Raw genomic sequence first — 144,179 nt, 5'->3', positions numbered from 1 at the left:
ACAATTTCTCTCTCTCTCGCTCTCGTACACACACACGCTCACACAGACATGCGTTCACAAAGACACATGCACACACACACAGACACGCTCACACACAGACATGCACTCATAAAGACACACGCACGCACACCAACACGCACACACACAGGTATACGCACAGACATATGCGCACGTACACATACAAGAAATAACAGGTGAGTCTGAAATGATAAATTACATTGAAATGGTCAGGAATTAGGAAACCCATAGCTCTCTGTCTAATACAGTGTGTGTAAAGCAGTTTTATTTAAACCCAATGGATCAGTGGGTCCTGTAACCCCCTCCCTCACACTCACCTTGTCCACTCTGAGTGTGGTGTCAGCCATTTTCCATTTCCAACCTGATGGAAGGACACAGTGAGTGCTCCTCAGCCTTTGATTTCCAGTCTCTACCTCTACGTTTCATTCAGACCCTGAACTTCCAGATCCCCCATTCCCAGTACATCTCCCTGTGATCCCTGTGGCATTCACACCTCCCCTGGACCCCACCCAACCCATCTACACCAACCTGCACCCAGCCACCTGTGTCCCCTCCCTCAGCTCTGACACAAGCCAGTTGTGGACATTTGCTGTAGCCCCTTGCAGACTGGCTGCTCTGTCCCAAACCAGCCCCTCCCCATCCGAGCTCTATTGTACACCCCACTCCATCGAGATGCTGCCCACCCCAACTTCACAATTGTCATCCTCCCTTCCCTCAGCTTGCAGCCTCCTGTCCCAAACACTAACGCTTATGCCCGAAATGTTGATTCTCCTGCTCCTCGGATGCTGCCTGACCAGCTGTGCTTTTCCAGCAGCCCACATTCAAATCATTGTACCTTCGTACAGATTGATTAGATTAAATTAGATTACTTACAATATGGAAACAGGCCCTTCAGCCCAACAAGCCCCCACCGACCCTCTGCAGAGCAAGCCACCCAGACCCATTCCCCTACATTTAACCCTTCACCTAACACTGCGGGCAATTTAGCATGGCCAATTCACCTAACCTGCACATTTTTGGACTGTGGGAGGAAACCGGAGCACCTGAAGGAATCCCATGCAGACACGGGGAGAATGTGCACCACGATTGAGACAAGTATGAAGAGGATGGAGTCAACTGCTCTGTTCTGTCACCAATCTCACTACAACCCATGTCACTCAGACCCCTGTCAGCTTTGAGCTCTAGTTATTTGTGCTATGAAGGGATTGGGGGATAATTCAGGACTGAGGGTGAAGACCAGCTATTGAATGGGAGAGTAGGTTGAAATGGCAGAATGGTTGCTCCTTTTCCTATCTCCTCAGAAATACATGAACTCCTGGTGGAATAAAGCTTCAGCTGTGAAAGTTTCATTCCTGCTGGAAAATCCTTTGATTAACTCGTTTCTCCCTTTCTCTCTAATCTCTTCCTTGTCCTCTCAGATACCTCATCTAATTCCAGCCTGATAAACATTCCCATACCTGACCAGGCCTTTAGGTCCCAAATTTCCCCTAAACTCCTCCACCTTTCTTTATCCTATACCACTTTCCTCTTTCACGAGATTCCTCAAAACATATCTCTTTGACCAAGCTTTAACTCAGCAGCTGTCGTAGCAGAGTAAATGACATGGTCTAATTTTGCTTAGATAATACCCCTGTGAAATGCTATATAAATATAAGCTGTTGTTGCAACATTACCTGATGTGACATGTGTTTCTAATGGTTTTGTTTTCCCAGTCTGTTTTCTGTGTCTTTGTGCATAATAATTTATGCTGCTCATAAGGGAAGATGGATAATCTAATATCATCGTATTATTACGCCACAAGATTATAAATGTAATCCTTTAAACCTGCAGAATTTACTTACTCAGAGTTCAAACCTGAGTTTAATATTGCATAAGTAGTGGAACACATTTATTTGGGCATTTTTAAATTGTGATTCCCTTAGCGAGCAATGCTCCAACAACACTCAAAATGTTTAAGACCAGCCAGGATAAAGCATTCCACTTGGTCAATATCCCATCCAACACCTTAAACAGTCACTCTGTCTACCACCAATGTTCTGAGGTAATAGTGTGTACTGTCTCTAAGATGCATCGCAGCAAGGCTCTTCAGCCTGCACCTTCCAAACCCACAACCACTTCCAACCAGAAGGACAAGGGTGACAGAGACATGGGAACTTCATTACCTGCAAGTTCTCCTCCAAGCCACTCAACATCCTGACATGGAAATATAACACCGATCCTTTGGTGTTGCTGGGTCCAAATCCTCCAACTCCCTTCACCATAAGACCATAAGACCATAAGACATAGGAACGGAAGTAAGGCCATTCGGCCCATCGAGTCCACTCCGCCATTCAATTATGGCTGACGCGCATTTCAACTCCACTTATCCGCATTCTCCCCGTAGCCCTTAATTCCTTGTGACATCAAGAATCTATCAATCTCTGCCTCGAAGACATTTAGCGTCCCGGCCTCCACTGCACTCTGCGGCAATGAATTCCACAGGCCCACCACTCTCTGGCTGAAGAAATGTCTCCGCATTTCTGTTCTGAATTGACCCCCTCTAATTCTAAGGCTGTGTCCACGGGTCCTAGTCTCCTCACCTAACGGAAACAATTTCCTCAGCGTCCACCCTCTCCAAGCCATGTATTATCTTGTAAGTTTCTATTAGATCTCCCCTTAATCTTCTAAATTCACAATAGGGCTGTGGGGGTCTCAACACCACGTGTACTGCAGGGGCTCAAGGAAGTAGCTTTTTCAGAGCAAATCCACGTGGGCCATAAATGCTGTATCCAGCAGTGACCCTCACATCCTTTGATAAAAGGAGGAAATATTGAGTAGGTGAGTTCTGTATTCAGATATATAATTCACGTTACACCTCAGAGACAGAGCAGGATTGAGTTGCTCCATGTTAACTACCTGTTATTTTGCCTGCAGCAAGATTACTAGTAGTGTAACGGGGATGATTGGCAGAATTAGATTGCTTGGCTTCTCTTTGTTCCAGTGATTCAGGCATTGACGTTTGCAAGGTATCAATATTTTAACTGTTGTTTGGGCGTGCAGCGAAAGAATTTTTTTGCTCTGTTCACGGGTTCGGCTGGGGCCTGAGGTTGTGAATCTGAATTCCCAGCTTGTTCCAGTGAAGTAGTCACTGGCTGTAAGCATCCCCACCCCTCCGGAAGTAGCTGAGGCAGTATTAATGACAAGTGAGTGGGAGCAAACTTCTATTTATAAATCTTAACAGCGTGGGCTCTTGCAGCAGTGTGATCAAACTAAACAGAGGGCATATTCTGTAAGTAAACTGTATTCGAGTGCTGCCAAGAGCCCATTTTCCGGAGCCCTCCAATTATGACATTTTCCTGTGTCTTTCAGATTCTCCCAGTAGACTGAACCCACATTCCGTTCACATTGACAGTGGAATGTGTAAGTCAGATGTTAAAACCACCTGTTCTGTAATGTGCCTTTCGGTTCTGTGCCAGATTTGCATTCCAACATTAAATCCGATGAAAATTGATAGAGAGTGATCAGCCTGTGGGAATTACTTGCTGCAGTATATTCTCTCCCCTGACAGCAAGTATTATAAAACTGGCAGAATCTTAATGCTTTCGCTCTTACTATCGCGATGTGATTTTTTTTTCTCCTTGGATCACTAACACACCTGAAATCGGAACTCTATCCTTCACTGCTGTGCTGTCCTTTCCTTTAACATTAACATCCCGACTTTCTCCTCTTCTTTGAGACATGTAACTTCTTCAGGATAATGTTCCAGATTCTTCAAACAATTGGTACGAATGCCTTGTTTGACAGACCTATTCCCACTGTTCATCGCCTTTGAGGCCTTTCCCAATGCCATCTGTTGTTGACTGATCCGTGACTTGGTAAAAATGAGGTCATAGAATCCCTACAGTGTGGATGTAGGCCATTTGGCCCATCGCGTTCACACCAGCCCTCCAAACAGCATCCCACCCAGATCCCTCGCTCTGCATTCTCACAGTTAGCCCACCTAAGCTGCACATCCCTGGACACTATGAGCAACTTAGCATGGCCAATCCACCTTGACATCGTTGGACTGTGGGAAGAAATTGGAGCAACCAGAGGAAATCTGCACAGACACAGGGAGAACGTGCAAACTCCACACAACTGTGTGAGGGTGGAATTGAACCCAGGTCACCACCTACATCATTTATTGACCCCCAAGAGGGCATTGGGGGTTGGGGGGGGGGGTGCATTATGCTCAGCATCTCAAAAACAGACTCAAACCTTGCTTCCAGCCCTCAGAGGTCAATCTGGACTGACACTTTGGAATTTTGATCTTCAGTCAGTCCTCTGCAAGTACTAATACCATCAATGGAAAGGTCAAAGTTCGGAGATCAAACTTCTGTTTTTGGTTCTGGTCTAGGATGGAATTGACTCTGACTGGCTGTTGAGAAGACAACTCCTGAGTGCCTCAAAGGCCTGGAGAGCCCTGGGAATTAATTGTTACAGTGCCAGAGACCATTGGCCCTTTGTGTCTGCACTGGCTTTCTGAGTGTTTGAACTCAGTGCCTTTGTCTTTTTTGCCCTGTAATCCTGCACACTGTTCCTATTTAAGTTGTCATCTAACATCCTCTTGAATGCCTGAAGTGAGCCTCTCTAAAGCACAATTCAGGCATTGCATTCCAGACTTTAACTACTCAGTTATTGAGTCACGGAGCTGTACGTCATGGAAACAGACCCTTCAGTCCAATTCGTCCATGCTGACCAGATATCCCAACCCAATCTAGTCCCACCTGCCAGCACCCAGCCCATGTCCCTCTAAACCCATTCTACTCATATACCCATCCAGATGCCTTTTAAATGTTGTAATTGTACCAGCCTCCACTACTTCCTCTGGCAGCTCATGCCACACACGTACCAATCTCTGCGTGAAAAAGTTTATATCTTACCCCTCTCACCCTAAAGCTATGCCCTCTAGTTCTGGACTCCCCCACCCCAGGGAAAAGACTTTGCCTATTTATCCTATCCATGTCCCTCATGATTTTATAAACCTCTATGAGGTCACCCTTCAGCCTCTGACGCTCCAGGGAAAACAGCTTCAGCCTATTCAGCCTCTCCCTATAGCTCAAACCCTCCAGCCCTGGCAACATCCTTATAAATCCTTTCTGAAAGGTTTTTTTTCCTCATTTCATATTCACTTCTTTTGCAAAACATTTTAAAACTGTGAGCCCTGGATGATGAGTGGGAATGGTTTCTCCCTGTCCAAGCCCCTCGTGGTTTTGAAACCTTCAGTCAGAATTCCTCTTGGCCCTTTTCCTGTCCAGTGAAGCCGTGAATTGGCAAAGACTGAAGTATAGGACGAATGGCTTGATGCCTTGCAAACAGAACTCCTTCAGAGAACAGACACAGGCTGGGCTAAGTTCACTGACACGGAACCAACCTGTGAAGTCTAACATCGAGAGTGTGGTGCTGGAAAAGCACAGCCGGTCAGGCAGCATTCGAGGAGCAGGAGAGTCGCCGTTGAGGGCATAAACCAAGGGCAGCTCATTGGCACCCTCCTCAGATGCTGCCTGACCTGCTGCGCTTTTCCAGCATTACACTCTCGACTGTGATCTCCAGCATCTGCAGTCCTCCCTTTCTCCCTGTGCAATCTAGCAACCCTATTCGCCAAACGTTACTTTTGGCATTTTGGTTTGTCCTTGACTCACGTGTTGAGAACAGACAAGCACATCAGCTGCCTGAGTCATCAATGTTAATTCAAAAGCAACGGGAGAGGATTCATAGGTTGATACAGAGCAGAAAGGGCCCCTTGGCCCATCGAGTCTGCAATGACCTAACTACCATGAAAAGTGCACTCATTTCTGCACTTGTCCCATATCCCCTGAATATTATGATAGTTGAAGATTTTTTTTAACGGCTGCAAGGTTTGCGGCCTCCACTACCTTCCCAGGCAGTATATTCCAGATTCCCACCACCCACTGAGAGAAAAAAGACTTTTTCCCAAATTCCCTCTGAATCTCCCACCCCTTACCCTAAAATGATACTCCCCTATGATTGACCTCTCAACCAGTGGGAACAGCTGCTCTCTATCCATTCCCTCCATACCCCTCATCATCTTATACACCTCAATCATGTCCCTGCTAAGTCCTCACTGCTCTAAAGAGAACAAGCTGCGCCTGTCTAATCTCTCCTCATCGTTCCATCTCTCCATCCCAGGTGCACTATAATCTCCAGCATATCTGTCGAAATTCCTCCCATGGCAAGTGGAGGCAGGCAAGTTGGAGTTTGCCTTGGAGATAATCAAGCCCCATCGGCAATGTTCCCTTTCAAAGAATGTTCTCATTAATTACCCATTAACTGGTGCATAACTATACCTCTGATGGTACTGCAACTGTTGTTCAGCTCATTAGAGCAAGGCGATATTTTCAGTCAAATTTAAATCACATTGGCTATTAGATGTTCAAGATGATCACCCACCCCCCCCACCTCCCCCACCCTCACCACCCCCAATATTACCCTCACAGTGGGGCTGTTGCATATGCGCAAATAATTCCATTCCAGTCGCTGTCATAGCAGTCAGCGAATAAATCACTGAGACAGACACACACGGCAGCTTATTAAGTATAAGGTTTAAAATTTCATTGACCACATTGTGCACTGAATAATGAGCTCCGAGATGACAATCTCTTATTGAGGATCTATTGTGGAGATCGGTATTCAGCTCCAATGCAGTGTTAAAGAGTGCCATAAACCAAAATGTGAAAACAAAAGGCAGTACAGGGTACACAGCAATGGCACCTTCCTCCCAAATAATCACTCGAATGTGCAACTGAGACTTCCCAGCACAGTCACTGGCTGTTGTGCCTCGAGTGAAATATTAAATCTCTCAGGTAGAACAACAAAGATCATTTCTGAGAAACAGAATCGATGGTATTCTCCCCATTGTCTTGGCCAGCATTTATTCTTCATGGTGTAACTAAGGCAGATTATCTGCGGACTGATTTATTGCTGTTTCTGGAGTTCCCTTTGTGTAAATTAGCTGCTGCTTACAATAATTATGCTGCAAAACTACTTCACAGACTGTGTAGATTTCTGTAAGACTCTGAATGCAAGAGAATTTGGAACTCCTTAACTGACCAAACTGGAAGTGTATTTGTCCATATTTATGTCCAGAACATGCTGTACCTAACTAATTAAACCATGACTCAACATCCTTTCCAAAAGGTGCTGCTCAAATTGGCTGCAAATAAGAGGTTAATCTCCTAATTTTAATACTTTCACTTCCTTTAGTCCAAAGTGATAAAACTGTTGGTGCATTCAGCAGTTCTGAGGTTGAGCCACTTAGATGATCAGTTCCAGTTTATAACAATGATCAGCCCAGCAGTAATGTCGCCATTCATGGGCAAACTTGTGTTTGAGGTTTACCACGTTTACAAGTAACATTCATACCACACAAATGTCAGGTCATGACCATCTCCAATGAGAGACAAACTAACGACTATCCATTGTCAATGGTGTTACCATCACTGAATCCCCCACTATCAACATCTTGGGAGTTACCATTGACCAGAAACTCAACTGGACTTGCCACGTAAATGCAGTGGCTACAAAAGCAGGTCAGAGTCTAGGAATACTGCAATGTGTAACTCACCTCCTGACTCACCAAAGGCCTGACCACTATCTACAGGGCACACAGCAGGAGTGTGATGGAATACTCCCCACTTGCCTGGGTGGGTGCAGTTCCAACAAGACTCAAGAACTTGACACCATCCAGGACAAAGCAGCCTGCCTGATTGGTACCACATTCACATGCATCCATTCCCTTCCACCACTGATGCTCGATAGCATCAGGATGCACTGCAGCAATTCACCAAAGATCCTTAGACAGCTCCTTCCAAACCCACATAAACTTCCACCTGTAAGGACAAGGGCAGCAGAGCCATGGAAACAACACCATCTGCAGGTTCCCCTCCAAGCCACTCACCATCCTGATTTGGAAATTGATCACTCAAATTAAACCAAACTAAAAGAAACCTGAACTGGGAGAACTGGCCACTCCCCTTTCCTTATACAACTGTTTTTAAAAAAACCTAAAGCCCTCCTCTGAATGTTGACTTAGGCAGTTTATGTTGGCCATTTTGGCACCACTGCCTTTACAACCCCTCTGGAAAAAAAAAGCAAAGAAAAAATTTTGTTAAAGGGGCAGCATTGTCACAGTTGCCACATTTCTGATATTTATAACAGTAAATGTTATCGATTGAGCACTTTGAGCTAGCCGGTAGTTTTGAGAAGGTGCTATATAAATGCAAGTCTTCTGATCTTTCCTCTAGATTATGGGATATAGAATCACAGCAGCAAAGAGGCAGATGAACATTGTAAAACTGGTACTGAAGCATCAGTAAATATTTAATATTGGGCCTACACAGCAGATTTCTCTGAGGAGACAGAGAGAGGTCTGTGATCTTCCAGAGACCTCAGACGTTAGGCTGGATTGTCATCATGGATTTGGGGAAGGTGAGTCAGGATAGTTGCCCACTCTGCCAATCTGAGCCGATCACCTTCTCCCATTACCTGCCTTGTGTTCATCTCCTTGAGACATGTGTGGGAATGTAAGTGATTAGAAGCCTGGCTCAGATCTCACCTGGCACACCTCACTACCAATTTCTTATGCCTACCAACCCTCCTGTCTTGATAAACCCCTCATTTGGCATCTTTGCCTCCATGTTATCCATGGCTACTTACTGAGTATTCACTATAGAAGAACCTCAGGAACTATTGAATAGCCTTTGCGAATGCTTTTATTTATTTTTTTTCTTTATCTTTCTTTTTTTTTCTGCGGTAGTGCTTATTTTTCCCCAGCACCCATGGTGTGTGTGTGTGTGTGTAGGTGTGAAACACAGTGAAAGACACAAAGTGCACGAATCTTTATTCATGCGAATGCTTTTAAATTGACTTAAACAAATTAAATCTATAATGATCTAATAGATCTTTCAATCAAACACTGGTCCATTGTTACTGAACCAAAAAGGGTCTTGGTGACCATCTCATTGGGACAATGAATCTAGAGACCAAGACAACAGCTCTGTGACGTAGGCTCAGATCTCACCATTGGCCTTTGGTAGGAACTAAATGTAATGAATAAATCTGGTATTAAGAGCTAGACTCGATAACAGTGACCATGAAACTGCAGGCCAGACGGATTCTTACAATAATCAAGAATAATACCTTTAGGATCCGACTGTCCTAGACATAACTCCAGAGGTGCAGAAATGTAGTTGCTCCTTAATACCCAGTTAATTTGTTTAAGTCAATTTCAAAGGTTTCTCCATGGCTATGCTGTAGTTCCTGAGGATTTTTTTCTGTAGTAAATACTCAGTGAGTGGCCATAGATAATGTGGAGGGAAAGATGCAGATGAAGGGTCATGGGGTTTGTGAAGACAGGAGGTGGTAGTGTTGGTAGGCATAACAGACAGGTCACAAGCTGTACCAGTGCTCCTGAGATATAGAAATGGCTCAACTCAGTCAAAAGGCAATTAAGAATGGGCAATAATAGTTGGTTTTGCCATACTCACATCTCATAAAAACATCTCATCCCATTTAAAAAGTATAAACCCCTAAAGGGGTTAATATGTAGCAAACTCAAATACTTAGTAATTGTGAAACCATGTCAAATATAGGCAATCAAGCTATAACGTCTTAAAATATCAATCACACTGTGCTTTAAATCTCCCGAACAAATTTATCAACAAACCCTCTGCTGCATTAACTGCCTCACAGACTTTGAAACTCAGTCAAGCATTCATAATGAGCTCAGTTGTCTAAAGAAACATTGCAACTCCAGATAGTGGCATCTATTGAAGCTGAAAGACCCAAGATCTCTTTTCCTGTTTTTCAACAGATGACCAACAATCAAAGGAATGAGACAGCTATGATTTCTCCTCAAAGTTTAAGCAGCAAGTCAATTTTTTTCGAAGTTGAAGCATTTTAAACTGCTGTTCAGATCATGGAGGGAGTTCCCAGGCACTGTTCTCCTTACTTGTGAAAATTACGATAATGAGGGAAGTACTGTAATGCATGTCAACACTTGCACTATGCTACTTGATGTCAAAGACAATATTTTTCTGCAGGACAGATCCCTATGATCAATCATTGCAATAAAAACACTTCTGATTTATGAGACAGCATCTACTAATAACATCTTGAACTTATCAAAACATTGAACACTTCCTTACCAGTTAGAATGTTCAAGTATCCTCAACTCTCTTATCCAGTGAGTTTTCCGAATGACCATAATGCAATATCATGGGAAATAAAATATAAAGTTCCCCTTCATCTGGCAATGGTGACACCACAAATTTACAGAATAGCAACCGAATTGTGCCATGTGGGGAGAATTCACATTTCTTATCTCACTTTTCCCTGTTCCTGCACTGTTCCTGTTATTTTTGTTTGGGATTCCATTATCCAGCCGATTAATTCCACAGCCGCTGTCATACTCGCTGAGTATCTCCTGTGTTTTTTCTTTCAGATTTTCAGCATTGTTACATAAATTGGTTGTTCTGAAGAGTTAATGTCGAAGCATCATTAAGGCCCACCCAATCCAATAATGTCAAGCAATCTTTGGGTATATAAGAAGCAGGTGAGCATGGGCTGTAGATTGAGACAGACATGTCCTCCCTGCTTCCTGACAGTCTTTACAGTAAGCCTAGCCAGTCAGTGTAATAATGATCATGCATTAGCTGCTTCTTGTGCAAGACAAATACCTCCTCTCATTCAGACTCTGGAGTAGATTATTCTCTAACAATGCTGATTAGATCACTTAGTCACCAGATCGAAAGGAAGATGGGTGGCAGCAAATACAAGCTCCCGGTTGCTGGTAATACAAATACAAGGTGTATCTGGGGTTGTAAAAGTGTTGAGGCAGTTAACACAGCAGAGGGTTTGTTGATAAATTTGCTCAGGAGATTTAAAGCACAGTGTGATTGATATTTTAAGAAGTTATAGCTTGATTGCCTATATTTGACATGGTTTCAGAATGACTGAGTATTTGATTTAGCTACATATTAACCCCTTAGGGGTTTATACTTTTTCAATGGGATGAGATGTTTTTTATGAGATGTGAGTATGGTGACACCAACTTTTCTTGCCCATTCTTAATTGCCTTTCGACTGAGTTGAGCCATTTCCATATCTCAGGAGCACTGGTACAGCTAGCTACCTGTTTCTTATGCCTACCAACACCACCATAAACTCCATGTCCCCTCATCTGCATCTTTCCTTCCATGTTATCCATGGCTATTCACTGAGTATTTACAACAGTAAAAAGCCTCAGGAACTACTGAATAGCTATGGAGAAACCTTTGAACTTGACCAAAAGTGTTTTAGTAATGTGTTCACATAAGATGGTAACAACTTAATCAATTTCTGTACTCTCCCTAATATTTCACAAGTGTACTTTTCTTGGATTAGATTACCTACAGTATGGAAAATGGCCCTTTGGCCCAACAACCCTCTGAAGAGAACCCACCCAATACACCTACCACAATGGGCAATTAAGCATGGCCAATTCACCTAACCTGCACATCTTTGGAATGTGAGAGGAAACCCACGCAGACACGGGGAGAACGTACAAACTCCACACAGACAGTCACCCGAGGTAGGAATTAAACCCAGATCCCCGGTACTGTGAGATAGTGATGCTAACCTCTGAGCCATCGTGCCACCTCCTTGGCTTGCATTGATGAGATAAATATTTGTCTTAGACCCTCAGGGGCTTTATAACTTTAGAGGATAGAAATCAGCTCACATACCCATTTTATGGATCTAAATAATCGAGATCTAACACCTCCATATAGGCTGGCGTTGACTGAGATCACTTTACAGCCTTAAATCCCTTTCCCATTCATTCTCACTCACCCCAAAGTTGCTATATCAACTAGATATTGGTGTTTTAATGTAGGAGTTGCTAATTGAGGATGGAGCAGTAACTAAACATGTTTTTCAAACCTCCCAGGAACATATAATTGGCAAAGTTCAAACCAGCAATCAGAATTTAAATGAGAATTAGCTTTATTGTCACATGTACTGAAATGAGTACAGTGAAAAGCCAACAAGTCACCACTTATGGCGCCATCTTAGGTACCGAGATATCCATATACAGATTCTTAAGTACAAACTCCCAGGGAACAAAAGGTGATTAAAAACAAGAAATACATAAAATATAACACATAAAGGCCAATTTCTCTGCTTTGAGGGCAGGTTTTCAGGATTAAACGGGTAACTTGTAGCTTATGAATTGCATCCTTAATGTGATATTAACTGTGAAACAAAATCATTGATAACAAAAATATCAAACAACGAACTGTCGATGCTGGATTCTGAAAAAAAAGAGTGAGAACAATGTCAACTGCTAACTTGACTATTCTTCACTTCAGTTTGTCAGAATAATTTATAAGCAGAGCAATTTAAGAGCATGGTCAGTGTGAACATACAATCTTTGCCTGTGCAAGCTTTCAGAACACAAAGTGTCTCCTTCAAAGGAGATTATAAGTTCCTTCAGCTTCTGTCCTTTGATCTTTCCTCACGCTGAAGATTGCATTATTATTTTGATAATTTTTTTGCCTAATTTTTAGCTTCTTGTCAAATTGGCATGTTTCAGCAACCTTTCTATTGTTGTCATTACCTTTGTAGAAATTTGATTGACACAACTTCGAATTTCTGTCGAATACACTGAGATCGTGTGAAGCTAAATTATAAATCTGCCTTTCCCCTCCTTTTCTCAAATATTAATATGGCTTTCTAAAATCATTTTTTTTTTATAGTTGTCTACCTGCTAGGAGTGCTTTAAATCTTTCTTTTCATTGACAATCACAATGTGCTTGCTATCTTCTTGTTTTTTCTATATTCCTCATCACATTCATCACACAGTAAACCACAACCTGAGAAAGCTTGGAATCCTTACAGTGTGGGAACTAGCCATTTGGCTCAACAAGTCCCCACTGACTCTCCGAAGAGTATCCCACCCAGACCTACTCCCCCATCCTGTTACACTACATTTCACCTGACTAATACACCTAGCCTACACATTATGGGCAATTTAGCATGGCCAATTCATCTGACCTGCACATCTTTGGACTGTGGGAGGAAACCAGAGCACCCGGAGGAAACCCACGCAGACACGGGGAGAATGTGCAAACTCCACACAGTCAGTTGCCCGAGGCTGGAATCGAACAGCTGTGAGGCAACAGTGCTAACCACTGACTATGGTGCCGCCCTCCAGTCTCATTGTGCTGTGCTGAATCCAACATATTTAATTCCAAACTAGTGACCACCTCCCACCACTTGTGCTTCCTAGTTCCCAATTTCACTGTTTGGCTTGCTTATTTATTTTCATTCTTGGCCCAGCATTTATTGGCTACTCACAGTTATCCTTGAGAAGGTGGCGGTGAGCTGCCTTCTTAAACCGCTGCAGTCCGTGTGTAATAAGTTGACCCACAACGCCATTAGAGAGAGAATTCCCGGATTTTGAACCTTCCTCATAGCCACTGTACAGTGTACCTTCATGAGCCTTTTGCACTAAGTGTTTGGATTTCAGACTGTAGGCTTATCTCCAAGAGTTCTCTGCCTGAAAACAGATCTGACCCATTGTGCTGTAATCTCCACTATGTGGAGGACAAGGAAACAATTCCTGAATGAAGGCACAATGGGGATTCAATCCCACTTGGGTGTCGACCTGGTTGATACTGGGCATCCATACAGTTCAGTCATTCACCCCTAAGAGTCTGATTTAAATTCATAGAGTTGTAGATAGAGTCGTAGAGATATACAGCATGGAAACAGACCCTTCAATCCAACTCATCCATGTCGACCAGATACCTTACACTAATCTCATCCCATTTGCCAGCATTTGGCCCATATCCCTCCAAACCCTTCTTATTCATATACCTATTCAGATGCCTTTTAAATGTTGCAATTATACCACCCTCCACCACCTCCTCTGACAGCTCATTCCATACATGCACCACCCTCTGTGTGAAAAAGTTGTCCCTTAGGTCCCTTGTAAATCTTACCCTCTCACCCTAAACCTATGCCCTCAAGCTTTGGACTCCCCCATCCCAGGGCAAAGACCTTGACTATCCACCCTATCCATGTCCCTCACAATTTTATAAACCTTCAGCATCTAGCACTCCAGGAAAAACAGCCCCAGCCTATTCAGCCTCTCCCTATAGCTCAAACCCTACAATCCTGGCAACATCCTTGTAAATCTTTTCTGAACCCTTTCAAATTTAACAACATCCTTTTTATCGTTGTGGCGACAAGCAAATTTCCATGCATGTTATAATCAGAAGCTACAAATAGTGATGGGAGAGGCCATACCATTCTTTCTTTTATAACGTTGATCAGGAACCTCTTCCTCTCAGTGATGGTCATTGCTGTGTGTTGAGTGGATTTACAAATCTATTTGGCAGCATTACAAATATTGGATTAGTGGTGCTGGAAGAGCACAGCAGTTCAGGCAGCATCCGAGAAACATCAAAATCGACGTTTCGGGCAAAAGCCCTTCATAAGGAACCTACTCCCCCATCCCCCATCTCCCCCATCGACTTTGCTGCTCCTTGGATGCTGCCTGAACTGCTGTGCTCTTCCAGCACCACTAATCCAGAATCTGGTTTCCAGCATCTGCCGTCATTGTTTTTACCCAGCATTACAAATATACCTTACTCAACCATGAAGTCCCTGTAATGAGATGTGTATCTGGGGATTCTGATTCAGAGCAGGGAAACTAGCACATTGCCTGCTGGGGAGCCTCGGCATTTGTGGTGAAGACACATAGTTAACGTCCTGAGTCCAGTCACTCTTCTGCAGAGTAACAACAGACACAAACATTAACATTCCTTCTCCCTCCACAGATGCTACCATACCTCCTGATTTTCTGTATTTAGAATTACAGCGTTCTACAGCATGGAAACAGGCCCTTCAGCCCAATTTGTCCATACCACTCAATTTTTAGAATTTAAACTTGTCTCATTTGCCTGCGTTTGATCCATACCCCATCCACACCTACCCCATCCACACTTACCCCATCCACACCTATCCCATCCATACCTATCCCAGCCACACCTACCCCATCCATACCTATCCCAGCCACATCTACCCAATTCATACCTATCCCATCCATGTATCAAATGTCAAAATGTTTCTTAAATGATGAAATGTACTCGCTTCCACCACTACCTCGGGCAGCCCCTTCAGACACTCACCGTCCTTTGTGTCAAAAAAGCAGTCTTAGGACCCTTTTGTCTCTCTCCTCTCTCAGTTTAAACCTATGCCTTCTAGTTTTCGCAGGGAAAAGCTATCAACTAGCTATCTTATCTAAGCCTCTCAAGGTTTTATAGACCACTATAAGGTCACCCCTACGTTCCAGGGAAAAAGTCCCAGCCTCTCCAACCTCTCCTTGTATCTCTTGCCTGCCAGTCCAGGTAGCACCCTAGTAAATCTTTTCTGCTCTCTTTCTAGATTGATAATATCCTTATTTGATTCAGGTTTCCAGTATCCGGGGTATTTCTCTTTCATCAGAGGCAGGCACGTGACCCAAGACCTCCACGGAAAGATGGAGTTGCTCCTAACATTTCCAATGTCCACGGTTATTTGAATCACTTGATACTCCAAAAAGCAGTTCGACATGGAGATAACGTGGATTGCAATGATGTGTACTGGCACAGACATTTCTTTTCTCATCCAGCGGGACTCTCCAATTGGAAACGAGAGAATTGGTATTCTCAATGAGGTATCTTGTTAATCCAGAGTCAAACAGTGTGGCGCAGGAAAAGCACAGCTGGTCAGGCAGCATCCACACGTTGTGACTCTCCTGCTCCTCGGATGCTGCCTGAGCTACTGTGCTTTTCCAGCACCACACTTTTTGACTCGGATCTCCAGCACCTGCAGTCCTCACTTTCTCCCGTCTTGTTAATCCAGCAATCGTACAACCATCTGCAATGGATGCACAATAACTTCCCTTGCCTTTTGTAAGCTATAATAATTCACTTCTTTTTTGCACGGGCTCACGTTATTTGATTGACAATCCCCTAATTGAGTGAGCTCGCACAATAGAATGTTAATGTCGCAGGTCACACCAATAATCTTCATACCATAAATAATCGATCACATGACACAGAACGTAAGCATTGACTACAGTAGAAACATCTGGTTGCCCTTCTACAGGAAGGACATTATTAAACCTGAGAGGGTGCAGAAAAGGTTTACAAGGATGTTGCTAGGGTTGAAGGGTTTGACTTACAAGGAGAGGCTGAATAAGCTGGGGCTGTTTTCCCTGGAGCATTGGAAGCTGAGAGTGACCCTAGAGAGGTTTATAACAATCATGAGGGAGCATGCTTAGGGTGAGTGGCTAAGGTCTTTTTCCCTCAGATGGGCGAGTCCAAAACCAGAGAACATAAGATTAAGGTGAGTGAGGTAGGAATTAAACAGGACCCGAGGAGTAATTTTTTTTCATGAGCTGTGTGGAACGAGCTGCCAGAGAAATTGGTGGAGACATCTGATTGGGTATGAGTAGGGAGGGTTTAGAGGGATATGGGTCCAACGCTGGCAAATGCAACAGGGTCAGATTGGGACATCTGATCGGCTCGGATGAGTTGGGACCGAAGGGATCTGTTTCTATTATGGCTCTATGACTCTATAATAGAACCATGTGCTTCCATTTAGAGTGCTGCAACTCTCAAATGAGAAAGGTTTCCATCATGTTGATTACGGTTCTGAGCGGAATGGTGAAGTGTCCTGACTCAATCTTGCTATATCCTCCATGTATGTCCAGCCCTAATCTATATTGATGAGGGTAATGAGTATGGTGTTCTCTTTGCACCTCCTCATATTCCAAGGCCAATGACGGCTGCCTCCTTCAGGTATGGTGTTATAGTTTATATTTCAAGTATGGACTACCATGAGTGGTACTCATGAATAAATAAATGTATCCAATTACTGTCTCTGTCTCCTAGTTGTTTTGGTACTGCATTCATCACTATTTCTGTGAACAGAATAAACCGGATACCGAGAATCGGGTCTTGATTCTGATTTACGTCATTAGTGTCCTATATTAACTTGTCCATTTACTAAGGGTCCTGGGACAGCACCTTCCATCTGGGAAGGACAAGGGCAGCAGATACATGGGATCACTATCCCATGCAAGTTCCCCACCAGGCCACTCACCACCCTGACTTGGAAACATATTAAGATGAGATTACTTACAGTGTGGAAACAGGTCCTTCGGCCCAACCAGTCCACACTGACCCTCCGAAGAGCAACCCACCCAGACCCATTCCCCTACATTTACCCCTTCACTTAATACTACTGGCAATTTAGCATGGCCAATTCACCTAACCTGCACATCTTTGGACTGTGGGAGGAAACCGGAGCACCCGGAGGAAACCCACACAGACACGGGGAGACAGTTGCCTGAGGCGGGAATTGAACCTGGGTCTCTGGTGCTGTGAGGCAGCAGTGCTAACCACTATGGCACACATTCCTTCACTTGTTGCTAGGTCAAAATCCTGCCACTCTTTTCCTAATTGCTTTGTAAATCTAACCCACACCAAAAGAAATGCAGCAGTTCAAGAGAGGAGCTCGCCACCACTTACTCAGGGGTAACTAAGACTGGGTAGTTGCTAAATGGTAGCCCAACCATTGATGCCCACATCTCATGATTGAATGAAACATTAGATAACTCTGCATCTTGCTCTGCTGATGTGCCAAATCTTCTGTGGATATGAATGCTCCATCAGATTCTCACCCCTAGTTGATTCATGCTTACCAAAGCATCCTTTAGTTAGCTTTACATTGCTGTCTCACTCCTTTCTGTGTCAGACTGTGCCATGGTTCCTACACCTAAACAACCTGTCAACGCTCACTCTTAAACCAAGTCTCCTTTTGACCCTCAGTGCTTGGTTCCTTTTGTCTATTATTAAGTAACATCTCTTTTATTAATCCACCCACCAGCCTGTCTATTAATTGTGAATAACTTCCCTCACATAAACCAATGTCTGTTCTTGACACAACTGACACTGTTTCTGAACCCGAATCATTAAATAATACATTTCATGATTCATCTGTTTCTCGTCCGTTAACATTTCCAAGATTGACAGCTCCTTTCCCGGAATTGCTGTCTTAGTCTTGATTTTGCGTTTACGTTATCTACGAAGGAGTGATCAATCATACTATTCTGCCCCACCTCTTCCATCACACAGCACTAGTTTTTCTGTTGTGGATGTCACCCTAAAGATAGGGATAAAAACCTTAAATCCTGAAAACCCTTCTGAGTTTTTAAAGATCAGAAGGGTCTTGAAAGGTTTGACACAGAGAGGCGTTATCCCCTGTAATCTCGAACATTGGGGGACAGTTGAATGATAACTTTTATTATTCATTCACAGAATATGGGCATCAGTGGCTGGGTCAGCATTTATTGCCCATCCCTAATTGCCTAGAGGGCAGTTAAGAGTTAACTACATGGCTCTGGAGTTACATGTGGGCCAGACCAGGTAGTTTCCTTCTCGAAAGGACATGAGTGAACCAGATGTGGTTTTTTTCCCTGACAATACATTCACATTCATTAGACTCTTAAATCCAGATTTTCCTTATTGAATTCAAATGGCACCATTTGTCATTGGTGAGGTTAGAACCCTGGTCCCCAGTACATTACCTGGGTCTCTGGATGAACAGTCCAGCAATAATACAATTAGACCAATTCCTCTCTTTGAGGGAAGTGAGATGATTTGGAACTGAGATGAGGAGAGACTCCTTCCCTGAGAGGCTCGTGACCTTGTGGGATTAGCACAACAGGTCAGGCAGCATCCCATGAGCAGGAGAGTCGACGTTTTGGGGCAAAAGCCCTTCATGCCTGAAAGAAGGGCTTTTGTCCGAAATGTCGACTCTCCTGCCCCTGGGATGCTGCCTGACCTGCTGTGCTTTTCCAGCACCACACTCTCGACTCTATTCTCCAGCATCTGCAGTCCTCACTTCCACCGACTCTTTGGGATTACCCAATGACTCATCACTGAACACGCTTAAGGGTGAGACAGACAGATTTGTGGTCACTCGTGAAATCATGGGAGGCGGGGGGGGGGTGGGTGGGAATGTGGACTTGAGTAAGACAACCAGCCATGACGTTATTGAACGTTAGTTCAGGAGATTATTTCTAACCTTCTTCGTACAGTGCTGGCAAGGACACCAAAATCTGCAAGAGAAAGTCATCAATTTATGATTCTTAACTACACTTTCCTAACTTTCACATGAACGTACACGAATACCAGATGGATATCTTGCTGTGAATTGCACCCAGGTGATGTTATTCCAATTCAGCTCAGAATAATAAGTTTTTAAAAAAATCTCATTTAGTGGTTTTATTTTGCTGTTTCTATCTGCTATTCTCAATCACTTGCTCTCATTCAATTTTGCACAGTAATTACCATTTCATCTCATCCATGAGCCCCACAGGAACATTACGGCCCAATATCATATTATCATAACATCTTTAAAACATAGATCATAAATGGGGAAAAAAATTCTCTCATGCAATGAAGCCACTACGACTGTTCTCTCTCTTAATGAAGTTCTGATTATTTGCTTAGATTTCAGGTAGATTTCTCTATCATGAGCCATTAAAATGGTGACTTATTTCAATTTATCTGACCAGTTTCAATTTCAGAAACAAATGATGCCCAGGTTTGCTGATGGATACTAGAGGTGCCTGGAGCTTGTTGGGAGGCTGTGTTAATGTTCAGACACTGTCTCAGTAGCTCACAAGGATTGCTGAATGGGTTCAGAAAAAGTCTTCAAAAGACATGGTCCTTTATCCAAATTGTCCTTACACTGTGACATTTGATGCAAATAATGTCTCAGAATTTTGTAATTTTGGAGTTTTTTGCCAGCGATTGACCTCCATGGAGTCTGAGAAACGAATATCCCACATTGATAAGGAACTGCTACCTTTGGTGATTTTCTGCATGTGAACCCCTTTCGAATTGTTCTCTTCATTGTCTTCCTTCATACTTCTGACATGGAACCAAAGTCTGTAGCTTCTTCTTGGTTGGAAGCCCTCCTGCGGATGGTGTCCAGATATTACTCTCAATTTTATCCCCTCAGGCAACAAAAATGTGCCACTTCACACTCTTTTGCATCCAGTCTTGGTGGCCTATTCCAGCAGGCTGTGTCCTTGTGAGTTGTTAGTCAGACTTCATTGGTGGCAATAACTTTAGGTTTAGAAAAGACAACAAGTAGATCTTCCAAACACAGCTACAGAGCCACTGGGAGGTTGAACTAGGCCTCATGAATGCAGTTAGCCCTTTGCATCACTGCTGTCGTGTTAATGGAGTTGTCAAACAAACCACATCTAGGAATCAGCCTCTTACCCAGACCCTTGAGGAAGATGAGGTGAAGAATACAGTCAGTGGGGGAGAGCTTTGGGAAACAGATTTGTCGCAAAATGTTTCACATTTCTGATTCTAAACTTCACATCGTCAGGGGGGTGTCCCAAAATGTTAATTGCTGGAATGCGGTTCCCCAACGTGTGTTCCACGAACTGGCCATTCCCTCAGTCCTTGTGGATTAGTTTTGTTTTGAACATTTTATACAAACATAAAGAGTATGAAGGTGCTTTGCTTGGCTCACCATGTGCGCTGCTAGGCTGGTCATGTACTCTGCTAGGCTGGCCACATGCTCTGCTAGGCTGGCCTTGTGCTCTGGAAGGCTGGCCATGTGCTCTGCTAGGCTGGCCATGTGCTCTGCTAGGCTGGCCATGTGCTCTGCTCAGCTGGCCATGTGCTCTGGAAGGCTGGCCATGTGCTCTGCTAGACTGGCCATGTGCTCTGCTAGGCTGGCCATGTGCTCTGCTAGACTGGCCATGTGCTCTGCTCAGCTGGCCATGTGCCCTGCTAGTCTGGCCATGTGCTCTGGAAGGCTGGCCATGTGCTCTGAAAGGCTGGCCATGTGCTCTGGAAGGCTGACCATGTGCTCTGGAAGGCTGGCCATGTGCTCTGCTAGGCTGGCCATGTGCTCTGGAAGGCTGGCCATGTGCTCTGCTAGTCTGGCCATGTGCCCTGCTCGGCTGGCCCTGTGCTCTGCTAGTCTGGCCACATGCTCTGGAAGGCTGACCATGTGCTCTGGAAGGCTGGCCATGTGCTCTGGAAGGCTGGCCATGTGCTCTGCTCAGCTGGCCATGTGCTCTGCTAGACTGGCCACGTGCTCTGGAAGGCTGGTCATGTACTCTGCTAGGCTGGCCATGTGCTCTGCTAGGCTGGCCATGTGCTCTGGAAGGCTGGCCATGTGCTCTGCTAGACTGGCCACGTGCTCTGGAAGGCTGGCCATGTGCTCTGGAAGGCTGGCCATGTGCTCTGGAAGGCTGGCCATGTGCTCTGCTCAGCTGGCCATGTGCTCTGGAAGGCTGGCCATGTGCTCTGCTCAGCTGGCCATGTGCTCTGCTCAGCTGGCCATGTGCTCTGGAAGGCTGTCCATGTGCTCTGGAAGGCTGGCCATGTGCTCTGCTAGACTGGCCATGTGCTCTGGAAGGCTGGCCATGTGCTCTGCTCAGCTGGCCATGTGCTCTGGAAGGCTGGCCATGTACTCTGCACAACTGACCATGTGCTTAGGATGCCTGACTGCCAAAGGAACCTTCTTTGCCCAGCTCAGGGAAGGCACTTGAATGAGAGGAGGACCAAGGAAGTGTTTCCTGGACTTGCTGAAGTATTCCCTCACAAAGCAGTCACAGAGATATACACCACAAAAACAGACCCTTCCGTCCAACTCATCCACGCCAACCAGATATCCTAAATGAATCTAGTCCCATTTGCCAGCACTTGGCCCATATCCCTCTAAATCCTTTCTATTCATATACCCATCCAGATACTTTTTAAATGTTGTAATTGTATCAGCCTCCACCACTTCCTCCGGTAGCTCATTCCAATAATGCACCACCCTCTGCGTGAAATAGTTGCCCCTTAGGTCCCTTTTAAATCTTTCCCCTTTCACCTTAAACTTTTGCCCTATAGCTTTGGAATACTCTACTTTGAGGAAAAGTTCTTGACTATTTATCCTATCCATGCCCCTCTTGATTTTGTAAACCTCTATAAGGTGACCTCTCAGGCTCCGATCTTCAGGGAAAACAGTCCCAGCCTGTTCAGCCTCTCCCTGTAGCTCAAGCCCTCCAACCCTGGCAACATCCTTGTAAATCTTTTCTGAACCCTTTCAAATTTCGAAACATCCTTCCGATAGGAAGGAGACCAGAATTGCATGCAATATTCCAACAGTGGCCTAACCAATGTCCTGTACAGCCGCAACATGACCTCCCAACTCCTGTACTCAATACTCTGACCAATAAAGGAAAGCATACCAAACGCCTTCTTCACTATCCTATCTACCCGTGACTCCACTTTTTCAGAATTATGAACTGCACTCCAAGGTCTTTTCATTTAGCAACACTCCCCAGGACATTACCATTAAGTGTATAAGTTCAGCCCTGATTTTCCCGACCAAAACGTAGCACCAGGTATTGATGGAGTTTGAATTCTATCTGCCACTCCTCAGCCCATTGGCCCATCTGATCAAGATCCTATTGTACTCTGAAGTACCATCTTCACTATCCACTACACCTCCAATTTTGCTGTCATCTGCAAATTTACTGACTACTCCTCTTGCGTTCGCATCCAAATCATTTATACAAAAAGTACTAGACCCAGCACCGATCCTTGTGGCACATCATTGGTCAAAGGCCTCCAGTTTGAAGAACAACCTTCCACCACCACCCTCTGTCTTCTACCTTTGAGCCAGTTCTGTATCCAAATGGCTAGTTCTCCCTGTATTCCATGTGATCGAACCTTGCTTACCAGTCTCCCATGGGGAACCTTGTGGAATGCCTTACTGAAGTCCACCATTCTGCCTTCATCAATCTTCTTCATCACTTCTTCAAAAAATGTAATCAAGTTAGCGAGACACCATTTCCCAAACACAAATACATGTTGACCAACCCCAATTAGCCTTTGCCTTTTCAAATACATGTAAATCCTGTCCCTTAAAATCCACTCCACCATTGACAAGGCTCACCAAGTCTATAGTTCCCTCGCTTTTCTTTACCACCTCATAGTGGCACCACGTTAGACAACCTGCAGTCTTCCAGCACCTTATCCTTAGCTATTGATGATACAAATATCTCAACAAGGGGCCCAGCAATCACTTCCCTAAATTCCCACAAAGTTCTTGGGTACACCTGATCAGGTCCTGGGGATTTATCCACCTTTAGGCGTTTTAAGACATCCAGCACCACCTCCTCTGTAAGGTGGACATTTTTCAAAATATTGTCATTTATTTCTCCAAGTCCTTTAGTTTCCATATCCTTCTCCCCAGTAAACATTGATATAAAATAATTATTTAGTATTGCCCCCAACTCCTGCGGTTCCGCACATAGGTGGACTTGTTGATCTTTAAGAAACCCTATTCTCCAACTAGTTACTTTTTTGTCATATGCAGCATAGATGTCAATGCAGAGGAGACCCTCATGCAAATGAAACCAAATTAGAAGATCCCAAATGATCTCGTTGGGGTCTCAGTACTATTTTTGAGCCTGTCTTCAGATAATCCTGACTAACATACTGATCACAGAACATTACGGTGCAGTACAGGCCCTTCGGCCCTCGATGTTACGCTGACCTGTGGAACCAATCTGAAGCTCATCTAACCGACACTATTCTATTCTCGTCCATATGCCTATCCAATGACCATTTAAATGCCCTTAATGTTGGCGAGTCTACTACTGTTACAGGCAGTGCGTTTCACACCCTTACTACTCTCTGAGTAAAGAAACTACCTCTGACATCTGTCCTATATCTATCACCGCTCGATTTAAAGTTATGTCCCTTGTGCTAGTCATCACCATCCGATGAAAAAGGCTCTGACTGTCCACCCTATCTAACCCTCTGATTATCTTATTTGTCTCAATTAAGTTACCACTCAATCTTCTTCTCTCTAATGAAAATAGCCTCAAGTCCCTCATAAGACCTTCCCTAGTAACATCCTAGTAACTCTCCTCTAAACCCTTTCCAAAGCTTCCACATCCTTCCTATAATATGGTGACCAGAACTGTACGCAATACCTCAAGTATGGCCACACCAGAGTTCTGTACAACTGCAGCATGACCTCATGGTTCTGAATCATGATCAAAAATCATATCAAATGTGTAACACAGGAAATAAATGTGCCAGCAGAAAGTGTGGGGGAAAAATAATACTTTATGCAGACTGCGCGGGTAAGTAGGGAAGCTGAAGGATTTTGTGTTGGGGTATTTGGTCTTTTTTTGAGCAAATCGAAATCTTTTTAAAACCAGAAGATTTATTTTGTTTACAGAGAGTGGTGTTTGATTTATTCCAGGCAAGTCAACATGTTTCATCCCCAACAGATGCATTAGACACACACCAGCTGCAACGTTTTATGACTTAAATAGATGTATTTGGATGAGCTTTAATCTGTCACTGATGGTGCTATTTGTGGTTAAAATGAAATTTATTGCAGCCATTCAGTTGGGCTGGTGATACTTTGTAATGGAAACCCACGCTGCTCCTTCTGAAAGGTATCCTCCTTATCCATGATGCACAGGTGGTAGCTCATTTCCCCAAGTCATACCTCACATCAGACAAAGGGCTGTGTGTAAATGACCCAAGCCTTCAGTGGGATGAGGGAGAGGGTTGGGGGGGTGGGGGGGGGAGGTCTCTGGCCATCCCTCCTTGCCCAGATAACGGTTGAGAGTCAGCCACATTGCTGTGGTTCTGAGGTCACGTGGAGCTCAGACCAGTCAATGGCCAGCAGATTTCCATCCCCACAGGACATAGAATCCTGGACAGTGTGGGAGCAGGCACTGACCCTCTGATCAACAGCCCACCCAGACCCACCGCATCCCTGTAACCCTGCCTTTCCAATGACAAAGCCACCTAGCCTGCACTCTATCAGCAATTTAGCAAGGCCAATCCACATGCACATCTTTGGACTGTGGGAGGAAACCAGAGCACCGGGTGGAAACTCATGCCGACACGGGGAGGAGGTGCAAACTCCACACAGACGGTTGCTGGAGGGTGGAATCGAACCAGGGTCCCTGGCGCTATGAGACAGCAGTGCTAACCACTCAGCCACCATGTTGCCCTGAACCAGGGCTTGTTCAGGGTCTGAGTAAATTATTAATCAAGATTTATTTTTACAAATTTCAATGGATTCAAATTTCTCCATCTGCTAGGATGGGTTTAAAACCCACATAATCCAGAACATGAACCTGGGGTACAGCTTTACTAGTTGATTGACATTACCATGACAGAAGGATGTTGTGAAACTGGAAAGGATTCAAAAAAGATTTACAAGGATGTTTCCAGGGTTGGAGGGTTTGAGCTGTAGGGAGAGGCTGAACAGGCTGGGGCTGTTTTCCCTGGAGTGTCGGAGGCTGAGGGATGACCTCATAGAGGTTTATAAAATCATGAGGGGCATTGATAGGATAAATAGACAAAGTCTTTTCCCTGGGGTCGGGGAGTCCAGAACTAGAGGATATAGATTTAGGTTGAGAGGGAAAAGATTTAAAAGTGATCTAAGGGGGAATTTTTTCACGTAGAGGGTGGTGCGTGTATGGAATGAGCTGCCAGAGGAAGGGGTGGAGGCTGGTACAATTGCAACATTTAAAAGGCATCTGGATGGGTATATGAATAGGAAGGGTTTAGAGGGGTATGGGCCGGGTGCTGGCAAATGGGAGTAGATTAGGTTGGGATATCTGGTCGGCATGGACGGGTTGGACTGAAGGGTCTGTTTCCATGCTGTACATCTCTATGACTCTATGACTCTGTCACCATCTTAAAGCCAATCCCAACACAACACTGAGAAACTACTGGGCTCGGGCCTATCTGAGCGCTGACTTTTTGATGAGACGTTGAAGAGCAGTAGCATTGCTAGATGGTGTGTTTGCAGGTTTGGTCACTGAAGCCTTTGGTGAATGACTGCAGTGCGGTTTGATGTGATAGACGCTGCTGCCACTGTATGCCAATTTCAGAAGGAGTTAAATTTGAAGGTGTCTCGTAGGGTAAAGACTGATGCGGTTTTCTGGTAAAACTTCACTTTAGGATGAAACAAAATCATAGATTGCTGGTAAAACTCAGCAGGTCTGTGGAGAGAAAGCAGAGTTCACATTTCAGGTCCAGTGATCCATTTTCTGTTCATGGGTATTGTCATCTTTCCATGGTGACGTGATGTGGACACTGTCAGCTTTACACATTGCCTCAGCACAGGTACTGTCATATATTTTTATCATCAACTGAAGGATGTTGGGAAACTGGAAAGGCCACACAGCACCAGGGACTGGGTTCAATTTCCGCCTCGGCCGACTGTGCAGGGTTTGCACGTTCTTCCTGTGTCTGTGTGGGTTTCCTCTGATTTCCTCCCACAATCCAAAGATGCACAGGTCAGGTGAATTGGCCATTTAAATTGCCCATTGTGTTCACGGATGTGCATTTGTCGGGGTAAATTTGGGACAATAGGGTAGGGGAATGGGTCTGGGTGGGTTAACCTTCAGAGGGTCGGTGTGGACTTGCTAGGCCGAAGGGCCTGTTTCCACACTTTAGGGACTCTGTGATTCCATTGTTCAAGAAAGGTTTCAAAGAAAATCCAGGGAAATACTGGTAACCAGTGAGCCTAACGTCAGTGGTGGGAAAGTTGTTGGAGGGGATTCTGAGAGGAATGCATTTGGAAAGGCAGGGATTGATCATGGCTTTGTATTGGGAAGTCATGCCTCCCTAATTTGATTGAGCTTTGTAAAAAGTTGTGGCCAAGAGGATAGACGAAGGCCGGGGTAGACACTGTCTACATGGACTTTCACAAGGCCTATGCCAAGATTCTGCAATGGTAGACCAGACAGTGTAGTTGTCCAGTTTACATTGGATCCAGGGAGAGATAGCCACTTGGATACAAAATTGGTTTGATGGTATGAGACAGAGGGTGGTGAGAGAGGGTTGTTGTTCAGATTGGAGGCCTGTGACTAGTAGTACGCTGCAAGCAATGGTACCAGATCCACTGTGGTTCGTCATTTACATAAACGATTTTGATGTGAATAGAGGAGGCATGGTTAGTAAGTTTGCAGATGTCACCAAAAATTGGTGGCATAGTGGACAGTGAAGGAAGTTATCTAAAATTACAATGGGATCGTGATGAACTGGACCAGTGGTCTGAGAAATGACAGATTGATAATTAATTTAGATAAATGCAAAGTGTTGAATGTTTGCATGGAAAACCCAGAGCAGGACTTACACAGTTAATGGTAGGGCCCTGGGGAGTGTTGTCGAACAGAGAGATCTGGGGTACAGATACATAATTCCTTGATAGTGCCACCACGGGTCGACACAATGGTGACGTAGGTATTTGTCATGCTTGCCTTTATGGGTCAGAACATTGTGTGTGGGAGTTGGGATGTTGGTTGCCTCTGTACTAGGCATTGTTAAGGCCACATTTAGAATACAGAACTCCGTTCTGGTCACCCTTCTATAGAAAAGATACTGTTAAACTTGACAGACCGCCAAAACAATTTTCAAGGTTGTTTCAAGGATGGGAGGGTTTGAGCTAAAGAAAGTGGCTGAATAGGCTGGAATGCTATTTCCCTATACAGTGGGAAGCTCAAGATTATGTGTATATTTTTTTTTACTTTATTAAACAAACTACAAAAAACAGTTTACAAAAAAACAGTTAACATTTACAGCTGTGTACAACAGCAATTTTATAAGGAAAAGGTTCAGCAAAGCTAGGCCCCAAACCCTACTGTTCAACCAGTTTACAGAAAAATGAGGACAAACCTCAAATCCCAATTTCACATCTAAAAGACAGCAACAATGACATTTGTACATTAGACAATACTGTTACATACAAAAGTGCAGACAATACAGTCCCAGCAAGCTCCTGTCCCCCCCCACCTTCTGACCGCTCTAAGGCAGCCTGCTCCTACCCACCTTCCGGCTCTCGGTCCACCCCATGCCCCTTCCAGTTCTCGGTCCGCCCTGACGCACCTTTCGACCACCTCTAGGACAGCCCGCCCCAGTACCCGCCCGGGGTGACAGCGCTGAGGACGGCTACCCGCCTTCTGGCTCTCGGTCTGCCCTTATGTACCATTGGGCTCTCACCCACCCCGATGTGCCTCCGGCCAGTGGCCTATCCTGGCACACCTTCAGGCCACCTCTAGGACAGTCTGTCCCCTTCCCAGGGACAACAGCGTGCAGGGTAGCCCACAGGCCTTGCAGATCTCAGCCTGACCCTACGCACCTTCTGGCTCTCGGCTGCTTTGACACCTTTCGACCACCTCTCGGACAGCCCGTCCCGATTACCTCTTCTCGGGACGACAGTGCTCAAGATTATGTGTATACACTGACTCAGCATGGCTACTATCAGATTTACACACTGACTCAGCTCTAATAATGTCAGGTTTACATGCTGACTCAGCAAGGGTACCATCGGCTTTACACACCAACTCACCCCGGGTACTATCACATTTATACACTGACTCAGCACGTGTACAATCGGATTTATACACTGACTCAGGAGAAATACAATCAAGTTTACACACTTACTCAGCACGTGTTCAATCGTGTTTGCGCACTGAATCAGCCCGGGTACTATCGGATTTACAAACTGAATCAGCCCGGGTACTGGCGAGTTTACACACTGACTCAACACAGGTACTGTTGGGTTTTCATGCTGACTCAACAGGGGCAATATCAAATTTTGACACTGACTCAGCACAGATACTGTCTGATTTACACACTGACTCAGCACGGGCACTGTTGATGTCACACACTGACTCAGCACGGGCACTATTGGGGTCACACACTGACTCAGCACGGGCACTAACGAGGTCACGCACTGACTCAGCACGGGCACTATCGAGTTCACACACTGACTCAGCACGGGCACTATCGAGTTCACACACTGACTCAGCACGGGCGCTATCGAGTTCACACACAGACTCAGCACGGGCACTATCGAGGACACACTGACTCAGCACGGGCACTATTGAGTTCACACACTGACTCAGCACGGGCACTGTTGATGTCACACACTGACTCAGCACGGGCACTAACGAGGTCACGCACTGACTCAGCACGGGCACTATCAAGTTCACACACTGACTCAGCACGGGCACTATTGAGTTCACATACTGACTCAGCAGGGCACTATCGAGATCACACACTGACTCAGCACGGGCGCTATTGAGTTCACACACAGACTCAGCACGGGCACTATCGAGGACACACTGACTCAGCACGGGCACTATTGAGTTCACACACTGACTCAGCACGGGCACTGTTGATGTCACACACTGACTCAGCACGGGCACTATCGAGGTCACACGCTGACTCAGCACAGGCACTAACGAGGTCACGCACTGACTCAGCACGGGCACTATCAAGTTCACACACTGACTCAGCACGGGCACTATTGAGTTCACACACTGACTCAGCAGGGCACTATCGAGATCACACACTGACTCAGCACGGGCGCTATTGAGTTCACACACAGACTCAGCACGGGCACTATCGAGGACACACTGACTCAGCACGGGCACTATTGAGTTCACACACTGACTCAGCACGGGCACTGTTGATGTCACACACTGACTCAGCACGGGCACTATCGAGGTCACACGCTGACTCAGCACAGGCACTATCGAGGTCACACACTGACTCAGCACGGGCACTATCGAGGTCACACACTGACTCAGCACAGGCACTATCGAGGTCACACACTGACTCAGCACGATGACTATCGAATTGACACGCTAACTCAGCACGGGCACTGTTGATGTCACACACTGACTCAGCATGGGCACTATCGAGGTCACACACTGACTCAGCACGGGTACTATCGATGTCACACACTGACTCAACATAGGCACTATCGAGGTCAAACACTGACTCAGCACGGGCACTATCGAATTGACACACTGACTCAGCACGGGAACTATTGATGTCACACACTGACTCAGCACGGGTACTTTCGAGGTCACGCACTGACTCAGCACGGGTACTATCGATGTCATACACTGACTCAGCACGGGTACTATTGAATTGACACACTGACTCAGCACGGGTACTTTCGAGGTCACGCACTGACTCAGCACGGGTACTATCGATATCATACACTGACTCAGCACGGGTACTATTGAATTGACACACTGACTCACCACGGGTACTTTCGAGGTCACACACTGACTCAACACGAATACTGTCGGGTTTACGCACTGACACAACATGGGCACATTCGAGGTCACACACTGACTCAGCACGAATACTATCGAATTGACACACTGACTCAGCACGGTCACAATCGAGGTCACGCACTGACTCAGCACGGTAACTATCGAGTTCGCACACTGACTCAGTACGGGCACTATCGAGGTCACACACTGACTCAGCACGGTAACTATCGAGTTCGCACACTGACTCAGTACGGGCACTATCGAGGTCACACACTGACTCAGCACGGTAACTATCGAGTTCGCACACTGACTCAGTACGGGCACTATCGAGATCACACACTGACTCAGCACGGGCACAATCGAATTTGTACCGACGTGTTTACTCGCTGTCTCAGCATGGGTAATATCGGGTTTACACACTGACACGACATGGGTACTGTCAGGTTTACACACTGACTCAGCACGGCTAATATTGGGTTTACACACTGACTCAGCACGGGTATATTCACATTTACCCACTGACTCAGCATGGGCAGGGTTGGTTTAACACACTGACTCAGCACAGGTCCTGTCGAATTAACACACTGACTGCACGGCAGTATCGAGTTTACACACTGATTCAGCGTGGGTATTGCTGGGTTTACACACTGACTCTCACAGGTACTGTCAGATTTACACACTGACTCAGCACAGATACTACTGCGATTACACACTGACTCAGCACTGGGACTGTTGATTTTATACACCAGCTCAGCACAGGTACTGTCGAATTTAGACACTGACTTAGCATGGGTAGATTTGGGTTTACACAGTGACTCAGCCCAGTGTATAATCGAGTTTATGCACTGACTCAGCACAGTACTGTCGAGATTACACACCAACTCAGCACAGATACTATTGCGATTACACACTGACTCAGCACGTGTACTTTTGAGTTTACACACTGACTCAATACGGGTACATTTGAGTTTACACATGACTCAGCATGGGTACTGTCGAGTTTACACGCTGACTCAGCACGGGTACTTTCAAGTTTAGAAACGTACTCAATTCGGTTACGGTTGTGTTTACACACTGACTCAGCACGGGTACTGTTGGGTTGACACTCTGACTCAGCGCAGGTACCATCACGTTTACACACTGACTCAGCACGGGTACTTTTGAGTTTACACACTGACTCAGCATGGGTACTTTTGAGTTTACACACTGACTCAGCACGGGTACTGTCGAGTTTACACACTGACTCAGCACGGGTACTTTTGAGTTTACACACTGACTCAATACGGGTACTTTTGAGTTCACACATGACTCAGCATGGGTACTGTCGAGTTTACACGCTGACTCAGCACGGGCACTCTCAAGTTTACACACTGACTCAGCACTGGCACTGTCGAGTTTACACATTGACTCGGCACGGGTACTTCTGAGTTTACACATTGACTCAGCGTGGTTTCTGTCGAGTTTACACACTGATTCAGCATGGTTTCTGTTGAGTTTACACACTGACTCAGCGTGGTTTCTGTCGCGTTTACACACTGATTCAGTATGGTGTCTATCGAGTTTACACACTGACTCAGCACGGGCACTATTGATGTCACACACTGACCCAGCACGGGCACTATCGAGGTCACACACTGACTCAGCACGGGTCACTATTGAGGTCACACACTGACTCAGCACGGGCACTAACGAGGTCACGCACTGACTGACCACGGGCACTATCGGGTTTACACACTGACTCAGCACGGGCACTATCGAGGTCACACACTGACTCTGCACGGGCACTTCTGAGTTTACACACTGACTCAGCAGGGCACTATCGAGATCACACACTGACTCAGCACGGGCACTATCGAGTTCACACACTGACTCAGCACGGGTACTATTGATGTCACACACTGACTCAGCACGGGTACTATCGAGGTCACACACTGACTCAGCACGGGTACTATTGATGTCACACACTGACTCAGCATGGGCACTATCGAGATCACACACTGACTCAGCACTGGCACTATCGAGATCACACACTGACTCAGCACGGGTACTATCGAGTTCACACACTGACTCAGCACGGGTACTATCGAGGTCACACACTGACTCAGCACGGGTACTATTGATGTCACACACTTGACTCAGCATGGGCACTATTGAGGACACACACTGACTCAGCACGGGTACCATCGAGGTCACATACTGACCCAGCACAGGTAGTATCGAGGTCACACACTGACTCAGCACGGGTACTATTGATGTCACATACTGACCCAGCACGGGCACTATCGAGTTTACACACTTACTCAGCATGGGCACTATCAAGTTCATACACTGACTCAGCACGGGCACTATCGAGGACACACACTGACGCAGGATGGGTACTATCGATATCACACACTGACTCAGCACGGGAACTATTGATGTCACACACTGACTCAGCACGGGCACTATCAAGGTCACACACTGACTCAGCATGGGTACTGTCGAGTTTAGAAACTGAGTTGATAAGGGTAGAGTTGTGTTTACACACTGACTCAGCATGGTTATTGTCGGCTTTACACACTGACTCAGCACCATTACTATTATGTTTACAGATTGACTCAGCACAGGTATATCGACTTTACACACTGACTCAGAACAGGAACTGTCGGGTTTATGTACCCGGTGTACCATCACGTTTGCACATTGATCCTGAACGGGTAGTATTGAGTTTACACACTGACTCAACACAGGTACTGTCGAGATTACATGCTGACTCAGCACGTGTACCGACGTGTTTACTCACTTTCTCAGCATGGGTAATGTAGGGTTTATAGAACATAGAACATAGAACAATACAGCACAGAACAGGCCCTTCGGCCCACGATGTTGTGCCGAACTTCTATCCTAGATTAAGCACCCATCCATGTACCTATCCAAATGCCGCTTAAAGGTCGCCAATGAATCTGACTCTACCACTCCCACGGGCAGCGCATTCCATGCCCCCACCACTCTCTGGGTAAAGAACCCACCCCTGACATCTCCCCTATACCTTCCACCCTTCACCTTAAATTTATGTCCCCTTGTAACACTCTGTTGTACCCGGGGAAAAAGTTTCTGACTGTCTACTCTATCTATTCCTCTGATCATCTTATAAACCTCTATCAAGTCACCCCTCATCCTTCGCCGTTCCAACGAGAAAAGGCCGAGAACTCTCAACCTATCCTCGTACGACCTACTCTCCATTCCAGGCAACATCCTGGTAAATCTTCTCTGCACCCTCTCCAAAGCTTCCACATCTTTCCTAAAGTGAGGCGACCAGAACTGCACACAGTACTCCAAATGTGGCCTAACCAAAGTCCTGTACAGCTGCAACATCACCTCACGACTCTTGAATTCAATCCCTCTGCTAATGAACGATAATACTCCATAGGCCTTCTTACAAACTCTATCCACCTGAGTGGCAACCTTCAAAGATCTATGTACATAGACCCCAAGATCCCTCTGTTCCTCCACCTAACCAAGAACCCTACCATTAACCCTGTATTCCGCATTCTTATTTGTTCTTCCAAAATGGACAACTTCACACTTGGCAGGGTTGAACTCCATCTGCCACTCCTCAGCCCAGCTCTGCATCATATCTAAGTCCCTCTGCAGCCGACAACAGCCCTCCTCACTGTCCACAACTCCACCTATCTTTGTATCATCTGCAAATTTAGTGACCCACCCTTCGACTCCCTCATCTAAGTCATTAATAAAAATTACAAACAGCAGAGGACCCAGAACTGATCCCTGCGGAACTCCACTTGTAACTGGACTCCATGCTGAATATTTACCATCTACTACCACTCTCTGACTTCGACCGGTTAGCCAGTTTTCTATCCAATTGGCCAAATTTCCCTCTATCCCATGCCTCCTGACTTTCCGCATAAGCCTACCATGGGGAACCGTATCAAACGCCTTACTAAAATCCATGTACACTACATCCACTGCTCTACCCTCATCAACATGCTTGGTCACCTCCTCGAAGAATTCAATAAGACTTGTAAGGCAAGACCTACCCTTCACAAATCCGTGCTGGCTGTCCCTAATCAAGCAGTGTCTTTCCAGATACTCGTAAATCCTATCCCTCAGTACCCTTTCCATTACTTTGCCTACCACAGAAGTAAGACTAACTGGCCTGTAATTCCCGAGGTTATCCCTATTCCCTTTTTTGAACAGGGGCACAACATTCGCTACTCTCCAGTCCCCTGGTACCACCGCCGTTGCCAGTGAAGACAAGAAGATCATTGCCAACGGTACTGCAATTTCCTCCCTTGCTTCCCACATAATCCTAGGATATATCCCGTCAGGCCCGGGGGACTTGTCTATCCTCAAGTTGTTCAAAATGTCCAACACATCTTCCTTCCTAACAGATATCTCTTCTAGCTTATCAGTCCGTTTCACACTCTCCTCTTCAACAATACAGTCCCTCTCGTTCGTAAATACTGAAGAGAAGTACTTGTTCAAGACCTCTCCTATCTCTTCCGACTCAATACACAGTCTCCCACCACTGTCCTTGATCGGACCTACCCTCGTTCTCGCCATTCTCAGGTTTCTCACATACGCATAGAATGCCTTGGGGTTATCCTTGATCCTATCCGCCAGGGATTTTTCATGCCCTCTCTTAGCTCTCCTAATCCCTTTCTTCAGGTCCCTTCTGGCTATCCTGTATCCCTCCACTGCTCTGTCTGAGCCCTGTTTCCTCAACCTTATGTAAGCCTCCTTCTTCCTCTTTACTAGACATTCAACCTCCCTCGTCAACCAAGGCTCCCTCACACGACCATTTCTTTCCTGCCTGATCGGTACATACATGACACGACATGTGTACTGGATTAGTGGTGCTGGAAGAGCACAGCAGTTCAGGCAGCATCCAACGAGTAGCGAAATCAACGTTTCGGGCAAAATCCCTTCATCAGGAATAAAGGCAGTGAGCCTGAAGCATGGAGAGACATGGGTACTGTCAAGTTTACACACTGACTCAGCACGGCTTATATTGGGTTTACACACTGACTCAGCACGGGTATATTCACATTTACACACTGACTCAGCATGGGTAGGGTTGGTTTTACACACTGACTCAGCACAGGTCTTGTCGAGTTTACACAATGCCAGCACGGGACTATCGAGTTTACACACTGATTCAGCGTGGGTATTGTTGGGTTTTCACGCTGACTCACCACAGGTTCTGTCAGATTTACACACTGACTCAGCACAGATACTACTGTGATTACACACTAACTCAGCACAGGTACTGTCGAATTTAGACACTGACTCAGCATGGGTAGATTTGGGTTTACATGGTGACTCAGCCCAGTGTATAATCGAGTTTATGCACTGAACCAGCACAGTACTGTCGAGATTACACACCAACTCAGCACAGATACTATTGCGATTACACACTGACTCAGCATGGGCACTGTCAAGTTTACACATTGACTCAGCACGGGTACTTTTGAGTTTACACACTGACTCAGTACGGGCACTATCGAGTTCATACACTGACACAGCACAGCACTATCGAGGTCACACACTGACTCAGCACGTGTACTATCGAGGACACACGCTGACTTAGCACGGGCACTATCGAGGTCAGTCACCGACTCAGCACAGGGACTGTCGAATTGAAACACTGACTCAGCACGGGCACTATCGGATTGACACACTGAGTCAGCACGGGAACTATTGATGTCACACACTGACTCAGCACGGGCACTATCGAGGTCACACACTGACTCAGCATTGGCACTATCGAATTGACAAACTGACTCAGCACGTTAACTATCGAGTTCGCACACTGACTCAGCACGGGAACTATCGAGGTCACACGCTGACTCAGCACGGGCACTATCGGATTGACACACTGAGTCAGCACGGGAACTATTGATGTCACACACTGACTCAGCACATGTACTATCGAGGACACATGCTGACTCAGCACGGGCACTATCGAATTGACACACTGACTCAGCACGGGAACTATTGATCTCACACACTGACTCAGCACGGGCACTTTCGAGGTCACGCACTGACTTAGCACGGACACTATCGAATTGAAACACTGACTCAGCACGGGCACTATCGGATTGACACACTGAGTCAGCACGGGAACTATTGATGTCACACACTGACTCAGCACGTGTACTATCGAGGACACACGCTGACTCAGCACGGGCACTATCGAATTGACACACTGACTCAGCACGGGAACTATTGATGTCACACTGACTCAGCACGGGCACTTTCGAGGTCACGCACTGACTTAGCACGGGCACTATCGAGGTCAATCACTGACTCAGCACAGGCACTATCGAATTGAAACACTGACTCAGCACGGGCACTATCGGATTGACACACTGAGTCAGCACGGGAACTATTGATGTCACACACTGACTCAGCACGGGCACTTTCGAGGTCACGCACTGACTTAGCATTGGCACTATCGAATTGACACACTGACTCAGCACGTTAACTATCGAGTTCGCACACTAACTCAGCACGGGAACTATTGAGGTCACACATTGACTCAGCACGGGAACTATTGATTTCATACACTGACTCAGCATGGGTACTTTCGAGGTCACGCACTGACTCAGCACAGGTACTATCGATGTCACACACTGACTCAGCACGGGAACTATTGATGTCACACACTGACTCAGCACGTGTACTATCGAGGACACACGCTGACTCAGCACGGGCACTATCGAATTGACACACTGACTCAGCACGGGAACTATTGATGTCACACACTGACTCAGCACGGGCACTTTCGAGGTCACGCACTGACTTAGCACGGGCACTATCGAGGTCAATCACTGACTCAGCACAGGCACTATCGAATTGAAACACTGACTCTGCACGGGTACTTTCGAGGTCACACACTGACTCAGCATGGGTACTATCGAGGTCACACACTGACTCAGCACGGGCACTATCAAGGTCACACACTGACTCAGCATGGGCACTATCGAATTGACACACTGACTCAGCACGTGCACTATCGAGGTCACACACTGACTCAGCATGAATACGATCAAATTGACACACTGACTCAGCATGGGCAATATCGAGGTCACACACTAACTCAGCACGGGAACTATTGATGTCACACACTGACTCAGCACGGGCACTATCAAGGTCACACACTGACTCAGCATGGGTACTGTCGAGTTTAGAAACTGACTTGATAAGGGTAGAGTCGTGTTTACACACTGACTCAGCATGGTTATTGTCGGCTTTACACACTGACTCAGCCCCATTACTATTATGTTTACAGATTGACTCAGCACAGGTACTATCGACTTTACACACTGACTCAGAACAGGAACTGTCGGGTTTATGTACCCGGTGTACCATCACGTTTGCACATTGATTCTGAACGGGTAGTATTGAGTTTACACACTGACTCAACACAGGTACTGTCGAGATTACATGCTGACTCAGCACGTGTACCGACGTGTTTACTCACTTTCTCAGCATGGGTAATGTAGGGTTTACACACTGACACGACATGTGTACTGGATTAGTGATGCTGGAAGAGCACAGCAGTTCAGGCAGCATCCAACGAGCAGCGAAATCAACGTTTCGGGCAAAAGCCCTTCATCAGGAATAAAGGCAGTGAGCCTGAAGCATGGAGAGACATGGGTACTGTCAAGTTTACACACTGACTCAGCACAGGTATATTCACATTTACACACTGACTCAGCATGGGTAGGGTTGGTTTTACACACTGACTCAGCACAGGTCTTGTCGAGTTTACACAATGCCAGCACGGGACTATCGAGTTTACACACTGATTCAGCGTGGGTATTGTTGGGTTTTCACGCTGACTCACCACAGGTACTGTAAAATTTACACACTGACTCACCACAGGTACTGTCAGATTTACACACTGACTCAGCACAGATACTACTGCGATTACACACTAACTCAGCACAGGTACTGTCGAATTTAGACACTGACTCAGCATGGGTAGATTTGGGTTTACACGGTGACTCAGCCCAGTGTATAATCGAGTTTATGCACTGAACCAGCACAGTACTGTCGAGATTACACACCAACTCAGCACAGATACTATTGCGATTACACACTGACTCAGCACTGGCACTGTCGAGTTTACACACTGACTCAGCATGGGTACTTTTGAGTTTACACACTGACTCAGCATGGGTAATGTCGAGTTTACACGCTGACTCAGCACAGGTAATCTCAAATTTACACACTGACTCAACACGGGTACTTTCAAGTTTAGAAACTTACTCAATTCGGGTACGGTCGTGTTTACACACTGACTCAGCACCATTACTATCACATTTACACATTGACTCAGCCTGGGTAGTATCGAGTTTACACACCAACTCAGCACGGATACTGTCGGGTTGACACTCTGACTCAGCGCGGGTACCATCACGTTTACACACTGACTCAGTACAGATAATATTGAGATTACACACTGACTCAGCACGGGTATTGTTGTTTTTACACACTGACTCAGCACAGTTACTGCCGAGTTTACACACTGACTCAGGAGTGGTACTGCCATGTTTACACACTGATTCAGCGTGGGTATTGTTGGGTTTTCACGCTGACTCACCACAGGTTCTGTCAAATTTACACACTGACTCACCCCAGGTACTGTCAGATTTACACACTGACTCAGCACAGATACTACTGCGATTATACACTAACTCAGCACTGGGACTGTTGATTTTATACACCAGCTCAGCACAGGTACTGTCGAATTTAGACACTGACTCAGCATGGGTAGATTTGGGTTTACACAGTGACTCAGCCCAGTGTATAATCGAGTTTATGCACTGACTCAGCACAGTACTGTCGAGATTACACACCGACTCAGCACAGATACTATTGCAATTACACACTGACTCAGCACTGGCACTGTCGAGTTTACACACTGACTCAGCATGGGTACTTTCAAATTTAGAAACGTACTCAACTCGGGTACGGTTGTGTTTACACACTGACTCAGCACCATTACTATCACGTTTACACATTGACTCAGCCTGGGTAGTATCGGGTTTACACACCAACTCAGCACGGATACTGTCGGGTTGACACTCTTGACTCAGCGCGGGTACCATCACGTTTACACACTGACTCAGCACGGGTACTTTTGTGTTTACACACTGACTCAGCACGGGTACTTTTGAGTTTACACACTGACTCAATACGGGTACTTTTGAGTTCACACATGACTCAGCATGGGTACTGTCGAGTTTACACGCTGACTCGGCACGGGCACTCTCAAGTTTACACACTGACTCAGCACTGGCACTGTCGAGTTTACACATTGACTCGGCACGGGTACTTCTGAGTTTACACATTGACTCAGCGTGGTTTCTGTCGAGTTTACACACTGATTCAGCATGGTTTCTGTTGAGTTTACACACTGACTCAGCGTGGTTTCTGTGGAGTTTACACACTGATTCAGCATGGTTTCTGTCGAGTTTACACACCAACTCAGCACGGGTACTGTCGGGTTGACACTCTGACTCAGCGCGGGTACCATCACGTTTACACACTGACTCAATACAGATACTATTGAGATTACACACTGATTCAGCACGAGTATTGTTGAATTTACACACTGATTCAGCACAAATACTGTCGAGTTTACACACTGACTCAGCATGGTATTATCAAGTTTACACACTGACTCAGCACAGGTACTGTCATGTTTACACATTGACTCAGCACGGGAACTATTGAGTTTACACACTGACTCAGCACGGGTTCTGTCGAGTTTTCACACTGACTCAGCACGGGTACTGTCGAGTTTATACACTGAGTTGATAAGGGTAGAGTCGTGTTTACACACTGAATCTGCATGGTTATTGTCGGCTTTACACACTGACTCAGCACCATCAATATTATGTTTAAAGATTGACTCAGCACAGGTACTATCGACTTTACACACTGACTCAGAACAGGAACTGTCAGGTTTACGTACCTCGTGTACCATCACGTTTGCACATTGATTCTGAACGGGTAGTATTGAGTTTACACACTGACTCAACACAGGTACTGTCGAGATTACATGCTGACTCAGCACGTGTACCGACATGTTTACTCGCTGTCTCAGCATGGGTAATATCGGGTTTGCACACTGACACGACATGGGTACTGTCAAGTTTACACACTGACTCAGCACGGCTAATATTGGGTTTACACACTGACTCAGCACGGGTATATTCACATTTACACACTGACTCAGCATGGGTAGGGTTGGTTTTACACACTGACTCAGCACAGGTCCTGTCGAGTTTACACACTGACTCAGCACGGTATTATCGAGTTTACACACTGACTCAGCACCGGTATTGTCATGTTTACACATTGACTCAGCACGGGAACTATTGAGTTTACACACTGACTTAGCATGTGTTCTGTCGAGTTTACACACTGACTCAGCACGGGTTCTGTCAAGTTTTCACACTGACTCAGCACGGGTACTGTTGAGTTTATACACTGACTCAGCACGGGTTCTGTCGACTTTACACCATGACTCAGCACGGTTATGTCGAGATTACACCCTGACTCAGCGTGGTTTCTGTTGAGTTTACACACTGACTCAGCGTGGTTTCTGTCTAGTTTACACACTGACTCAGCACAGGTACTGCCGTGATTACACATGGACTCAGCACGGGTACTATCGAGTTTACACACTGATTCAGCACGGGTACTGTCATCTTTACACACTGACTCAGTATGGGTTCTGTTGAATTTACACACTGACTGAGCACGGGTACTTTTGAGTTTATACATGACTCATCACAGGCACTATCGAGGTCACACACTAACTCAGCACGGGCATTATCGAATTGACACACTGACTCAGCACGGGCACTATCGAGTTTACACACTGACTCAGCACAGGTACTGTCATGTTTACACATTGACTCAGCACGGGTACTATCGAGTTTACACTCTGACTCAGCACGTGTTCTGTCGAGTTTACACACTGACTCAGCACGGATACTGTCGAGTTTATACACTGACTCAGCACGGGTTCTGTCGACTTTACACCCTGACTCAGCACGGGTATGTCGGGTTTACACACTGACTCAGCGTGGGTTCTGTTGAGTTTACACACTGACTCAGCGTGGTTTCTGTTGAGTTTACACACTGACTCAGCGTGGTTTCTGTCGAGTTTACTCACTGACTCAGCACAGGTACTGCCGTGATTACACATTGACTCAGCACGGGTACTATCGAGTTTACACACTGATTCAGCACAGGTACTTTTGAGTTTACACATGTCTCATCACAGGTACTATCGAGGTCACACACTGACTCAGCACGGGCACAATCGAATTGACACACTGACTCAGCACGGGCACTATCGAGGTCACACACTAACTCAGCACGGGCACTATCGAATTGACACACTGACTCAGCACGGGCACTATCGAATTGACACACTGACTCAGCACAGGCACTATCGAGGTCACACATTAACTCAGCACGGGGACTATCGAATTGACACACTAACTCAGCACGGGCACTATCGAATTGACACACTAACTCAGCACGGGTACTATCGAGGTCACACACTAACTCAGCACGGGCACTATCAAATTGACACACTAACTCAGCACGGGCACTATCGAGGTCACACACTAACTCAGCACGGGCACTATCGAGGTCACACACTGACTCAGCATGGGCACTATCGAATTGACACACTAACTCAGCATGGGCACTATCGAATTGACACACCAACTCAGCACGGGCACTATCGAGGTCACACACTAACTCAGCACGGGCACTATCGAGGTCACACACTTAGTCAGCACGGGCACTATCGAGGTCACACACTGACTCAGCATGGGCACTATCGAATTGACACACTAACTCAGCACGGGCACTATTGAATTGACACACTGACTCAGCATGGGTACTATCGAATTGACATACTAACTCAGCACGGGGACTATCGAATTGACACACTAACTCAGCACGGGCACTATCGAATTGACACACTAACTCAGCACGGGCACTATCGAGGTCACACACTAACTCAGCACGGGCACTATCGAATTGACACACTGACTCAGCACGGGCACTATCGAGGTCACACACTAACTCAGCACGGGCACTATCGAATTGACACACTGACTCAGCACGGGCACTATCGAGGTCACACACTAACTCAGCACGGGCACAATCGAATTGACACACTGACTCAGCACGGGCACTATCGAGGTCACACACTAACTCAGCACGGGCACTATCGAATTGACACACTAACTCAGCACGGGCACTATTGAATTGACACACTGACTCAGCACGGGCACTATCGAGGTCACACACTAACTCAGCACGGGTACTATCGAGGTCACACACTAACTCAGCACGGGCACTATCGAATTGACACACTAACTCAGCATGGGCACTATCGAATTGACACACCAACTCAGCACGGGCACTATCGAGGTCACACACTAACTCAGCACGGGCACTATCGAGGTCACACACTAACTCAGCACGGGCACTATCGAATTGACACACTGACTCAGCACGGGCACTATCGAGGTCACACACTAACTCAGCACGGGCACTATCGAGGTCACACACTGACTCAGCATGGGTACTATCGAATTGACACACTGGCTCAGCACGGGGACTATCGAGGTCACACACTGACTCAGCACGGGCACTATCGAATTGACTCACTAACTCAGCATGGGCACTATCGAATTGACACACTAACTCAGCACGGGCACTATCGAGGTCACACACTAACTCAGCACGGGCACTATCGAGGTCACACACTGACTCAGCACGGGCACTATCGAATTGACACACTGACTCAGCACTGGCACTATCGAGGTCACACACTGACTCAGCATGGGTACTATCGAATTGACACACTTAGTCAGCACGGGCACTATCGAGGTCACACACTGACTCAGCATGGGTACTATCGAATTGACTCACTAACTCAGCATGGGCACTATCGAATTGACACACTAACTTAGCACGGGCACTATCGAGGTCACACACTAACTCAGCACGGGCACTATCGAATTGACACACTTACTCAGCACGGCCACTATCGAGGTCACACACCAACTCAGCACGGGCACTATCGAGGTCACACACTGACTCAGCATGGGTACTATCGAATTGACACACTGGCTCAGCACGGGGACTATCGAGGTCACACACTGACTCAGCACGGGCACTATCAAGGTCACACACTAACTCAGCACGGGCACTATCGAATTGACACACTGACTCAGCACGGGCACTATCGAGGTCACACACTAACTCAGCACGGGCACTATCGAATTGACACACTAACTCAGCACGGGCACTATCGAATTGACACACTGACTCAGCACGGGCACTATCGAGGTCACACACTAACTCAGCACGGGTACTATCGAGGTCACACACTAACTCAGCACGGGCACTATCGAATTGACACACTAACTCAGCATGGGCACTATCGAATTGACACACCAACTCAGCACGGGCACTATCGAGGTCACACACTAACTCAGCACGGGCACTATCGAATTGACACACTAACTCAGCACGGGCACTATCGAATTGACACACTGACTCAGCACGGGCACTATCGAGGTCACACACTAACTCAGCACGGGCACTATCGAATTGACACACCAACTCAGCACGGGCACTATCGAGGTCACACACTGACTCAGCATGGGTACTATCGAATTGACTCACTAACTCAGCATGGGCACTATCGAATTGACACACTAACTCAGCACGGGCACTATCGAGGTCACACACTAACTCAGCACGGGCACTATCGAGGTCACACACTGACTCAGCATGGGTACTATCGAATTGACACACTGGCTCAGCACGGGGACTATCGAGGTCACACACTGACTCAGCACGGGCACTATCGAATTGACTCACTAACTCAGCATGGGCACTATCGAATTGACACACTAACTCAGCACGGGCACTATCGAGGTCACACACTAACTCAGCACGGGCACTATCGAGGTCACACACTGACTCAGCACGGGCACTATCGAATTGACACACTGACTCAGCACTGGCACTATCGAGGTCACACACTGACTCAGCATGGGTACTATCGAATTGACACACTTAGTCAGCACGGGCACTATCGAGGTCACACACTGACTCAGCATGGGTACTATCGAATTGACTCACTAACTCAGCATGGGCACTATCGAATTGACACACTAACTCAGCACGGGCACTATCGAGGTCACACACTAACTCAGCACGGGCACTATCGAATTGACACACTTACTCAGCACGGCCACTATCGAGGTCACACACCAACTCAGCACGGGCACTATCGAGGTCACACACTGACTCAGCATGGGTACTATCGAATTGACACACTGGCTCAGCACGGGGACTATCGAGGTCACACACTGACTCAGCACGGGCACTATCAAGGTCACACACTGACTCAGCATGGGTACTGTCGAGTTTAGAAACTGACTTGATAAGGGTAGAGTCGTGTTTACACACTGACTCAGCATGGTTATTGTCGGCTTTACACACTGACTCAGCACCATTACTATTATGTTTACAGATTGACTCAGCACATGTACTATCGACTTTACACACTGACTCAGAACAGGAACTGTCGGGTTTATGTACCCGGTGTACCATCACGTTTGCATATTGATTCTGAACGGGTAGTATTGAGTTTACACACTGACTCAACACAGGTACTGTCGAGATTACATGCTGACTCAGCACGTGTACCGACATGTTTACTCGCTGTCTCAGCATGGGTAATATCGGGTTTGCACACTGACACGACATGGGTACTGTCAAGTTTACACACTGACTCAGCACGGCTAATATTGGGTTTACACACTGACTCAGCACGGATATATTCACAATTACACACTGACTCAGCATGGGTAAGGTTGGATTTACACACTGATTCAGCACAGGTCTTGTCGAGTTTACACACTGACAGCACGGGGCTATCGAGTTTACACACTGATTCAGCGTGGGTATTGTTGGGTTTTCACACTGACTCACCACAGGTACTGTCAGATTTACACACTGACACAGCACAGGTACTGTCAGATTTACACACTGACTCAGCAAGGGTACTTTTGAGTTTACACACTGACTCAACACTGGTACTTTTGAGTTTACACATGACTCAGCACGGGCACTATCGAGGTCACACACTAACTCAGCACGGGCACTATCGAATTGACACACTAACTCATCACAGGCACTATCGAGGTCACACACTGACTCAGCACTGGCACTATCGAATTGACACACTGACTCAGCACGGGCACTATCGAGGTCACACACTGACTCAACACGGGCACTATCGAGGTCACACACCGACTCAGCACGGTTAGTATCGTGGTCACACACTGACTCAGCACTGGCACTATCGAGGTCACACACTAACTCAGCACTGGCACTATCGAATTGACACACTGACTCAGCACGGGCACTATCGAGGTCACACACTGACTCAACACGGGCACTATCGAGGTCACACACTGACTCAGCACGGGTAGTATCGTGGTCACACACTGACTCAGCACTGGCACTATCGAGGTCACACACTAACTCAGCACTGGCACTATCGAGGTCACACACTGACTCAGCACGGGCACTATCGAGGTCACACACTAACTCAGCACGGGTACTATCGAATTGACACACTGACTCAGCACGGGTACTATCGAATTGACACACTAACTCATCACAGGCACTATCGAGGTCACACACTAACTCAGCACGGGCACTATCGAATTGACACACTAACTCATCACAGGCACTATTGAGGTCACACACTGACTCAGCACGCGAACTATCGAGGTCACGCACTAACTCAGCACGGGTTCTATCGAATTGACACACTGACTCAGCACGGGCACTATCGAGGTCATACACTGACTCAGCACGGGCACTATCGAATTGACACACCAACTCAGCACGGGCACTATCGAGGTCATACACTGACTCAGCACGGGCACTATCGAATTGACACACTGACTCAGCACGGGCACTATCGAGGTCACACACTGACTCAGCATGGGTACTATCGAATTGACACACTGACTCAGCACGGGAACTATCGAGTTCACACACTGACTCAGCACGGGCACTATCAAGGTCACACACTGACTCAGCATGGGTACTGTTGAGTTTAGAAACTGAGTTGATAAAGGTAGAGTTGTGTTTACACACTGACTCAGCATGGTTATTGTCGGCTTTACACACTGACTCAGCCCCATTACTATTATGTTTACAGATTGACTCAGCACAGGTACTATCGAGTTTACACAGTGATTCAGCATGGGCATTGTTGGGTTTTCACGCTGACTCACTACAGGTACTGTCGAGTTTACACACTGACTCAGCACGGGTACTCTCAAGTTTACACACTGACTCAACACGGGTACTTTCAAGTTTAGAAACTTACATAATTCGGGTACGGTCGTGTTTACACACTGACTCAGCACCATTACTATCACGTTTACACATTGACTCAGCCTGGGTAGTATCGAGTTTACACACCAACTCAGCACAGGTACTGGTGGGTTGACACTCTGACTCAGCGTGGGTACCATCACGTTTATACACTGACTCAGCACAGGTTCTGTCAGATTAACATACTGAATCAGCACGGGAAATATTGGGTCACACATTGACTCAGTACGGGTTCTGTCACGTTTACACACTGACTCAGCATGGTTTCTGTCGAATTTACACACTGACTCAGCGTGGTTTCTGTTGAGTTTACACACTGACTCAGCACGTGTACTGTCATGTTTACACACTGACTCAGCATGGTTTCTGTTGAGTTTACACACTGACTCAACACGGGACTATCGAGTTTACACACTGACTCAGCATGGGTATTGTTGGGTTTTCACGTTGACTCACCACAGGTACTGTCAGATTTACACACTGACTCAGCACAGATACTACTGCGATTACACACTGACTCAGCACTGGGACTGTTGATTTTATACACCAGCTCAGCACAGGTACTGTCGAATTTAGACACTGACTCAGCATGGGTAGATTTGGGTTTACACAGTGACTCAGCCCAGTGTATAATCGAGTTTATGCACTGACTCAGCACAGTACTGTCGAGATTACACACCAACTCAGCACAGATACTATTGCGATTACACACACTGACTCAGCACTGGCACTGTCGAGTTTACACACTGACTCAGCATGGGTACATTTGAGTTTACACACTGACTCAACACGGGTACTTTTGAGTTTACACATGACTCAGCATGGGTACTGTCGAGTTTACACACTGACTCAGCATGGTTTCTGTTGAGTTTACACACTGACTCAGCACGGGTTCTGTCGAGTTTACACACTGACTCGGCATGGATTCTGTTGAGTTTACACACTGATTCAGCACAGGTACTGTCGGGTTTACACAGTGACTCAGCGTGGTTTCTGTTGAGTTTATACACTGACTCAGCACAGGTTCTGTTCAGTTTACACACTGACTCAGCACGGGTTCTGTCGAGTTTACACACTGACTCAGCACGGGTATGTCGAGTTTACACACTGACTCAGCGTGGTTTCTGTTGAGTTTACACACTGACTCAGCACGGGTTCTGTCGAGTTTACACACTGACTCAGCACGGGTATGTCGAGTTTACACACTGACTCAGCGTGGTTTCTGTTGAGTTTACACACTGACTCAGCACGGGTACTTTCGAATTTGCACACTGATTCAGCGTGGTTTTTGTCACGTTTACACACTGACTCAGCACGGTTTCTGTTGAGTTAACTCACTGACTCAGCACGGGTACTGTCGAGTTTACACACTGACTCAGCGTGGTTTCCATCGGGTTTACTCACTGATTCAGCATGGTTGCTGTTGGGTTTACACACTGACTTAGCATGGGTACTGTCAGATGTACACACTGATTCAGCACATGTTCTGGTCGCATTTACACACTGACTCAGCGTGGTTTCTGTCGTGTTTACACACTGACTCAGCATGTTGCTGTTGAGTTTACACACTGACTTAGCATGGGTACTGTCAGATTTACACACTGACTCAGGAGTGGTACTGCCATGTTTACAAACTGACTCACCACAGGTACTGTCAGATTTACACATTGACTCAGCACAGATACTACTGCGATTACACACTGACTCAGCACAGATACTACTGCGATTACACACTGACTCAGCACAGATATTACTGCGATTACACACTAACTCAGCACTGGGACTGTTGATTTTATACACCAGCTCAGCACAGGTACTGTCGAATTTAGACACTGACTCAGCATGGGTAGATTTGGGTTTACACGGTGACTCAGCCCAGTGTATAATCGAGTTTATGCACTGACTCAGCACAGTACTGTCGAGATTACACACCGACCCAGCACAGATACTATTGAAATTACACACTGACTCAGCATGGGCACTGTCGAGTTTACACATTGACTCAGCATGGGTACTTTTGAGTTTACACATGACTCAGCATGGGTACTGTCGAGTTTACACGCTGACTCAGCACGGGTACTGTCAGATTTTTACATGCTGACTCAGCACGGGTACTCTCAAGTTTACACACTGACTCAACACGGGTACTTTCGAGTTTAGAAACTTACTCAATTCGGGGACGGTCGTGTTTACACACTGACTCAGCACCATTACTATCACGTTTACACATTGATTCAGCCTGGGTAGTATCGAGTTTACACACCAACTCAGCGTGGGTACTGGTGGGTTGACACTCTGACTCAGCCCGCGTACTATCACGTTTACACACTGACTCAGTACAGATACTATTGAGATTACACACTGACTCAGCACGGGTATTGTTGAATTTACACACTGACTCAGCACAGTTACTGTCGAGTTTACACACTGACTCAGCACGGGTACTATCGAGTTTACACACTGACTCAGCACGGTTTCTGTTGAGTTTACACACCTAGTCAGCACGGGTATGTCGAGTTTACACACTGACTCAGCACGGGTACCGTCATGTTTACACACTGACTCAACACGGGTTCTGTTGAGTTTACACACTGACTCAGTGTGGTTCCTGTTGAGTTTACACAGTAACTCAGCACGGGTACTGTTCAGTTTACACACTGACTCAGCACGGGTTCTGTCGAGTTTACACACTGACTCAGCACGGTTTCTGTTGAGTTTACACACCTAGTCAGCACGGGTATGTCGAGTTTACACACTGACTCAGCACGGTTACTGTCATGTTTACACACTGACTCAACACCGGTTCTATTGTGTTTACACACTGACTCAGCATGGGTAGGGTTGGTTTTAGACACTGACTCAGCACAGGTCCTGTCGAGTTTACACACTGACAGCACAGGACTATCAAGTTTACACACCGATTCAGCGTGGGTATAGTTGGGTTTTCACGCTGACTCACCACAGGTTCTGTCAGATTTTCACGCTGACTCACCACAGGTACTGTCAGATTTACACACTAACTCAGCACAGATACTACTGCGATTACACACTAACTCAGCACTGGGACTGTTGATTTTATACACCGGCTCAGCACAGGTACTGTCGAATTTAGACACTGACTCAACATGGGTAGATTTGGGTTTACACAGTGACTCAGCCCAGCGTATAATCGAGTTTATGCACTGACTCAGCACAGTACTGTCGAGATTACACACCGACTCAGCACAGATACTATTGCGATTACACACTGACTCAGCATGGGCACTGTCGGGTTTACACATTGACTCAGCATGGGTACTTTTGAGTTTACACATGACTCAGCCTGGGTACTGTCGAGTTTACACGCTGACTCAGCACGAGTACTCTCAAGTTTACACACTGACTCAACACGGGTACTTTCGAGTTTAGAAACTTACTCAATTCGGGTACGGTCATGTTTACACACTGACTCAGCACCATTACTATCACGTTTACACATTGACTCAGCCTGGGTAGTATCGAGTTTACACACCAACTCAGCACGGATACTGTCGGGTTGACACTCTGACTCAGCGCGGGTACCATCACGTTTACACACTGACTCAATTCAGATACTATTGAGATTACACACTGACTCAGCACGGGTATTGTTGAATTTACACACTGACTCAGCACGGGTATTGTTGAATTTACACACTGACTCAGCACGGGTTCTGTCGAGTTTACACACTGACTCAGCACGGTTTCTGTCGAGTTTACACACGGACTCAGCACAGGTACTGTCGAATTTAGACACTGACTCAGCATGGGTAGATTTGGGTTTACACGGTGACTCAGCCCAGTGTATAATCGAGTTTATGCATTGAACCAGCACAGTACTGTCGAGATTACACACCAACTCAGCACAGATACTATTGCGATTACACACTGACTCAGCACTGGCACTGTCGATTTTACACACTGACTCAGCACGTGTACTTTTGAGTTTACACACTGACTCAACACGGATACTTTTGAGTTCACACATGACTCAGCATGGGTACTGTCTAGTTTACACACTGACTCAACCCGGGTACCATCACATTTACACACTGACTCAGTACAGATACTGTTGAGTTTACACACTGACTCAGCACGGGTACTGTCAGATTTACACAATGACTCAGCACAGATACTACTGCGATTACACACTAACTCAGCACTGGGACTGTTGATTTTATACACCAGCTCAGCACAGGTACTGTCGAATTTAGACACTGACTCAGCATGGGTAGATTTGGGTTTACCCGGTGACTCAGCCCAGTGTATAATCGAGTTTATGCACTGACTCAGCACAGTACTGTCGAGATTACACACCGACCCAGCACAGATACTATTGCAATTAAACACTGACTCAGCACGGGTACTGTTGAGTTTACACACTGACTCAGCATGGTTTCTGTCGAATTTACACACTGACTCAGCACGGTTTCTGTCGAGTTTACACACTGACTCAGCACGGGTTCTGTCGAGTTTACACACTGACTCAGCACGGGTATGTCGAGTTTACACACTGATTCAGCAGGGGTCCTGTCGAGTTTACACATGGACAGCACGGGACTATCGAGTTTACACACTGATTCAGCGTGGGTATTGTTGGGTTAGCACGTTGACTCACCACAGGTACTGTCAAATTTACACACTGACTCACCACAGGTAATGTCAGATTTACACATTGACTCAGCACAGATACTACTGCGATTACACACTAACTCAGCACAGGTACTGTCGAATTTAGACACTGACTCAGCATGGGTAGATTTGGGTTTACACGGTGACTCAGCCCAGTGTATAATCGAGTTTATGCATTGAACCAGCACAGTACTGTCGAGATTACACACCAACTCAGCACAGATACTATTGCGATTACACACTGACTCAGCACTGGCACTGTCGATTTTACACACTGACTCAGCACGTGTACTTTTGAGTTTACACACTGACTCAACACGGATACTTTTGAGTTCACACATGACTCAGCATGGGTACTGTCTAGTTTACACACTGACTCAACCCGGGTACCATCACATTTACACACTGACTCAGTACAGATACTGTTGAGTTTACACACTGACTCAGCACGGGTACTGTCAGATTTACACAATGACTCAGCACAGATACTACTGCGATTACACACTAACTCAGCACTGGGACTGTTGATTTTATACACCAGCTCAGCACAGGTACTGTCGAATTTAGACACTGACTCAGCATGGGTAGATTTGGGTTTACACGGTGACTCAGCCCAGTGTATAATCGAGTTTATGCACTGACTCAGCACAGTACTGTCGAGATTACACACCGACCCAGCACAGATACTATTGCAATTAAACACTGACTCAGCACGGGTACTGTTGAGTTTACACACTGACTCAGCGTGGTTTCTATCGGGTTTACTCACTGATTCAGCATGGTTGCTGTTGAGTTTACACACTGACTCAGCACGGGCACTGTCGAGTTTACACACTGACTCAGTACAGTTTCTGTCGCATTTACACACTGACTCAGCGTGGTTTCTGTCGTGTTTACACACTGACTCAGCACAGGTACTGTCGAATTTAGACACTGACTCAGCATGGGTAGATTTGGGTTTACACGGTGACTCAGCCCAGTGTATAATCGAGTTTATGCATTGAACCAGCACAGTACTGTCGAGATTACACACCAACTCAGCACAGATACTATTGCGATTACACACTGACTCAGCACTGGCACTGTCGATTTTACACACTGACTCAGCACGTGTACTTTTGAGTTTACACACTGACTCAACACGGATACTTTTGAGTTCACACATGACTCAGCATGGGTACTGTCTAGTTTACACACTGACTCAACCCGGGTACCATCACATTTACACACTGACTCAGTACAGATACTGTTGAGTTTACACACTGACTCAGCACGGGTACTGTCAGATTTACACAATGACTCAGCACAGATACTACTGCGATTACACACTAACTCAGCACTGGGACTGTTGATTTTATACACCAGCTCAGCACAGGTACTGTCGAATTTAGACACTGACTCAGCATGGGTAGATTTGGGTTTACACGGTGACTCAGCCCAGTGTATAATCGAGTTTATGCACTGACTCAGCACAGTACTGTCGAGATTACACACCGACCCAGCACAGATACTATTGCAATTAAACACTGACTCAGCACGGGTACTGTTGAGTTTACACACTGACTCAGCATGGTTTCTATCGGGTTTACTCACTGATTCAGCATGGTTGCTGTTGAGTTTACACACTGACTCAGCACGGGCACTGTCGAGTTTACACACTGACTCAGTACAGTTTCTGTCGCATTTACACACTGACTCAGCGTGGTTTCTGTCGTGTTTACACACTGACTCAGCATGGTTGCTGTTGAGTTTACACACTGACTCAGCACGGGTACTGTCAGATTTTTACATGCTGACTCAGCACGGGTACTCTCAAGTTTACACACCAAATCAACACGGGTACTTTCGAGTTTAGAAACTTACTCAATTCGGGTACGGTCGTGTTTACACACTGACTCAGCACCATTACTATCACATTTACACATTGACTCAGCCTGGGTAGTATCGAGTTTACACACCAACTCAGCACGGATACTGTTGACACTCTGACTCAGCGCGGGTACCATCACGTTTACACACTGACTCAGCACAGATACTATTGAGATTACACACTGACTCAGCACGGGTATTGTTGAATTTACACACTGACTCAGCACAAATACTGTCGAGTTTACACACTGACTCAGCACAGGTACTGCAATGTTTACACATTGACTCAGCACGGGTACTATCGAGTTTACACACTGACTCAGCACAGGTACTGCAATGTTTACACATTGACTCAGAACGTGTTCTGTCGACTTTACACACTGACTCAGCATGGTTTCTGTTGAGTTTACACACTGACTCAGTGTGGTTTCTGTCGAGTTTACACACTGACTCAGCACGGGTATGTCGAGTTTATACACTGACTCAGCATGGTTTCTGTCGAGTTTACACACTGACTCAGCGTGGTCTCTGTCGGGTTTACACACTGATTCAGCACAGTTTCTGTTGAGTTTACGCACTGACTCAGCACAGGTTTTGTTGAGTTTACACACTGACTCAGCGTGGTTTCTGTCATGTTTACACACTGACTCAGCATAGTTTCTTTCGAGTTAATACACTGACTCAGCATGGGTTCTGTCGAGTTTTACACACTGACTCAGCACGGGTACTGTCGAGTTTTACACACTGATTCAGCGTGGTTTCTGGTGAGTTTGCACTCTGACTCAGCATGGGTACTGTCGAGTTTACACGCTGACTCAGCGCGGGTATGTCGAGTTTATACACTGACTCAGCACGGGTTCTGTCGAGTTTACACACTGACTCTGTATGGTTTCTGTTGAGTTTATACACTGACTCAGCATGGTTTCGGTCGAGTTTACACACTGACTCAGCACGGTTTTGTCGAGTTTACACACTGACACAGCGTGGTCTCTGTCGGGTTTACACACTGATTCAGCATGGTTTCTGTTGAGTTTACACACTGACTCAGCATAGTTTCTTTCGCGTTAATACACTGACTCAGCACGGTACTGTCAAGTTTTACACACTGACTCAGCACGGTTTCTGTTGAGTTTACACATTGACTCAGCACGGTTTCTGTTGGGTTTACACACTGACTCAGCACGGGTACTGTCACGTTTACACACTGACTCAGCGTGGTTTCTGTCGAGTTTATACACTGACTCGGCATTGGTTCTGTTGGATTTACACACTGATTCAGCACGGGTTCTGTCGAGTTTACACACTGACTCAGCATGGTTTCTGTTGAGTTTACACACTGACTCAGCATGGTTTCTTTCGAGTTTACACACTGACTCAGCATGGTTTCTGTCGAGTTTACACACTGACTCAGCATGGGTACTATCGAGTTTACACACTGACTCAGCACGGATTCTGTCGACTTTACACACTGACTCAGTGTGGTTTCTGTTGAGTTTACACCCTGACTCAGCGTGGTTTCTATTGAGTTCACGCACTGACTCAGCATGGTTTCTGTTGAGTTTACACCCTGACTCAGCGTGGTTTCTGTTGAGTTTACACACTGACTCAGCGTGTTTTCTATTGAGTTTACATCCTGACTCTGCATAGGTACTGTTGAGTTTATACACTGACTCAGCATGGTTTCTGTTGAGTTTACACACTGATTCAGCACGGTTTCTGTCGAGTTTACACACTGACTCAGCACGGGTACTATTAAGTTTACACACTGACTCAGCACAGGTACTGTCGGGTTTACATACTGACTCAGCACAGGTACTATTGAGTTTACACACTGACTCAGCACAGGTACCGTCGGGTTTACACACTGACTCAGCATGGTTTCTGTCGAGTTTACACACTGACTCAGCACGGGTTCTGTCGACTTTACACACTGACTCAGCATGGTTTCTGTCGGGTTTACATACTGACTCAGCACGGGTACTGCCGAGTTTACACACTGACTCAGCATGGTTTCTTTCGAGTTTACACACTGACTCAGCGTGGTTTCTGTCGAGTTTACACACTGACTCAGCATGGGTACTATCGAGTTTACACACTGACTCAGCACGGGTTCTGTTGACTTTACAGACTGACTCAGCGTGGTTTCTGTTGAGTTTACACCCTGACTCAGCGTGGTTTCTATTGAGTTTACGCACTGACTCAGCGTGGTTTCTGTTGAGTTTACACACTGACTCAGCGTGTTTTCTATTAAGTTTACATCCTGACTCTGCACGGGTACTGTCGAGTTTATACACTGACTCAGCATGGTTTCTGTCGAGGTTACACATTGACTCAGCACGGTTTCTGTTGGGTTTACACACTGACTCAGCACGGGTACTGTCGAGTTTATACACTGACTCAGCATGTTTTCTATTGAGTTTACACACTGAGTCAGCATGGTTTCTGTTGAGTTTACACACTGATTCAGCATGGGTTCTGTCAAGTTTACACACTGACTCAGCATGGTTTCTGTTGAGTTCACATACTGACTCAGCGTGGTTTCTATTGAGTTTACACCCTGACTCAGCACGGGTTCTGTTGAGTTTACACACTGACTCAGCAGGTTTACTGGTGTATTAGCACACTTCCTCAGCAAAGTTCCTCATGTGTTTCTACACGGAGTCAGTGTGTGTACTTTCTTGTTTACACACTGACCCAACCCTGGTTCTTTCTTGTTGACACACTGACTCCACAGGAGTAAATTTGTGATTGGATGTTTCGCCTGTACGGGTCCTGTTACGATTGCACACTGATTCAGCACGGGTCCTGCCATCAGCGGGTGCTGACTCAGCAGCGGCCCTCTCATGATTACACACTGATTCAGCCTGTTTCCTGCCATGATAATGTGCGGACTCAGTACAGTGGCTGTTGTGCTTACACATTGACTCAGCAGGGGTCATGTTTAAACGTTGACTCAGCATGTCAACTTCCAACTTGCCTCACCTCTCTGTCCCATATTGCTGGAACGTTGCCTTTCTCAGGACGGTTTCCCAGTTGAGTGGACAGTGTTGTTCACTCCTGTTGCTCATCCTCAATGGCAGGAAGCTGCACATTCTCTGAAACAATCTGCAATGCCGTCTTTGCCTTTTCCAGGGCTTTCTGAACGAACAGCAAATCTCTTCAGCTTATTGTTGGAATGTTTTCAGAGTATTCCTCCTGATTATTTCACTTCTATCTGTGCTCCACTGGAGTCCAAAAACAAAACGTTTTTCTAAGCGCCTTGCTAGTCTCAGATTTAAATACCCTGATTAGTTTGATTTACTTCGAAAGACATTTGGCCTACTGCCGAAATTACTCCAGCTTTTGTGGATGTTCATGAAGTTCTGTTTAATTGTTCTGCTGTCATTTTGTACACCTTCCCCTCTTCATTTATGATTGAATATTGTCAATTCCAGTCAATTCCTTAACTCATTAAAAATGACTTTGCTTCCTTCTCTATGTAGCCTTGTTCAGTTTTATCCAGCTTCTGTGCAAATTAACAAATGCAAGCTCCCAATATGTCTTGCCTCCAGTTTTTTTCAGTGACAGTGGGAATAGTACTTAATCAAGTATAAAAACTGACCCACGTTCTGAGAATTATGGAATAAAGAGGATGGTGAGATTTAGCGATAGTTTCAAATTTGACGTCAAGATTTTCTGACCATTCCAATGTTGGTAGTGCTGTTTTTCAGATGAGGCATGACACTGAAGTTGCCTGTTCTACAAGGTCCCAAGGCATTACTTCAATGAAAAGCAGAGAGCATTCCCCAGAGTTTTCATCAATATTTGCTCTACAATTCAACGTTTTGTGGCAAGGAACCAGGGGTGGATACTCTGAGGGAACAGAGGTGACGCCCCCTGCTGGGGGCAGAACAGTGGCTGTCTCCTCCCAGGGAACGTGGGATGGTAAGGAGGAACTAGGCATCACTCCAGACCACAACAACAACTGACATTGATGCAGGTCATTTTGTGTTGTCAAACAGCTCGAGCCGCATCGATGTGCACAAACGAAACTTGACACTGAGCCAATGGTGGAGACGTCTGTGCTGGAATCCAAATGTTGGATCATCTCAAATAAGGTGGAATAGGTTGGGAGGCCAAGCAATTCAGGGAGGCAGTTCTAGAATTTACAGCCTGGACTGTAGTGTACAGGGATGTGTAGGTTAGGTGCAGTAGTCAGGGGTAAATGTAAAAAAGTAATGGGGTAGGGGAGTGGGTCTGGCTGGGATACTCTTCGGAGGGTCAGTGTGGACTTGTTGGGCCAAATGGCCTGTTTCCACACTGTAGGGATTCTATGATTCTATGATTCTATGTTAGTAAAAGCAGATGGCAGTCACATGACCAGGAACGAGACAGAGGTGTGGACAAATTACCCGTCATGTTATTATCATCTGGTTGAGACTGGCAGGGATGTCTGGGACTAAATGGAAGCCAGAAATAGATAGAGTCATAGAGTCATAGAGATGGACAGCATGGAAACAGACCCCTTGGTCCAACTCGTCCATGCCGACCAGATATCCCAACCCAATCTAGTCCCACCTGCCAGCACCTGGCCCATATCCCTCCAAACCCTTCCTATTCATATACCCATCCAAATGCCTTTTAAATGTTGCAATTGTACCAGCCTCCCCCACTTCCTCTGGTAGCTCATTCCATACACAAACACCCTCTGTGTGAAAAAGTTGCCCCTTAGGTCTCTTTTATATCTTTGCCCTCTCACACTCAATCTATGCCCTCTAGTTCTGGACTCCCCGACACCAGGGAAAAGACTTTGTCTATTTACCCTATCCATGCCCCTCATAATTTTGTGAACCTCTATGAGGTCATCCCTCAGCCTCAGATGCTCCAGGGAAAACAGCCCCAGCCTGTTCAGCCTCTCCCTATAGCTCAAATCCTCCAACCCTGGCAACATCCTTGTAAATCTTTTCTGAACCCTTTCAAGTTTCACAACATCCTTCCACGAGGAAGGAGACCAGAATTGCACGCAATATTTCAAAAGTGGCCTAACCAACATCCTGTACAGCTGCAACATGACCTCCCAACTCCTATACTCATTGCTATGACCAATAAAGGAAAGCATACCAAACGCCTTCTTCACTATCCTATCTACCTGCGACTCTACATTCAAGGAGCTATGAACCTGCACTCCAAGGTCTCTTTGTTCAGCAACACTCCCTGGGACCTTACCATTAAGTGTATAAGTCCTGCTCTGACTTGCCTTTGTTTGCTTGGGATGCCTTGTGACAGGCATGCAGACAGTATGGCCTGTCTAATGCAGCACATTGACCATAACCAAAGGCTAAATATTGGCATGTTGACTTGAGACTGACTTTGGAGTGCCAATTCTGCCAGTGGTTTTGCAGGAACTTGCAGAGATGTTTCTTCAACATTTCTCGAGGGGTTTGAGGTACTTACTGTACACCATCCATTTTTCTGATGCAGAGTCGAAAAATGTGATGCTGGAAAAGCACAGCCGGTCGGGCAGCATCCGAGGAGCAGGAGAGTCGACGGTTCGAGCATAAGCTCTTCATCAGCAGTGAAGGGCTTCTGCCTGAAATGTCTACTCTCCTGCTCCTCGGGTGCTGCCTGACTGGCTGTGCTTTTCCAGCACCAGGCTCTCTGACTCTGATCGGCAGCCCTCACTTTCTCCATGTTTCTGATGCATACGGGAGGACGTGGTAACATTGCTGCTCTGTGGTTCATGAGCTTAGTGCCAGAATTGTGGTCTTTATGATCAAGTGTACGGTTCCTCTGACAGCCAAAGGCTGTGCAAGTTCAGTGTCTGCCCTCACCGAATGAGGGCCCCAAGATATGGAGATTGATTCACATTGTCCAGTGTTCACTTTTCCAATTCCTCTCCTTTTTAAATATCTGCAAAACTCTGATTATTTATTCATATATTTCTTACTAGCTTTCTCTCATTCTAATCTTTCCCTTCTTATTAGTATTTTAGACATGCAGTTAGCAATGTTTTAATATTCTGTCCAATCTTGCACTGGTCAGCACAACTGCCTCACACGCTGGGGACCCGGGTTCAATTCCAATCTCGGGTGACTGTGTGGAGTTTGCACATTCTCCCCGTGTCTGCGTGAATTGGCAAAGTCAAATTGCCCATAGTGTTCAGGGATGTGTAGACTAGGTGCATTCGACTGGGCTAAATATAAGATAATAGGGTAGGGGAATGCGTCACTCTTCAGTGGGCTAGTGTGGACTTTTTGGGCTGAAGGGCCTGGTTCCACACTGTAGGGATTCTAAATTCTAAATTCTGACCTTCCACCCGCTTTGGTGGTGAACTAGCAAGGATCTTGATAATTGAGGAGCAGTATTGTGCAGTGTGAGCAGGTTAGTCAAGGACTTTTGTCTTCTAGATGTTTAGCTGAAGGCCAATTCTTTCTCCCTGCCCCTTGAATACATCAACACTAGGTTGGAGTTGAGCCTCACACTGTGTGCACATGTACTCATCATATTACAACTCAACAACAGAAACTTCAAAGGTTTGGTTTTGGCCTGGAGGTGATGCAGGCTGCAAGGTTCCTCACTTGCTCTGTAGGTTCACTCCAAGCCAGCAGGAAGCCTCATTGATATGGAGCGTTATGGCAAAGAAGATGGAGCAGATCTCTGGTGTGATGACACAGTCTTGTTTGACCTAGTTTGTACAGAAATTGGGTCTGTGGTGGATTGGTTGTTGAGGATCACAGTTTGCATGCTGTTGTACAGCGGGTAGAGGATTGTGATGAATTTCTGCTGGCAATCAGCATGGAGGAGAATGCTTCAGTCTTACCTGATGATGGTAGGTTAGTTGAGAGATCATTAGCTGAGAACTGGCTGTACAAATACACGGTGTAAGTAACCAATGTGATTTTGTGGATGTGTTGAGCTGGATTAAGACTCTCACCAGAAAAGTGTATGCCTGAACACTGACTAACCAACTGGTATTCAACAAGATTTCCTACTCTACAGCAATGGAAACTTACAAACATGTGCAAATTGGATTACAGAGATGAGTGTGTGACTTGAAGTGTTAGAGAAGTGGGTTCCAGTTCCTGGGGCATGGTGGCACAGTGGTTAGCACTGCTACCTCACAGCGCCAGAGACCCGAGTTCAATTCCCACCTCAGGTGACTGACAGTGTGGAGTTTGCACGTTCTCCCTGTGTCTGTGTGGGTTTCCTTTGGGTGCTCCGGTTTCCTCTCACAGTCCAAAGATGTGCACGTCAGGTGAATTGGCCATGCTAAATTGCCCGTAGTGTTAGGTAAGGGGGAAATGTAGGGGTATGGGTGGGTTGCGCTTCGGCGGGGCGGTGTGGACTTGTTGGGCCGAAGGGCCTGTTTCCACACTGTAATGTAATCTAATCTAAACTAACCAGGACTGAAGAAAGGTAGGATCCATATCAATGAGATGGTGTCCCCCTGAATCTACTGGGACTAGTTCTTGCCAACCGTATGACGAAGGAATTAGTGAGGATTTTAAACTGAATAGTGGGGATAAGAAATCAAATTTGGGAAAATGTGATAAGTGCAAGGTGAGAGTCAAGGTCAAAGAGAAAGACATTAATATGGGAAACAATCAACACATGGTGACAGGAGGTATAGAGTACAAATCTAAGACTGGATTTTATACAGAGAATAAAAAGATTAAAGCAAAGGTTCTGTCTCTAAATGTGCAAAGCATTTTGAAATAGTGCAGATGATTTGAGAAGGCAACTAAAAATGAATGAGAAATGAAATGGCTGAGGAATCTCATGGCTTAGGACCGGAAGCTGAATATTAGAATTAATAGGTGAGTTGGAGAAAGTGGAGGTGTGGCTCTATTAGTTAATGATAGTATTAGCACAACAGAGAGGAATAATCTGAGTTCAGAAAACCAAGATATGGAAATAGGTGCTTATAAAATCATGAGGGGTATGGACAGGGTGAATAGATAAGGTCTTTTCCTCAGTACAGGGGAGTTTAAAACCAGAGGGTATAGGTTTAGGGTGAGAGGGGAAAGATATAAAAGGGACCTAAGAGGTCCACTTCCCCTGGCAATTTTTTCATGCAAGAGGGTGTTGTATTGATGGAATGAGCTGCCAGGGGAAGTGGTGGAGGCTGGTACAATTGCAACATTTAAAGGGCATCTGGTTGGATACATAGATAGCAAGGTTTTATTGGCCAAATGCTGACAAATGGAATTGATTAACTTAGGATATCTGGTCAGCATGGACGAGTTGGACTGAAGGGTCTCTTCTCGTGCTGTATAACTCTACGACTCCATTTTGAGTAGAAACAAGAAACGATGAAGACAAAAAGTTATGAGTAGGAATGGTATAAAGGCCTTATAATAGTTACCACACAATATGATGGACATTAAAGGAAGAAATAATGGAAGAGTTCACAATGTCTTTTGAGGATAACTTCTTTGAAAGATACATTCCAGAGCTGATGACATGACAGGCTATACTAGACTGGTATTGGAGAATGAAGCAGCATTCAATAATCCCGTTGTAACAATACTTCTAGGTCACAGTGACCACAATTTGATTAAATTTTACAATTGGTTTGAGGGAGAGAAGGACGGCTCAAAGGACGGATTTTAAATTCTAAGAAGGGCAATTATGAGGGCATGAAAAAAGGGCGAATTGCCAAAGTAAACAGAGATGCAGTAGCAGACATTTAATGAATATACTGAATTCCAACACGTACAATAAAGTCCAAGGATTAGACCCACCATCTGTAGTTAACTAGAAATATTAAAGTCAGTATCAAACATATAAACCATCTGGACTTCCTTGTATTTGTTGATTCTGCCAAAACCCTCCTTCATTTACTGCTCTCTCTCTCTTAGCCAGCTCAGAACAGGATCCTGCACTGCACAATGTCCCAAGTGTAGATATGAAGACAGTCAGACAGAGCTTGCCAACTCGATCCTGCCACATGGGGATAAAGCAACATTGGAAAGACCCAAATGGTAACATGTCTATCCGCAAATAATTTCAACATTTGAGGAAAGCAGAGTCAACTGCCTTCAGGACAATACAAAGTCCTGACTCCTATCCATCCTTCCAGCACTGACTCAGTATGCAGTAATTGTCATCAGTCAAGGAGTTGTTGAGATGTCAAATGTGAGGCATCATCATCCGAGATTGTGAAGTTGTCTTTGGGTTCTTGCTGAGCACTCTTCAGTTGTAAGAAACGATCAGGATCAGATGCTCTAAGGTCAAAACCTCGGCTTTATTAACTCTTAATTTAAATCAAGGACACACTCTTGCGATGTTAACCCACTTTTTCTGTTTACAGGGGCTGTCCAGCCTGCTAGCAATTTATTTCACAATTTCCCAAAATTGGACGTTTTCTTTTCCCCTTCTTTTTTAACTAACTTTCATAAATGCATATAGAAAACATTCTATCTGATGCATCGCGGCTTGGTATGGCAACCGCTCTGCCCAGGACCATACAAAACTACAGAGAGTTGGGAACACAGCCCAGTCCGTCATGTAAGCCAACCTTTTATCCATTGACTTCATCTGTACTTCCCACTGCCTTGATGCAGCCAATGTAATCAAAGACCCTTCCCACCCTGGTATACTGTCTTCCAACCTCTTCCATCAGACAGAAGATAGAAGAGCTTAAACACACAACCCAACAGGTTCAAGAACAGCTTCTTCCGCACTGTATGGACCTCCTTAATTTCAAATCTAATGTTAATCTCACTCTCTGTGCATCCTCTCTGCAGCCATAACATTGTATTCCTTGCTCTGTTCTGTTATGTTCACATACTTTGTATGGTATGATCTGCCTGTACTACATGGAAAACAAAAACTTTTCACTGTATCTCGGCACACGTGGCAATATCAAACAAATCAAATCAAATAAATAATGTGCCAAAGATTCTTGGTGGGGGTGGGGGAGGGTGGTGAAGTGTAATTACACTGTGGCAGATGTGGAGATCTTTCCACAGCTGGATGAGCTGACCGACAGTGACATCTTGTTTGATTGACAACGAGGAATCCTATTAAACTGGCACTTCCAAGCAGAGCAGAGAATGATGGCAGCTGCTGATCCCATCGGAAATGTTTACCTATCTCACCAATCTAACACGCAGGATGTTCCTGATGGTGACATGTTTGAAATATGCCATGAAGCATCTTGCAGAGATTCTCAAGGGAAAACTGAAGGAATTGCAGGAGTGTTTTGTGATCTACAGTACAATATTATGGCTTTCTAACTATGATTTTTCAAGATCTTGCAGGGGAAGTGCCTACCAAAAAGGGCCATTTCATGTCATGGTAACTGGCCAGGATTGGGCTATCAAGGTTTCAATCCCATCTTGTCCATACCAACTAGACCCTCAGGATCATCAGTCACTGGTCATGGACACTGAGCTCCCCAGTTAAACACCTTGCCTGAAGTAATCTGGTAAAGCTGGGTTTGGGATCCCAGATGGAGTTATAAGCTAAAATGTGAGGGTCTCATGCAGAGAGTCACAGAGCAATACAGCATGAAAACAGACCCTTCAATCCAAATCGTCCATGCCAACTTAAGTTTCCCAAACTAAACTTTCCCAAACTAGTCCCATTTGCCTGCACATGGCCCATATCCCTCCAAAACTTTCCTATTCATGCACTTACCCAAATGTCTTTTAAACATTGTAACTGTACTTGCATCCACCACTTCCTCTGGCAATTCATTCAACATACAAACCACTCTCTGTGTGTAAAAGTTGCCCTTTTAAATCTTTCTCCTATCACTTTCAGAAACTTCCCCTAGTTTTGAGCTCCCCGCCCGTAGCAGTGTCTCAGACCCTGTCACATCACCTCACCCCACCTTCCCTACTGTCATGGATCTTCTCCTGACCATCTGCAGCACTCACACCCCCAGAACCACTCACTGATGGGTTACGACCATTTTCAAACCTCAGAATGGGGTCACCTTGAGAAGCACCTGATGGATGGAAACATCCCCCTCCAGTTCTGATCTGAAACCATGGTTTGCCAATTAATGTTGCAACAGTTGGGGATATTTTCCCAAACAACCTGCTCAGAGATGTTGTGGCACACCTCAGGAGCAGGTGAGCCTTGAACCCAGGTCTCCTGGCTCAGAGCTGAGGGCATTATTACAGCACCACAACAATTGGATACTTCAACATTTACTGAGCAGGCTGCATTGATGTCAATGGCTGCCATCATTCTCTGTTCTGCTTGGCCGTACTAGTTTAATAGGATTCCTCATTGTCAATTAAACAAGATGTTGGTCAGCAGATCCCAGCTGTGGAAAACCTCCACTTCTGTCATGATATAAATATAATTACCCCTCCAAGAACATCTGGCATATTATCATACATAATAAACAAGGGAGACCAAGCCTCCAGTTGTGGGAAATGTGAAATAAATTGCTGGCAGGCTGGTCAGTCCCTGCAAAGAGAACAGGCAGGTCAACATCGTGTCCTTCATCGAAGTCAAGATTTGGTAAGGACGAGGTTTATTTTAGTGCATCTGATCATGATATATTCCTCCAACTCCAATGGGGATCCCAACCCCGACTTCGGGAACTTCCACGGGAGATTGATACTTACTTTTCAAGATGGCGTTCTTTAATGTTATAAAAACAGGAAATGTTCAGTGCTGTCATACAAATATGGTGATGGGGAACTAACTGGAGTGGAACTTCGGAGCAGCGAGAGGGAGCCGGGAGGAGGTGATGTTGGAGCGAGGTGATTGTCGGGAAGGCCGGTAAGTATATTTAAACTTCTTACCTTCAGGCCAGCGAGGGAGGAGCGAGCAAAGGACTTCTGGGAAGGGTAAGTAGAACAGTTTATATTTGCGTGGTTGTGTTACCCGAGACACTACTCGAGTAGTGTCTCCCACCCATCCTCCTCCTCCTCCTCCTCCTCCTCCTCCTCCTCTAACCTAAATAAAAAGTTGTGGGAGCCAGATTGACAAGGTAAGGTAACTAGTTTATTTCCTAATCCTTTTTTTTTAGTAGTCACTTCAGGAGTTAGAATACTGGGAATGGAGTTTAGAGCAGTGGAATGTTCCTCTTGCAGAATGTGGGAGGTAGGGGTCACCACTAGTGTCCCTGCTGACTACATCGGTGGCACAGTGGTTAGCACTGCTGCCTCACAGCGCCAGAGACCTGGGTTCAATTCCCGCCTCAGGCGACTGACTGTGTGGAGTTTGCACGTTCTCCCCGTGTCTGCGTGGGTTTCCTCCGGGTGCTCCGGTTTCCTCCCACAGTCCAAAGATGTGCAGGTCAGGTGAATTGGCCATGCTAAATTGCCCATAGTGTTAGGTAGGGGTAGATGTAGGGGTATGGGTGGGTTGCGCTTCGGCGGGGCGGTGTGGACTTGTTGGGCCGAAGGGCCTGTTTCCACACTGTAAGTAATCTAATCTAATCTAAAGTGCACCCAACTCCAGCTCCTCGAAAACCGTGTTTGGGAACTGGAGCTGGAGTTGGATGAACTTCGGATCATTTGGGAGGCAGAGGGGGTTATTGACAGGACTTACAGAGAGGTAGTCACTCCCCAGATAAAAGAAAAAGACAGATAGGGGACAGAAAGGGAACTGGCAGACAGTGCAGGGATCCCCTGTGGCCATTCCCCTCAACAATAGGTGTACCATTTTGGATTGTGTTGGGGGTGATGACTTACCAGTGGAAAGCAATGGGGCACCTGCTGCTCAAAAGAGAAAGGGGAAGAGGAGCAGAGCAGTAGTCATTGGGGACTCCATAGTTAGGGGGATAGATAGGAGGTTCTGTGGGGACGAGAGAGACTAACGGTTGGTGTGTTGCCTCCCAAGTGCCAGGGTTCGTGATGTCTCTGATCGTGTTTTTGAGATTGTTAAGGGGGAGGGGGAGCAGCCCCAAGTCGTGGTCCACATAAGCACCAATGACATAGGTAGGAAGAGAGATGGGGACTTGAGGCAGAAATTCAGGGAGCTAGGATGGAAGCTTAGAGCTAGGACAAACAGAGTTGTTTTCTCTGGTTTGTCGCCTGTGCCACGTGCTAGTGAGGTGAGGAATAGGGAGAAAAAGGAGTTGAACGCATGGCTACAGGGATGGTGCAGGAGGGAGGGTTTCGGGTTTTTGGATAATTGGAGCTCATTCTGGGGTAGGTGGGACCTCTACAAGCAGGATGGTCTTCATCTAAACCAGGGGGGTACCAATATCCTGGGGGGGAAATTAACTAAAGCTATTAAGGTGGATTTAAACTAATACCGCAGGGGGATGGGAACCAAAACTGTAGGACAGGTACAGAAGAGGATGAGAGTAGGGAGTTCCCAAATCAAATATCTGACACTGGCAAGTGAGAACCTGGTTTGAAGTGTGTGTGCTTCAACATGAGGAGCAACCGAAATAAAGTGGGTGAAATGGCAGCGTGGGTTGGTACCTGGGACTTCGATGTTGTGGCCATTATGGAGACATGGATAAAGCAGGGACAGGAATGGCTGTTGCAGGTTCTGGGATTCAGATGTTTCAGGAAGAACAGAGAAGATGGCAAAAGAGGGGGAGGTGTGGCATTGTTGATCAGGGACAATATGACAGTTGTAGAAAGGATGTTTGGGGACTCGTTAACTGAGGCAGTATGGGTTGAGGTTAGAAACAGGAAAGGAGAATTCACCATGCTGGGAGTTTTCTATAGGCCTCTGAATAGTCCCAGGGATATAGAGAAAAGGATAACAAAGAGGATTCTCGATAGGAGTGAGAGAGACAGGGTAGTTGTCATGGGGGACTTCAACTATCCAAATATTGACTGGGATCACTACAGTACGAGTACTATAGATGGGTCAGATTTTGTCGAGTGTGTGCAGGAGGACTTCCTGACACAGTATGTAGACAGGGCCTACAAGGGGCGAAGTCACTTTAGATTTAGTACTGGGTAACGAGCCTGGCCAGGTGTTAGATTTGGAAGTAGGTGAGCACTTTGGAGACATCGATCACAATTCTGGATTAGTGGTGCTGGAAGAGCACAGCAGTTCAGGTAGCATCCAAGGAGTTTCGAAATCGACGTTTCGGGCAAAAGCCCTTCATCAGGAATAAAGGCAGTGAGCCTGAAGCGTGGAGAGATAGGCTAGAGGAGGGTGGGGGTGGGGAGAAAGTAGCATAGAGTACAATGGGTGAGTGGGGGAGGGGATGAAGGTGATAGGTCAGGGAGGAGAGAGTGGAGTGGATAAGTGGAAAAGGAGATAGGCAGGTAGGACAAGTCCGGACAAGTCATGGGGACAGTGCTGAGTTGGAAGTTTGGAACTAGGGTGAGGTGGGGGAAGGGGAAATGAGGAAACTGTTGGAGTCCACATTGATGCCCTGGGGTTGAAGTGTTCCGAGGCGGAAGATGAGGCGTTCTTCCTCCAGGCGTCTGGTGGTGAGGGAGCGGCGGTGAAGGAGGCCCAGGACCTCCATGTCCTCGGCAGAGTGGGAGGGGGAGTTGAAATGTTGAGCCACGGGGCGGTGGGGTTGATTGGTGCGGGTGTCTCGGAGATGTTCCCTAAAGCGCTCTGCTAGGAGGCGTCCAGTCTCCCCAATGTAGAGGAGACCGCATCGGGAGCAACGGATACAATAAATGTTATTAGTGGATGTGCAAGCAAAACTTTGATGGATGTGGAAGGCTCCTTTAGGGCCTTGGATAGAGGAGAGGGAGGAGGTGTGGGCACAGGTTTTACAGTTCCTGCGGTGGCAGGGGAAGGTGCCAGGATGGGAGGGTGGATTGTAGGGGGGGGCGTGGACCTGACCAGGTAGTCACGGAGGGAACGGTCTTTGCGGAAAGTGGAAAGGGGTAGGGAGGGAAATATATCCCTGGTGGTGGGGTCTGTTTGGAGGTGGCGGAAATGTCGGCGGATGATTTGGTTTATGCGAAGGTTTGTAGGGTGGAAGGTGAGCACCAGGGGCGTTCTGTCCTTGTTACGGTTGGAGGGTTGGGGTCTGAGGGCGGAGGTGCGGGATGTAGACGAGATGCGTTGGAGGGCATCTTTAACCATGTTGGAAGGGAAATTGCGGTCTCTAAAGAAGGAGGCCATCTGGTGTGTTCTGTGGTGGAACTGGTCCTCCTGGGAGCAGATACGGCGGAGGTGGAGAAATTGGGAATATGGGATGGCATTTTTGCAAGAGGTAGGGTGGGACGAGGTGTAATCCAGGTAGCTGTGGGAGTCGGTGGGTTTGTAAAAAATGTCAGTGTCGAGTCGTCGTCATTAATGGAGATGGAGAAGTCCAGGAAGGGGAGGGAGGTGTCAGAGATGGTCCAGGTAAATTTAAGGTCAGGGTGGAATGTGTTGGTGAAGTTGATGAATTGCTCAACCTCCTCGCGGGAGCACGAGGTGGCGCCAATGCAGTCATCAATGTAGCGGAGGAAGGGATGGGGAGTGGTGCTGGTGTAATTACGGAAGATCGACTGTTCTACATAGCCAACAAAGAGACAGGCATAGCTGGGGCCCATACAGGTGCCCATGGCTACCCCTTTAGTCTGGAGGAAGTGGGAAGATTCAAAGGAGAAATTGTTAAGGGTGAGGATCAGTTCGGCCAAACGAATGAGAGTGTTGGTGGAAGGGTACTGTTGGGGACGTCTGGAGAGGAAAAAATGGAGGGCTTGGAGGCCCTGGTCATGGCGGATGGAGGTAAAGAGGGACTGGATATCCATGGTGAAGATGAGGCGTTGGGGGCCGGGGAAACGGAAGTCTTGGAGGAGGTAGAGGGTGTGGGTGGTGTCTCGAACGTATGTGGGGAGCTCCTGGACTAGGGGGGATAGGACAGTGTCAAGGTAGGTAGAGATGAGTTCAGTGGGGCAGGAGCATGCTGAGACAATGGGTCGGCCAGGGTGGTCAGGCTTGTGGATCTTGGGAAGGAGGTAGAACCGGGCAATGCGGGGTTCCCGGACAATGAGGTTGGAAGCTGTGGGTGGGAGATCTCCTGAGGTGATGAGGTTCTGTATGGTCTGGGAGATGATGGTTTGGTGATGGGGGTGGGGTCACGGTCGAGGGGGCGGTAGGATGAGGTGTCCTCGAGTTGACATTTGGCTTCAGCGATGTAGAGGTCAGTGCGCCAGACTACCACTGCGCCCCCTTTATCCACTGGCTTGATGGTGAGGTTGGGATTAGAGCAGAGGGATTGGAGGGCTGCACGTTGTGAGGGTGAGAGGTTGGAGTGGGGGAGGGGGGACGACAGGTTGAGGCGGTTAATGTCCCGGCGGCAGTTGGAAATGAAGAGGTCGAGGGCAGGTAATAGGCCAGCGCGGGGTGTCCAGGTGGATGCAGTATGTTGGAGGTGGGCGAAGGGGTCCTCGGAAGGTGGGCGGGAATCCTGATTGTGAAAGTAAGCTCGGAGGCGGAGGCGACGGAAGAATTGTTCGATGTCACGGTGTGTATTAAATTCATTGATGCGTGGACGGAGGGGGATGAAGGCGAGTCCTTTGCTGAGGACTGATCGTTCGTCCTCAGTGAGGGGGAGGTCTGGGGGGGATGGTGAAAACTCGGCAGGGCTGGGAGCTGGGATCTGGTGTGGGTGTAGAGCTGGGAGTGGGGGCGGAACCTGTAACTGGAGTGGGTGTGATGGTGGGGGGAATGGGGGTGGAGTCATGAGCTGGGGTAGTGGGGGGCATGTCAACAGAATGCAGGTGAGTGGCGCTGGTGGGGACGGAAGTGGTGGTGACCACAGCAGTAGGGGTGGCAGAAGTCACTGAGCATGTTCCAGCATCTGCAGTCGTTGTTTTTACCTCATCGATCACAATTCTGTCAGGTTTACTTTAGTGATGGAAAGGGATAGGTGTACTCCACCAAGCAAGAGTTACAGCTCGGGGAAGGGAAATTACGATGCAATTAGGAAAGATTTAGGAAGCGTAGAATGGGGAAGGAATCTGCAGGGGATGAGCACATTAAAAATGTGGAGCTTTTTCAAGGAAACGCTCCTGTGTGCCCTAGATAAGTATGTACCTGTCAGGGAGGGAGGAAGATATAGAACGCGTAAGCCGTGGTTCACTAAGGAAGTGGAATCCCTGGTCAAGAAGAAGAAGAAGGCTTATGTTAGGACAAAATGTGAAAACTCAGTCAGGGCGCTTGAGGGTTACAAGGAAGTCAGGAAAGATCTAAAAAGAGAGCTCAGAAGGGCCAGGAGGGGACATGAGAAGTTGTTGGCGGATTGTATCAGGGTTAACCCTAAGGCTTTCCATAGGTATGTCAGGAGTAAAAGAATGACGAGAGTTAAATTAGGGCCAATCAAGGATAATAGTGGGAAGTTGTGTGTGGAGTCAGAGGAGATAGGGGAAGAACTAAATAAATATTTTTCGACAGTGTTCACGATAGAAAATGAAAATGTTGGTGAGGAAGATACAGAGATACTTGCATCTAGACTAGAAGAGATTGAGGTTCACAAGGAAGAGGTATTAGAAATACTGCAGAGTGTGAAAATAGACAAGTCCCCTGGGCCAGATGGGATCAATCCAAGGATCCTCTGGGAAGCAAAGGAAGAGATTGCTGAGCCTTTGGCATTGATCTTCAAATCATCATTGTCTACAGGAATAGTGCCTGAGGAATGGAGGATAGCAAATGTGGTTCCCTTGTTCAAAATGGGTGGTAGAGACAACCCTGGTTATTACAGACCAGTGAGTCTCACTTCAGTTGTTGGTAAAGTGTTGGAAAAGGTTATAAGAGATAGAATTTATAACCATCTACAAAAGAATAATCTGATCAGGAACAGTCAGCATGGTTTTGTGAAGGCTAGGTCGTGCCTAACGAATCTTATTGACTTTTTTGACAAAGTGACCAAACAGGTAGATGAGAGTAAACTGGTTGATGTGGTGTACATGGATTTCAGCAAGGCGTTCGATAACGTTCCCCACAGTAGGCTATTATACAAAATGCGAAGGAATGGGATTGTGAGAGACATAGCAGTTTGGATCAGTAATTGGTTTGCTGAAAGAGAACAGAGGGTTGTAGTTGATAGAACATGCTCATCTTGGTGTCCAGTTACTAGCGGCGTACTGCAAGGGTCGGTGTTAGGTCCACTGCTGTTCATCATTTTTATAAATGACCGGGATGGGGGCTTAGAAGGGTGGGTTAGTAAATTTGCAGACGACACTAAGGTCAGTGGAGTTGTGGATAATGATAAAGGATGTAGTAGGTTGCAGAGAGACATAGATAGGATACAGAGCTGGGCTGAGAGGTGGCAAATGGAGTTTAATGTGGACAAGTGTGTGGTGATACACTTTGGACAGAGTAATCTTAATGCAAAGTACTGGGTTAATGGTAAGATTCTTGGAAGTGCAGATGAGCAGAGAGATCTCGGTGTCCATGTACACAGATCCCTGAAAGTTGTCACCCAGATTGACAGGGTTGTTAAGAAGGCATACAGTGTTTTGGCCTTTATTAATAGAGGGATTGAGTTCCGGAACCAGGAGGTTATGCTCCAGCTGTACAAAGCTCTGGTCCAGCCACACTTGGAGTATTGTGTACAGTTCTGGTCACCGCAGTATATGAAGGATGTGGAAGCTTTGGAAAGGGTGCAGAGGAGAATTACTAGGATGTTGCCTGGTATGGAAGGAATGTCTTACGGGGAAAGGCTGAGGGCATTGAGGCTGTTCTCGTTAGAGAGAAGGTGGTTGAGAGGTGACTTAATACAAGATAATCAGAGGGTTAGATAGGGTGGACCGGGAGAGCCTTTTTCCAAGTATGGGGACGGCAAACACGAGGGGACACAACTTTAAAGTGAGGGGAGATAGGTATAAGACAGATGGCAGAGGTAGTTTCTTTACTCAGAGAGTAGTAGGGGTATGGAATGCTTTGCCTGCAACGGTAGTAGATTCACCAAGTTTAAGTGCACTTAAGTTGTCATTGGACAGGCAAATGGACGTACATGGAATAGTGTAGGTGGGATGGGCTTCAGATGAGTATGACAGGTCGGTGCAACATTGAGGGCCGAAGGGCCTGTACCACGCTGTAATGTTCTATGTTCTATGAACTGCAAGGAGTTAGTACTGGCACAGTAGGCTGAATGGCCTCCTGCTGTTGCTATATGAATATCTGAATGGATCAGCATTGATAAATAGTCAATGCATGCAAAGTTCCAATTGGTTGGATTTAAAATAAGGGCTCCATGGACCTCTGGCTAAATCTTGCACCTCTCAGACGTTTGACAACTTGGCTTCATTTCATTTTTGGCAGCTTTGATCTCACCATTACACTTAGTCATTAACTCAGTTCTTCCTTTTGAGCAGAAACCTGAAGCTTGAATGAGCTGAGTATTGTACTGTCCTGGGTTAAGTTGTTTCTCATTTATGGGTACTGTCCTTGATTCTTCCTAATGGAAATTAACATTGACACAACCCAGGGATCATTCCAGAAATAACAGATAGTAACAGACTTGAGCGCTATTGCTGCATGTTATCTTTCTAGCAGGTACAATAGAGGGGTGTTAACACTGTTCTGCAAAACGGCAATCAATTCTGTGGAATGCTTTGAAGTGCAAATAAACCAGACACTGCTGCAATTCCTGTCAGAGCATGAGATCATAAGAAGCCAGTTTTGCAATTTCTGACTCCCAAATAACCTTTTTGACCCAATGTAAGGGTGTGCGGCCAATGAAAGTAGGATGGTTCAGGAATGGAATTCAATATAAGAAATGAAAGGAGTGTTGACATAATGGGACTGGGGTCGGTCTAAGAGTGTGATGGAGATAGAAGTAGAATAGATTAATGTAACCATTAGAACAAACATAGGATGACCAAAGGTGCTGGAGAAACTCAGCAGGTCTGGCTGTATCTGTGCAGAGAGAAACAGTTAATATTTGACACTTCTTCAGAATTTACGAAGACTCAAAGACTTGAAACATTCGCTAAATTCCTCTCACCATGGATACTGCTGAGTTTCTCCAGCACTTTCTGTTTTTTTATTTCAGCTTTCCACAGTATTTTGCTTTAATTCGGCAGAGATCGGATGAGAACGGGTTTCAAGAAAAAAAGCATTTCCACAATCTTAATTACTGATAAAATGTTACGACTAATAATGTTCACACTGCACAAGTGCCAGACAATTACCATCTCCAACTATTGAACCATCAACCCCTTGTTATTCAACCATCCTTGAATCCCCCACATCCTGGGGTTGCCATGACTAGACACTGAATTGGACTAGCCATGTACATGCTGTGGCTACAAAAGCAGGTCAGAGGCTTTGGATTTTTAAAAATTTATTACTGTCACATTTACCTAAGTACAGTGAAAAGTGTTGTTTTGCATGCAGTACAGGCAGCTCATACTGTACACAGTGCATTATCCTTCCTGATGAAGGGCTTTTGCCCGAAACGTCGATTTCGAAGCTACTTGGATGCTGCCTGAACTGCTGTGCTCTTCCAGCACCGCTAATCCAGAATCTGGTTTCCAGCATCTGCAGTCATTGTTTTTACCTCTATTATGGTAATCGAACAGAGCAAGGAATACAATGTGATGGCTGCAGAGAAGGTGCACAGTGAGTGAGATCAACAATAAATTTAAAATTTGAGTGGTCCATAACAGCAGGGAAGAAGCTGTTCCTGAATCTGTTGATACGTATCTTTAGGCTTTTGTATCTTCTGCCCGACGGAAGAGGTTGGAAGAAATCATAACCGGGGTGGGAGGAGTCTTTGTTTATGTCGGCTGCCTTCCTGAGACAGTGAGAAGTGTAGACGAAGTCAGTGGATGGGAGGTTGGTTTGCATGACGGACTGGGCTGTGTTCACAACTCTCTGTAGTTTCTTACGGTCCTGGGCAGAGCAGTTGCCAAACCAAGCTGTGATGCATCTGGCTAGGAATTTTACAGTCAGTAATGTGCCTCCCAATTTCCCAAAGCCTCTACCCGGCACAAGTCAGGAATGCGATGGAAGAATCTCAGCTTGTTTGGATCCAGAAGCTTGGTGCAAGGTAAAGAAATCTGCATGAAAACAAAAAAAAAATGTAGGAGGTCACAGCACATCAGGCAGCATTTTTTGTTTTCAGTTCAGATTCCAGCATCCGCAGTAATTTGTTCCTACTAAGAAATCTGCTTGTTTGATAAATTATCTTCCACATTCATTCCCTTCATCACCAATGCACAGTGGCATCAATGTATATCAACTACAAAACACACTGGAGCATCTCACCAAGGCGCCTGCAATAGCACCTTCAAAACCCATGGTATCTCTTACTCAGAAAGTCAAGGGTAACAAATGCAGGGGGAAATCACCCCCTGCACGATCCTTTCCAAGCCACACCTCATCCTGATGTGGAGATACATCACCTAACTATCATCGCTGCTCTGGATCGATATCCCAGCACTCCTTCCCTGACAGAACTGTGGCTGTCCCTGCACTTTAAGGGCTGCAGCCATTCAAGGCGGCAGTTCTGCACCATCTACTCCAGGGCAATTAGTCACTAGCAATACCCAACCAGCAATAGAGAAAGAAATGCGGCTGCATGAACTAAGCCCTGGGACAGCAAACAGAGGTTTGGTTGTTCACTGAGTAATAACGTCTGTCTGGAATTCCAGTTTAATAATTAAAGTAACCTGCAAGATATCAAATACTGTGACTTTTTAGTGTGAAATGACGGGTGGGTGCCTCTGATAAATGTAGACATGGACTAAGTTTCTTACAAAGGCACGGAATTCAGGAAGTTAAAACCTGACCAGAGGAAGTTCAGCTCTTTGCAATTTGTCCTGTGTTGTTGTCAACTCTGCAAATTTGATTTGGTGAAGAAGCAACTATGGAAATCCTATTTATTCAGAGTCATAGAATACAGAACAGTACAACACAGGAACTGGTCCTTTGGCCTGTGATGTTGTGCTGAACATGACGCCAAATTAAACTAAACCCTTCTGCCTGCCCTTGGTCCATCTTCCTGTATTCCTTCTATGTTCATGTGCTTATTTAAACGCCCCTTAAATGCTCAATATCATATCTGCTTCCACAACCATCCCTGGCAGCGCGTTCCAGACTCCTGTGTAAAAAAAACTTTGCATCTCCTTTGAACTTTCCCCCCTCACCTTAAATGCATGCCCCAATGGATGATGGGTCTAATAGGTGGATTAACCAACTGCTTATTGTCAATTAACTGTATTTTGTTGTAATATGCTCTTGTGGTACAGTGAAAATTCCCCTCCCCTGAACTGGAAAGCCAAGGGTTTAGTCTCACCTACAGTCAGCTCCTCATTAACATGATGGTTGCATTCTTGTGCAGCCCTATGTTATCGAAAAATCACACCTCAGAAACAGCGCTTAAAGTGTTGGTGATGTAATCACGTTCCAGCCATTACACGTTTTAGAAGTTCGCTCTTTAGAAACAGCGTCCCCAATTCATCAGTCACGTTTTAGTGAATTGGCGTGGATGAAACGTGCATTATAGCAGAACAACTTGTATTTGCGAGGTGTATAACACCACGACTGATCAGACTGCTGAGAAAGTCTCGAAATCATTTTCAAATACTCCGACTGAAGTAATTTTTAAGGAATGACCGTTTGATCTTCTTTTTGCAAATGAGGTCATCTATACTAGCAACAGACATCACAATCGAACAGAAGACCCTTGCCAGCTCAAAAAGCAAAGAAAAATATAACATTAAATCCAACCAGAGGATCCAAACAGGATTTCCCTGAAAATTTGAAATCAACCTTTTGAAAAGGAACTAAGCAGATATTAGCATTGGTTGCTAAATATTAGATGTTTTCATTATTTAAGCAGAAAATAAATTATTCATGCTGATTAAAACACACTGGCAAATATTTCTATTCTAATTTGTTTATCAAAAAAATGGACGAATAAAGATTAATTCTACAAAAAAAACTGATAATGTCCCAAAAATTTAAACTAACAATATCATCCTGAGCTCTTCGTCAAATCTACGTTGTCATTAGAACCTCAAATCACAATATTGTGCAAAACAGAGGAAAAAAGATTTACAAAGGTTCTGAGGGGTAATTTTTTCGCACAGAGGGTGGTGCATATTATGGAATGAGCTGCCAGAAGAAGTGGTGGAGGCTGGTACAATTATAACATCTATAAGGCATCTGGATTGATTTTATAATAGGAAGGGATATGGGCCAAATGCTGACAAATTGGATTAACTCAGATTGGGATGTAGGCACAGTTGAGTTGGACCAAAGGGTTGGTTTTCATGCTGTATGACTCTATGACTTTGTGCATGATTAAGATCATCATCAAATCCTCTCAAGACTATATGCTAAAGTGTTGAAGAAAGAGTCCTGGTGACAAAAGATGATTTTATATTGACCTTCAGTCAATAGCTTCCAGCGTTCCTGTCTCCCTAAACAGGTAAAAAGTCATTACTGCAGAAGAGATAGTGTTGGGCAAACTAATGGAGCTAAGGATAGATAAGTCTCCTGGCCCTGATGGAATGCATCCCAGGGTACTAAAAGAGATGGCGGGAGAAATAACAAGTGCACTGGTAATAATTTTCCAAAATTCGCTGGACTCTGGGGCAGTCCCAGCAGATTGGAAAACAGCAAATATGGTGCCACTGTTCAAAAAGGGAGGGAGACAAAGGATGGGGAATTATAGACTGGTTAGTTTAATTTCTGTAGTGGGGAAGATGCTTGAGTCCATTATCAAGGAAGAAATAACAAGACATCTCGATAGACGTTGTCCTGTTGGGCAGATGCAGCATGAGTTCATGAAGGGCAGGTCATGCTAAACAAATCTTTTGGAATTCTATGAAGATAGTACGAGCAGGGTGGACAATGGGGACCCAGTGGATGTGGTGTACCTAGATTTCCAAGAGGCCGCTGCATAAGATAAGGGTGCATGGCGTTACGGGTAAAGTATTAGCATGGATAGAGGTTTGGTTGACTAACAGGGAGCAAAGAAGATAAATGAGTGCTATTCTGACCAGCAATCAGTGACTAGTGGTGTGCCTCAGGGATCAGTGTTGGGACCACAGTTATTTACAATTTATATAGATGGTTTTGGAGTTGGGGACCATGTGTACTGTATCAAAGTTTGCAGATGACACTAAGATGAGTAGCAGAGCAAAGTGTGAAACTTTGCAGAGGAAGATAGATACATTGAGTGAGTGGGCAAAGGTCCAGCAGATGGAATACAATGTTAATAAATGTGAAGTAATCCATTTAGATAGGAGTAACTGGAAAAAAGATTATTACTTGAATAGTAAAAAGTTGCAACACGCTACTATGCAAAGGGACCTGGGTGTCCTTGTGCATGAAACACAGAGGGTTGGTCTGCAGTTACAACAAGTAATTAGGAAGGCAAATGGAATTTGTTCTTTATTGCTAAAGGAGTTGAGTTTAAAAGCAGGGAGGTGAGGTTGCAGCTATACAGGATGCTGGTGAGGCCACACCTGGAGTATTGTGTACAGTTTTGGTCTCCTTACTTGAGAAAGGATGTACTGGCAGTGGAGGGCGTGCAGAGGAGGTTCACTGGGTTGATTTTGGAGTTGAGTTAAGGGATTGTCTTATGAGAAGAGAGTGAGTAGATTGGAATTACATTCATTGGAATTCAGAAAAATGAGGGAGTGATCCTGGAGAAACATATAAAATTATGAAGGGAACAGATAAAATAGAAGTTTGGAGGATGTTTCCACTCGCGAGTGAAACTAGGACAAAGGACATATTTTTGCAAAAAAAATACAGTCCGCAGATTCCTCAAGAACAAACCATGACAAGCAGACCAAACACAGCCAGAAACCCTAACCACTTTAACATACATCAAAGAAGTTTCAGAAATGACAGCCAGACTACTAAGACCCTTTGGAATCCGAGTAGCACACAAACCCACCAACACTCTCAAACAAAAACTAAAGACCCAGTACATCCCATGGACAAAGCCAACGTCATCAACAAAATTCCATGCAAGGACTGCCACAAACACTACGTAGGACAAACAGGAAGAAAGTTTGCCACCAGGATACACGAACACCAGCTAGCCACAAAAAGACACGACCCTCTCTCCCTCGTAGCCCTACACACGGATGAAAAAAACCACTAATTCGACTGGGACAACACATCTATCCTGGGACAGGCTAAGCAAAGACATACCAGAGAATTCTTAGAGGCCTGGCACTCCAACCACAACGCCATAAACAAACACATAGATCTCGATACTATCTATCAATCCCTCAGAAAACAAACGGGAAATGACATCACCACAAACCCCAGGAACCCCATCCAGGAGAAAGATATAAATAGAGAGCAGGAGACAACAGCTTCGCTTCACTTGGAGGTCGCCACTGATGATGTAACCGAGCCAGGTAATGAAACGTCTGGATATCAAACCTACAGCTCAGCGAGCAAACCTGCACCCGAAACAAAGGACATAGCCTCAGAATTAGACGGAACAGATTTAGGACTGAATTGAGGAGGAACTTCTTCACCCAGAGGGCTGTGAATCGATGGAATTCCTTGCCCGGTGAAGTGGCTAACGCTACTTCAGTAAATGTTTTTAAAGCTAAGGTAGATCTTTTTTATATAATAAAGGAATTAAGGGATACGGAGAGAGGATGGGTAAGTGGAGCTGAGTCCAGTAAGAGATCAACCATGATCTTATTAAATGGCAGAGCAGGCTCAAAGGGCCAGATGACCCACTCCTGCTCCTAACTCTTACGTTCCTATGTAATCAGGTGATCACACAGGTAATGTACTGAAGTAAGACTGGCAACTGGACAATCCCAGTTCTTTTTCTGATTTCCAGACCAACCACAGGCCTACCTTTAGCCACTGGGTGCCGGCAGCAAGATTAATACTTTCTAAATAAATGTATTGGGAAGTGGTCATGTCATTGACTAGTAACCCAGAACCCCAAGGCTAATGTGCTGCAGATATGAATTCAAACTCGATCATGACAGATGGAGAAATTTGGATTTAATAAAAATCTAGGATTAAAAAAGACGAATCTGAAGGTGACCAAGTCCTTTGTTGGCTCACTGATGGTGTCCCGAGAAGGACATCCTTACCATAGTCTGGTCCACACAAGATTGTTAACTGTGCTCAGGGTGATAAAGGATGGCCAATAGGTCCTGGCCTAGCCAGTGATGCCCACGTTAATGAATTAATTAAAAAATAAACAATGTGGTGTTATTACATTGTGTAAAAAGTAAGAGTAAAGTTACCATAATCCAATCAGCCCAGAGGGCTGGCTGTGTAATTGTATATGGAGCTGGAGAAAGCACAGCAGACCAAGCAGCATCAGAGGAGCAGGGGAGTCAATGGTTTGGGTCGCGACCTTTCATCAGGACTTAAACCGATCTAAACCATCGACTCTCCTGCTCCTCGGATGCTGCTTGACCTGCTGCGCTTTCTCCAGCTCCACACTTTATCGACACTGACTTCCCAGCATCTGTAGTCCTCACTATCTCTAAGTTATCGTATATGGGCACGACTTGCCCTATCGAGTGCTCCGTCACTGATTATAATCACTCGGCAAAGTTTTGTGCATTATTGAGTCACCAGTTTAGCCACAGCGGGGAAGCCAGTTGATCAACTCCAGTTGGAATTCCAGAGAGTAACACCCAGGCTGATCTCCAAAAATCCCATCTGTTGGATAGTCACATCTCCAGATACCATCTGTACATTTGGGACCATTCAGTCTGTCCCAGGAACAGGTGGCGTTGTTATGACAATCTGTTCCATATTAAATCCTTTCCAGTATTTGATAACAAGCACAAAGCACATTTTACTGAGCCTGTTTAGGTAGAAAAAAGGAAGGTTTAGTATCAGTGAGCAGATCCAATGTGATGTAGGATCCAAGTTGGGTCGGATGCCTTGGACAATGTGATGGACAGATGATCACTGGTTTAAAATTGGGACAAGGATGGCACCTCAAGATCCTTGTTCTTTAAAAGTGAAAGCTGGCTTGTTCTGTGCAATATGTAGTCACTGTGAAAGCTGTTGTGACAAAAAGAGAGGGAAAGTGTTTATCCAGACACTTGATATGTCCACGTCATGCATATTTAACAATCTCTCCGCAGCTAATGAGTCGCTTAACACTCACAAACAGCAAGTACAGCCCAGGTGATGGTGCTAGAGAAAATACAAAACTTGGAAGTGAAACAAGGTCTTGTGAGCACTTTTAGCTGGGCCCTGACAGTAGGTGGCGATGGTGGGGGAGAGAACAGCAATTCATCTGGGTTTCTTCCTGCTGGGAGCAATGGGTCTTGGCAAGTTGGCTGGTGAAGAGGTGGTCCATGGGTAAGTCTCAAAGAGGCAGAGGAATCAGAACTTACGAATGGGAAGCTGCTGGTGGTGGCCAGAGAGCCAGGTAGGAAAGGAAATTGTAGCAGGCATGCAACTGATGGAGACAGAGTGTGATGGAGCAGCGTTCTTGATTACTAGATCAGCATTGAAGCCCAGGGCAAAGAATAGTGCAGATAAATGCACCTGATAGTGGCTAAAATACTGGGAAGTTGAAGTGGAACAACTACAGGAGACTTAGGTGGACTCATTGAGCAAAAACCTGAGTGCAAGAGGCCACAAGGAGTTTAAGGTCCTTTGTGATTGGGAGGCAAAGTAATTGTATTACATGGGCACGAGTCCTTCACTGGACGAGTTAGAGATCAGGGATTAAGCTCCAGAACAGTTTCCCAATGGATCATCAACACAACACCAAATAGCCATCCACTATAAATAGTTCAATTGTAAAAGTTCCAATTGTCTATTCATATTTATAAAAATCATGGAGTAAAGAGTCCCCCTTTGATAATCTTTGTGCTGTGTATGTTTTAAAATTGCTAGCGAAACACTGCACAGAAAGTTCTGATATTTTTGATGGGCTTGGAAAGTGTGTGTTTATGTGTATATAATATGTATGTTTTATATGTATGTGTACTCACAATACCCAACCCAGCTGCTGAATGACACCTCAGGACCTAGAAGAAAAGGGGAGAAAATTAATTCCAATTAAACAAGTGGAGCATGCCACAGGTACAAAAGATGCTGGAAATACGGTCCACGAGCTCTGTTTTTCTCTCTCTCCAGCACTACCCAGGTTACTGCTAGAGACTTCCATTGTATCCATTATCTGTCCTGTTAACTGTTTGCAAACTCAGCATCCAATTTGATCCTCGGGGTGAGCTTCCATTACCAGATTGTCTCCTTTATAATGTATGCCCACTTCCTGCTGGGTAACATCACCCACCTTACTCCCTGCCTTTGCTGAACCGATGTTCAAATCTCCTCCACAACTTTGTTAGCTCCTGGCTCAGCTATTCCAAAGTGCTGTCTTCTGCCACACGCTTACTTTTACAAACATACAAATACGAAACAGAATACCCTCCTGAACCCTTCGAGCCTGCTCTGTCATTCAGTAAGATCATGGCTGATCTGAATTTAACCTCAAACCTACAATCCTGCAAATCCCAGATAACCTTTCAGCTCCGTAGTAGTCGGTTAGCTTCCCTGTACCTGCAGACTAACCTTCTGTGATTCGTGCACTAGCACACCCAGATCCCTCTTCACCTCCAAACTCTGCAACCTCCCACCATTTAGGTAATATACCTTTTGATTCTTTTTGCCAAATTGGACAAGTTCACTCTTCCCCACATTGTATCTACTTGCTAGAGCTTTGCATGCTCAGTTAACCGATCAAAGTCCCACAGCAAACCCCGCTCCCCAATAGTTTTGACCCATTCCCATCCCCCAGTATCTCTTGTATTTAAACCCTGTCACAGAGCTGAGTTCCATCTTGCTGGGTGTCCCTGAACAGGAGGACGTAATGGCTGAAGTGGGTGGCGCTTATATGTTCGACAATGGTTGGCATGGTCAAAGGGGTAAGCTGAAATTGTGGAGTAAGGGTAACTAGCTGAGTAGTATATTGGAGTAGGGCTGTGGGCAAAGACAATAGGAATGGCAGAGGGAGAAAAAGGAGTATTAGTGACAAGGCTCGCAGTGGTCAGTGAGTGAAGCAGATAGATAGTCAATAATTTACAAAAGACTTGGGATAGCAGCAAGACGGGAGGTATACCAAGATGATTGTGGAAGGCTTTACAGTCTCACAGACACATAGAGCACAATTATTCTAAAGTGAGTAACCTGTAAAGATGCTTTCAGAAGTAAGGCCCTGGATTTTCAGTCCATCAGACAGAAACATGGACACCTCCAGAAGGAAAAGAGACAATAAAACTTGCAACTGGTTCATACTTCGTAACAGTGCTCCAGTACAACCAGTCCATCCATTTCCAAGCAAACCCACTGCCTGGACCTGCTGGCCAATCACAGATCAGGAGATCCAGTGCTCTAAAGGAGACTGTGGCCATTCCTGGTACTGCACCTTCAGTATTTCCAGATGGAGGGGAACAGGAAGGGAACAGGTAAGTTGGGAGGAGGGGTGGGTTGTTTCACAAGGTGTAGAAAGTGAGGACTGCAGATGTTGGAGATCAGAGTCGAGAGTGTGTAGGGCTGGAGAAGCACAGCAGGTCAGGCAGCATCTGAGGAGCAGGAGAATCGATGTTTCGGGCAAAAGCCCTTCATCAGGAATGTTTCACAGGGTGGGAAAGATGGAGGCTGTGGGTAAAAAAAATTACTGTAGGTTAATGGACCGTCTGACTCACAAGTAGCCAACACAGATTTAAAATTGGGGTCACTTGATTTATGTATGACCTGCAGCTGAGAGAATTCCAGCTCCCTTGGCAATAGGTGCTGAAGTGATCATTAATTGTCACCCATGGCCCTTCCCACTTGGAATGTAATTCAGAAAAGAGGAATCATTGGTCATCTGTCTCGATGACAAGTAACATTTCCAGGTCTCCTGCCTCCTCCTTCACCTCCTGTGGGCCCGGAACATTCCACCCGTGACTTCAAGCAAAATCAAGGCCCAGAACGTTCTGGGTGTAATCCTGTGAAAGTACAATGATCATGATTGTCCAGCTTCCATTTCTTGCGTCACAATGGACAAAATGTGGGATACAATTGTCCTATCACCCCAGTTTCAAATTGCCTTTGATAGATTTCTATTTGAGTTTATATTTGTAGCATTGTTTCCTCTCATGCTACTTGTTTCCAGAACAACGGTTTGGATGCGTGTGTTGATAAACCTGATTTGGAATTATTGTAGGTGCAGAAGCAGCAGCCTGTTGAGTTATTTACCTCCCTTCAGTCCTGTTCTGTCTGTCCAACATTTACCATCCGTGTACAGTCAATGGAATAAGGATGTGGTGTTGCTCTGATGTGTGCTGCTTATAGAGGCTCGAAGAGAATGATCCATGGCTCAAGAGGATCATGTTATCAGATTTAGGTTTAGATGTTGTCGTCATGTGTATTCAAGTACAGAAATACAGGAAAAGTGGCTAATGTTGCCTCACAGACACAAGATATATAAAAAAAAAATCAGGTACAAGATTGCAAAGTAAACAATTAAATCATAAAGTAGAATAATAAAGAAATAAGGTAAAAACAATGACTGCAGATGCTGGAAACCAGATTCTGGATTAGTGGTGCTGGAAGAGCACAGCAGTTCAGGCAGCATCCAAGTAGCTTCGAAATCGACGTTTCGGGCAAAAGCCCTTCATCAGGAATAAAGAAATAATAAAGAAATAAGATAATAGTTAGCATTAAATGCCTTCTTAATGTAAACTAGAAAGTAAGTTAAAAGTTCAACAGTCTTTGATGAGTCCTCCGCTTATCTCACTCTCCGGGAAACCTCAGCTGCCTATCCTCGATGTCACCACAAAAGCCAGGGGTGCTTTCTGGCATACCACTATCGCTGCTGCTGACTCTGCCGCCTCCCTGATCTCCTGCTGCTGCCTCTGGAACATGCCCAGGCAGCACCCACTCCCAGTCTCCCATCACCAGGGATGCGCTGGGCCTTGCTCTCAGCACCGGCCATCTTAGACCCCGGGATGAGAGACCAGTATAGTCCACTGAAAGACACCCACACTGGGCCGAGGGACTGTGCCAGAAGGACACCTTGCGGGTCTACGCTGAGGCAGTGAGAAGAAAGAAGAGAAACACAAAGAAAGAAATGAAAAGAGGAAAAAAAATGAAAGACCGAGCTCTGGCTGAAGCATCCTACTCCACCACCATCTTGAATTGGCCATTCTGAATGATCATGGCAGGTTACAGAATCTTAATTTATACTATGTTACAGATTAAGAGGTGATCTAATTGAGTCTTTTAACACGTTCAAGAGATTCAATAGTGCCGATGCAGCCATAACGTTTCCTCTGGTTGGCGAATCAAGACTGAGGAAGCAAATTCTTAAAATAAGGCACAGTCCATTTCGGATGAAAATCAGGAAATGTATAACCACATAAAAGCTCAAATTCACTCACACAGCGTATGGATGCTGTGCAGTTGAAGCATTCAGTGCTGATTGACAGGTTCTGAGTTAAATAAGAGATATGGAACGGAAGTGGGCAAAATGGGGCTGGGGTGTAGAGATCAGCCACAAACAGGTCTGAATGATCCAAAGGCTAACTCCTTTCCAGAGACTCCTCGGCTATTTCTGAACATTTTTTCACTCTGTCCTGTTTTCATTCAGCCATTGTGGAGACTGTGGAGCATGGTTTCTGGCACCGCTATATTAGATTTGCCTGGCAGGTACAAAAAGCAGACTGTGTGCCAACGTCCAGATACCTTCCCTGCCCATATCTTCAGAAAAAGGTGCATCTACATCGCAGCGACTTTGGGGAGCTGTCTGGGTCAGCTGGCAATGAGATACAGATGACACACTCCTTAAAGTTGGTGCTGTCAGTGCTGGTGGCAGTCGGTAATTTCTTTAATCTTTGCCCCTTTCTAGACATGCTGCAGTCTTTGGGCGACACGGTGGCTCAGTGGTTAGCACTGCTGCCTCACAGCACCACGGTCCCAGGTTCAATTCCAGCCTCGGGCAACTGTCTGTATGTAGTTTGCACGTTCTCCCCGTGTCTGCGTGGGTTTCCTCCGGGTGCTCCAGTTTCCTCCCACAGTCCAAAGATGTGCAGGTCAGGTGAATTGGCCATACTAAGTTGCCCGTAGTGTTAGGTGCATTAGTCAGAGGGAAATGGGTCTGGGTGGGTTATTCTTTGGGGGACTGGTTGGACTGAAGGGCCTGTTTCCACACTGTCGGGAATCTAATCTAATCTTCTCCTATGTTTGGTAAGTAGGGCCAATCTCTTCTCTGTCACCTTATTCTGCTCTTCATTCACTTTGCCAGCCCCCAATTGGCATTGCCTATGCCTCCAATGTGCCAGGCATAGATTCTGCCAGGCAAATTCACTACACTTTTTGACAGACTGCAATATACATTAGAAGCATACTGACTTTTCCAACACCCCATATGTAGCCATTTATCTTTTACTACATTGCGGGAGGGCACCTTGGTGGGCTCATCTAGCAAGGCCATGTGGGCAGAGCTCAGGAATATCGAAGAGTGCTGCCATTTTGATGGGATTGTACGACAGGTCTCCCAACAGCCAGTGGGTGATAATGGAACAGATAAACAGACAGATTATAGAAAAATGCAAAAACTACAGGGTTGTTGTGCTGGGAGATTTTAAACTTCCACTATATTGACTGGGAAATGCTTAATGATAGCAGCTTGGATGGGTGGGTGGAATTTGTTAGGTGCAGCCAGGGTAGTCTTTTTGGATTGTTAGGGGTGGGGGTGGGTGATCGGGGGTAATTTGTTAGGTGCATCCAGGATGGATTTTTTTTAAACAAAATGTAACAAGTCCAACGAGGGAAGAGGCCTTATTAGACCTGGTCAGCCAGCTGATCGAAGTTTCAGTGTGGGAGCACTTTGGGAAAAATGACCATAACTCTTAAGTTTTAAGTTACTTACGATTAAGGATAAGAGTAGTACTCAGGTGAAAGTTCTAAACTGAGGGAAGGCTAACTACGACAGTAAGTGGGGAATGTCGATTGGGTGGGGCGTCTGCTTGAGAGTAAATCTGGCATGTGAGAATCTTTTAAAAGCCAGTTGATTAGCATTCAGGACCAGCCTATTCCTGTGAAAGTGAAGGATAAGGATGGCAAGATTCAGGAGCCTTGAACGACAAAAGAAATTGAGAGTTTAGTCAAAAAGGAAAAGGAGGCATAAGTAAGGTTTAGGAAACTGAAGACACGCAGCGCCTTCAAAGAATACAAAGGTAGCACAAAACCCTCAAACAAGGAACTAGGAGGGCTAAAAGAGACATGAAATGTCTTTGGCAAACAGGATTAAGGAAAATCACAAGTGTTTTACACATATATCAGGAGCAAGAGGGTAGTTAGGACAAGAGTGAGTCCATTCAAGGACAAAGGAGGGAATTTATGAGTGGAACAGGAGGAAATAGGTGAGTTCCTCAGTGAATACTTTGCATCAGTATTCATATAGGAGAAGGACGTGGGGGATGGCGAGATTGGGAGGGGTATGTTGATATTCTGGGCCATGTCAGGAGTGAAAAAAGGAGATGTTAGGTGTTTTGAAAAGTATTAAAGTAGACAAGTTCTTAGGACCTGATGCAATCTATCCCAGAATGCTGAGGGAAACAGGTGAACAAATTACTGGGGTCTTGTACAAAATCTTTCTATCTTCTTTAGTCACAGGAGAGGTCCCAGAGGACTGGAGAATTGCCAACTTTTTCCTTGTTCTAAGAAGCGCAACTCTGATAATCCAGGAAATTACAGGCCATTAAGCCTTTCGACAGTGGTAGGGAAATTATTGGCAAAGATACTTATAAATAAAATTTACACACATTTGGGAAAATATGGATTTATGAGTGATAGGCACTATGGCTTTGTGCAGGGAGGGTTGTGTCTCACAAACTTGATTGAGGTTTTTGAGGAATTGACAAAGGTGATTGATGAGGGTGGGGAGGTAGATGTTGTGTATATGGACTTTAGCAAGACCTTTGACAAGGGCTGTCATGGCGAGTTGCTGCAGAAGATGAAGTCACATGGGATCTGCACCGAGCTGGTAATATGGATGCATAACTGCATTAATCATGGGAGACAGAGGGCAGCAGGTAAGAGTACTTTTCTGATTAGAGATTTGTGACTGGTAGTGTTTGCAGGGATCAGTGCTGGGACTCCTGCTGTTTGTAATGTATATAAATGATTTGGCTGAGAATGTAAGAGGCCTGATTAGTAATCTGGTGGATGACACAAAGGCTGCGGGAAGTGCAGATAGTGAAGAGGATTGCCAGAAGGTACAAGGGAAAGTGATGACTGCAGATGCTGGAGATCAGAGTTGAGAGGGTAGTGCTGGAAAAGCGCAGCAGACCAGGCGGCATCCGAGGAGCAGGAGAATCGATGTTTGGGGCATAAGCCCTTCATCAGGAAGACAGCAGGATATAAATAGGCTGGAAACCTTGGGGGGAGATTTGGCACATGGAGTTTAATCTGGACAAATGTGTGATGCATTTTGGAAGATCTAATGTAGGAGGGAAGGATACAATAAATGGCAGAACCCTTCGTAACATCAATATACAGAGGGATACAGGTCCACAGTTCCCTGAAAGTAGCAACCCAAGTGGATAAGGTGATCAAGAAGGTATAAGGCCATAAGACATCGGGGCCATTCAGTCCATCGAGTCCACTCTGCCATTTAATCATGGCTGATGGGCATTTCAACTCCACCTACCTGCACTCTCCCCGTAGCACTTAATTCCTGTATATGTATCATGCTTGCCTTCATCAGTCAGGGCATAGGGTATTAAAAATTGGCAAGTCATGTTGGAGCTGTATAGAATTTTCATTAGGTCACATTTAGAATATTGTGTACCCTTCTTGTCACCACAACACAAGATGGATATGGAGGCTTTGGAGAGGGTACAGAAACGGTTTACCAGGCTGTTGCCTATTTTGGAGGGTATTATCTATGAGGAGAGATTTGACAAATTTGGTTTGTTTTCATTTGAACTTTGAAATGAGCAGCATCCTGATAGAAGTTTACAAAATTGTGAGAGGCATGGATAGAATGTACAGTCAGAGTCTTTTTTCCCCAGCATAGAAATGTCAATAACTAAGAGACATTGGTTTAATATAAAAAGATGTCAGAGGCAGGTTTTATTACCTCGAGGAAGGTAAGTGCCTGGAATGCACTGTCAGAGGAGGTGGTGGAGACAGATACAATATTAATGTTTAGGTTTTTATTCTAGATAGGTGTTAAGTGTCAGCACAGTCTTGATGGGCTGAAGGGTCTGTTCCTGTGCTGCACTGTTCTTTGTACATTCATCACCCCAAGTAAATGATTCTTTTGCAGGCTGGTTACCTTACCTTCCTCCCCACACCTTATTCCAAACACCAGATATAATTTCAGCATTGACTTTAGCCACACTATGTTAATATGGTTGTGCTGTCAAATCACATCCAGACTAACGTCCTACTCGAATTTATTCGAATTAATTGGCACTTTTTGTACAAATTGCGCTAATTGTCACTTTTGTACTTTCTCATTAAAATGAGAAAAGAGAGCTATTCTCACTTATAATAGTTGTTAATTCAGTTTGTCTTTAAAACATGTGCAAATGACTAACACCTCATTCAGCTGATAGTGCTGATGTATAAACTGGTAAAGACCTGTCAGTGGGAGAGCAAACTCAAATCGATCAGAACAATGCGAGTAGGATCTGTCTGATTGAATAGTTAGTGACCTCTGTTTATAAGGAGGCAGAAACTGTCTTGAGTTTTATTCAACTAACAGGCTTAGGGCCTAAAATAACTCCATAGAGGCTGGTATCCCATCACCAAGTCACCCTTTATTTACATGTGGGAAGCCCTTGACACTGATCCAGCTTCCTCAGATCCAGTTTTCAGAGTGAACAGAACCTCTGACACTCCTGTTTATTTTTTTTTTCAAAGGGCAATGCTGTGTGATCAGATACACCTTTTTTTTTCTTTCTTCTCAACAGGAAGATAGGAAAACACCCGAGTGGCCAGTGACCTTTTTTTTTTCTTAACCCCCACACTACCGCCTAACTGCTTATTTTTTTCCCCAGCACCCATGGTGTGTGTGTGTAGATGTGAGACACAGTGAGAAACACAAAGTGCACGAATCTTTATTCAATTTCCACCACCAGGAAGATATGAAAAACACCCGAGTGGCCAGTGACAAGCACTGCCCTTCACATCAAAGGGCAATGCTGTGTGAGCAAAAAAATACAGTCATGGGGTCAGAGAGATGTACAGCATGGAAACAGACCCTTTGGTCCAACTTATCCATGCCAACCAGATATCTTTATAGTCCCCACTCCTGTTTATATTTGTCAACCAGGGCTTCCCGATTGGATCAGATTATCAGCCCCAATCAGGGAACTCAAATTCTTTGAGGTCACCTTGGCTGACCTTGTTACAATCACTATAGATCCAACCTGATAAGGAAGAGTTTAAAATCACTTATGAGTGAGCTTTGAAATGTTGGATTGCAGGGATGGAGTTTAATGAATATAAGCTTCTGAGAGATGCTGTGATTTTGGATGTCAAGTGATAGAGACTCTGCTGGAAGGTTGGAATAGCGCAGCTCAGCAGAGGGTTCCAATTTCCTATCATCAATATGTGTATTGTTAATAAATATTGATTATAGAAACCTTGAGATCTGACCTGATTTTATATGAGCAACCTATTAGTGAAACAGTTTGCAATAATCTTTCAGCATATTTTGTTTGGTCTTTTCATTGAGATATGTACACCCATTCCCAAAGAGTGGCAGGAACGATGGTTTTGTGTGTTACTCTGCACATACATAAACTTAAATGAAAATCTTTTAATGAGTAGGCTCTCTGTTTGTATTCTGGCTGAGTTATGTTCTGCTTTAAGCTTGATTATAAAGCTAGAATTTATGACTAAATTAAATGTTATCCTGAAGTTATATTCTGTTATTAAGTTAGGTCCCATAACTCGGTTAACTTTTTTTGCATGCGTGTCTGTTTAGAAAACTCTGAAAAGCTAATTAAGAATTTTAATAAGATTTTACAGTCTCAATAAAGTTCAAAGACAACATTGCAAATAAAGCCTCAAAGAAATTTGGACGTGAGTGGAAGCATGCGTAATGGGTCTCTGGTCAAGTCCGCCATTGCACAAGGTCATGGTTCTGCAGGGCTTAGCATTCATGTTACATTGACACCAGCCATTTGAAAATTCATTCACCAGAAAGGCAGAGAAGTGGGGTTAGTGTAAATGGACATTTTGGTCGGCACGGACCAGTTTGGGCCAAAGAGCCTATCTCCATGCTGTAGGAATCTATGACTCTATAAGTGGGGAGGGTCATAAACTAATAGGGATGTACAGCATGGAGAAAGACCCGTTGGTCCAACTCGTCCATGCCAAATGTCACTGGGCCATCATCATGTATTGTTCATCCTTAATGCCCTTGAGAAAATGGTGGTGAGCTGCCTTCTTGAACCGTGTGCAGTAGGTAGACCCATGATGCCGACAGGGAGACAATTCCAAATTTTTGACCTACTGCTGCTCTGTACGCTGAAGGTGGAGATAAAGAAGTCTACTCCAGATTTCAGGGGGAGTTATATATGTGTAGCTGTTCCTTAAAGTCCTGGTCATTGTTCCTCACCCATTACAGTCATACTTGTTGCTATCATGCAATAAACCTTCCTCTTATTTAGGCGCAGTGCCTTTTCTGCAGATACTCTGTGTATCCTCTACCTCTAATCACTAGCTACACCCCAGAGAAAGCACTGACCCTGTAGCACTTTCAGGTGGAGGTGGAAAATACCATAACGTGCCAGCAATGGTCACCTGGGAAACCAATTCAGCCACAACAATCAAGGTCACAAGATCACAGAAGCTCAGTGGTTAGCACTGCTGCCTCACAGTCTCAGAGAACTTGGGTTCAATTCTACCCTCAGGCGACTATCTGTGTAGAGTTTGCACATTCTCCCCCTGTCCGTGTGGGTTTCTTCTGGGTACTCCAGTTTCCTCCCACAGTCCAAAAATGTGTAAGTTAGGTGGATTGGCCACAGGAAATGCAGGGAGAGGGTAGGGGGGTGGGTCTGGGTGAGAGGAATGGTATGGGCCAAATGGCCTGTTTCCACACTGTACGGATTCTATTAGACCATTCTAGTGTTTAACTTTTGGATTTCATCATCTTTATTAATGTTTCAAAGTCACATCCTTCAATACATTTATTTTTCTGTGGTCACTGAACCAATGTGTACAGACAGAATGAGGTAGTTACGGTGTGAATGTAATAATTTACCATCAGCCAGCCAGACCTGCTATTCCATCAGTTGGGTTACAGGGGCAAACCAAAACAGAGACAATGAATTGTATCAATCTCAGTGTTGACAGTTCTGATTTGCTTCAGTCTTAAGAGCTTTACAGAAGAGACAACTCCACATTTCCAATCCTCTTTGTGTGAATAGGTGTTTCCTGGTAATGCCTTGAACTGGCCCAGCTCCAGTTTAAGGGGGGTCTGCTCCCTTGTTGTAGATCCCCACACAGACGAGCTCATTTTCTTGATCAACTCTTCCAAATCCTTTAATCATCATCAACTCCACAAGTTACGTCAACTCTTCACCTTCTAATGTAGGGTTTTTTTCCTTCCTTGATCAGCCTACTCAGCCAATCATATACCTCATGTCCAATATTACAGTGAATTCCCCGCCATTATCCCTTCTTGTGTCCACTGGGAGGACACTGCTGCTGAGGTGAGGGCACAGTAATATACAGTGGGGAGGGAATTAGTCTGGGAAACATCAACATCGGCTCCAAGTCCCATGGCTTCAGGTTAAATATGGGCAAAGAAACCTCTTGCTGATTACCATGTACAATCCTCACTTGGCTAATGAATCTCCACGTTGAATAACATTTGGAGGAAGCACAGAGACTGGTAAGGGTGGAACATGTACTCTGGATTTACCATTAGGTACAATGTCCACCATCAAGAATGCATTGTCAGCAGCACAGTTGATCAAGCTGCTCAGGTACTGAATAACATAGTTGCTAGATTCTGTGTAGACTGGGCCCCAATTGTGCAGTGTGGTGCTAGATTCGATAAGTTCAATGCAGATGTACCAGCTAAAGCCTGGATATCCTGTGGGCCACCAACAGCAGCAGAATTGTACTCCAACACAATCAGCAGTATGATATTTTAGCACAATCTGTAACCTCATGGCCTGGCACTCAACCATGACCATCAAGCCAGGGGATCAACCCTGGTTCAATGGAGAGTGCAGGAGGGCATGCCAGGCATACCTAAAAATGTGGTGTCAACCTGATGAATCAACAAAACGATACATGTGTGCCAATCACCACGGGCAGTATTCAATAGATGTGCAAAGTGATGCTATAACCAATCACAACCATGCCCCCGACCAAGTCACTTTCACCAAATCTCCAGGGATTCTGGCTGCCCTCCTAGCATCAGCCAAGACCTTCCCCAAAGCAATGCAGAGTCTGTGAATGGCCAGCCACTCCTGTTAGATAGGATATCCACTGCAGGATCTTAATACCAGGAGTAAGCTTGCTAGTGGCTGTGCCAATTCCTGACTGGGATTACATTCAGCAGGCCTTCTCAGGAAGAGGCGATGTAGGCTTCCTATCAACTCCCCAGATGACTGCCAACACCTGGGCACCCCCATTCCCTCCACCTTCACCCTCCACAAGATTTGCCTGATGTATCAATAGATTCTTGGGCACATGTAACTGCCTGAATAAGTTCTCACACCTTTCAGAAGGAAAGTGTGCTTAACTCAAATGGAAGCTTATCTAAGGTTACAAAGGGATCTTGATCAATTCAGCCAATGGACCAAGGAATAGCAAAGTTTAATTTAGATAAATGCAGAGTGTTGCATTTTGGATAGACAAACGAGTAGTTTTGTTAAATAGAGAGATCTAGGGATTCAGGTCCATAATTCTTTTAAAGTTGCATCTCAGGTAGGTAGGATGGTAAAGAAGGTGCTTAACATGCTTACCTTCATTGAATATATACCGAGACTGGAGAGTTTGAGTGGTAGGGAGAGGCTGAATAGGCTGGACCTTTTCTCACTGCAGCATCAAAGGCAGAGGGGTGACCTTACGGAGATTTACAAAATCACGAAGGGTACGGATTGGGTGAATAGCCAAGATTATTAGATTACTTACAGTGTGGAAACAGCCCCTTCGGCCCAACAAATCCACACCGATCCGCCGAAGCACAACCCACCCCCCCTACATTCCACCCCTTCACCTAACACTACGGGCAATTTAGCCTGGCCAATTCACCTGACCTGCACATCTTTGGACTGTGGGAGGAAACCGGAGGAAACCCACACAGACACGGGGAGAATGTGCAAACTCTACACCTGAGGCGGGAATTGAACCCGGGTCTCTGGCGCTGTGAGGCAGCAGTGCGAACTACAATGCCACCGTGCTGCCCTAGTGTGGGCAAGTCCAAAACTGGAGGGCATAGGTTTAAGGTGAGAGGGGAAAGATTCAAATAGGACCTGAGGGGTAACTATTTCACACAGATGGTGGTGTGTGTATGGAATGAGGTGTCAGAGAAACTGCTGGAGGCATTTAACATTGAAAGGGCTTCTTGGATGGGTACATGAGTAGGAAGGTTTTGGACAGATGTGTGCCACATACTGGCAAATGGGAATCAGTCAGATTGGGATGTCTGGTTGGTGAAGATGAGTTGGACCGAAAGGCTGTATGACTCTACAAATCCATGACTCTATTCTCCAAACTTCCCAAATCAATGCCACTTCCGTCTTTACTGTTGTACAGGAACATGTCCCAGAAGAAGCAAAATGCACCATTGTAGAACAAGTTGCTAAAGATAAAGGGTACCGTGCTGTGTGGCTTTGCGGTAATGTCACTGAACTGTAATCCAGGAGGCCTAGACTATTCCACTGGGGACTCAGATTCAAATCCCCCCCATGGCAGCTGCGGGAATGTAGTCTGTGAGTTAGTTCAGTTAATAAAACCTGGAACTACAAGCAAGTCTCAGAAATGGTGACAATGAAGCTATTGTCAACTGTGACAAAAACTATAGAGGGTTCAACTCATTTCCTTTCGGGAAGGAAAATGCCTTCCTCACCTGGTCTGCCTACATCTGTCTCCAGACCCACAGCAATTTGGCTGACTCTTATCTGTCCCCTGAGAAGGCCTAGCAAGCCACTTGATTCAAGGGAGAATAGGGATCGGCGATAAGTGCTGCTCTTGCCAATGGCACTCACATTCTATGAAAGACTAAGGGAAATGGATACAAGTGATGGCATTTCAGACTCACTGTGAGACTGTGTGCGCGCACGCCACTGCAATGCCAAATCAAGCCTCAGGTGTGTACCCAGCATTTCTGTGTGAGAACAGCAGGTAGAGGATTGCAGTGTGCTGGCGTGAAGCTAGCTCCTTCATCCTCTGACAGCCATCTGTCCTCCTGAAGAGGTGCACATTCCCATGTGTTAGACCTAGCATCACTAGTTAGCTATACTCTGCAGCCAGTCCCCAGTCATTGCTTTCAGAATGACAGATCGAGGCTGCTGGCCCACAACATATCCATTCACCAGATAAATCTCCTCTCAGTTAACCCTGACAGCTTGTCCATTGTGTTCCTTTCTCCTTTATGCATTTTCTAGTTTTCTCCTTCGGTATATTAATATCTTGCCTTGGTGTCCTCTGGCTGAAACTATTCCACTTCCCTCCTGACAGGCTTCCCATGTTTTACCCGACATGGGAACAGGTTCTGCTGCAAGTCACTCACCATCCTGACTTGGAAATATATCGCTGTTCCTTCAGCGTCACTGGGTCAAAATCCTCAAATTCCCTCCCCAGCAGCACTCTGGGTGTCCCCACGCCGAATGATTCAAGAAGATGAGTTCATCATCTCCAGGGATGAGCAATAAATGCTGGCTGAGCCAGTGACACCGACCTCCTACAAACAACATTGCTTCCCAGTTCACACCACATCCCGTTGAACTCTTGCCCTCGTGCTTGCTGTTTTATCTTGGCACCTGACCAAGCTGTGGCTCGATTTGTAGAATTCTCTTCCATGTTCTCCCCCAGTCACCACCCACCCCCCCCCACCCCACCCCATCTCTGTGATCTCTTTCAGCCTCTGAGGTAGCTGTGCTCATCTCATTCTGACCTCGATTTTTAACACACAACTTCTGTTGGCCATTGGTCGCTGATTCTCTGGAATAAGCTGAAAAGGGTGGTGCTGGAAAAGCACAGCAGGTCAGGCAGCATCCAAGGAGCAGGAGAGTCAGCGTGTTGGACAAAAGCTCTTCATCATTCCCGACCTGTTATGCTTTTTTTCCAGCACCACCCTTTTTGACTCTGACTCTCCAACATCTGCAGTCATCACTTTCTCCTGGATGCTCTGGAATGCCCTCTTTAAAACACTCCCTCTCTCATGGTCCTCCCTTCAATCTAGCCTATTGATGAAACCTTTGGACTGACCTGGTACCTTCTGATGTGATTTAGTGTCCTATTTTGTTTATAATGCTCCTGTGAAAGGCCATGGGACATTCTAATAGGTCCAGGGTTATATGAATACTGACAGTGATGGTAGTGTTGATAGTGATGAATTCCACAAGCCTGGACATTCTCTGAGGAAAGGAATTACCAGAAAATGTGAGTATGACATTAGGGGAGTGTCAGAAACCCCCAACTGATTGACTGATGACATTGAGAGAATGAAACCCATCCCCCTTCCCAGGCCTGTAGAATGTAAGTGGCTTGAGTCTTACAATAGTGTGGTTTACTCTTCTCTTTGAAGTAAGCTAGTAAGACTCTCAGATTGCCATCACATCTCCATCTTGAGATAAGTGGCCTTCTCGCCTAGAAATTGGAAGTCCAACCCATGAACCATCGTCTAGCATTCTCACAATTCTCACGAATCGTCGTGGGGGCTGGAAGTAGCTGCTTCCACTTGTGCCATTGAATATAACCTGGAATTGAACTGGGTGTCTGGAACCCAAAGGAAGCAAATACAGACCATGGGAATAGGAAAAGCAGGTTTGAACAATGAGACTTGTTTGGATAGCCAGACAACCTCTGGGCAGGCAAGGTCTCCTGAGAAATAAAAACACAGTTGCTGGAAAAGCTCAGCAGGTCTGGCAGCATCTGTGGAGAAAAGTCAAAGTTAACTTTTTGGTCTGGAGACCCTTCCTGAAGTATCCTTTGGATATGGTTCTGGAGTACCTTTAGGGGAGGTCAGATGCCGTTTGTAGAAGGTGATGTGCAGTTTGGGATTGGTAAATGTAGGCATCCATGTGGATAAAAACTCATGATATTGTGAAGCCTTTGTCGAAAGTGGCATGATGAGATAGCAAAGGGAGCTTTGTGGCTTTCATACACTAATCAATTCAGCCGAATTGTATAATATAATATAATGTTGGGAAACACTGTGCAATTTGGGAAAAAAAAATAGCTTCTAATTTTATTCTGTCACTTGACATCATGTTGAGGAAGGTGAAAGTGAGGACTGCAGATGCTGGAAGTCAGAGTCAAAATTAGAGTGGTGCTGGAAACGCACAGCAGATCAGGCAGCATCTGAGGTGCAGGAAAATTAACATTTCAGGAAAAATCCCTTCATCAGGAAATCCAGCACCACTGTAATCTATCATCTTGAGGAATTACTAGATTAGTTCTGTATGACTGATTTCACAACCATCCAATATCACAGTAGGGTGTCTGTCATCTCACAGTTAGATTGACAGCTCAAAGTGATTACAGTAGTGGAACTATGAGTCCCAATATTTGTTTCTATTATGAGTTGTGCACTTGAATGAAATGCTTATTGCTCTGAGGTATTACAACATCTGTAGTCCTTGCTTTCTCCTTACACATTTGAAGGAGTGTAAATGTAGTAAATCGGTTTTTATGAATGAGAGGTCTTTTTCAATGTAGCAAAATCCACCAAAGAAACTTAGCATGTTATTTTATATGAACTTCGCTTAGTTACTGAGGTCTGCCCATGGAGAAGACTAAGTGAGTTGGCATGGTAGGTTTTAGGGCAAAGACTGTGTGTGGGTGTATGGTTGGTATGAGTTGACACTAAGTTGGCACAGGGGCTATAAAAAGCCATGAGAGTTGGGTAGAGAAGTTAGAATGGAATGTATGGGGAGCCATGAGGATGGGGTACCCAGCTATAGGTTTGTATGGTATGAACAGTAAGGGCATGGAGTGTAGGAACAAAGGCTGACAATGATAAACTGAGGTTTATGGATGTGTTTGGGGACATGAGGAGGCCTGGTCACTGTGTGTGGGTGATGAAAAGGTGGCAATGGGTTAAGGTTCATGCAATACTGTTTTATGTTTTATTTTTGTTTTTAATCTTCAATCTAATGCTGGAACACTGAGGAAGACATTTCTCCCAGCCTGTTTCTGCACCCTGTATCCTTCATATACATTCTAGCCTGACTCCGAGGGAACCTTCCCACATCCGAAAGAAATTCTCAACCCTGAATATTACATGCAATTCTAGTCTCCTCCTATCAGAAGGATGTTTTGCAACTTCAAAGGTACAGGAGAGATTTACAAGGATGTTGCCAGGGTTGGAGCATTTGAGCTATAGGGAGAGGCTGAACAGGCTGGGGCTGGAACATCGGAGGCTGAGGGTGATCTTATAGAGGTTTATAAAATCATGAGGGGCATGGATAGGATAAATAGACAAGGCCTTTTCCCTGAAGTTGAAGAGTCCAGACCTGGAGGGCATAGGTTTAAGGTGAGAGGGAAAACATCTAAAAGAGACGTAAGGGACAGCTTCATGATACGCCACAGAAACTGGTGGAGGCTGGTACAATTACAACATTTAAAAGGCATCGGGATGGGTGTATGAACAGGAAGGGTTTAGAGGGATATGGGCTGTGTGCTGGCAGGTTGGGATATCTGGTCGGCATGGACAAGTTGAACCGAAAGATCTGTTTCTGTGCTGTGCATCTCTATGACTCTATGACTCTGGGACACCATTCTGAATCAGGGCATATGAAGCTGGAGATAGGTCCTGACTCTGCATATCTGACTTAGGAGCAAAAATACAGGCCTCACGAGCATCAGAACCAGACAATTGATAAAGACCATTAAAACCTGATCTTCCCAAAGATGTTGTCCTCTAGAGAATGAATTACAGTCATAGAGATATACACAGAAACAACTTCAGGGAAAAGGCCTTGTCTATTTATCCTATCCATGCCCCTCATGATTTTATAAACCTCTATAAGATCACCCTTTTGTCCAACTCATCCATGCCAATCAGATATCCTAAATAGATGTAGTCCCATTTGTCAGCATTTGGCCCATATCCCTCTAAACCCTTCCTATTCATATCCCCATCCAGATGCCTTTTAAATGTTGTAATTGTACCAGCTTCCACCACTTCCTCTGGCAGCTCATTCCATACAAGCACCACCCTCTCTGTGAAAAGTTACTCCTTAGGTTATTTTTAAATCATTCCCCTCTCATCTTGAACCTATGCTTCTAGCTTTGGACTTCCCCCATCCTAGGAAAAAGACCTTGACTATTCACCCTGTCCATGCCCCTCATGATTTTATAAACCTCTATAACACTCCAGGGAAAAAAAGCCCCAGCCTATTCAGCCTCTCCCTATAGGTCAAACCCTCCAGTCCCAGCACCATCCTTGAAACTCTTTTCTGCGCCCTCTCAAGTTTAACAGCATCCTTCTTTAGCAAGGCAACCAGAATTGTATGCAGTATTCCAAAAGTGGCCTCATCAATGTCCTGTACAGGTGCAATATGACCTCCCAACTCCTATACTCAATGTTCTGATCAATGAAGGCAAGCATGCCAAATGCCTTCTTCACCACCCTGTTTACCTGCAACTACACTTTCATGAAACTATACATCTGCATCCCTGGGTCTGTTAGTTTGGCGACACTCCCCAGGGCCCTACCATTAACTGTATAAGTCCTTAATTCTTAAAGAAGTGTTGAAGAACATCTTTGAAGTCACACATGTACATCTGACTCTGCCCAATTCTGTTTTCAAGTCACATTGATTTGTCCTATTTAGTAGTTTACTGGCCATGTGAGAGACTTCATTCTCCCAAAGCTGTCCAACTTGGCTTCTCATTTCCCACTGTCCATAGCCAACTTCCCTATCGTACACCAAGTCCCTTTCACCCAGCACCCCTGTACTTCCTGACCAACATTGGTTCCTGGGTTAGTTCCCCTCAATTTTAAATTTCTCATTCCTACCTTCACATCTCTCAATAGAACCATCCTTCTTGATCCAGTTGTCTCCTCCAGCCATCCACCATATTTGCACTCCTTCAACTCTTGCCTCTTGCACACCCCAATGTTAGTAACCTCATCTTCAGAACCTATGCTTTCAGCTCCCAAGACTTTTCGAACACCCTGGCTAAACTTCTCAGCTTTTCTCCCTCACTTTCCTCCCTGATCAAACTTTCTTTCAGTTGTTGTAATATTTCGTTCTATTTGAGTTCTGAAGAAGAATTGTACTGGATTCAAAACATTAACCCTGATCCTCCCTCCACTGATGCTACCAGACCTGTTGAGTTTCTCCAGCATTCTCTGTTTCTAATACCAATATTTCGTTATGGGGCTTTGTGCCAAATTTGGTTTGAAAACACTCCTATGAAGCACCTTGAAATGCTTTACTGCATTAAAGGTGTGAAGTAAATATATTTTCATTGTCAGCATTGATGTTTAGAGCTGTGAAATCTACATGGCCACTGTTGTTCTTACCTTACAGAGTCTGTCATTGGTTCCAAAGGCTTTGGGGATAGATAATGGTGAAATGTTAATTGAGGCTTAGTGGGTACATTCATGATTGGCGTGTGTGTGTGAGGAACAGATGCTCAGCAAGGTTTGAGTGATGATGGGCGAGTTGGAATAAAACTCTGACCAGCAAAATAAATGCCTGGACACTGTTAACCAACACTTTAACTTGTGGTTTTAGAAATAGTTAGCTCAGGTTAATTGAAACGACAACACTAAAACTGACTACAAACAAATGCTTGTGTATTTCCCAATGGAAACAGGATAAATTCTGACCAGGAAGAGTTTCAGTCTGAATTCAACCAGCAAATAGGGTTGTCAATGTTGACAATATCTCAAGTCAACAAACTTCAAGTCATCATCGATTTATAAAGATTAGATTACTTAGATTAGATTAGGTTACTTCCAGTGTGGAAATAGGCCCTTCGGCCCAACAAGCCCACACCGACCCTCCGAAGTGCAACCCACTCAGACCCATTCCCCTTCACCTAACACTACGGGCAATTTAGCATGGCCCGTTCACCTGACCTGCACATCTTTGGACTGTGGGAGGAAACCGGAGCACCCGGAGGAAACCCACGCAGACACTGGGAGAACGTGCAAACTCCACACAGACAGTCGCCTGAGGCGGGAATTGAACCCGGGTCTCTGGTGCTGTGAGGCAGCAGTGCTAAAATATGAGGAATATAGATAAGATGGCAGGGGTCTTTTCCCTAGGTTGGGGACTAGGAGGCACTTCTTTAAAGTGAGAGAAGAAAGATTTAAAAGGGGCATGAGGGGCAATTTCTTTCACACAGGGAGTGGTTCATGTGTGGAATGAACTTCCAGAGGAAACAGTGGAATTAGGTTTAGAGTTAGGTTTTATTGTCACATGTCCTCAAGTACGGGGTACAGGGGCACAGAGAAAAGTGTAGAGTTACACCACATAAGGATGGCATTTGAGGGCGGCACGGTGGCACAGTGGTTAGCACTGCTGCCTCACAGCGCCAGAGACCTGGGTTCAATTCCTGCCTCAGGCGACTGACTGTGTGGAGTTTGCACGTTCTCCCTGTGTCTGAGTGGGTTTCCTCCGGGTGGTCCGGTTTCCCCCACAGTCCAAAAATGTGCAGGTTAGGTGAATTGGCCATGCTAAATTGCCCATAGTGTTAGGTGAAGAGGAATGGGTTTGGGTGGGTTGTGCTTCGATGGGTCGGTGTGGACTTGTTGGGCCGAAGGGCCTGTTTCCACGCTGTAAATAATCTAATCTAATAAGGTGCCAGCTCAGGTACCGAGTAGCTAGGTACAAATTCTTATTTACAGAAATGAATAAGTTAAAAGGTTCAGCAGTCCTGGAACAATAGAATAAAATATTTGAGGGATATGGATCAGGAACAGGCAGGTGGGACTAGTTTAGTTTGGGATTATGGTCAGCATGAGTTGGTTGGAGCAAAGGGTCAGTTTCTGTGCTGTATGACTCTATGACTTGAACCCCAAGTAATTTGAGTTGTTAACATCGACATTTGACTGAGTTAAATGCACAGTAGGCATTAAATTCATTTTACGAAACCATGGTGTGATGTGGATAAATTTGCAGAACTTTCATGTCTTGAAAGGAATTAAAAACCATTTCTGTGACATCTCAGAAAGCATCACATCATCCTTAAAAAGTTAAGACATACTTTGATCATGCTGTGGCTGTTGTGATGTAGGAAATGGGGCAGCCAATTGCACACAGCAAGCAAACACAAATAACAACATCATGATAAAATAATCCATTTCTGTGATGTTGGTTGACAGATGAACGTTGGTTTGGGCACCAGGGATACCTCAATCCATTCTTATTAAAAATAGCATCATGATATGTTTCTGTCTTTCTCAAAGGGAAGAGGAATCCTTGCTCTAAGGTTTCTCTGAAAGCTTGTATTTGCATAGTTCTCCAAGTTTGCATATCTCTAATCTTTGGAGTGGGACTTTATAAGGGCAAGATTAGTCCAGTTTAGTCTTGTTAACCATTCATTTGCCATGGCTTGTGCTGTTCACACAATATTGGTCACAGTAAGTTTGGGATTTACATTTTTAATGTGTTTTCCACTTGGTGGTCCACCATTGAGCATATCTGATAATTTATCAGCTTTGTCGTTTGAGTGGGTGATGTTGATACCATTGTGGTAATTTGAAAGAAGCCAGATTGTAGTAAATTAAAGAATCTGTCTTCTAATTGATTCAGTGGAAATGTGACTAAGGATTCTAATAGCATGTTAGCTGCTGACGAGGACATAACGACACTCCACTGAGAGTGAGACTAGATGCCTGGTACATCTGGATGGAGTGAATGTGTAGGCTGGTGAACTGACAAATTCTCTTTTATTGTAGACACAAACCAAAATAGCCATGTGTACACAGCAAGATTCCAAAACGAGGAAAAGAGATGGATTCTGTAATGTTCCTGGTTAAGGTGGGCATGTCTTCTCACTTGGAGAATTTACTCGTTGTCTTTAACTCACACAGAGGAATCTTGGAAGTCTAATTGAACATATATTGCCCATTGACTGCACATCTGAGAAACCCATCCTGCCAGAGGGGGCTCTGAGGTCAGGTGAGACTCTCCGCGCCCATGGATACAATCCTGAGCTGGCACTGCCTAGTAGACAGTGAGCACCTTTAAAGCAGAGCATTTGGAGAGGATTTGGTCCTCGGTTTGTCAGAGATGTGGAGGGTCCGTTTCCCACTGCAATGGGTGAACTTACAACTCCCTTTAATGTTATCATACCCATGTTAGCCTCACATCCCAAGGCTCTCCCCAACAGCTCCAATGGAAGTAAAATCCCAAGGTCCAAGTTTGATGCATGGAACAAGCATTGAGGGACAGCACCGTCTATTTACCATCAATATAATGTAGCTTTGTGTAAGTCCATTTTGAGGTTTTGTTTCCTGAGAAATGTCAGTAGCTCCATCCTAAACCAGAGCAGACACAAGAGTATTGCCAGGACTGGAAGGTTTGAGTTATAGAGAAAGGTTAGATAGGCTGGGACTTCTTCTCACTGGAGCACAAGAGGCTGAGGCTTATAGAAGTTTATAAAATCATGAGAGGTATAGATAAAGTGAATGGCATGTGTCTTTTTCCCTCGGGTAGGGGATTTCAAGGCTACGGGACATATTTTCAAGGTGAAAGGAGAAGGATTTTAAAAAAAAGACATGTGGGGGCAACATTTTTACACAGTCACCAAAAGCTTTGACAAAGGGTCAGTTAGACTCGAATGTCAGCTCTCTTCTCTCCTTACAGATGCTGCCAGACCTGCTGAGATTTTCCAGCATTTTCTTTTTTGGTTTCAGGTTCCAGCATCCGCAGTAATTTGCTTTTATTTTTACACAGTGAGTGGTTTGTGTGTGGACTGAACCTCTGGGGGAAGTGGTGGGTGTGGGTACAATTACAATGTTTAAAAGAAATTTGGATAAGGACATGAATAGGAAATATTTGGAGGGATATGGGCCAAGCGCAGGCAGGTGGGACTAGTTTAGTTTCGGATTACGTTCGGCATGGACTGGTTGGCCCGAAGGGTTTGTTTCCTTGACTCTCTGACAAGGGAAATAATTTAAAATCAGGTAGAGGATGAAAATCCTTGATCTTAAATGACACTTTAACCTGATTCTCGGATCATTCCACCGATGAGCGTCTCATCTAACCACATAGCTGAGAATTGCAGAGTTACAATTCTAATTGTTTCTGCGGTTATATTTAAGTGACAGTAAAAATGGGCCAAAGATTCAACCTCTTAACATTTGTACAGGCTCTCTCACAAGCTTGATTAATTGGTGAAGATAAGCAAATCATCAAATACCTATCCCGACAGGAGTAATCGCCAAAAGGATTGCAACTGTGAGTAAAAAGCAACATACTGTGGATGCTGGGTATCTGAAAACAACACAGCTAATGCTGGAGAAACTCAGCAGCTCTAGCAGCATCTATACAGAGAGAAACAGAGTTCATGTTTCAAGTCTGTTCAGTGCTGAGAACCTCAAGAATTTGCCAATTATTTTCTGTCGTCTGGTTTTTTACTTTTAACAAAATTACCATATCATTATCTTAAATGCTAAATCTTTGAAGATGGTTGGGTTATTTCGAGCCATGATACAGTTTAGATGTGTCTGGAGCATTGGAACAGGAATAGACCACTCACGCCCTCTGTTACCTATCCTCTCCTTGCCCAATCAGCACTTGGGCCATCCCAGTGTTCACATTTTCAGGATTTAAAAGCATAGAATCCCTGCATTTTGGAAGCAGGCCATTCGGCCTATCGAGGAGAAAGTGAGGACTGCAGATGCTGGAGATCAGAGCTGAGAATGTGTTGCTGGAAAAGCGCAGCTGGTCACGCAGCATCCAAGGAACAGGAGAATCGACGTTTCGGGCATGAGCCCGAAATCTAAATTCCTGAAGAAGGGCTCATGCCCGAAACGTCGATTCTCCTGCTCCTTGGATGCTGCCTGACCTGCTACGCTCATTCAGCCTATCGAGTCCACATCAACTAGCCAAAGAGTATCCCATCAAGAGCCAACCACCCCCCAGCCTATCCCTGTGACCCTGTATTTCCCCTGGCTAACCCACCTAGCCTGCACATCCCTGGATACTATGGGGCAATTGCACATGGCCAATCCACCCCAACCTCTTCAGACGGTGGGTGGAAACCAGCCCACCCAGAGAAAACACGCGCAGATGCAAGCAGAATGTGAAAATTCCAACTCAGACAGTCAACCGATGGTGGAAGCAAACTCAGGCACTATGAGGGAGCAGTGCTAACCACTGAACCACTATGCTGCCATTTTGAATCAAAAGTCTCAGATGTGAAATTGAATAGGCTTGAAGTCTGTGTGCTGACTGTAGTGAGGTCAGCCAGCTGGACGATCATAGGCCATGGGTGGCAGGGTGGCACAGTGGTTAGCACTGCTGCCTCACAGCGACAGAGACCCGGGTTCAATTCCCGCCTCAGGCAACTGTCTGTATGGAATTTGCACATTCTCCCCGTGTCTGCGTGGGTTTCCTCCGGGTGCTCCGGTTTCCTCCCACAGTTCAGAGATGTGCAGGTCAGGTGAATTGGCCACGCTAAATTATCCATAATGTTAGGTGAAGGGGTAAACATAGGGGAATGGGTCTGGGTGGGTTGCTCTTCGGAGGGTCGGTGTGGACTTGCTGGGCCGAAGGGCCTGTTTCCACACTGTAAGTAATCTAATCTAATAGAAGTTCCCGAATTAGTGCTGTTACTCTGGTCCAATCAGGGAATCCTGGCTGACATAAAAGGATTAATGTCAGGAATATTGAGATGCTGAATGCCTAACTCAAAGAGAGGCAGAGCTATTGTCGAAGGCTATGCTTTTGTCAATAGAGAGTGATTTGGTGATGACATTCTGGTCTCTGAGGAATTATGTTGGTCCATTTACCGCATACACAGGGTGTGTGACTCACAGACAATCATTTTTGGCAATCTTTGCTCACATTATTATTATGGCCAATGTCAGCAGCTGTGATTCAGTTTACCTTTCTGTTAGAATTTATGTTTTTCAGTTTCATGAGAAATTTCTGACATTTAGGTGCATCCAAGATGATTCATGCAACGTCAAGCCCTTCATAAAACTTATAATCTTGAGCAATATGAAAAACTGCATTGATATAGTGATATGATCCTCTCTGATAATGCTAATGGCCAAGTCCGATCCCAGCATGACACCTGGCTTGATCCATCACATGTTTATTTTCTTTTAGTTCACATGGTGGTTAGTCACTAAAACATGTTTGCCCAGTACTGCTGATGGTCTTTAATAGTCTGTTCTGCAGAAGAACAAAAAATTACACAAACCAAGCAATGTAGATACAGAAAATAGTTGCAAAAAAATCGAAATGCAAACAGCAAAACAAAGTTTGAACCTGTTTCCCAACACTATCGTTAGAGACTCAAGTCCAGAGAAAATATACTTCTCACCTCAACTCTTCAACTTTCAGTTTAACTGACTCCTTCCAGTTCCTCTTCCATTGACTCAGGAGACCACCTGTGGTTCATCCCTGGAATAGCTGCCTGAGGTGGTCAGCATTAGTCCCATCTCCTCAATGCAGATTTTCTTATTGTCCAAGATTATAGGTTTATGAAGGCCTTGACGTTGCATGAACCATCTTGGACACACATCATGTTGGAAATTTCTCATGAAACTGAAAAACACATATTCTAACAGAAAGGTAAACTGAATCACATTTACTCACATGGGCCAGATTTGTTGGCTGAGTGCCACAATGATCATCTGTGAGTCACACACCCTGTGTGTGTGGCAAACCGACTAAAATAACTCCTCAGAGTCAGACACCCCTTCACCCATCGTGGCTCTTTCTTCCCTGTAGTGGGCTGTTTGCTCCTGGAAAGAGAGGCAGGGAGGGAGTGAGTGGCTGGCACAGCTTAAGTGTTGACCCATGTCAGGTAGAGTGGGTGAGGTGTTCCAAATGAGTAAATAAATAGCAGAGAGGGCATGCAGGGTTAGTGGGGTGAGGGCTCTGGGAGACAGGAGACCAAGTGAGGCGAGTGCAGTAATAAGAGTGGTAGAGTATGATCTTTGGTGAGAGGTGGGTGCAGCAGGAGAGAAAGAGTGCTTGTGAGGTAACACAGAGAAAATAGTGGAACTTAAACTGGCGGTGGGGGGGGGGAGAAGGGACATTGTCCTCCTTCCTATATAACATTGAGCATCCCTTCAGACTGCTGAGACTGCACTGACCTGGGTGGCAATCTTGGACCAGGCTGGGCATCATCTGGTGTCAGGGCTTTCTCTGCCAGTCCTGGGAGAACAGGACAATGTTCCTCTATGCCACCCCATTCTCCAGGAACTCCAGATCCCTGCTCACAAAGCAGAGTGACAACTTTCCCTTATCTGTCATGTTCAGAGTAAATGTCACCAACTGTGCAGTGCAGCTCCAGACGAACTGCACTTGACTGGGGTAACGATAATCTTTTAAAGATGGTGCTGGGGATATTGTGATATTCAGTCCTGGATATCCTGGCAACAATGAATTGTTCTGGCGAGTGGGAGAACTGGGATAGCAGTGAACAAGAGTCAAGGCAAAGAGGCTGGATAGTTGGCAAATGAAGTTAAAATTCACATAATATCAGGTTGTAATCCAACAGGTTGATTTGGAATTACAGTCTTTCAGAACACTGCTCCTTCATCCGATGGCTACCAACACCAACACCTCCACGGTTGGTAGATGAGGTGACTTGGGACTGATAACCTCAGAACATTCAGTAGGGCCTCACAGAGAGAAAACTTGCATGAAATACAACCAAAATAATGCTTAGGCAAAATATCATAAGATTCAGCCCAATGGCTTTGTTCTGTTTGCTCTGCATGTTTTCAACTGAGCAATATTAACATCTTCTATAACACACCCCAGACCCTTGGTTGCAGCCACATGATTTCTAAGCAACGATTTTTCAGTGACTGTTGAAAGAATAAGTTTAAAAAGAAATTGCCTTCACAGGACTGACCACAGAGCCTCTGTCATTATTTAGAAATCCAACTTCAAAAAAGAGAGTTATGCATCAAAACAGAAAATTATTGCATCTCCAGGGTGTGTCAAATTCCTCTGTTGAAGTGAATATAATCTGTTTAGGGTTGAGGGAGGAATGGTGACCTGCTTTGGGATCTGTAATAGCCACCCAATTAGATTCCCAGCCAAAAGCTACCTCCAATAATGAAGCACTGGGTCAGACCTCACTGATGTGTATCTTGACTTATAGTGAGGGGTCAAAGTGGCCAATGTGCTCGTTTCGAGAGGAACATCATGACAACTGATTCCACTGTATCTTTTATCAGACTTTCTTCGATGATGCAAAATGCAAGGCTGAAAGAGCAGCAATGTGTGTTTGGATCTTTGGAAGATGACTTGCATTTAGACAAATGATTATTGTAAATGTGGAAATAGAAGGTAACTGGTCCAATAGCAGTTCCTACACTTTGAAAGCAGTTTAGCATGTTCCATTAGTGCCACAGTGTGAGAGGGAGAAACCTGACTGCAGGCAATTATTTATTTACCTCAAACTTCACCTCACTGAGAAGTTCATCTTACATTTTTATGTGGAATATATGTTAATTCTGTGCACAATATGCAAATGATTACATGATTCTCTGCAGGGTTCAATTGTTCTGTATTTGATTACAAAGGTCTGTTTAGTTTTGATACTCTGAGCTTGATGAATTAAGTCTATCTGTGGGCTCTGGGAAAAGTAAACAAGCTCTAAAAAAATTGAAGCACATAGTTCAGATTTTAAAGTGCATTTTTAAGGTGAGAAGAAAAGGATTTAAAAAAGGTATGAGGAGCAACATTTCAGACAAAAAGTAACTTTCATAGAACATAGAAAAATACAGCGCAGTACAGGCCCTTCGGCCCTCGATGTTGCGCCGACCGAAGCCTATGTAACCTTCACTAGCCCAATAACCTCCATATGCTCCATGTGGAATGAACTTCCAGAAGACGTGGTGGATGCGAGTACAGTTACAGTGTTTAAATGACACGTATAGGAAAGGTTTGGAGGGATATGAGCCAGGAGCAGGCAGGTGGGATTAGTTTAGTGTGGCATTATGGTAGGCGTGGACACATTGGACGGAAGACTGTGTTTCCATGCTGTATAATTCTATAACACTGCGTATAAAGTTCCCATGGATTTATGAGCTGATGTCTTCATAGACCACTTCCATCCAGAAAGACAAGGGCAGCACATACACTGGAATACCTCCACTCACAACTCACCATTCCGCCTTGGAAATATACTGCCACTCTTTCAGTGTCACTGGGTCAAACTCCTGGGATTCCCATCCTGAGGGTATTGAGGGTCTTCCTACAGCACATGGATTGCAGCGGTTCAAGAAGGCCCTTCACCACCACCTTCTCAAGGGGGCAACTCAGGATGGGTAATCAGCGATGACCTGCCAGAGAGCCCATATCCCATGGTTGACGAGATTTTAAAAAATCACATACACAGTTTACCAATCACAAGCAAAGCATGTACACTCAGACATCAACAGGTTTTGTTTTAATCCTCAATCTTAAAGTGCCTGTTCCATGCTTCTGCTAGTAGAATTTCAATCTGTCAATTATCCTAATTCTGATCATTGTGACTGACTCCTGTGCTCAAATTTTGTGTTTTTGAATCTTGACAGACTGTTACATAGCAACTAACACATACATGGCTGACTCAAAGATACTCACCCACTCTTACTGCCTCCCATAGGCGTATCAGAAATAATTACATAGAATGTAGAACATAGAACAGTACAGCACAGAATAGGCCCTTCAGCCCACTATGTTGTGCCAACCATTGATCCTCATGTATGCACCCTCAAATTTCTGTGACCATATGCATGTCCAGTAGTCTCTTAAATGTCCCCAAAGACCTTGCTTCCACAACTGCTGCTGGCAACGCATTCCATGCTCTCACAACTCTCTGTGTAAAGAACCCGCCTCTGACATCCCCTCTATACTTCCTGCCAAACAGCTTAAAACTATGACCCCTCGTGTTAGCCATTTCTGCCCTGGGAAATAGTTTCTGGCTATCGACTCTATCTATGCCTCTCATTACCTTGTATACCTCAATTAGGTCCCCTCTCCTCCTCCTTTTCTCCAGTGAAAAAAGTCCGAGCTCAGTCAACCTCTCTTCATAAGATAAGCCCTCCAGTCCAGGCAGCATCCTGGTAAACCTCCTCTGAACCCTCTCCAAAGCATCCACATCTTTCCTATAATACAGCGACCAGAACTGGATGTAGTATTCCAAGTGCGCTCTAACCAAAGTTTTATAGAGCTGCAACAAGATCTCATGACTGTTAAACTCAATCCCCCTGTTAATGAAAGCCAAAACACCATATTCTTTCTTAACAACCCTGTTCACTTGGGTGGCCATTTTAAGGGATCTATGTACCTGCACACCAAGATCCCTCTGTTCCTCCACACTGCCAAGAATCCTATCCTTAATCCTGTACTCAGCTTTCAAATTCGACCTCCAAAATGCATCACCTCACATTTATCCAGGTTGAACTCCATCTGCCACCTCTCAGCCCATCTCTGCATCTTGTCAATGTCCCGCTGCAGCTTATAACAGCCCTCTATACTGTCAAAGACATCTCCAACCTTTATGTCATCTGCAGACTTGCTGACCCATCCTTCAATCCCCTCATCCAAGTTATTAATAAAAATTACACCAGTAGAGGCCCAAGGACAGAGCCCTGTGGAACACCACTCACCACTGACTTCCAGGCAGAATATGTTCCTTCTACTACCACTCGCTGTCTTCTGTTGGCCAGCCAATTCTGTATCCAGACAGCTAAGTTCCCCTGTATCCCATTCCTCCTGACCTTCTGAATGAGCCTACCATGGGGAACCTTATCAAATGCCTTGCTGAAGTCCATATATACCACATCCACAGCTCGACTCTCATCGACTTTTCTAGTCACATCCTCAAAGAACTCGATAAGGTTTGTGAGGCATGACCTGCCCCTCAGTTGAAAAATGTGTTGCTGGAAAGACACAGCAGGCCAGGCAGCATCCGAGGAGCAGGAGAATCGACGTTTCGGGCATAAGCCCTTCTTCAGGAATGACCTGCCCTTCACAAAGCCGTGTTGACTGCATTTAATCAAGCCGTGCTTTTCCAAATGGTCATAAATCCTATCCCTCAGAATCCTTTCTAACATCTTGCAGACAACAGACGTGAGACTTACTGGTCTATAATTGCCAGGGATTTCCCTATTTCCTTTCTTGAAGAGAGGAATTACATTTGCCTCTCTCCAGTCCTCAGGTACGACTCCAGTGGAGAGCGAGGATGCAAAGATCTTCGCAAGTGGTGAAGCAATTGTATTTCTCATTTCCTAAAGCAGCCGAGGACAAATCTGGTCCAGGCCTGGCAACTTGTCAATCTTAATGTTTGACAAAATTTTCAGCACATCAGCTTCTTCTATCTCTATCCATTCCAGCATGCACACTTGCTCTTCAAAGATTTCATTCACTACAAATTTTGTTTCTTTTGTAAAGACAGAAGCAAAAAACTCATTTAGAGCTTCCCCTACCTCCTCAGACTCCACACACAAGTTCCCTATGCTATCCCTGATCGGCCCTACTCTTTCTTTGACCATTCTCTTATTCCTCACATAAGTGTAAAATGCCTTTGTGTTCTCCCTAATCCATTCTGCCAAACCTTTCTCATGCCCCCTCCTGGCTCTCCTCAGACCATTTTTGAGCTCCTTTCTCACCTGCCTGTAATCCTCTAGAGCTGAGCTTGACCCTACCTTCCTCCACCTTATGTAAGCTACCTTCTTCCTTTTGACGAGAAGCTCCACTGCTCTCGTCATCCAAGGTTCCTTTATCTTACCCCTTCCTGCCTGTCTCAGAGGGACATATTTATTCATCACTTGCAACAACTGTTCCTTAAACAGTCTCCACATGTCTATAGTGCCGTTACCATGGAATAATTGCTCCCAGTCCATGCTTCCTAACTCACATCATAGCTTCCTATTCCCCAATTAAATATCCTCCCATTTTGCCTAATCCCCTCCTTCTCCATAGCTGTGTAGAATGTGAGGCAGTTGTGGTCACTATCACCAAAATGCTCTCCCACCACAGGATCTGATACCTGACCCGGCTCGTTTCCGAGCACCAAGTCTAGAATGGCCTCTCCCCTCGTCGGCCTGTCAACGTACTGAGTTAGGAAATCCTCCTGAACACACCTTACAAAAACAGCTCCATTCAAATCTTCTGCTCGAAAGAGGTTCTAATCAATATTGGGAAAGTTAAAGTCACCCATTACAACAACCCTACTACGTCCACACTTCTCCAAAATCTGCTGACCTATGCTTTCTTCAATCTCCCTGCTGCTATTGGGGGGCCTGTAGTAAACCCCTAATGAGGTGACTGCTCCCTTGCTGTTCCTAATTTCCATCCATACTGACTCGGTAGGCAGATCTTCCTCAACAATGGAAGCTCCTGTAGCTGTGATACCCTCTCTGATTAGTAGTGCTACACCCCCTCCTCTTTACCCCCCCTTCCCTATTCTTTTTAAATGCTCTATACCCTGGAACATCCAGCAACCATTCCTGCCCCTGAGAAACCCACGTCTCTGTTATGGCCACAACATCATAGCACCAGGTACTGATTCATGCTCTAGGTTCATCACTTTTATTCCTGATACTCCTTGCATTAAAGCAAACACACTTTAACTGATCCCTTGGTTCCTTCCCAGGAAAATCCTTCCCACTAGCCGGTCTACCTCTTGCTATTGCCTCATCTGCATTAACTCTCACCTCCGATATACAGCTCAGGTTTCCACCCCTTGCCATACTAGTTTAAACCCTCTCAAACTACTCGAGCAAACCTTCCACCCAGGACATTGGTCCCCTTCCAGTTCAGATGCAACCCGTCCTTCTTGTACAGGTCCCACCTTCCCCAGAGGGCATCCCAATTATCTACGTATCTGAAGCCCTCCCTCCTACACCAGCTGCGCAGCCACGTGTTAAGCTGCACCCGCTCCCTGTTCCAGATTGATAATTAACTGGTTTAGTCACGTGATTACATGCTTCCTGTGGGCAAAGGGAAAAAAAGACCCAAATGGGAGTTTATCTGGTTGTGGGGCAGAAAATAAATCAGATGATGGAAAAGACATGTAAGAAAGGCAGGGTGACAATAATCATGGGAGCTTCAATATGCAGGTGGACTGGGAAAGTCAGTTCGGTAATGGATCCGAAGGAAAGGAATTAGAGGAATGTGAGTGAGATAGTTTATTGGAGCAGCTGGTGGTAGAACCCACTAAGGAACAGGCAATTCTGGATTTGGTGATGTGTAGTGAGGCAGACTTGATCAGGGAACTTAGGGTGAAGAAATCCTGGTGGGTATTGACCGTAATATGTTAGAATTCACCCTGCAGCTTCAGATGGAGAAACTGGAATCCAATGTAACAGTATTACAAATGAATAAAGGTAATGACAAAGAAATGGGGGAAGAGCTGGCCAGATGTGACTGGAAGGGGAGTCTAGCAGGAGAGCCAGTGGTGCAGCAATGGCAGGGGTTTCTGAGGGTAATTTGGGAGGCACAGCAGATTCCAAGGAAGAATAAACATACAAAGGGGAGGATGAAGCAACCATGACTGACAAAGGAAATCAGGGACAGCGGGGAAATAAAAGGCAAAAGCATTCAATGTGATGGAGGTTAGCGGAAAACTAAAGGATTGAGAAGCCTTTGAAAACTAGCAGGGGATAACGAGAATAAGCAATAATGGGGAGAAGATGAAATGCTAGTTAGTAATGTAAAAGAAGAATGCAAGATTTTCTTCAGACACATAAAATGTAAGAGAGAAACCAGAATGGATTTTGGACTGCTGGAAAATGATACTTGAGAAATAGGAATTGGAAACAAAAAAATAGCAAAGGAACCAACTAGGTACTTTGCATCAGCCTTCACAGTGGGAGACACCAGAAGCATACCAGAACTTCAATAGAGTCAGGGGGCAGAGGTGAGTGTAGTTCCCATCACCAAGGAGAAGGTGCTGGGGAGGCCGAAAGGTCTGAAGGTGATAAATCATCAAGACTGGATGGACTACACCCCAGAGTTCTGAAGGAGATCGCTGAGGGGATTGTGGAGGCATTGTTGGTGATCTTTCAGGAATCACTGGAGTCAGGGAGGGTTCAAGAGAACTGGAAAATGGCGAACGTAACACCATTGTTTATGACGACAGGGAGGCATAGACAGGAAATCAAAGGCTGGTTAGCCTGACCTCAGTCGTTGGTAAGATTTTAGAATCCATTATTTAGGATGAATTGTGGAACACTTGGAAGTGCATGGCAAAATAGGACTGAGTCAGCATGACTTTGTAAAGGGGGGAGTCATGTTCGAATTCTTTGAGGAAGTAAGACAAAGGAGAGCTAGTGGATGTAATCTATGTGGATTTCCACAGGGCTTTTGGCAAGGTGCTGCACAGGAGACTGCTAGAGAAGATAAGAGCCCATGCTATTAGTGGCAATGTGCTGGCATGGATAGAGGATTGGTTGACAGGCAGAAGACAGAGAGTGGGAATAAAGAGTTTTGTTTTCAGGATGGCAGTCTGTGACTACTGGAGTTCCACAGGAGTCAGTGTTGGAACCACACCTATTTATTTTATACATTAACGATCTGGATGAAGGAACTGAGGGCATTGTTGCTAAGTTTTCAGATGACACAAAGCTCGGTGGAAGGACGCATAGCATTGAGGAAGTAGGAGGCCACAGAAAGAGTTGGGCAGGCTAGGATAGTAGGCAAAGAAGTGACAGAAGGAATGCAAAGTGGGAAGGTGTGAGGTTATGCACTTTGATGGGAAGAATAGTGGAGATAGACTATTTTCTAAATGGAGAAAGGCATTGTATATCTGGTGCATAAATTGACTAAGGATTCCTAGCTCAGGATTCTGTTAAGTTTAACTTACAGGTTCAGTTGGAAGTTAGGAAGGCAAATGCAGTGTTAGCATTCATTTCAAGAGGGCTTGAATCCAAGAGCAGGGACTTACAGCTGAGGCTGCAGAAGGCTCTGTTCAGACCACTTTTGGAATATTGTGATCAGTTTTGGGCCCCATATCGAAGGAAGGATGTGCTGGCCTTGGAGGGGATCCAGAGGAGGATTACCAGAACGAGCTCAGGGATGAAGAACTCGTCAAATGAGGAGTGGTTGAGGACTCAATGGAGTTGAGAAGAATTGGGAGGATCTGACTGAAACCTGACAGAATGACGAGAGGCCTGAACCTCTCGTGCACAGACGTTTCTACTAATAGGAAACACTAGGACCCAACATCACATCCTCAGAATGACAGGATAACCTTTTGGAACTGAGGTGAAGAGGAATGTTTTCAGTCTGAGGGTGGTTAAGCTGTGGAGATTTGTGGATGTCAATTCCCTGAATGCATTTAAGATAGAGATTGGTAGGTTCTTCATTGGCAAGGGATCGAGGATTATGGGGATAAGCCAAGATTTACAAACCTAGCAGCCATGGTCAAGTGATGGGCCATAATTTGTTCATATGTTCTTATGGTCACCAAGCCCTGACCTGACCCAGAAGCAGGGATAGTACCCATGATACTACAACATTTTGTTATATTCCCAGCCAATGGTGATATTGGACAAACGAGATCCCAGAGTGAGATCATGAGTTTTTATTTCGTTTTGTTTACTGTGGTGGCTAGTCACTGAACATATCGAGAGGGCATAGGTTTAGGGTGAGAGGGGAAAGGTATAAAAGAGACCTAAGGGGCAACTTTTTCACGCGGAGGGTGGTATGTGTATGGAATGAGCTGCCAGAGGATGTGGTGGAGGCTGGTACAATTGCAACATTTAAGAGGCATTTGGATGGGTATATGAACAGGAAGGGTTTGGAGGGATATGGGCCAGGTGCTGGTAGGTGGGACTAGATTGGGTTGGGATATCTGGTTGGCATGGACGGGTTGGACCGAAGGGTCTGTTTCCATGCTGTACATCTCTATGACTCTCTGACTCTATATGCACTAAAGGTTTTCACTGCATTTTTAACAAAAGAATGTAAATGATTTGTACAGAAAAGAACAGCATGGGCTATATGACACTCCACAAGAAGTATTTGAAACAAATTAATTATGAATAAGAGAAAGAAATTTTCAAACCTCTTACACCAGCAGACACCTCAGTGAAGGGTTATCCTATCTCCATGCTAAACCTTCTTGCTCAGTGGGCAGAATTGTAATTGGTTACTTTTTTGGTAAGTTTCTGGACATGCGCTCAATGTTATTTTCTTCAGTTGATGTGTCTCCCCAGTGCCTTTAAATAGACTGTTAACTCAGCTCAATATTATTCCTGAACACTGGTTCCTCAACCGCAAATCTTTAACTCATCGAATGTTTCCTATCTGACACCTTCACAGCTTTCTGCTTTAGAGTTTCCGATTACACAACTCTGAACTTGTCCCCAACACCACCCAACATGTCTTAGCAGACTGTTATTACTCAAGCCTCTGAACTTGATTGAGTTGTTTGAAGAAGTAACAAAGAGGATTCATGAGGCAGAATGGTGGACATGATCTATATGGACTTCAGTAAAGCGTTTGACAAGGTTCCTCATAGGAGACTGGTTAGCAAGGTTAGATCTCACAGAATACAGGGAGAAGTAACCATTTGGATACAGAACTGGCTCGAAGGTAGAGGACAGAGGGTGTTGGTGAAGGGTTGTGTTTCTGGAGGTCTGTGACCAGTGGAGTGCCACAAGGATGGGTGCTGGGTCCTCTACTTTTCATCATTTATAGAAATGATTTGGATGTGAACACAGGAGGTATAGTTAGTAAGTTTGCAGATGACACCAAAATTGGAGGTGTAGGGGACAGTGAAGAATGTTACCTCAGATTACAACAGGACATTGATCAGGTGGGCCAATGGGCTGAGAAGTGGCAGATGGAGTTTAATTTAGATAAATGTGAGGTGCTGCGTTTTGGGAAAACAAATCTTAGCAGGACTTGTACACTTAATGGTAAGGTCCTTGGGAGTGTTGCTGAACAAAGAGATCTTGGAGTGCAGGTTCATAGCTCCTTGAAAGTGGAGTCGCAGGTAGATAAGATAGTGAAGAAGGCGTTTGGTATGCTTTCCTTTATTGGTCAGAGTATTGAGCTCAGGAGTTGGGAGGTCATGTTGCAGCTGTACAGGACATTGGTTAGGCCACTTTTGGAATATTGCGTGCAATTCTGGTCTCCTTCCTATTGGGAAGCTGTTGTGAAACTTGAAAGGGTTCAGAAAAGATTTACAAGGATGTTGCCAGGGTTGGAGGACTTGAGCTACAGGGAGAGGCTGAAGAGGCTGGGGCTGTTTTCCTGGAGTGTCATAGGCTGAGGTGTGACCTTATAGAGGTCTACAAAATTATGAGGAGCATGGATAGGGTAAATAGACAAGGTGGGGGAGTCCAGAACGAGAGGGCATAGGTTTCATGTGAGAGGTGAAAGATGTAAAAAAGTCCTAACGAGCAACTTTTTCACACAGAGGGTGGTACGTGTATGGAATGAGCTGCCAGAGGAAGTAGTGGAGGCTGGTACAGTTGCAACATTTAAAAGGCATCTGGATGGGTATATGAATAGGAAGGGTTTAGAGGGATATGGGCCGGGTGCTGGCAAATGGGACTAGATTGGGTTGGGATATCTGGTCGGCATGGATGAGTTGGACTGAAGGGTCTGTTTCTGTGCTGTACATCTCTATGACTCTATGACTCTGCTATTCCTATTCTCTCTGAATTAACCTTTTTCTGGATGCACTCTCTCTGGTTTGTATAATGCAATTCTGCAAACAGCTTCGCAATTATCTCCCCAGGCAACTTGGTATTCATTTTGCAAATATTACTTGATTTTTAGAAATGCTGTTTTTAATTCCCTCATCCACAATGGCCTTTTAGAAGAAAATAATTCAGACATCAACGGAACTGAAAACTAACCTTCTTATTCTATGTTAGAACAAAAGTTCCTAAATATTTGTGTATGATGAGGCTTTATTACTCCTTCATTTTGAGCAATGTGCTAATGCATTGTGTCATGTCAATTGTTAGCTGAAGGATGGTACTGTCATGTTTTCACATTTGTAACATAGCCTGGAACATTATTCTTAATTAAAACACCAGGCATTTCAGTCTCCCGTCAAATCTCTGAAGAGTCACTACCTTGCAGTCATATTTTTCGCCCTGTGTTTGTTCTCTTTCTCAAGTCGTCAAAGTAATTCTGGAGCTCACCACAAGCAGTTCTCTGCTTACAGCTCATGGGCTGCATTGAACGTTCTGTTGAAAATGTGTTGGTTAGCCAGCAAGAGAGGCCAGAGATCCCAGAAACAGCAATGCAAGCTGAATCATTGATAGTTTAGCAAAGGGAATTATATAAATATTCGATGGAGAAAACTTCGATAGGAATGGGGTAGGAATAGGGGACAGAGAGCCTACAGTGACCCCACACAGTCATGATGGGTGAATTGCATTCTTCGACCAAAGTCTTAAATGTTATCAGAGCCTCCCAGTCCGTTTCCATTAAAGTAGTCTCTGTGTGTATGTGGGTGATGGTGTCAATGTGATGTCATGGTAATGCCACTGGAATATTTATTGGCTCCAGGCTAAAGCACTGCGGACGTAGATTCAAATCCCACAATGGCAGCAGGAGGAGTTTAAACATTTAAATCATAAAGCTGGTTTTGGAAACTAGCTTCAGTCATCGCAACTATGGAGCTATCATTGACTGGTTCATGAATGTCCTTCAGGGAAGAAACGTTACTTGGTCTGACCTGCATGTGACTCTAGACCATCAGCAATGGACTACAATGAGAGCTACCAAAGGCTGGCCTTTGTCAGCAGCATTCACAGCTTATGGAAGAACATTTTTTTAAAAAATGGTGTTCCCATCACATTCAGCTTCACTTTGAGGAGCATATGAGCCATATATCAGCTTGAGTATCAACTATGGCAGGTGAGCGGATTCCTCGACATCCTGTCCATGATGCACAATCTGCGAAAAAGTGCTGCTTTAATTTTCTTTTTAGATTACTCGATGAGCCGCAAAGCATATAATGACAGCTCTGATTGGACAAGAGATTTGTTTGAAGAAATTGCAACAATGGGACCCAGGGACCATAAAGATTTAGCTCCACGCTTGATCATTTGTTAGTTATTCTTTATGCAAAACACTAGCAGCTCCACGAAAAGGTCTGATTGATTTGTTTACTTACACGGCTGCTGAAAGCCTGAACGTTTTGTAGCTAATTATCACAGACACTATTTCTCCATGTTTTTATTCCATTACATTTACATGACTTGCTGTAGCCTGAATTGAATTCTGGTATTTATTCAGCATCAAACTGGCAAGCACTGATTCAATTTTTTTCTTGTTCAGCAAACTCTGAAATTAAATCTTTGTGATATGCTCCAGGTTCAATATTCATAATAAATTATTTAACCAAAACAGGCCGTCATGCGAACTGTCCAGTACAGTTCACAGGACGCAGTGAGTTGAGTTGGTTTGTAAGCATTACAATGGATGATCAGTGCTGCTGTTTCTGGGTGTAATATTCCATGGGGATTCTGAATGAATGCATAATAACTGCAGAAAGAACTGCAGATGCTAGACATCAGAATCAAAAACAGAAATTGCCGGAAAAGCACAGCATCCGTGGAGTCCTGAGGACGGGTCTTAGCATCTGAAATGTTAACTCTGATTCCTGTCCACTGATGCTGCCAGATCTGCTGAGTTTTCCCAGAAATTTCTGTTGAATGCTTGTTCATTTTGAATCAAAGGCTTGCATTTTTGCAGTGCATTCCCCAACCTCAGGGGCGTCACTCAGTAGTTTGTAACAAATGAAGAATTGGCAAAGTGTAGAAATGTAGGAATCTCACGATGCACAGTGAGAAAATGGCCAGATAATTGTACAAAATCTTTGTTGCAGTTGGCATAAGTTTGAAATGAAAGCAGAAAATGCAAACATAACAATTATGATCGAGAATGAGACCTTTTGCGTCTGCTCTATCACTCAGCAAGATCGAGACTTATGACTGTAACTAGAACTCCACTCTCCTATTTCCCCCCCCCCTTGCTCTGATAACTATTGATTCCCTGATCAGTCGAGAATCTGTCTAAGTCCACCTTAAAAAGATTCATTAATAATGCCTCTGTCATGCTCTGTGGAAGAGAATATCACAGACAGACGATGCATTGAGAGTAAGGATGGCTTGCTGCAGTTATACAGGAGAAAGTGAGGACTGCAGATGCTGGAGACCAGAGATGAAAAGTGTGGTGCTGGAAAAGTACAGCAGGCCAGGCAGCATCCGAAGAGCAAGAGAATCAATGTTTCTGGCATAAGCCATTCTTCAGGAATGAGACTGGTGTGCCAAGCGGGTGGGGGGGGGGGGGGCGCTGGGAATGCGATAGTTGGAAGGAGGTGAGGGTGAGGGTGATAGGCCTGAGAGGGGGTGGGGGCGGAGAGGTCGGGAAGAAGATTGCAGGTCAAGAGGGCGGTGCTGAATCCGGGGGCTGGGATTGAGATAAGGTGGGGGGAGGGGAAATGAGGAAGCTGGAGAAATCTGCAGTCATCCCTTGTGGTTGGAGGGTTCCTAGGCGGAAGATGAGGCGCTCTTCCTCCAGCCGTCGTGTGGCCAGGGTCTGGCGATGGAGGAGGCCAAGGACCTGCATGTCCTTGGTGGAGTGGGAGGGGGAGTTGAAGTGTCCAGCCACGGGACGGTTGGGTTGGTTGGTCCGGGTGTCCCAGAGGTGTTCTCTGAAACGTTCCGCAAGTAGGCGGCCTGTCTCCCCACTATAGAAGAGGCCACATCGGGTGCAGCGGATACAGTAAATGATGAGTGTGGAGGTGCAGGTGAATTTGTGACGGATATGGAAGGATCCATTGGGGCCTTGGAGGGAGCTAAGGGGGGAGGTGTGGGCGCAAGTTTTGCATTTCTTGCGGTTGCAGGGGAAGGTGCCGGGAGTAGAGGTTGGGTTGGTGGGGGGTGTGGACCTGACGAGGGAGTCGTGGAGGGAGTGGTCTTTCCGGAATGCTGATAGAGGAGGGGAGGGGAGGGAAATATATCCCTGGTGGTGGGGTCCGTTGGAGGTGGCAGAAATGACGGAGGATGATACGATGTATCCTGAGGTTGGTGGGGTGGTAGGTGAGGACCAGTGGGGTTCTGTCCTGGTGGCGATTGGAGGGGTGGGGTTCAAGGGTGGAGATGCGGTGGAGGGTATCGTCGATCACGTCGGAGGGGAAATTGCGGTCTTTGAAGAAACCCCAGATTCAGCACCGCCCTCTTGACCTGCAATCTTCTCCCTGACCTCTCCGCCCCCAACCCCTCTCTGGCCTATCACCATCACCCTCACCTCCTTCCACCTATTGTATTCCCAGTGCCCCTCCCCCAAATTTCCCCTCCCCCCACCTTTTATCTTCGTCTGCTTGGCACAGCAGCCTCATTCCTGAAGAAGGGCTTATGCCCGAAACGTCGATTCTCTTGCTCCTTGGATGCTGCCTGGCCTGCTGTACTTTTCCAGCACCACACTTTTCAACTGCAGTTATACAGGGCATTGGTGAGGCCATACCTTGAGTGTCGTGGGCAGTTTTGGTCTCCTCGTCTGAGGAAGGACATTCTTGCTATTAAGGCAATCCAGTGAAAGTTCACCAGACTGATTCCCGGGATGTAAGGACTGACATATGAGGAAAGATTGGGTTTATACTGGCTGGAATTTCAAAGAACGAGGGGTGATTTCATGGAAACATATAAAATCCTGATGGGATTAGACAGGCTAGATGCGGCAAGGATGCTCCTGATATTGGGAAAATTCAGAACTAGGGGTCACAGTCAAAGAATAAAGGGTAAGCCATTCAGGACTGAGATGAGGAAAAATGTCTTCACACAGAGTTGTGAACCTGTGGAATTCTCTGTTGGGACCAGTTTGTTCCATATATTTAAGAGGGAACTGGTCTTGGCCCTTGAGATTAAAGTGATAAAGGGATATGAAGAGAAAGCAGGAGTGGGATACTGAGACTACATGATCAGCCATAATCATATTGAATGATGGTGCAGGCTCGAAGGGCCGAATAGCCTACTCCAGCACCTATTATCTAAAACAAACAGATCTTACTTATTAAATCCCTAATGAAGGGAGACTCCTTATTTTAAGAAGGCGGGAATACTCAGCAAATCTGGCATTTTGAGTTGGTGACCATGTGTGAGAAGGAGCACTGGTCTGAATTTTGCCACGAGCAGGACATGTCAGGATCACTGAATACACTTGAGGTCTGAAGTTGAGGGGGGGAGGTGATCAGTGTTGGGTTACCTTCCAGTTCACGAGGTGGAAGCTGAAACAGGGCGGTGTTGTGCAAGGGAGGCCAACGACCATCATACAACCAACAGGGGATGCTGCAGGTGTAGTAGCAACGGTGCACTGGGAATGCCAACAGTCTGAGGGAAGCAACTGACAGCTCATCAGACTCAGGGTGATCAGAGTATCCAGAAATTCCACCCTCCGGGGTAAGGCTGAGGCCTGAGTAGACAGCATCCTTGACTTTCCCTGCTGGCAACATTTCAATATCCTTCCTCTCTAAGACCACCTTGAACTCTTGCCCTGTAGCCACTTCCTGTCAACTGCCAGACTGTAGACACAGCAGGTAAGCCATTGCACTGCTACAGTAATTCCCAATGACTGGCTCCTGAATTGGCTTGATAGCATTCCAGCCACTTCTAGTCAAGTTTCTGTGATGGCCAGTCATTCAACTTTGGGAGACTGGGTGAGAATGTCAGGGAGATAGTCCAATGCAATTCAGTGCAATTTTCTTGATCAACATTCACCAATGCCTTCAAAGCCACATTGAGGAATATGGGAAAGTTCTGTTTGTTGCTTCATTTCCACCATTCAGGGACATTGCTGGAGTGTTTCCTGCATTTTCTGTTCTTGTTACATCTCTTCTAGGGATTACGTGAGGAACCATCATCAGCCAAGACCTCAAGACATCTTCTTTGACAAATGCCACGCAAACTTTTGAATCCACCTGTAAGAGCACACTGGTTGAGAAGTCCATTGCCTAAACGTTCAGCATGACTTTTCAGGAATGAAATTAGGGGAGACACATGCACATAAAAGTGTAGCAGAAGTCTAGAACTCTCATCTGCAGAAATAACAACTCTTCCATCAGTCAGAGGTCTGAAGGGATGTCGGGCAAAAGGGCTATATCCAGTTCAATCAGCTGTGGTTTTGAGGCAGGGCAAGGTTTAGAAACTGAACATCTACGGTTCTCTGGGTCTGGATCCTCCAGTGAAATAGTAGCTTGAGCTAATTGATCTGTCAGTCCTTGGTGGGTGAAGCATCCTGACTAATCACTGCATATGATAATACCAAAATCTCACTCATTCTCAGCCAATTTCAGTATTCTATCCTGCAAGTGATCTGTGTTGGTCCAATTAATGTGCATGACTGTCAATTAAACACCTTCAATCATTAAACATGTCTTTAAGAGAGATTAGTTTGATGCTGCTTCTCTTGCAGAGAGGTGTTGCCATAGTGGCCTACTTCAGAAACAAGAGGTAAACAGCTTTGAGCTCCCTGAGTGTTCCTCTAAAATTAGATAAAAGAGGCACGACTGGGTGGAGTCAGGCTCACACAGACTCAGGGTTTTAGCTGTACTCTCAGTTGGAGTTTGGAGTTGGCTAATGAAACTGATAGATACAGCTCTCTCTCTACTGCAACAAAAGGTTTGAGTTCACTCTGCTACTAGACTGTTTCTTTCAGTGTTCCTTTCTCCTGAACTGAAGGGGTGGTAGCACAAGAAAATCTGTTTTGTTGAATTTGCCTTTGCCAAGGGTGTGTTGATGGGATATTGCTATATTGGAACAACTGAAGATTACTAGCTAAATAATATATTGTTTTATTAAGTATTTCAACAGAATTAAAGATATGTCAATTTTTCCCTTTTTTGGTTGCATTTTAGCTACATTATAGAAGTAAAATGTGTTTTGCTTAAAGCCCAGTAGTTTGATCAATTGACTCACATTTGGAACCCAACACCAGACACTTGCCTTGAAATAAAATGAAAAAGTTAAGGTGTGGGCTATCTCCTTGACACACTTTGAAGGGCTTTAGTCTGATCCATCGCAAACAGTGTGTGCCATTGGGAATTCCATTCATCTGACAGATATAAATTCTTTCACATTATGTTGTTTTCCTCTCTGTTACCATTACTGTGGGTCTTAGAACAGGGTGTGTTCGATGTATTGATTTAGAGAGACTGCAGAGTATAGGCTGTTGGTAAGAGACCTTTTTATTTAACATTCTGCTAGTGCTTTGCAGTGTTAAGTTTAGGCTGTACACAGCATTACCCGTTTCCACAGTCTGTTGTCAGGTGATTTCTTACAGTGACACTAATGTAGGCTGACTCGTTGCACACCGAAGTAAAAAGTTTTTACTCTACCTTCTGCAAACCTACTGACCATGTCCCATCACCAGTTGTCCAGATTGTTAACAAAGACGAGGAAAGGTAATGAAAAGACTAATTCTGGAGCAGATGTGTTGTAACGTTTCTTCAAGCTGAACCACAGTTATTAACTATAATTATTTTGGCTCCAAAACAGAAGTCAAATTCTAATCTCACCTTTCAAAATGCTTCTGGTTCCATATGCTTCGATTATGTGGAAGAGCTCAGTGTGAAGCACCTCGTCAAATGCTTTCTGAACATTCAAGCAGACAATTTAAATCGGATTCCCCTCATCCACTACCTTAATGTCCAAATCTTGATCAAATTTATTAGGCAATACTTGCTTTTATAGAAGCAGTGCTGTAAATTTGTAATAGGCTTATCCATTTCTCAGTGACATAAAGGGGAATGATTTGGAGATGCTGGTGTTGGACAGGGGTACACATATGTTAAAAATCACGCAACACCTGGTTATAGTCCAGCAGGTTTATTTGGAAGCACTAGCTTTCGGAGCTCTGCTCCTTTTCAGGTGGTTGTGGAGTAAAAGCTTGTAAGACAGAATTTATAGCCAAAGTTTACAGTGTGATGTTAGTGAAATGATATATTGAAAGAGACCTAGACTGTTTGTTAAGTCTCTCACCTTTTAGAATGGCCATGTTGGTTTCAGTTCTATCATAAATAAATCACAGAACTTTTTTAAAAGTTACATTCTCAAGTGAACTTGAACAATAGGTGCCATGTCAGCTCAGATATTACATGGAAGGTGTGAGTTAATGTTTGTCTGTCTGTGCCCCAATGTTCAGACTGATTCTATTCCTCAAAAAGGGATTTACAGAATCTCACATGGATTCCTGCTGTTTTTGAGCAAAACGAAATGTTCTTCTGCAAGTACAAATTCACCCCACAAACTTGTGTGAATGAAAAGCTGGTGCTTCCAAATAAATCTGCTGGACTATAACCTGGTGTTGTGTGATTTTTAGCTTCATAAAGGGGAATCTCTTCTGAATCCATTGAACATCTTCACAGTAATGAAAGACTTACTCCATATCTCCCCCATTATTAAAACATGAACCAGCTTCCATCCTAAAGAAACTGACTCTAACTCTAAGGAAAGATTGAAGATACAGGTATTGGACTCACTGATCACACATCTTTATTGTTGTTGCTTCAGTATAATCCAGAACTGGACTCTTATCGAATTTGAGCTATCCTAGTCATGACAGTAGTATCTATACTGATATTAATAACACTATCCAATGTACACAGCACCCTCATTAAGAGTATAAGGGCAGTAGGAGCATAGTTAAGAGGGAAATCAGGAGTGCAAAAAGGGGACATGAGATAGCTTTAGCAAATTGGGTTAAGGAGAATCCAAAGAGATTCTATACATGCATTAAAGTTAAAAGAGTAACTAGGGAGAGAATAGGACTCTTACAATACAACAAAGATGTCTATATGTGGAACCACAAGAGATGGGTGAGATACTAAACGAGTATTTCTCATCAGTATTTATGATGGGTAAGGATATGGAAGCTAAAGAATCTGGGGAAATAAGTAGTGGTGTCTTTAAAAAGTTCATAATACAGAGTATTTGGAAAGGCAAGGACTGATTCGGGATAGTCAACATGGCTTTGTGCATGGGCAATCATGTCTCAAAAACTTGATTGAGTTTTTTTGAAGAAGTAACAAAGAAAATTGATGAGGGCAGAGCAGTAGATGTGATCTATATGGACTTCAGTAAGGTGTTCGACAATGTTCCCCATGGGAGACTGATTAGCAAGGTTAGATCTCATGGAATACAGGGAGAACTAGCCATTTGGATACATAACTGGCTCAAAGGTAGAAGACAGAGGGTGGTGGTGGAGGGTTGTTTTTCAGACTGGAGGCTTGTGACCAGTGGAGTATCACAAGGATCGGTGCTGGGTCCTCTACTTTTTGTCATTTAGATAAATGATTTGGATGCAAGCATAAGAGGTACAGTTAGTAAGTTTGCAGATGACACCAAAATTGGAGGTGTAATGGACAGCAGAGAGGGTTACCTCAGATTACAACAGGATCTGGACCAGGTGGGCCAAAGGGCTGAGAAGTGGCAGATGGAGTTTAATTCCGAAAAATGCGAGGTGCTGCATTTTGGGAAAGCAAATCTTAGCTGGACTTATACACTTAATGGTAAGGTCCTAGGGAGTGTTGCTGAACAAAAACACCTTGGAGTGCAGGTTCATAGCTCCTTGAAAGTGGAGTCGCAGGTAGATAGGATAGTGAAGGCGGCGTTTGGTATACTTTCCTTTATTGGTCAGAGTATTGAGTACAGGAGTTGGGAGGTCATGCTGCGGCTGTACAGGACATTGGTTAGGCCACTGTTGGAATATTGCGTGCAATTCTGGTCTCCTTCCTATCGGAAAGATGTTGTGAAACTTGAAAGGGTTCAGACAAGATTTAGATTACTTACAGTTTGGAAACAGGCCTTTCGGCTCAACAAGTCTACACCGACCCACTGAAGCATAACCCACCCAGACACGTTCCCCTACTTTACCCCTTCACCTAACACGACAGGCAATTTAGCATGGCCAATTCACCTAATCTGCACACTTTTGGATTGTGGGAGGAAACCGGAGCACCCGGAGGAAACCCACGCAGACACGGGGAGAATGTGCAAACTCCACACAGCTAGTTGCCTGAGGTGGGAACTGAACCCGTGTCTCTGGCGCTGTGAGGCAACAGTGCTAACCACTGAGCCACCGTGCTGCCCAAATGCCACACACTCCCTGGCAAGGAATTGAGCCTCAGTTGGTAAGTTTGCAGATGATACCAAAATTGGGGGTGTAATGAGCCGCTTGACAGGCGGGGAATTTACAAGGATGTTGCCAGGGTTGGAGGTTCTGAGCTACAGGGAGAGGCTGGGGTTGTTTTCCCTGGAGTGTCAGAGGCTGAGGGGTGACCTTATAGAGGTTTACAAAATTATGAGGGGCATGGATAGGATAAATAGGCAAAGTCTATTCCCTGGGGTCAGGGAGTCCAGAACTAGAGGGCATAGATTTAGGGTGAGAGGGGAAAGATATAAAAGAGACCTAAGGGGCAGCTTTTTCACGCAGAGGGTGGTACATGTATGGAATGAGCTGCCAGAGGATGTTGTGGAGGCTGGTACAATTGCAACATCTAAGAGGCATTTGGATGGGTATATGAATAGGAAGGGTCTGGAGGGATATGGGCTCGGTGCTGGCAGGTGGGACTAGATTGGGTTAGGATATCTGGTCGGCATGGACGAATTGGACCGAAGGGTCTGTTTCCATGCTGTACATCTCTATGACTCTACGAGGAGTTAATAGAGTGTTTAAAACACATAAACATAGATAAATCCCTAGGACCTGATCAGGTGTTTCTTAGAAATTTGTAGGAAGCTGATTTCTGGGTGTCTTACTGAGATATTTGTATCATCAATAGCCACAGATGAGTTGCTGAAAGACTGGAGTTTGGTTAATATAGTGCCACTATTTAAGAAAGGTTGTAAGAAAAAGCCAGGGAACTATAGACCAGTGAGCCTTACATTAGTGGTGGGTAGGTTGTTGAATGGGATTCTGAGGGACAGGATTCACATTTTTGGAAAGGCAAAGACTGATTAGAGTTAGTCAGCATGGCTTTGTGTGTGGGAAATCATGTCTCACTAACTTGATTTTTTTGAAGAGGTGTCAAAGAAGCTTGATGAAGGCAGAGTAGTAGGCATTCTCAATCTGGACTTCATACAGCATTTGACAAGGTAGTCTGGTTATTAAGGTTATATCACATGGGATCCATGGGGAGCTAACCAACTGGATACAAAAGTCACTGGAAGGAGACAGCGCGTGGTAGAGGGATGTTTCTCTAACTGGAGGTCTGTGACCGGCAGTGTTCCACAAGAGTCAGTGCTGGGTCGGCTGCATTTCATCATACATATAAATGATTTGGATGTGAATAGAGGAGGTATGGCTAGTACATTGCAGATGACGGCAAAATAGGTAGTGTAGCGAACAGCAAAGAAGATTATCTCAAGGTACAATGGGGATGTTGATCAAATTGTCCAGTGGGCCAAGGAGTGGCAGATAGAGTTCAAATTCGGTAAATGTGACATGCTGCATTTTGGTAAGGCAAACTAGGGCAGGACTTACACAGTTAATAATATGGCCCAGGGAAGCGTTAGAAGGCATTTAGCATGCTTGCCTTCATTGCTCAGACCTTTGAGTATTGGAGTTGGGATGTCATGTTGAGGTTTTACTGGGTGTTGTTGAGGCCTCTTCTAGAATACTGTATCCAATTCTGGTTGCCCTGCTAGAGGAAGGATATTATTAAACTGGAGTGGGTTCAGAAAAGATTTACCAGGATGTTGCCAGGAATGGAGGGTTTGAGTTATCGAAATAGCCTGGAGAGGCTGGGACCTTTTCACCAAAACATAAGAGGTTGAGGAGTGATCTTATGAAGTTCATAAGATCATGAGGGACATATGTAATGTGAATAAAGGGTCTTGTTCCTAGGCTGGGTGACTTCAAAACTAGGGACCATGTTTTTAAGGTGGGAGGAGAAAATTTTAAAATGGATATGAGGGGTAGTCTTTTTACACAGAGTGTTTCATATGGGGAATGAACTACCAGAAGAAGTGGTATAGTTACAATATTTAAAAGACATTTGGAGAAGTTCATGAATAGGAACAATTTGGCAGGATATATGCCAAACACAGGCAAGTGGGACTCATTTATTTTGGTAACATGATTGGCATGGACGAATTGGACTGAAGGGTCTGAAACCATGGGGTGTGTTACTGTATGATTCTATGAACATAGAAACCTCAGGATGCAGGTGCACAGTTCCTTGAAAGTGGAGTTGCACATAGACAGGTTGAGGAAGAAGGCATTTGACATGCTTGCCTTCACTGGCCAAAGCATTGAGTATAGGAGCTGGGATGTCAGGTAGCGGACTGCGCAGGACATTAGCAAGGCTGAATGCAATTCTGGCCTCCCATCTATATGGAGGATGTTATTAAGCTGGAGAGGATGCAGTAACGATTTACAAGGATGTTGCCAGGTTTTAACTGAGGGAGAGGCTGAATAGGCTGGGGCTTTTTGTCCTGGAGTGTCAGAGACCGAAAGGTGACTTTATAGAGGTTTATGAAATCATCAGAGGGATGGATAGGGTAAATAGGCAAAGTATTTTTCCTAGGTTCAAATCTAGAGATCATAATTTTAAGGTAAGAGGGAAAAGATTTAAAAAGGACCTGAGGGGTAACTTTCTCACATAGAGAATGGTGTGTACATGGAACAAGAGGTAGTTTTGGAGGTGAGTACAATTACAACATTTAAAAGACATCTGGATGGGTACATGAATAAGGAGGACTTAGAGGGCTATGGGCTAAATGCTGGCAAATGGGACGAGGTCAAATTGGAATGTCTGGTAGGCACCGATGAGGTGAACTGAAGGTTCGGTTTCCATGCTGTCTGACTCAATCTAAATTTGTACAGACTGATGCAGAATTACTTTATTGAGTAGCTATGCCATCATTTGGAACCAGCTAAGTTGCTTTGTAGTATTCTTCAGTGCTATGTACAGTCCCTAAGACTCTCCTGATTTCTGATATTCTGAAGAAGCTGTTACAGCTCCTTCTATAATAACAGACCATTTCCTTTTTCAGAGATCTCTTGGATAATCCTGTCGCTGATTTTGTTTCCCTTAATTGTCTACTTTAGATTTCTCTGCTCTCTTACAAGTTCGATGTGTTGAATGCAGAGATCGTGTTCCGTTTCATTCAGAATTGGCTTCCTTCTCCATCAGAATGGCTGTGATCGTTTTTGTGTTGTCATCTTTTTTTTAGATTAGATTAGATTAGATTATTTACAGTGTGGAAACAGGCCCTTCGGCCCAACAAGTCCACACCGCCCCGCCGAAGCGCAACCCACCCATACCCCTACATTTACCCCTTACCTCACACTACGGGCAATTTCCCACGGCCAATTCACCTGACCTGCACATCTTTGGACTGTGGGAGGAAACTGGAGCACCCGGAGGAAACCCACGCAGACACGGGGAGAACGTGCCAACTCCACACAGTTAGTCGCCTGAGGCGGGAATTGAACCCGGATCTCTGGCGCTGTGAGGCAACAGTGCTAACCACTGTGCCACCGTGCCGCCCACTGGAATCCTCCGAGAACTGTTTGAGCGCAGGCAAATCAGACCTTTAGGAAGTTCACTACAAATACCCCAATGAGAGAAAAATGGTTCCCTGAAGATTTCCTCAGAAAGGCATGATGGCCTGAACAGAAGGGGAGCTAGATGCAGTCACCCCACCCATTGAGAAATTGCATTTCCATTTTCCCTGACTCTTACATGCAGGTCTCGGCATTCCTAAATGGTCTGGATAACTAAAAATGGAGAAGTGTTTTGGAATAAGTGTGAAAAGACGGCTGCTGTGGACCCATGGAGAACGTGAGTTGTGAAAGCATGTTTGGTTGGTCTGGACTGTATTTATTACCTTTCCAATTCCAACTCATTCCACCTGCACTAGCTCAGCATGGTAACCGTTTCACTTGCAACAGTGACTCAACATTAATTCCTTTAAATGGATGACATTCCTGTGGCAAGAGCGAGTAACTTGCCCACTTGATGTTAACTCACGCTGCAAGTTCAGGCATCTGGCTCAACTACGTGTGGCCACCTTTAAATCCAGCACTGCATGCTAGCAAATTGATGCCCCCTTATGTCTGACAGTGCTGCACTCCCCCCAGTGATCACACGCTCTGAAGCCAGGCATGAACTCTCCATATTCAGGCACAAAGGTAAGACAGCGATCATCCACCAATTCTGAGAGGACGATTTACCTGGCAAGAATTGCATTCCAGCAACATTGTCACTTCGGTGTCGAGAAGATTATACAGCACGTATGAAATACCTCAGGTGTAACACAGTGAATCACTGCATGGAACGTGTCTATGGCATTGGCTGGCAAACACACATGACAAACTGAGAGCCAGGTTATCGCGATGCTTTCAAATGCCCCTGGATACAGTTCTAATTTCCGATAGATGCAGCTTTTGCTGATGGAAGAAGAGGGGGCAGAAGTGAGAAGTGAGGGGGATCCACATGTGATTTGACCCATTCCTGGTATTCCTGGCAACATTCACAGAACATGGAATGCCAGACGTTGCTGGGTGGCAGATTTAATTCAGCCCAGCGGCAGGAGAGGAGCTGTTGGAAGAGTCCAGACCGTTCAGGGGTCATTGAAAAGCAGTCTGGGGTTACAGTTTACTTGGACAGATACAGTACAGACTCCCTCTTTGGTGGTTCCAATTTTTAGCTGTTCTTCACGAGCATTGACCAGAGGAAGGCCTGAAGCTGAGAGCTGAGGAATGGACAGGGAGTTGAAAAGCCAACAGTTGCATACACCTGAGCAAGATTAGAGCTCAGGAAATACTCAGACACACATCTGGCTTAGTGAAGCTAGCTGTTGGTGAAAAGCCGGCTATATACTGGGGAATAAGTACTGGGGTCTAGGGGAGGGTGGAGCAGTTGTTGAATCTGCCAATGAGACAGTGGATCTTGAGAGTGAGCTTCAAGTCTGTATCAGCAATAGTGAAGAATTGTAATCCATTGTGATGTTTACTGAGATTTGATGGCCCACATGTCATTAATGCCTGAGAAACGTTTCAGAGAAATCTGTAGGATCTATCCTGGTGACATTTGCTGTCTGATATGAGCTGTTTTATCACAGTACATTACCAAAATTCACCACATGTTAACTCTGAGTGTTAGAAATAGGTTGACTGCCGCATATCTGTTCGAACAGAGCATAATAAAGTTTGGTATCATTTATTCAGAAACATGGCATCTTGTGGATTTGTCCTCTTTAATCTCACCTTTTGTATAATATAAAAATAAACATTACTGCTCCCTAACCAGGTTATAACATAACTTAGTTACTTCAATCTGCAATTATAACATAAAGGTGCATGTTTAGTCTAAGTTCAGACAGACTGCAAATAAGGTCTACAAACTATCATGATTTTAAATTTATAAAAACCCTGTTCTTTAAACTTTCTTTCAAAAAGTTGTTGAGTGATTTGATTGACAAGCAATTAGAAAAACTAAATGATTCCTGGGCTGGAAATATTAATGGATTTATTTGTTAGCATTTTCCAAAGGTGGTTATTATTAATAAAATAATTATGTCTTTCTGAATGCTTGACTGCGTTCAACCACCATAGCAAACTTTGCAGGAGGTTCCACGTTCAGACTGTGGCTGACAGTTTACAGCACGGGTTGTCTTTGTTGTAAGGCAGGAACAGCACGCTGTTTGTTCACAACAGGGAATACCCACTTTAAATACAGTAGTGGGTTTTTTAGGATCAACTGCATGTGAGTGACAGCTGCATGAATTTCATCATTTTCATTGGACTTGCTTATTGTGGACGCTGGATGAAAGGGTATGGAGGTGACCTGGGGGCATTGAATTGTCAGGGTGGGATGAGTGTTTATGGGCATCAAGGGGCATGGGGTCTGGGGGGACTTAGAGCTTCGAAAAGGACTGGGATGATTCCAAAGAGCTGGTACAAGCTTCTAACAATCCCACCTCAGCACTTGTGAATGATTGCACTCCTGTTGTGGAGTTAGTGAATACACACATGTTTCCCCAAGGGGCATAAGTTGCCCACATTGGGTACTCTATACCAAGGCAAATCCAGTGAACGTTTTGGCCATCCACCTTGGTAATCAAAAATCTGACCCTTCATGCTACATGGAAAGCAGCTAGCACATTCCAGTCATTATTTCAAATCTACTTAATTATACGGTCAGATTGAGAGCACCATTAATTGTCTCACAGGTTGCATGTACATTGCTGTGAAATGAGGCACTCACCTCTAATGAATAACCTTCGCATTCACTTCCATTCATATGTATGTGTTACAGGGTTAATGATCCTAGGGCAGGTGATGAAAGATTTTCTTTATAAATTCTCCACAGGTTTATAACTCTGGTTATGGGTGCAGAATGAAAAGTAAAATTAGACAGTTATTCTTCATGCTGCAGAATCCGATCGAACTGATGTTGGTGCTGGTCACCTTGCCAGTCGTCCTGTATTATCCTTCACTTATCGTAATTGTAATTGACCCTGGGTCACTGAATCACCATCAGTTGGATAGCAGAGCCACAATTAACCCTGAAAAAAGTCTCACAGGATCATTACATTGTGATGTAACTTACTGCACCATTCCCCAGCAACACGCGATGAATCGATGTGGGAAAAGTAAGCAATTAAATTTGTTACCCTTCCTAATTTCCAAACCATGCATATACACATGATCCCAGCTGATTCTACGGAATGAGTCAGATTCCAGGATAAAACTTGGCTTGCTACATTGTTTCTAAATTTTTAGTTAACATGGCAGTCATTCACAGAAACAGTCGCAGAGTCATAGAGTCATAGAGTCATAGAGATGTACAGCACAGAAACAGACCCTTCGGTCCAACCCGTCCATGCTGACCAGATATCCCAACCCAATCTAGTGCCATTTGCCAGCACCCGGTCCATATCCCTCCAAACCCTTCCTATTCATATATGCATCCAAATGCCTCTTAAATGTTGCAATTGTACCAGCATCCACCACATCCTCTGGAAGCTCATTCGATACCTGTACCACCCTCTGTATGCAAACGTTGCCTCTTAGGTCTCTTTTATATCTTTCCCCTCTCACCCTAAACCTATGCCCTCTAATTCTGGACTCTCCCACCCCAGGGAAAAGACCTTGTCTATTTATCCTATCCATGCCCCTCATGATTTTATAAACCCCTATAAGGTCACTACTCGGCCTCTGACGCTCCAGGGAAAACAGCCCCAGCCTGTTCAGCCTCTCCCTATAGTTCAAATCCTCCAACCCTAGCAATATCCTTGTAAATCTTTTCTGAATCCTTTCAATTTTCACAACATCCTTCTGCGAGGAAGGAGACCAGAATTGCACGCAATATTCCAATGTCCTGTACAGCCGCAACATGACCTCCCAACCCCTGTACTCAATTCTCTAACCAATAAAGTAAAGATACCAAATGCCTTCTTCACTATCCTATCTACCAGTGACTCCACTTTCAAGGAACTATGAACCTGCACTCCCTTTGTTCAGCAACACTCGCTAGGACCTTACCATTAAGTGTATAAGTCCTGCTCTGATTTGCTTTTCCAAAATGGAGCACCTCACATTATCTAAGTTAAACTCCATCTACCACTCCTCAGCCTATTGGCCCATCTGATCAAGATCCTGTTGTACTCTGGGGTAACCTTCTTCGCTGTCCACTACACCTCCAATTTTGGTGTCATCTGCAAACTTACAAACTACACCGTCTCTGTTCATATCCAAATCATTTATATAAATGATGAAAAGTAGTGCACCCAGCATCGATACTTGTGGCACACCACTGGTCACAGGCCTCCAGTCTGATACGCAACCCTCCACCACCACCCTCTGTCTTCTACCTTTGAGCCAGTTCCATATCCAAATGGCTAATTCTCCCTGTCTTCAATAAGATCTAACCCTGCTAACCAGTCTCCCATGGGGAATCTTGTGAAATGCCAAATGAATGCCAAATAGATTACATCCACCACTCTACCTTCATCAATCCTTTTTGTTATTTCTTCAAAAAACATCAAGTTCCTGAGACATGATTTCCCACTCACAAAGCCATGTTGACTATTCATAATTAGTCCTCACCTTTCCAAATACATGTAAATCATGTCTCTCAGGATTCCCTCCAACAACTTGCCCACCACCGATGTCAGGCTCACCAGTCTATAATTCCCTGGCTTTTCCTTACCACCTTTGTAAACAATGGATTCACATTATCCAACCTCCAGTCTTCTGGCACCTCACCAGTGACTATCAATGATACAAGTATCTCAGCAAAGGGCCCAGCAATGATTCCCCTAGCTTCCCACAGAGTTCTAGGGATCAGGTCCTGGGGATTTATCCACTTTTTTGCATTTCAAGACATCCAGCATCTCCTCCGCTGTAATATGGATATTTTTTTAAGATGTCACATCTATTTCCTTACATTCTATCTCTTCCATGTCCTTCTCCACAGTAAACACTGATGCAAAATATACATTTAGTATCTCGCATAAAGGCCACCTTGCTGATCTTTGAAGGGCCCTATTCTCTCCCTAATTACCCTTACACAGAGCAAATGTGCAAACTCCACACAGTCAACCAAAGCTGGAATCAAACCTGGGTCCCTGGCACTGTGAAGCGACAGTGCTAACCACTGAGCCACCATGCTCATTGAATTGTCATCTGATTAACAATGATTGGAGTATCATAGTTACACTAGAGTAATAATCCCAAGGCCTAGTCCAATGTTCCCAGAAAGTAAATTCAATAGCTGCCAGTTTGAGAATATTAATTCAGTGAATAAAGAATTAGAAAGAATGATCTGGATGGAGACTGACTCAGAGCAATGGGGAAAGGCCCAATGGAATGAAATGCCCACTGTGGGGTCACCTCTTTGATTGGTGAAGCTTGCTGTGAGGTTTATTGATTTGCTTCGACTCCTGGCTTTGATGACACTGAACCATCTTTCATTCAGAATTCAGCTTGCCCTTGACAGACTTCTTAAGAGTCACGCACACACATACAGGCAATCACAATCCCCACATCCATCTCTAACAGGCCCTAGTCCACATCGCTGAGTGAGGAGCTGTCATGAGCCTCAGAGAATACGCTGTCAAATTCTTCCTCCCCACCTTCCACCAGAGTTGGAGACATTCACCCCTGTGGCCAGGCTTGGGATCACATTCTGGGGAGCATAGACCGGACACGAGCCCTGTAACTGGAGGTAAAAGAAAGAGACAAGGCCTCTGACACTCAGAGGGTTGCAGGAGCATAGAGGCCTGCTGACCCCAGTCCAGAAGGTGATCTTCTGGACTTCACCATTAATGGAGATGTGGAAGTGAAAATGAGATCATCTGAGAGACGTACCAGAGATCACACGTATATTTGAGGGATGGGCAGAGCAGTCTGCCCAAGTTCTGTCTGATGTTTAGGCTCCAACACTTGAGGGTAACGCTATCTCCAAGGATGCCATTGTGGAAAGCCAATTCCAGTTGAATAATTAATGTCTATAATTAATATAGACACAAGGAACTTCACTTCATCAATGAGCCATTCATTCATTAGATAAACAAAAGGGACTGAGGGATATTGACATCGCTCCTGGCACCCCATCTCCTTGAGGAGGTAGGGTGGTGCCATTGAACATCAATAGGGAAGGTGACTGACAGGCAGCGTGAAGCCCTCGAGGCACTGGGCCATCAGGAGATTCCTAACAAAGCCATCTGCAGGCTTCCACAAGCTCAGCTGCAAAGAGGCCACCAAGGTGTAACATTGAGGAAAGAAAGATTCAACGACAGTGTGTTCATGGGTGTCAACCTTCTCTACAAATTACACTCGACAGCACCTTGTACCACAGTCCTGCAGTCTCTATCAAGATGTCTGCCTATTTTCTTCCTCTTGTAGGTGGCACAGTAGCTCAGTGGTTGGCACTGCCGCCTCACAATGCCAGGTTCGAATCCCACCTCACGTGATTGCCTGTGTGGAATTTGAACATTCTCCCCATGTCTGTGCGGGTTTCCTCCCACAATCCAAACGTGTCTGGGTCAGGTATATTGGCCATGCAAAATTGCCTATAGTGTTAGATGCATTGGTCAGGTGCATAGGGTAGGGGAATGGGTCTGGGTGGGCTATTCTTCGGAGGGTCGGTGTAGACTTGTTGGGCTAAAGGGCCTGTTTCCACACTATAGGGAATCTAATCTTATAATCTTCTTTGAGCGACGTTGCCACCCTGAAACCCCCCCCATTCACACCATAAGGAGCTGTGCAGACAGTGGTGAGACTGTCATTCACTGCTGCCTTCTCAAAGCAACCAAACTTTGAGAAAGTGATTAGATTTCGGGTATCAATGAGCGCAGTGTAACCCCTGATGGCCCAGTCCAAATGAATGCTTTGAATCATAACAGCATCGTCCCCATATAATCCTTTGTACCTGCTTTCTGACAATCCAAATGTGGGATGTCTATTGGTTCCCTTCGTCAAATCTGCTTGTGATATCATCATCAAACCCAGAGCCCTTTTCATTCTGCACTTACTTCTGGTTGACCCCCATTTGCATTCTCTCATTAGGTTTGCTGCAGTTAACCAGTTTGGCCCAATTTTCCACGAGATGGTGGGCACAGAGACGTTTCAAGTCTTCACTGCAAGGGTCCATGTTTGCGAACATGAGTTTCCCACTTTTCGGCTGATAGGATTGAACTCATGAGGTTGGTGAGGACTCACAGCATGCTGACCAATGTAAATGCGGGTCGCCAACCACTAAGGTCAAGCATATTCCTGAGAATGCGATTGCAAGACTTTACCCTGCAGCTGAGAAACTAAAATTTGGCCTGTTGCCAGTTTAGTTTCCGACATTTGCCCATTTAAACTGTCTGGGCAGGCCCAGAGATTCTATGCTGAGAGACTGAAGCTTCAGGTTTGGAGAGTCTAGAACTGGGGTTTATGGTCACATGGATTAATCATTTAGAATTGAAACAAAGTGACATTTCTTCACTCTGAGGATGATGAATTCTTGGGTTTCCCCACTGCAGAGGACGTTCAGGTGCCGAATATATTCAACGCTAAGAATAATATATTTCTGTATTCCAAGGTAAGCCATGTATGAGATTCAGAAGAGAAGATCAGGGATCTTCAATGAACTTGCAATTTACAAGATCTACATCTCCTGTTTCTCTTTCCTAGTGATAACTAGCACAAAGGAGGATGCTTGTGGTTGTTGGAGATCATTTATCTCAGCTCCAGGACTCCCTGCAGCAGTTTCTCAGACTGGTGTCCTAGGCCCAACCATCTTCAGCTGCTTCATCCATGACCTTCCCTCCACCATAAGGTCAGAAGTGGAGATGTTTGCTGAGAATTGCACAATGTTCAGCACCATTTCCAACTCCCCAGATACTGAATCAGCCAATGTCCAAATGCAGAAAAACCTGAACGATATACAATATATCCTCAGCACAAGCTGGAAGAACAGCATCTTATTTTCCGCTCGGGAACCTTGCAGCTTCTCGGACTCAACAATGAATCCAATAACTTGCGAGCCTGATTCCATCCCTCCACATCCCATCATGTTTTAATATGGGTTGCTTTCAGCACACATTCTCACCTGCTCTCCGCCCTATTATCACATTACATGGGTTGCATTAAACACAAATGATCCATTCTCTCCTACCCTCAGCTGTCATTATCACTTACTCAGCTTCTCTTCTGTCCTGTCCTGCCATCAATAATCCCCTCATTTACCTATCCATTTCATAGCCTCCCCCCAACACACACACACACACACACACACACACCTCTCCATCTTTACCCATCCACTTACTTGTCCCAACCCCCAGCATAAACGCCCACATTTCCCTCGCTGCCATCAGTACTGATGACAAGTCACTGGACTCAAAGCATTAATTTCTTTTCTCTTCCCCCACACGTGCTGCCAGACCTGCTGAGCACCTCCAGCAATTTCCTTTTTTGTTTCCGATCTCCAGTATCCACAGTTCTTTGTCCTAATTTAATGGACAATATACAGAGGAACCTTGATTATCTGAATATCAATTATCTGCATTTTGGATTATCCGAATAGGATCTCAAGGTCCCATAAAAACATTACATCAAAGAGGTAAGTGTATTCGGATTACCTGGACTGAAGAACATGTGAGAACGCTGGCAAAAACAAGCACCTCAAGCAACAATGACTGGATTTTTTTTTTACATAAGAGTGAGTTACACAGCCCTTTGCAAAAGTAAGTGCTTTATTCCCATCACTTTGCTGGGCCGTTCATGAAAAACATGGCAGAGAAAGTAAACAGGTGTGTGAGGTGATGCTTCTGTTTTTCTATGGTGACGCTGAGTTCAGCAGCAATTCACAAATGCACTTGTGATTGTAGAAGCTGTTCGGGACCTTGCTTAATGCTGGGATTTCATATATTTATGTGATGATAAGGGTTTAGTTTTTCTCAGTGTAACCTGTAATTTGCAGAATGCAAAGATCAGTTTGCTGAGACAGCAGACTCATCAAAATTATAGATTTAAACAAACTCTCCAGTAGAGCACAGTGTTTGATCAGCATGGGTTCCCTTGTTTAAGGTCAATTCGATTATCCGAACGAAATACTGTCCGCCCGACTCGTTCGGATAATCGAGGTTCCTCAGTACGGACTTGGGCTGAAAAGTGGAAAGTAACATTTGTACTGGGCATTGACAATCTTCAACAAGAGAGAATACAACCATCACCCCCTTTAATGTTTTACAGCATCACTGAATCCCTCACTACCAACTTTCTAAGAGTTATCATTGACCAGAAGCTGAACTGGACTCATCGTGTAAACACAAAAGCTACAAGGGCAGTTCAGGATTCTTACAGCAACCAACTCCTTATGCTTCACTCTGCACGGCACAAGTCAGGAATGTGATGGAATACTCCCCCCCCCCCCCCCCCCCCCCCCCCCTCCCCCTCGCCTGGGTGAGGGCAGATCCAATGACACTGAAGAAACCTGACACCGTTCAGGACAAAACAGTCCAGTTGATGGGCACTGCATTCACTTTTTTCAACATTCAATCCCTCCAACACCTATGGACAGTGGTAGCAGCAGGTAGCATCTACAAGGCATAGTCTCACCTAGGCTCCTTCGATAATACCTTTCAAACCTGTTACTCCTGTCACCAAAAAATAATCAAGGGAAGCTGGCTCATTGGGGAGACCACCACCTGCAAGTTCACTGCAAAATATCTTACAATCTTGTCTTGGAAGTTTATCACTGTTCCTTCATGAGTCAAATCTTGGAACCTAATGGCCTTTTGGGTCGACCATCAGTACCTGGACTACATTGATTCAAGAAGCCAGCTCACTGACATTTTCTCAAGGATAACTAGGGATGGGCAATAAATATTGGGCCTGCTAGGGATGCTCACGTACCATGGGGGAGCATACAATGTAGCTAAGTACTGTAAAGAATATTCTTATTAATGTAAACATGGGACAGCATTAAAGAAGTATACTAATGATATGCATTTACAAATCACTCTTGAATAAGTTGCCCCTATATTGGATTGAATGATTCTATCATGCAGGGGTTATTCATTTACCTTCAATGGACAAGCCCCTCAATATGAATGAAGGTATAGGATTTTTAAATAATGGCATATAGATTAGTTACTTCTCTCAAGAATTTAAAAATAACTAGGTCACATGGTCCTTCTAGAGCAGTAACCTAACAAAGTACTTGTCAGAGAGCTGGGATATCCTGGAGTGTGAACAGAAAATTGCTTTACTTGTTGTCGTTTACAAACAGGTTGGCTAAACATTGAAGGTCATGAGTTCATGATAATCAAGGATTAAATTTAGCGGAGAAAAACCCAGAGATTGAAAGCTTTTCGGATGTTTCAGAGGAGATCTGACAGGGTACAGAAGCAAATATAGTTTCTCTCCCTGAAAGGAATGTGTTCTGGGGCAGTTCAGGGAACAGTTCAGGAAATGCACAATCACCGAAATGGAACAGTTGAGTTTGTACAATTTCCAGAGGAGGAGAGTTTGATTAGAATTCCACTTGTTATTAGTGGCTGAGAAAATATCAGCGTGTAGTTCTGTGAATATTTATGTAAAAAAAGTTCACAGTTCACAGGAATGATTGGAGGCAATCAGTTCAGTTGAACTTAAAAGATTTGCTAAAGAGCAATAAAACCTCCAGGTTTGAGTTTCAACACCAGATATTGCCAGAAAACTGGATGTGGTTTTGACTTGCTGCATTAAGAACTTTCAAACAGTGTTCTGTATTCAGATAGCTGGTTTTATATATATATAATATATATGTATATTTCTTGTGTAAGGTTTGGAGGGTTTGAGTGAGAGGGAGAGGCTGAATAGGTTGGAGTTATTTTCCCTGGACCACTGGAGGCTGAGGGGTGACCTCTTAGAGGTTTACATAATCATGAGGGGCATGGACAGGGTTTTTTTTTCCTCGGGGTAGGGGATAGGTTTCAGGTGAGAGGGAAAAAATTTGGAAATGACCTAAGGTTCAACTTATTCAAATAGAGAGTGGTGCATGTACGGAATGAGCTGCCAGAGGAATTGGTGGAGGCTGATACAATTACATCTTTTAAAAGGCATCTGGATGGGCACATGGATAGGAAAGGTTTAGAAGACATGGGTCAAATTCTGGCAAATGGGACGAGATTAATTTGGGATATCTGGTCAGCATGAACGAGTTGGACAATGCTGTACATCTTCTACGACTCTAAACTCTGCAGTCTGATGTGACTGTTTCAGTGAATGACCACCATGTCAACTAAAAATGTAGAACCAAATCTAGCAAGCCAAGTTTCATGCTGAAATCTGACTTGTTCTGTAGAATCAGCTGAGATCATATCTAGAACATAGAACATTACAGCGCAGTACAGGCCCATCGGCCCTCGACGCTGCGTTGACCTGTGGAACCAATCTGAAGCCCATCCCTCCTAAACTATTCCATTTTCATCCATATGTCTACACAATAACCATTTAAATGCCCTTAAAGTTGGCGAGTCTACTACTGTTGCAGACAGTGCATTCCACGCCCCTACTGCTCTCTGAGTAAAGAAACTACCTCTGACATCTGACTTATATCTATCACCCCTCAATTTAAAGCTAGGTCCCCTCGTGCTAGCCATCACCACCTGAGGAAAATGGCTCTTTCTGTCCACCCTATCTAACCCTCTGATTATCTTATATGTCTCAATTAAGTCACCTCCCAATCTTGTTCTCTCTAACGAAAACAGCATCAAGTCCCTCAGCCTTTCCTCATAAGACCTTCCCTCCAGACCAGGTAGCATCCTAGTAAATCCCCTCTGCACCCTTTCCAAAGCTTCCACATCCTTCCTATAATGCAGTGACCAGAACTGTATACAGTTTGGTGGGTAAAAATAATGACTGCAGATGCTGGAAACCAAACTTTAGATTAGAGTGGTGCTGGAAAAGCATAGCTGTTTAGGTAGCATCTGAGGAGCAGGAAAATCGACGTTTCGGGCAAAAGTCCTTCACCAGGAATACAGGCAGAGTGCCTGCAGGATGGAGAGATAAATGAGACGAGGATGGGGGTAGGGAGAAAGAAATAGCATAGAGTACAATAGGTGAATGGGGGAGGGGATGAAGGTGATAGGTCAGGGAGGAGGGTGGAGTGGATAGGTGGAAAGGAAGATAGGCAGGTAGGACAGGTCATGGGGACAGTGCTGAGCTGGAAGAATGGAGCTGGGGTAAGGTGGGGGAAGGGGAAATGAGGAAACTGGTGAAGTCTACATTGATGCCCTGGAGTATTTAATACTCCAAGTGCGGCCATACCAGAGTTTTGTACAGCTGCAGCATGACCTCGTGGCTCTGAAACTCAATCCTTCTACCAATAAAAGCTAACACACCATATGCCTTCTTAACAACCTCTATGGCAACATTCAGGGATCTACGTACATGGACACCAAGACCTCTCTGCTCATCTGCATTACCAAGAATCTTACCATCAGTCCAGTACTCTGTATTCCTGTTGCTTCTTCCAAAGTGAATCACCTCACACTTTTCTGCATTAAACTCCATTTGCCACCTCTCAGCCCAGCTCTGCAGCTTATCTATGTCCCTCTATACCCGGCAACATACTTCAGCACTATCCACAACTCTGCCGACCTTAGTGTCATCTGTAAATTTACTAACCATCTCTCTACATCCTCATCCAGGTCATTTATAAAAATGACAAAGAACAGTGGCCCCAAATTAGATCCTTGCAGTACACCACTAGTAACTGAACTCCAGAATGAACATTTCCCATCAACCACCACCCTCTGTCTTCTTTCAGCTAGCCAATTTCTGATCCAAGTCACTAAATCACCCTCAATCCCATACCTCCGTATTTTGTGCATGCACATTACATTTATTTGTGTGTACACACACACAGACACGCACGTTTGGAAATTAGGGAGGGTAACAAATTTAATTGCTACCTTCTCCCAAATTAATGAATCCCACACTCCTGTGGAATGGTGCAGTAAGTTACATCACAATGTGATGAACTGTTTTCAGGGTTAATTGTGGCTCTGCTATATAACTGATGGTGATTCAGTGACCCAGGGTCAATTACAAATACGATAAGTGAAGGATAATACAGGACGACTGGCAAGGTGACCAGCACCAACATCAGTTCGATCGGATTCTGCAAGGTGAAGTATGGCTGTCAAATTCTACATTTCAATTGACACCCCATAACCAGAGTTATGAATCAGAGGAGAATCTGAAGAGAATTTGTATTGAAAATCTTTCATCACTTCCCTTGAAGCATTAGCCCTGAAACATTTCCAGCAATACATGTTCAACCTGGGAGAAATTAAAAGTGATCAGAATCTGACCTGTAGTTGAACAAATTTGAAATAGACTTTGGAATGTCAGTTTATCATGTTTGGGTTTATCTATACCCTGCTTTTATCAGCATTGGGAGATTTGCATCTTGTGATATGAGCATACTGTTCCAGATGTTACTTGTACAACATTGATATTGTTGCTTGGTGTTGCACTGTTTTCTCATCTGAAGTTGTCAGGTTACTATTACAACAATGCAGGGACAGGCCTTTGAGACACATTATATAAGATTCCTACATAAATGCTATATGGGGATACCTTTATGTTTGTGTTCCCTTAACATTTCTCATTCATGGGTTCCATGCATACCACCAATAACTTGTAGCACAGAAGTGACAGTGCAATAGCAATATCCAGCCATCTCATAGCCATCTGGAATTCAGTCTCATTTCTCAATAAACACATAAACTGGATTTTTCCAGATCGCCATTGACATGGGTGAGCAGTTGTCTTCACCCTCTTTCTCATGAGAGGTAGCTTCTCATTCAAGTCATGGGCGGCACGGTGGCACAGTGGTTAGCACTGCTGCCTCACAGCGCCAGAGACCCGGGTTCATTTCCCGCCTCAGGCGACTGACTGTGTGGAGTTTGCACGTTCTCCCCGTGTCTGCGTGGGTTTCCTCCGGGTGCTCTGGTTTCCTCCCACAGTCCAAAGATGTGCAGGTTAGGTGAATTGGCCATGCTAAATTGCCCGTAGTGTTAGGTAAGGGGTAGATGTAGATGTAGGGGTACGGGTGGGTTACGCTTTGGCGGGGCGGTATGGACTTGTTGGGCTGAAGGGCCTGTTTCCACACTGTAAGTAATCTAATCATGGCTGACAAACCCATGCTCTCTTTATTCATTGTGAACTGGGCCATTGAGGCACGCAGATCAGTGCAGATTCTCACTCCTCAGAGGTTATCTTGAAAAATAGTTCATAATGTAGCCCCAGTTAATCAGAGCACACCAGCATGGAGTTATACAGAGTAGGTCAGACCTAATGAACTGTGATTGGATTTTA

This window comes from Chiloscyllium punctatum, chromosome 38 (assembly GCF_047496795.1).
Source record: "Chiloscyllium punctatum isolate Juve2018m chromosome 38, sChiPun1.3, whole genome shotgun sequence".
Taxonomy (NCBI): Eukaryota; Metazoa; Chordata; class Chondrichthyes; order Orectolobiformes; family Hemiscylliidae; genus Chiloscyllium; species Chiloscyllium punctatum.
Note: the sequence above shows the minus strand (reverse complement) of the source record.